The sequence below is a fragment of the Sminthopsis crassicaudata genome, chromosome 2 (genome assembly GCF_048593235.1).
Source record: "Sminthopsis crassicaudata isolate SCR6 chromosome 2, ASM4859323v1, whole genome shotgun sequence".
NCBI lineage: Eukaryota > Metazoa > Chordata > Mammalia > Dasyuromorphia > Dasyuridae > Sminthopsis > Sminthopsis crassicaudata.
Window position 1 is genome coordinate 60,082,162 of NC_133618.1, and position 144,179 is coordinate 60,226,340.

Genomic DNA, 144,179 nt, shown 5'->3' on the forward strand with positions numbered 1-144,179 from the left:
ATTGTTTGCTATATATTCTCCAATATATTTCCTTCTCTGATTTCTGTTTTGTTACAATTTGGATAAATGCTACTTGTTATGTGCATTCACTGTAGAACTCGTATTACACGAATTCCCTGTAGAACTAGAGGGAAAGGAGTTAAACCTTGCATATAGAGCTTGGGGGTCTCCTTTCCCCCAATAATAATGTGTAAGTGTTCTCAAAAGTTAGATGGAACTAGATCATGTCCTGCAGCCTGAAAACATTTAGAGGAGTAGCTAGATGTACTTTTAGCTTAGTATCCCTCTTTCTGAGGAGAGCAGAGTAGCCTCTGGCTCAAACCTCCTGCTTCCTTTCCTGGCAGGGGGCAAAGGCTAGAGAGATCTGATCTGCTTCCCTTTGAGCCACACAATGACAGTCCTCACTACATGAGGGTCTCTGCCCCCCCTCCACATGCCCATGCATATATAGACACACTACAATACACATCTGTACATGTATGTATATAACACAGATACATATATCAGTAGCAAAATGCTGTCGCTTTGGCACTATTTTTTGGCCAGTGGTTCAATGTCTTCCTACACGAGGAGGGGGGGTGTCCCATGTGCTACATAAAATTCAGGATAAAGAGGAATTCTCATGATGCCTGCTGGCCCCAAGGTGACCACTGGCTGCCTTTTTCCCAGGGTCAAAGTGATTTCTGTGCTTGGAGCTGAGGGAAAAAAAAAAAGCAGTCATTTTTCTTGCTGGCTCCTTGCTTCTTGTTCCAGCATCTGGTTCATCTTAGTCATTTGGCTCCCTCTCGCCAGTAATCATCATCAATAATGTTTATCCACTGGGGCCTCATATTTCATATCTCATGTGTGGCGGCCTCCTGGCTGGTGTGACTTCCCGCTCCAGCTGGGAGCCTGGGGCCTCTGCTGCTTGCCTTCTGTCTCCCACTGATCCCTGGGGCTGGTGGGGGCTGGAGGAGGTGACTCCTGTAAAAGTTTCCTCTGAACTGATGAAGTTCTGGCTGCCTGCTCAGCCTAGACTGTGCGGCTATCCGATCTGTTCTCTCGTAAGGGCCTAGCACTCAGGTGTTCCCTGCCTCCACATTTCTGGCACTGTGTGGCAAAACTACAGGTTTCCCTCTTCATCCCAGCCCCGCACCTGGCCAAGTGACTGTTCTTTCCTTGGCTCCTCTCTAGAGAGGAGTTCAACTGCCCCCCTTGGAGATACCACTGAAAAACTCTGCAAGAACTCATTGGGTTAGAAGCAGGTCTGGTTTCTAGTGCCAGGCTTGGTACCCAATTAGCAGTGTGATCATGGGTGATTATCTCTGTAACTCTCTGTAATTAAGCATCATACAAATGAGGGGATTGATCTCTCAGGCTCCCATCCCACATTCTAAGGTTCCTGTCAGCTCTAATGTTCTACTTTGAAAGCTTTCTGGCAGTTCTGATGTTCTATAGTTCTGTGAATGAATGAAAAAAATTTTTTTATTAAGCTCTTACTAGAAAAAAATAGAGTCACTGCTCTCAAGAGGCTAACACTAATTGGGGGAAGACCACTAATAGAAGAGAGTTCAGCTGCAGGGCAGATGGCAAGCTCTAGGAAGCCTTAGGGTGCAATAGGCAGTCTGTCCCTCAACCGTGGCCCCCCACTTTTGGAAAGGTGGGAGATTGACCTTAAGGGCCAGAAGATTCAGTGTTCCCTCTGGTAGAGATGAGGATAAGGGAGGGTCAAAGTTATGCCAGCAGGAGAAAAAGGGAAGGAGTCACTGCAGAAAGTCCAGGGACTCTCTGATGGAATCCAGGACACTCTACAGTGGGGTGGGAAGAGTTGGGGCTTTTTAAATATTTAAAATTAATTCATCATTTTTATAATCTAAGGCAGCCTGTAGCTGCTTTATCCATGTTTCAATATAATTGGTTTCCTTTGTTATACAATTCATTTTATTTTATGTATTTGAAAGGATACTTGTGAGAAGGGGATCTTTCTATATTCTTTACCAGACTTCCAAAGACATGCAAGATACAAAGAAGTTAAGAGTACCTAAAGTCCTTTAATTTATAGATGTGGAAACTGAGACCCAGAAAGTAAGAAAGGAAACTTGCCTAAAGTTTAAAAAAAAAAAGAAAATAAAGAAAAAAAAAACCAAATGGGATTATAGTTAGACACAACTGAATAAAAACAACAATCCCATATAGATTTATGAAATAGAGTCAGAGCCTTCATTTTCCTGTTGAGAAATTGAGGTGACTTGTCCAAAGTCATATAAATGCTGAAGTCAAACATGACTGAAATGATTGAACAGCATCACAGGTAGAAAGAAGTAGCCTGAGAGTCCCAAGTCTTAGAAGCATAGTAAGGTAGGAATTATGCTAGGAGAGGTTTCAGTAAGGCTTGGGATCTGCAAGTAGAGAAGAAGGTTTGCCATTTCCTTCTCCAGTTCATTTTACAGATGAGGAAATGGAGACAAACATGGTTAAATGACTTGCGCAGGATCACACAGTTAGGAATTGTCTGAGGCCAGATGTCTTCCTGACTATAGGCCCAGTACTCCATCCACTAATCCACTGTCACCTCACTAACCTGTATTATTTGTACTACACATCTTTTTTTTTTCTGTTGTTGTTGTTGTTGTTGAATGATCTTTGATGGTTTTAATTAATTTGCTTTTAAAATATTTGAAATGCATTGTAATACCTAAACCTGTAAAAAGAAACAATTGCCTCTTATTTTTTGGTCAAATAATCTATGATCTTAATTAATTTGATTTTAAAGAAAGCAATTTGTTATTTTTCTTAAATTAAAACTACCTGGTAAGCCCATTCAAATTAGGAATTGAACCTATCTGTTTTTCAAAACCAATGAACCAGATTAAAAATGGAACAGCTCAACACTCTCCAAACCAGATATTTTCCTTGGTGTGGGTTCCTGGTACTCATGTCCTGTCTGCTCTGAGAAGCCTGCAAAGGACAGCAAAATATTTCTGCTAAATGTCATGGTGGCAGCTGCTAAATCTAAAAGCAGACCGCAGATTTTGGAATGATTCTAAATCCCAAAAAGAAAAGGATGTGACCTGAAAACACACCTTCAGAGTTGCTGAGAATATTGTCATCAGAATGTCCACTCATCTGGTTTCCTAAAATATTAACTCAGGGAATCTCAGAAAACCCTCCACACTGCCTCTTCCTGCCCTCCAAGCCATACACAAGCTGGTGACTTTACTAGGAGCATGTGCCCTGAACTGTTGACTATTTAATATACCTCCAGCGACTTACAATTGGGATAACCTGGTGAATGATTCCAAGGAGACCTGAAATGTTCTACTGGAATCAATCCCAGCTCAATGGAACCCACTGATCCAACACTCTTACCTACACTCTTACCCCTGACATAGTATGAGGCATGAAGAATAATTTAGCAGAAAGAGCACAGAATTTAGGGAGTTGGAGGATCTCAAGGTTTTAGATTTTCTTAGATTTTGCAGATGAGGAAACTGAGACAAAGAGGGTTAAGTGACTTGCCCAGGGTCCCACAGCCAGTTAAGTACCTGAGGCCACATTTGAACTCAGGTCTTCCAGATACCAGACCCAATGACCTATTCACTGTGCTATCTAACTGTATATATTTAATATTTATATATAATGTCAGACAGATACTAAGAATCAAAGGCAAGATTTGAACTCAGAACTTCTGACTCCAGAGCCAAGTGCTCTTTTTATTGACAACTGGCTCACCAGCACACTACTGTCTAATATCTTAATGAAGGAGGAATGCTTAATCTTTTTTTTGAGAAGAGGTCACAGGCTCCACTGGAAGATTGGTGAAGCTTATGAACCTCTTTTTTAGATCTATAAAATAAAATACATAGGATTACAAAAGAAACTGATTACATAGAAAAATAGTTATCAAAATATTTAAGTCAAGTTCAGAGAACCCAGGTTGTTCCTCTGCCTTGTGATTTAATCTATGAAAGGATAATCCCCGTTCATGAAATGATAGATTTTTGAATCACAGTCAAAATGTTATGGGGACATTTGACCTGGAAATACGAATTCATTTCTGTAAGGGACTACTGGATTGCAAATTCTCTCCAATGGATGACAGCAATAGCTTCTAAGTAATTTGTAGCCTTAGAGAATTAGGTGGGGTGGACCAAGGGCACCAAGGGTTAAGTGTTAACTCTAACTCATGGTCATATAGTGAGTCAGTGTCAAAGGCAGTATTTACACCCAGGTCTTTTCGTAAGGCTGGCCTTCTACCCACCAGTCCCGGCTGCCTTTAGTGGAAGTGTGGTTCCCTTATTAGATGAGAAAACTTACTGGGAGGCCATACATTCAGGCAGTTACTTGGCCAAGTTCTGGTTATAAATGCACTTTTTACAAATAGGCAAAGCAGTTTGATTGAAATGAAGGCTAGTCAAAAACAACTATGGATGAAAGTATTGAACACGAACCTCTAAGTTAAAATGCTAGTGATAACTTAAAATAAGAGAAGCAGAGATGATAGGTATTGTATCCAGTTAAAGATGATTTCCCTTTAGAATACAAGAATGAACAGAGAATGTTTTGAAAGACAGGACACTAAAGAGTTGATTGGGAGTTAAAGACTGGATTTGAATCTTGAATCTTTTTTTTTTTGCTACTTTCCTAACTTTGGACAAATTACTTCCCCTCTCTGGGCATTAGTTTTTTTTTTTTTCCCCCTGTAAGATTCAATTCAATTCTACTTAATTGTATGAGCCTATTATGTGCCAGTCACTATTGGCCACTAGGGAAGCAGACAAAAATGAAAACAGGGCCTGCCTTGAAAGAGACTATTTTCTACTTCAAGAGTGGGATGGGAAGGAACAGTGGGGTTCACAAATAAAATAAATACAAATTATATATACAAAGTTAATACAAGCAAATTTTTTAGAGAGGATGAGTACTTACAGTCTAGAAGATCCATAAAAATCTTAGAGGCAACATTTCTAAAATAGTCAAATTTCTAAGAAAACAAGTCATTCCCCAATTGATAAAAGGTCAAGAATATGAAGACCATTTTCAGATGAAGAAATTAAAATCATTTAGTCACTATTCATTAGAGGAATGCAAATTAAGACAACTCTGAAGTACCACTTCACACCACCAGATTGGCTAAAATGACAGGAAAAGATAATGATAAATGTTGGAGGAGATATGGAAAAACTGGGACACTAATGAATTATTGGTAGAGTTGTAGAATGATCCATTCTGGAGAGCAATCTGAAACTATGCCCAAGACTATAAAACAGTGCACACCATCTTTGATTCAGTAGCTTGCTACTACTGGGTCTGTATCCTAAAGAGAGCATAAATGAGGGATCCACATGTGCAAACAAGTTTGAAGCAGCTTTTTTTGTAGTGGCAGGGAAATGGAAACTGAGTGGATGCCCATTAGTTGGAAATGGCTGAAAAAGTATGATATATGAATATAATGGAATATTATTGTTCTATAAGAAAAGATAAGTATGTTGACTTCAGAAAAGCCTGACCTTACATGAACTGATACTGAGTGAAGTGAGCAGAATGGGAACATTGTATACTGTAATAGCAAGATCATGTGATGATCAACTATGAAAGACTTAGCTCTTCTCAGCAATACAGTGATCCAAGATAATTCCAACAGACTTGGGGTGAAAAATGACATTTACACCCAGAGGAAAATGAATGTAGATTGAAGCATACTATTTTTACTTTTTTGTTTTGTTTTATTTCTTTCTCATGTTTTTTCTCCTTTTGGTCTGATTTTTCTTGTTCAATATGACAAATATAGAAATATGTTTAAAAGGATCATACCTGTATGATCTATATCAGATTGCTTGCTGTCTTAGAGAGGAGGAAGATAAGGGAAAGAGGAAGAAAGAATTTGGAATATAAAATGTGCTTTATTCATTAGCAGCTGTATGGAGGATAGATTGGAGAGGAGAGCAATCTAGAAAAGAGGTGAATTAGGGTGGTGACTCTCTGATTGGAGAACAGAAAAGGTGGGAAGAATGTGAATAGGGAAGTGGAATAAGGCTTGGCAACTGATTAGATGTGGGGACTGATGAATAAGGTAGAGAAGGGTTACTGATGTGAATGTAGGTGACTAGAAGGAGGACAATAAAACAGGATGGAATAAGCCTCAAAGGAGGAAAAGAATTCTGAGTGATGGAGCAAGGACAAAGAAGGACGTATCAATGAGTAGCAGGGAGCATACATACCTATTCTTCCTTCTAGCTCATTATGCGTGGAAAGTATTAAAGTCCAGAGACACACTTTTTTCTGGGGCAGCTGGGTTTTCTGAGATTGTAAAAGATGCAGAAAATCTGAAAAGAATAAAATCTGAAGGAGAATTTTTCAACAATGAACTGTTTGTATTACATTTCTAAAATTCTTTTCAGTTCTAAACCTATAATCAAAGGAGATAAAAAATATAATTTAATTTAGCAATTGTCAGGCCATATTTAGTTAAAAACACTTCATTTGGAAAGTTTTATCTTTTGATTTAATGTATATGATCATTTTAAATATTCTAAAGATCACTCTCTCTTTTTACTGATTCAATAGAAACTCTTTATCCTCCCCTCTTTTGATGTTCTTGCTATTTAAATTTAAAATTCAATCCAGATCCTAATGTCTATGTTTGCAGCAGTCTCCCCTCTCCACTCCAACTCCTGCTCTCATTCTAGGATTTCAACATACATGTTATTTTAAATAACCTAACTTTCCAGTGCCTTAATTTACTTAACTCCTCTTCAGTTACATACAGATGACAGTGACTCCCTTGATCATATCATCCCCTGTAAGTGTCCTTCCATGTTCAAGAACTCCAAAATTCCTTCATCTGATCATATTATCATTTTATTTCTGCCTATGCCTTAAGATTCCTTAACTCTACTTTCCCTAGTCCTACCATAATCTCTAATCTCTCTATTCCTCAGTACCTTTGCAAGCCACCACCTGGCTAACCTTTCTTCCCTTCCCAATCTTGACTTCTTAATGAAATAATTCGGTTTCACACTATCTTCTCCCAAATCCTATGTTTTCTGTCCTATTGCCCATTATAACTTGCTAAACTTCAATCCTGGATTATACCCATCAAACTGCCTCCTTTGCTCCTATCATGTACTGCTAAAAGGAGGAATTCCATGAAATTATGCTGACAAGGGCTACAAATTTATTATCTAATCTAAAGGAGGCCCTTGCTGCAATAAGGCAATCCTTCTACTACTCATTCTCTAAACTATTTGCCATAGCAGACATTCAAACCTCCCATATTTTCCTTTTGTCTCCACTCTCTCAAACTCACCTCATACTTCTATCAGAGTGATCATACTCTTCTGCACCTCATACCCCTTTGGCATCTTTCCTTCATATCTCCTCCTTCACATGAAAAGGTAACCTTTCTCTTTACCAATGCCAAGTCCTTGACAGGCATCTTTCATCCCATTTCTTCCCTTCTTATTGAGCATTTTTGTTTGAACCATTATTCCTATTCTTTCTAATCTTTCATCTCTTCCTATCTGCTAGTTCTTTTTGTGCTACCTATAAGCATGTACAAGGTTCTCCTATCCTTAAAAAAGACAACCTAACAAAAAACCTGACTAGTTCCAACTCTAACCACTATTATTGCTCTTTATCTTTCTCTCCTTTACTAAATTTGATGGCTGACCACCTTTCTCTTCTGGGATTCTTTTCTTCCTGGTTTTCACTTGCTTTCTTCTGATACTTAGTCAGTCTCTTGCTATTTCTTCAGCCATATCACACTTATTGTGTCCCCCTGGCCCTCATCTCCTTCAGTTCTATTCTGATTCCTTTTCTCCCTCCCGCTTAAGATCTCAGCTTCCAGAGGTTCAACTATCATCTCTGTGGATGTTTTCCAAATCAATATATCCAGTCTTGTTTTCTCTCCCACACTACCAACTGTATATTGGACATTTTGAATTGGATATTTCAGACATCTTAAACATTCAGGTTCATTATCTTTCCTACTAAACCTACCATTCTTTTGTACTTCCCTATTATTGTCCAGGATACCAGTATCTTACCACTCACTCATATTTGTAACCTTAGTGTTGCTCTCAATTCTCACATTATAGCTAATCAGTTATCAAATGCTCATTTCATCTTCCCATCCTGTTTGTCTCCACTCCAATCTTCCTTCCACACAACTGCCACTGACTTTTCCTAAAGTGTTAAATTGTGACCATTTCAACTTCCTCAAGAGCTTCAATAGTTCCCTATTATTTCTAGGATCAAATAAAGGTCTTTACATGCTTTTCCTTGGTGCATAAAACTCTTCACAGCCTGTCTCCTTATCTTTGCTATTTAAATTTAAAATTCAATCCAGACACTGATGTCTATGTTTACTTCACCCCAACTCCGATCTTTACTTTGGAATTTCAACATTCATATACCCGACTTCCCAGTTCCTTAATTTACTTAGCTCTTCCTCAGTTATATACAAAAGATAGTGACTCCCTTGATCATGCTATCACTTTTTTTCTTTTATATTACTTTTCTCCATGAACCCTCTGGTTCAGACTGGTCTTTTTGCTGTTCCTCACATGCCACAACCCAGCTCTTCTGTGTTGTCCTCCATAGAATGCTTCTCTTTAGAATTCTTGGCTAAGACCCAGTCCCCTCTTCCCAGGGGAGCCCTTTGGTGTTAGGGTTCTTCCCTTTAAGGTAACATTATTTGGATAACTTGTCTCTTCTTAATAGAACGTAAGCTCTTTGAAGCAAGGGCCTGTCTTACTTTTTCTTTGTATCCTTAGCAAGTGTCTGGCACAGAGATGTCCCAGCAAATATTTGTTGAGTAGGGAGATCTTTTGAGGTTAGACAATTGAGTGCCCTTTCCATTACTACATCAAGCTGTCTTTCTCTAGTGATTCTGAAGATACATCTACTAGGGCACTGTGAATGGCTGATAGTCTTTGAGACCATTATTTGCCTTATAAGGGAATTGGTTTGGAATGAAGGCAACCTGGCTTCTTATGCAGATCTTATTAGTCATTTGTTGGTGACCTCAAGTAGGTTACTTTCTTCCTATTAAAATAAGGATGGGTGGACCAACTCTTTCCAGTTCTAATGTTTTATGCTAATACCTGTTTTAGGGTGCTTTTGAAAGTAAACTTTTAAAAAATGACTTGGTTAAATATTTATGCATAAAGCCAAAATACACTGATATTCTGATACATTAATATGTGGCTGACATGGGGAGATGAAGATACTAAAGTACTTTAAGAAAGAGTAATGAGTGAAATGGTTTGAAAGAGCAACAGACAGCAGTGATAAATTAGGATGACCTTTAAAGTAGTGTTATCAAAGGAGCAGCCAAATACGCTTGCTTATTCCCATCATGCTTTCATTGTTTAGAATATTTTTCTAATTTTTTTGGACTCAGCTCCTGGGTCAATCCCATTCTTATGAATATCCTCTTATGAATATATTTGAAATGAGCAAAGCATTTAGTCTGGAAGATTTCACGTTGGGGACCTCAAAGAATGATTAAAACAATGAGACTGGCTTTATTATTTCTATTTACTATCTGTATGACTTTATATTTAGCCATTCTGAGCTTGAGTTTGCTCATCTTTAAAATGAAGAGGGTTGGATCAGATGACTCCTAAGGTCCAAGCCAGCCTTAAATTTGTGATTCTTTGATTTTCCAGTGTGACTAAAAAACTGACTCTATGGGCAATTCCCAAAGGAAATTCACAGGTGTTAATATAGTACCCCAGAAAAGATGATGTTTTCAAAGATGATACTCATTTGAGCATTTGAAAGACACTTGTTTAGATGCATAAACTTTAGTATTTTAGTATTTTTCATTTAAAAATTCATCTCATTACTTATGTGGATCTAAACTTTTAAAATTGTTACTTATTTTTAAAGTCATATACATCATACTCTGAGAGTAGGTTTATTCTGAACTCAAGCATGGAATATACACAATAAATACTTATCACAGCATTAATGACTATTTTGAGGGTAATATTCCAGGTTTCTTACAGGATACCTCTTCCAAGACTCTATCCATAACAATTTTCCTCCTCTGATCTTAACACTTTTTGGGTCTTTCTTTACCTCACTTATTCCAAAATATTGTATATTACAGATCTTTAGATTTGTGTCTTATTCCTCTCCCTAGAACATAAACATTTCATGGAAGCAGAATCCTCTTCTCATCTATCTTTCCAGCACCTATCACTGTGGTTTATGCAAAGAGGCACTAAATACATGTTGAATCAGCTCTAAATCTGTAATGGTCTAAGAGTGAATGTCTTGTGACATTTGGAGGACATTTTTGTGATCAATCCAAATGACCACTAGATGCCACTGTTGCTTTTAAATAAACAAAATTCACAGCAGATAATTTACAGAGAAAGCTCCTTCAAGATCACCCAGTGTTATCAACTGAATCATTTTACAGATGAAGAAATTGAAGAGTGTTAGGTCTTTGTACTATTACTAAAGTAACAGAATAGAAGAAGTAACACCACAGGTTCAAATATTGTAAACAAAAAGTAACAGACCATTGTTTTCACTACATAGTTTATTATGAAAGCAAATGAAACATAAGACAATACATATGACTAATGATGGCAAAAGCAATCTGGAAGCTTAAGGCAAATCTTTAAAAGAGATGAGTTTAAGACAGATGATGCAACTTTCATTTAAATAGAGATTATGAAAAATATAAAATTGCATCAATAACTTAAAAAGGGGGTACCACTTTAAAAAGTCTGCACTATTGGAAAATAAGGGCTCATGATCTTAATGCCAGCATTAAGATATACAGTAAGCAACATAGTGCTAAATGATGATAGGAGAAATTCAATATTTACAGAAAGATAGTGATGTCAACATGTTATTGAACCTACTTTTATTTAGTGATATGCCAAAACCCTTTGCTCCAAGTGCTACATTAATATCATCAGACTATCCCAATCAAAATACAAGTGCAGAAGTAAGAATCAACAAGGATTTTATACAGTGGAGGTCTTAATATATTATTTTAAGAACTCCTCAAAAGGTTATTTCCTTAAGGGCTATATGAGCAGTGTGTGTGTGTGTGTGTGTGTGTGTGTGTGTGTGTGTGTGTGTAAACATGGGATTCAGACAATGCCAAATACTAACCAAGGTAAGAATAATGCATTAAAAATACTTAATTATAGAAAAGATCAACATGATCTTTGCTCATGTATTAATATTTATGACCTTTTGAACACACTTCTTATCATGCATGACTTCAAATATATATCAAACAATTTTATTTTGAGATACAGGATATTATCTGTCCTATCTATAGCCATACTGAACATTATTTCTTTCTCCACAATCGAATACATTATACACAATTTCAATATAATTACCTCAGTGAGACTTCAGTTCATTTACTGAACTGGATAGGAAAACATTGGGGTTTTTTCCCCCCTTGAAATACCTAACATAATCCATTACTTTATTATAACTAAATACATTTTTGGAAGTTCATAATGGATGACAATATGGCTATGAAAAAAATCCAGGAAATTGGTGTCAAATGACAATACTTTCCCCAGTTTTATTTCAAACACAGAATGACGATAACCATTTTGGTAGGAAGCCTATTTTAAAAAAATATCCTTACACGAATTCTTCTTGAATAATTTCTGTGAATCTTGTTGGAAAAAACCATCAAGATTAACCGTTTCTTTTTTCCCCTTAGAATAGCTCATAGAAGATAACAGACTGCTCAACTGCATAGGATTAACATTTCCTGCACAAGCCTGTCCTTTCATCATCTGGATTTTTTTTTCCCCAGAAACAACAAAAAAGGCACATAATACAGATAAAGTAGATATGTGAAACATGCTTTTTTTTTTTTTTCCCCTTTTAAAATACAATGATCACCTTTGTAGCTGCTTCCTCACCGTCTCCAGTCTGACCGGCTGCTAAGTCTGTGAAGACGCTACAGTATCCCCTTTTTGAATAACTTTTAAAAATCCCTGAATAAAACAGAAGCCAACCTGTGACTTCTTATGAGCGTTAGCAGAATATTTTAAAGAAATAAACCACAACTTAAACTCATTCAATACAGAAAAAAAATCTAAAAATAGATCTGGGACAGAATGTATAATAATATCAAAATTTAAAAACATTTAGGAAAGGAGGAAAAAAAACCAATTGTTAGAACATAAAAGGATACTGTAACTTTAACAACTGGAAACTTATGTTAGAAAGTTGTGGTAGACAGCTCTGTGCTACTAGGTTTTGTTTGTAAATAATGTAAAAACAATGTGAAAACTATCACCTTGCTCATATTTTACACTTAGAAAAGAAAAAAATGGTAAAAAATAAGAATGCATACCTAAAATGAAGCAATAACCAAAATTTCTAAAAGTCCATAAAAAATTAAAAATGTGTAGAAAAACTTCAACTGTAATTTCTTGACCTATTTTTATAATGACATTAACTCCTTAATTAGAATTGATAGGAGAAAATAGTTTTACAACTGGGCAAATTTCAATTTTACTAAAGTAATGACAAAAATTAAGCTTGCATAGTAAAACAATATTTCAAACTATCACTAGCTACATGCCTAAAAGGAAAAATGCAGATATTATAACATGAACATAGTGCAAACCATGGCAGTTCATGATGCCTGTGGACTGCTTAAGGTCAGGAAACAGACCATAGTATATCCAGTTATCACAGTTTCTGGTCTTTTATTCAATTATCTCTGCTAAGTTGAAGCAATATATATGTCAAGATGGGATGGGCACTCTGCGTTGCTGCTAATTAACGTAGTTTGAGATCATCACCACTACCTAAATTGGAACCAGGACTAGGGTCTTGTTGTCTTCTTGCCTGCAATGAGAAAATAAGAATTTGGATCAAGAAAATGTAATTTGAAAACTAGAGTCTATATACTTAAATTATGAAGCACAGAACTAGAGAAAAAGTTCATATCTGAAAAGCATGAACAAACATTTCAATATATAAAAGATTCAGGTATGAAGGTAAACATTGGGTAAAATATTATATTTATGATTTCTGAGTTTTAGTAGACTATTTTACTTGTGTAATATCATCAAAATACAAGAGTAAAATCAACAAATTATTTTATTTATAAAACCCAATTAACATAAAAATGTACCATGAGCACAGGATCAAATAAATTTAGTTTATGAGATGGTTTAATAGTTAGTTACATGGTTAAGAAATGAGGCACCTCATGTCTCCTAAAAAAGTTCTATCTTCTTGAAGTTATCTCAGTTTTGACTTGAGGTAACTTGAGGACAACACAAGATAGAAAGCAGGAGCAACTGCAGTTCAACCAGTGTAGGATTGGGAGACTGGTGGCCTAGCTCTGACCCTGGCCAACTTTATGTCCATTCAGGGGCAGCTCATTTAACCTCAGTTTGTTTTCTCAGCTGTAAAACAGGTGACTAGTCCTATTCTCTATCTGTGTTCTACCTTATGGGATGTTGTAGAGAAAGTATTTTGTAAATCTTAAATCCTTATAATGTAAGTGTAGACAACATACAAGTGAATCAAAACTAACTCTCCCTGCCTACTACACTTCTCACCTGGTATATGTTGTTTTGCATGCCTGGGAAGAGCTACTTCCTTCTTTCTGCTCCTCAGAATCCTTAACTTCCTTCACAATTGAATTTAGGGGCTACCTCTTCACCGGTATCTCCTCTGACTTTACAACTTCTTTCCAAATGCAATGTACTCTCTCTCTCCCCCTAAATTTCCTTGTCCTGTGCATATCCATATTTTGCCAGTATAAAAAAAAGCTAGCTTTTAGGTAGCACTTTCCAAACATCATCTCATTTTATTATCCTCACAACCACCTTGGGAGGGAGATGCTATTTTACAGATGAGGAAAAGGAGGCACAGAGAAGGTAAGTCATACTAGTAATGATTCTCTGAGGAAGATGAGTACTCGGGTGTTAAGCAGGCCCAACACCATCCTCTGTGCCAGGCACTGTCTGGTTGAATATATAAACTTCCTGAGCAACAGGGAATGTTTCATTTTTGTTTCTATTGTCTACATAGTCTCTTTTAGAAAATAAGTACTTAACATATATTTAATTTATAGATTCCAACTGATAGAAATAGATGAGGAAACTCAGGCCCAGAGAGGTAACGGCCTTTAGTAGTAGGGATGACTTCCTTAGGCTTTCATTCCACTTTTTCCATCTTCAAACAGGCAGCCCTGACATTTCCTTAGATATAGAGTGATGCCATGGAAAGAGCCTCGGCCTTGGAGCCTTTGCAAAAGGGCAATTGCAAGCTCAGGAAGGGTGTCTGAAGTCATTGGGGCTCTCCTCCTCTGTCAAAGGCAGTGTTGGATTAAATTTCTAAGATTGCTTCTTCTCTAAATCCCACAATGTCGCAGGTGATGAGTGAAGAAGGTGAGTGAATTGCATCATACAGAGGAAATTAGATAGCAGGCATCTTCTAGCATGACATTATAATAGTGTGACATTGCAATTAAGTGTTTTGTAATATGTCAACAGGCTAGTCATTTGAGAAATCACACAAGGCTTTCAGCACAATTTCAAGCTAAGTAACCCTGGTCTCCTTGCCACTTCTTCCACAAGACAATGCAGCTCTAGGACTGTTCATTTCACTGACAGTCTCCTAATACTGGAAGTGTGTTCCTCTTCACCTTTCCCTACCTTCCTTCACAGGAAGCTTTTCTGCAACCTCCCTGGACACTAGCGCTGTCCTTCTGCTGACTTAACACCAATTTAACCTGGAAGTGATCTTGTTTGGATGCCATCTCTCCTATTAGACTGAGAGCTCCTTTTTTGTAACTCCAGTGCTTAGCACAGTGCCCTGTGCATACCAAGTTCTTAACAATGTTCACTGACTGATTTGGGGCTTTTGGGGTTCCCTATCTCTTGGCAGCTGCTGGTGTTACTTGGTGGCAGAGCTGGGGAAGGGGCATTTGCTCCCTTTAGGGATGTTTCCAAGGGACAGACTGGAGGCAGAACCAGTGGTCTGGGCGGGGGGGGGGACTTATCTCCACTGGATTCTAGGAAGAGATGGTAAGCAAGAGTTTATTCCATTTGTCTGGTGTATGCTTGCTCTCTTTCCAACTCCTTGCTGCTTCAGGAAGGTTGGGGGTCATGCTGCTGGGCCCTATTACCAAAAATGATTTGTGATTTGTGTTTAAGAAGTGACATGAAAGAGTCGTTTGTATCTGACTGCATGATGTGGGTCAACATGTAGTAAGAGTAGGATCACAAACTATAGACAATCCAAATGTTGCACTGATATCAAAAGGAACTATCAAGAGAACTGGAGGAAGGTTTTTAGTATTTCAATTTGATAGTATTTAGATAAAGAGGTGGACAAGAATCTCATGGGATAAGGGAAGTGGTAATATGCATCCATAAAGTGCATCCATTTGAGAAAATCATGGATTCACGGAAGCACTGTGGAGTGGTAGAAACAGCCTTGGCTATGGAGTAAGAAAACCTGGGTTAGAGCTTCAACTCTGCTATCTGCTACCAGCTCTCATCTCAACATCATATTCATGGATACTGCATTAGTTTTGGGTACATGGTTTTTAGACTGCTATGATACACAAAAGTGAACTAAGAAAACCTTAAAGTTTGCTAGATCTCAAAAGTCTATGTCTAGAGCCCATATAAATGCAGAGACCCAGATAACTTTTCACCAGCTAATCCCCTAAACACAACTCCCCATATTAAACCAGAGTGGTACTTCCTATTTGCATATGCCATTCTATGCTCCATCCCTAACAAACTAGGCCCATATAAATACATAATGCAACAAAGACTGAAGAAGAAAAAAACCCCTGAAAACTGAAAGTTTGAAGGAGGAAAAAAAAACCAACTTAATTTTGGTGATAAAAACTTAATTTGTATTTTAACTTTTGATTAATGGCTTGAAAACTCTGTTGTAACCTTAAAACCAGCTTACTTTCTCACCTAAATAATATTAAATATACAATATGAAATGAATTATAACTCACCTCTCTGGACCATAGTTTCCTCTTCTGTAAAATGAGAGATTTGGACTAGGTGTTCTCTATGGTGGGTCCCTTCCAGCTCCAGCATTCTAGGGCTCTGACTCTCTAAGCAAAAGGGATAAGGAAAGGGGACTGGCCTGTGATGTCATGAGTACATGGAACTTCCAGGTGACAAAATTTCTACTAAAACAAGTCAGCATCTTCTCTGAAACTCAACAATCTAAAAATCTGTTTCAGGCACAAAGGGCTTAAGTAAGTTGCCTGGAGTCATACAGACAGGTCCAGGACTTAACCTGGTCTTCCTTATTTTGAGATTGTCTCTCTCTCTCCACTATACCATGGATTTCAGGGACTCCATGTTTTTGTTTTGTTTTGTTTTTTAAAAGATTGCATTTCAGTACAATTGGTTTTCTTTTTATTCCTATGTATTTAAAAATATCATTCTAATAAAGGGTCCATAGATTTCATCAGAATGCCAAATGTATGCCACAAAAAAGGTTAAGAACCTCTGCTTTAAGTAAAAGATCTACTTATATGAAATTCTGAAAGAAAAAGGTTATCTTCTTCTTGTCTGTCCCTCCCCCCCATTATTTGTTATTACTTCCTTCTGAATCTTGGGCAAATTAGCTTCCCTTTGTTTTTTAAAAGGTAGATAATATTTATCTCACAAAATGATACTGATTCCTTAGATATAAAAATATTCATTTTAAGGATATATATTATATGTTAAATATATATGAAAATATATTAATATATATTAAATTTTAGGTTTTTGAAAAAATTCTGGACTTAATATCATCAAATAAAAGGACATTTCCATAGAGTAACAAAAAAGGAAGTCTGTACATAATTCCCTGCATGTTTTTTATGTATTATCTCATTTGATCTCCACAACAGTCTCAAAAGGTAGATGTCATTACTTCCCCAGGTCACAAAGCTACTAAGTTTCTCAGGCAGAATTTGAACTCAGATCTTAACTCTAAGTCCAACATTTTATAAATATATGAAGATGCCTCATGAAACTTCAAATCTCTTTATTACATATAAGCTCACTTTCTTTCTATATAAAAATAATTTTAACATGCAACTTTCAAAACTCTCCTATCTGTGATTCTTTTTGGCCTTCCTTCTGTGCATTAAAAATGCCTCAATGATTCTTTTTTCCTTTTTCTTTGGCATATCTCTTCCTATCTCCCTCTTGCTTCTCTCCCCAACTAAGGGGAAAAAAAGGAAAAATAAAGCACTTGTTAACAAGTAGGTATAGTCAAACAAAACAAATTCTCACATTGGCTATGTCCAACAATATCTGTCCCATCCTGTATCAGTGATAATCCACCACCAACTCTGTCAGAAGATGGATAGCATGCTCAATTACCAGAACTCTGGAGTTGTGGTTGGCCGCTGCACTGGTCTGAGTTCTTATGTCTTTTAGAGTTAATTTTTTTTCATAATACATTTTTAAAAGGAAAGTGCCTACTTACCTCACCTAACAGTGTTAACTGTTCCTTCAATTCAAAGCATTAGATGAAATCACATTATATATGATTAAGTTAATTCTTATTTAGATCATGTGATTTTTGCTTTACATGATCAAATGAACAATGTTATGGGGTCATTCTGTGATTTTACAAAAGAGTTTATTTATAATGTATTAATGACATTATTGTAAAATGAGACAAACATCCTATTCTAATCCCTGGATATGTTGTACAGGTGACCCCGAGTTCCCAAAACCTATGCCAAGACTAAATCAGCCAGTCAGTCAGGAAACATTTCTCAACTACTATTACGTAGAAGGTAATACTGTACTAGATGTTGGGGATACAAAAAAAGGCAAGAGACAGTTCTTGTGATCAAATAGCTTATAGTCTAAAGGGGAAAATGACATGCCAACAATTACATACAAACAGATATCTAAGGATACATAATTAAAAGGAAGGCACTAGTATTAAGGTGGGACAGTAGGGAAAGTCTTCTTTAGAGAGTAGAGTTTTACTGGTGTTTGAAGGAAGTCAAGGGAACCAGGAGGAAGGGCTGACAAGGGAAAACATTCCAGATGTGGGGGCTAGCCAGTGAAAATACCTGGAATTGGGAGATGGAATGTCTTGTTTGATAAATAGCTAGGAGGCTGGTGACATTAGAGCAAAGAATATAAGGAAAGGATTTGTAAAGTGTGAGAAGACTGGGGGTGGAAGGTAGAGAGGTTATGAAGAGCTTTCAATACCAGAGAATTTTTATATAGAGAGAACCGCTGGAGTATGCTGAAGGTGGTGGTGGTGGTGATATGATTAGAAATAGGCTTTTTTTTTTTTTTTTTTCCCCTGAGGCTGGGATTAAGTGACTTGCCCAGGATCACACAGCTAGGAAGTGTTAAGTGTCTGAGACCATATTTGAACTCAGGTCCTCCTGAATTCAAGGCTGGTGCTCTATCCACTGTGCCACCTAGCTGCCCCTTAGAACTAGGCTTTAAGATCACTTGGATAGATTAATGGAAGGTGGAATAGAATGGGAAAAGACTTAAGGATGGAAGAACAACCAAAAGGCAACAGGAATTGTCCATGTGTAAGGTAATGTTGGCCCACACCAGGATGATGGCAGAAAGGGAGGCATACTAGAGATATTACAAAGATAAAATCAACAGGCTTTGAGAACAGAATGGATATGGAGGGGGACTTAGAATGGGAGAGCGAAGGAGAAAGGAGAAAGAAAGAAAGAGGGAGATGCAGATGATACCAACGAGTAAATCTGGGTTACTGAGAGGACTGTGGTATCCGCAACAGTAAAAGGAAAATTAGAAAGAAAGGAAGGTTTGAAGGAGAAAAATAATGAATCAGTTTTGAACATGGTGAATTTAAAATGCCCAGTCTGGGATGTCTAATGGGTAGTTGGAAATATAACAACGGAGGTCAATAGAAAGATTAAGGCTCCATAAGTAAACATGAGAATATTAATTGAATCCATGGGAACTGATGAAATCACTAAAAAGAAATAGTATAGAGGGAGAAAAGAACCCAGGACAGAATCTTAGACAGTTAAAGTTACAGGGTATGATTTAGATGAAGATCTAACAAAGGAAAGTGAGAAAGTGGCCAGAAAGATGGGAGGAGAAATAAGAGGGAGTAATTCAGGGATGTGCTACTGCTAGCTCTAATGAGCTTGAAGAGATAATTAAATTTTTAGTATGAGCATTTATGCCTCAGAAATCAGTGACTGCTATAATCATGGTTTGATTTATTGCTCTGTTGATAAGTACTGAAAATGTAAAGTAAATATAAAAGTGTGTGTGTGTGTATACTCTTGTCCCCATTTCCCCACCCTGGGTTGTTAAACATTATCAGCATACTCTTGTAATGCTGTATAAATACTGTTTGAACTCAGGAGTAAAGTTGAAGGATCAAAAGAATGAGGTTATTCCAAGACTGGAAGCCTGGTGAAAGAAAGCTAATAATAATTGGGATTTACATAGGGCTTTAAGGTTCACAAAGTGCTTTACATCCGTTATCTAATTTGAGACTCATAACAACACCCCTTGAGTAATAGCATAAAAACCTGGAAAGAAGAGAGTATCAAGGAGAAGAGAATGATTGACAGCCACAAAAGCTGGGGAGTGTTTAAGAAGGATGAAGATTGCAAAAAGGACATTTGATTTGCCAAAGCTCATTGGTGACTGGGGAGAGCAGATCTGAATAGTGATGTGAAGCCAGACTGCAGACTTAAGAAGAGAATGAAAAGGGAAGGAGACCTCAATGAGTTCAGTCACAAAATGGAGGACAGATATTTATTGCAGAGTGAGCATATTTTCTTTTCACTTTATTGTTTCTTGTTTTTCTTCTAGGTTATCATTTCTTTCTGTATATCTGCATTCATAATCTATTTTCTCTTTTGTTTCTTTGGTGAGAGTGCCATTGCAGATTCAAGCTTCTCTATTCTATTTGTCTCTTTAATTGCCAGATCATTTTTTCTACCATTTACAGTATTTACTTACAGATGTCTGAACTAATTTATCAGATGCAGAGGACATATTTTTTTTTCTGCTGTTCTTGTTTATATTTATCTGTTTATGTTCAATGTCTTAGAAATTTCTTCTTCCTGTAATTTTTGGTATACTTCTGTCTCTTTTCCTTATCACTCATGTCCTGAGCTCCTCACCTCTGATTATGGTTTTTTTGTGGACTGTATTTCAAAGCATCTTAGCCTTCTCCCACACTGGATAGTTCATGATTCACTATGCTAGGTATCTGTACAAATGACTTTGGGTGTTGGTCCCAACCAGTGCCAGCTAGATACTGTGTTCTTTCCTTCAAGCTTGGTGAGCACAGCTCCCCACAAGCACAATGTCTTGTCCTGGTAAACTATTGATTTTTTGGGGGTTTTCTCAGGCCTGCACTAGCAGTTCAGAACCTGCTTTCCCCAATTTCAGCAATTTAAAGCTTTGCAGCATTTCTGTTTAAGGACTGCAGCCCCTGGCAGGCTTTTACTCCTGAGGGGCTGTGGTTCAGCTGATTGTAAAGCCTTGAGCAAATTTCCATAGCTTGAAGCTAGGATGTCAATGGCACTGAAAAGGAGGAGGGATGGAATCCAGGGGTCAATTTTGATGCAAATTTGTTGTCTCCTAGGATCTGCTAGTACTGCTTCACTGCCAGTAGCATGGGAGGTGGTGGTGGAGAGGGGAAATGAGTACTAAATAAGCTCAGGATCAGTGAGTTTCAATTCCTGGTTGTTGTTTTTTTAAACCTTTTTTTTTTTGGGGGGGGGGGGATTCTGGATGTCTCAAGACCACAGAAACAAAGCTGCTTTATCCTAGGTACATAATTTCTGTTTTGGAAAGGAATGAGACATTATGGAGATTAGGAAAAAATGTCTAGTCTACCATCTTGTTGCTCATGTAATCCAGGAGTTCAGCATTTGAGGTCTGAAGGCAATTAAGGATTTTAAGGGTGAATGAAGAGGGAATATATTCCAGGCATGAAAGATAGCTTGGGCAAAGGCATCGAGATAGCAAACAGAATGTGTGGCTGAATTGTAGGATGTTTGAAGGGGAGCAATGTATTAATAAGGTTAGAAAACTAGGTGGGAGCCAGTATTTGAAAGATTTTAAATGTCAGGAGTTTGTACTTGATTGTAGAGCTGACAAGATGGCATTGGAGTTTAAAGAGTTGGGAGGTATCATGGATAGATACTTCAGGATTATCACTTTTGGAAGCTACGTGATAGATGGATTTACAGAGAGATATGAGGCATGGAGACCAGTTAGGATGACATTATAACAACAGACTGAGTGATAGGGTGGTCAAATGAGTAGAGAGAAGGGGATAGATATGAGGATGGAGGGATAAAATTGACAAGATTTTGTAATTTCAGAGAATTTTTAAATTTGTCTTACAGCACATTCTTGAACACTAGAGGTGCTTACTACTCACTGATTGAGTATAGAATACTATTCTAGGTGTGATAAAGTTTTAAGAAAAAAATGATACACATGGATAGCTATAATACATGACAGATGTATTAGAGAAATACAAAACAGTGATTTTGTGAAGACAAAGGGCAAGATGGTTATCAAATAGAGGGCAAGGTAGGTCTGAAGGAAAAGGCTTCATTGGGTTCATGGAGGCAGGAAAATGTAACTATGTTTGAGAGATCATCTAATTTGTTCAAATGCAAAGGGAAGTATGAAATGGGGCTGGAAGAGTATGATGAGAAGGAGAAAGAGAAGGGAAATGTAGTCCCTACATTATGCCATGTACTGTGTCAAGTGCTTAAGAAAAAAACTCAACCAATTATTTGATCCTCACATTAACCCAGTGAGATAAATATTATAAGTATATCCATTTTAAGTTGGGTATTTGCCTTGAAACTGAGATAAACAGAGATTAACAGACTTCTTAGAGTCAAAGAGCCTGTAAGTGTTTGAGGCTAGATTCAAAATCAGATTTTCCTGATTCCAGATCCAATGATCTATCCATAGCACCACCCAATTGTCTAAGGAGGCAAGAGGAAGCCAATGAAGATTTCTAATCAAAGGAGTGACTGCCCGAAGATTAATCAGTAGTATTTAAGATAGGTTGAAAGGGTAGAGAGTATGTTGGAAAGTAATGTGGTAGAGTAGAAACCAAATGAGATAAGGCAGCTAACTAAGATATTGTAAAGAAAGAAAGAGTGGCATAAAAATGAATGAGGAGCTGAGGATGATGTTGAGGTTGTGGACCTGGAAGACTGGAAAAACATAATAATACCCTTGAAAGTAATAGGAAAGTTCAGAAGAGGGGTGGGTTTGGGTTCTATTTTGGACATACTGAATTTAAGATGCAAAACATGCAATTTGTATGATACAGGACTGGAACTTGAAGGAGGGAGACTAGGCCTGATGGAACCTTGAGAGACTAACCATAGTTAGTCTTACTTCTAAAGGCTTTAACAGGCTCTATAAGAATTCAGACTGACTTTCTATTTTTCAATTACTTCAAAGAATCGAGGAGTTAGAAAGACTTCATAGGCCAGTCCAACTTATATCTGACTAAAAATCTCCTATGAACACCTCCAACATAAGGCTATCTGTCTAAAAATAATGATCCTCATAGCAAACTTGTGGGGAAGGTGCTATTATCTCCATTTTACAGATAAGGAAAATGAAGTTGAGGATCACATAGTTAAGGAAGTATCTGAGGTGGAATCTGAATTCAGATATTCCTGTTTCCTATCCACTGTACCATCTGGCTGCCTTTCTCTGATAGAAGATCTCCACTGAGTAAGCATTATTATCTTATGAGTAAGCTTACTTTACTTTTGAAAAATTCTAATTGGTAGGAAGATTTTTTCTTACATCAAACTGAAAGTTGTCTCTCCAACTTTGAACAACTGTTTCTAGTACTTTATTTACAGGGTCAAAGTCAAATTACTAGAGCAAGTTCCATTCCATCAAATCTCAGGGACACTGATGAAGAAAAACTTAATTCCTGACATTAGAATCTTCAATTCCTATTACTTATTACTTTCTCATCTGCTAGTTTTTCTCCCATGTTTTCTATATTGCTTCTCTTTATGGTATCAAGTCTTCAGGCTTGAGGGAAATTTACTTTTTCTTTCCTTTTTTAAATTTAAAGTCTTCTTGATTAGATTTGCAAGACTCCAGATAATTATGTTTTTAAACTTAATTTATGTTATGACTGGTTCTTAATAGTAATCTCTATTGGATATACAATAGCCTATATTTGACAGCATGGTCCACAGACAAATACCTTTGGAACCATCTTTTCATTTTCCACACCCATTTTTTTCTTCTGAATGTTTAAATCAAAAATAGTGATGAAACCATTTTTTATTCTGTGATTTATATTTTCACTGACTTTAGTCTGAATTACAGTTAATATATAATAAGTTCTATTAGTCCAATTTAATGTTTTAGTAACAACAGTTTACTCCAAAATATAGCAAAATGCTCCAAAAGTGCTTAAGGCACACCTATTGTTTATCAACATCATTCATTCATTCATTCTGGGAAATAACATTAGATCAACTTGATATTTGTTTTCACTATTTAAATGCCATCTAAATAACTGAAAGTTTTGCTTTCCAAAGCAAATTTTGCAAAGAAGTCACACTTGTGTTTCATATGTTATCTCTAACTCTATTTAAATAAATCACTATTTAAATTTCTGACATATTAAGTTTTCTAATTCCAAATCTAAATAAAATTCAACATCTGTTTCTACATTTGCAAACTCTGGCAGAATCCTCAAATCTTAATATTAGCAGACTGTATATTCATGAAACTACCCAAATATTACAATTAACAGGTCAACTAAAGCTATACTGTAGTCACAGATCTAAAAATGCTATGGAATGCATATATATCAGAAAAACAATTTATGTTCTGTACAGAATCAATGCTGAATGTTGTATAAGATAGATCAATTTTGCACAATCAGGAAACACTAATATAAGCATTTCGTTTCAGTCAATGAAGGTTAGAAAGGGGCTGAGCACTGAGGAAATCTTGACTGAAAGGAATCAATACTAATTATATATTTATAACAGCACTGCCAGCCCACCAATAATACTTTGTGAGATGGCAAGGTTTGAGGCTTTTGTCCTAGAAAGAGAATAATGTTAAAAATGGCAAGATTGTGACTGTTCTTTTTTTGACTTGCATAAGAACGCATGTTTCTGTTTCAGATTTGCTAACTACATAGACTGGGCTATGCAGCATGAAAAGGATTATTTTGCGATTCCTTTTTCTGCCATTAAAAATACTTTTAAGCTTCTTTTCATACCAAGGCCATGTGACTAAGAAGAAGACAAGAAGAAGAGGCAATTGCAGTCGAAAGGCAACGCCTAATGGCAACATATGATGAGGAACAAACAGAAAGCAAAAGACTTCATGTGAGTTTGCTAAAGACTTAAAGGTGCCAAATGGACAAATAGTGGCAAAATAAAAAAGCATTCAAAGCAACATGGTTTGCAGGGGAACACTGAGGAATGTTTACAAAAAAAAACTGTAAGATGGTCAAATGAAGATACATCTTAGATGAGTTATAATAGCTTTCTATGTTTAAATATTGAAAGGGATATCAAATGGAAGAGGGAGAAAAGCTTGTCCTGTGTTATTGCAAAAGGCAGAATTAGGTCAAATAAATAGGAATTACAAGGAAGCAGATTTTTGCTCAATGTAAGGAATAATGTCTTAACAAATAATTATCCTACCTTGAAAAGGGATGTGGCTTAGGCTAAATTTCTTGTTTGTTTGTTTGTTTTTTTTAAGGAGTATTCAATCAGAGGCTAAATGAGACAATGTGTCAGGGACATCAGATGGATAGGAAGTTGAATTTATAAGATACTCTTCCAATTTCTAAATTTTATGACATTAAAAGTATGATGTTCATAAATTTATATTTCATCATAATAGTCTTGCCTGTTAGTGGGGTAGGAGAAAGAATTAATCAGAATGTCTTTTATGACTACCTATTCAGTTCACAATGACTATCCTGTTATTCCTAATCCTTCTGATTTAAACATTTTATTAATAATTATTTTACACAGCTTTTAAAAAAAAACATGTGAATAAGCCTGAGATGGAGGGGTAGCATTGATTTTATTAGTTTATATAGACATCTCAATACAGGTTACTCCTTTTGGGCAGCAAGGCAGTACAGAAGAGGAATGGTATATCCCTGGATGATTTTGAAGTTATAAATGATTTCTATTTCTGTCAACCTATAAAAAGGTGAGACTTGGATTTTATTAAGTTAAAATACTGAACATTTTTAAGCAGTTAGTTTTCTAAAGGAGACTAAAATGAAGGAAAATTGTTATTAAAGAAGCATAGAATTTTAGCACCAGAAAGGACCCTGGGAAATGCAAGCTAGACCCTAGATATCTCAGGGAAAGAAACTTTTGATAATAATAAATAATAAAAATAAAGTGCTATTTACAAAGCACTTTAGTGTCTATAATACCCTTTCTTCAAAACAACACTGTGAGGTAGGAAATAGTGATGTTATTATTTTGACAATAAGAAACTAATGTGGAGAGGTCAAGTCTATGGGTCTGTGGTAAACTGTCTGAACCTGGGTCTTCTGACTCTAGGTCTGACATTTTTTTATAGTACCGTAACTGACTCTAGGTTGCACCTCACATTATTTCTAAGCCCAATCAATAACTTCTAATTGCAATGACTGCTAAAGGCTAAAGAAATAATGGAAGTGATTCCAAGAACTATTGTTATAGAAATGAATGATCAAAAATTAGAATATTCATCAAAAAAGTAAAATCAAAGTCAACAGATTAAAACAAAAGGCTAATTTACAACATTAAGTATTTTTAAAGATATAAATAAAATGAGGACATCATTTTATAACATAGCACTTTTTAATATCATCTCTCACATTATATAAGTAAATATGCAAACTTTTATACTGGCCAGGAAGTTCTAATTTAATCCTGTAAACAAGTATTTATTTTTTTAAAAAGAGCCTATTATGTGTCAGGCACTGGGCATACAAAGACAATAGGAAATGTGTCTCTGCCTCCTCTCTGCCTTAGAGAGGAAAACATGATGCAGATAAGTAAATATAAAATACCCAATTCTGTTGGGAGTTGGATGGGAAGAACAATGGAGCCCAAGAGTCAGGAAAGAGTCTTAATAGATGGTGATGACTTGATGGAAGCTCTGAAAGAAGCTAGGGATCTCAAGAGTAGAAGTGAGGAGGAAAGAATATTCCAGATATCAAGGGCAGCCTGGACAAAAACATGGAGGTGGAATGCTATGAATTAGAAATAGCAAATAGGAAAATTTGGTTGGAATTTAGAATATTATACATTATGTGTCCTTCATCTAATGTGTAATAAGTTTGGAAACATGACTGGCATAAAATGCCAGATAGGAGAGTTTTATCCTAGAGCAGGAAGTCTTCACCTAGGGTTTGTGAACTTGTCTAAAAATATATTTTGTTAACTGTATTTCAGAATAATTGGCTTCCTTTGTCATTCTAGATATTAGAAGCAGCAGGTGGCAGGGCTGTTAAAGCCCTAGACTTTGGCCAGAAAGATCTCAATTTAAATCTACCCTCAGACACTTGCTAGTTATATGGTTCTGGGCAAGTTCCTTTATCTTTGTTTTTCCCTCAATTTCTTTACCTGTAAAGTGCAGCGTTGTTGTGAGGATCAAATGAGATGATATTTGTAAAAGCAGAGTCTGACACATAATAGGCACTAAATAATTATTACCTCTTCTTCCTCTACTTTCCCTATAATCATAAATTTTAAACACACTGTTCTGCTAAGAGGCACAGGCCTCACCTTAGAGCCAAAGGGGTTCAAAGGCCCAGAACCCATTAAGAATTATTTTCTAAACCGAGTGAATGCCCATCAGTTGAAGAATGGCTGAGTAAGTCCTTGTATATAAATGTTATGGAATATTATTGTTCTATAAGAAATGATCAGCAGGATGATTTCAGAGAGGCCTAGGGAGACTTACATGAACTGATGCTGAGTGAAGTGAGCAGAACCAGGAGATCACTGTACATGGCAACAGCAAGATTATGTAATGATCAATTCTGATGGATGTGGCTCTTTTCAACAGTGGGATGATTCAGGTCAATTCCAATAGACTTGTGATGGAGAGAGCCATTTGTATCCAGAAAGAGGACTATAGGGACTGAATGTGGATCACAACACAGTATTTTTACCTTTTTTTTATTGCTGTTTGCTTGGTTTTTGCTTCTTTCTCATTTTTTTCCTTTTTGATTTATTTTTCTTGTGCAACATGATTGTGGAAATATGTATAGTAGAACTGTATATGTTTAACATATATTGGATTACTTGCTGTCTAAGGGAGGGAGGGAAGAGAGGGAGAAACATTTTGGAATGCAAGGTTTGGCAAGGATGAATGTTGAAAACTATCTTTGCATATATTTTGGAAATAAGAAGCTATTAAAATTTTTTTTAAAAGAATCCCTTCTTAGAGGCACAAAAGAGCAATCCATAGTCAGCCCTGAGCTTTAGGAATATTAATTTGGCAATAGTATAGGGCATGGATTGGTGAATGGAGAGTTAGCTATAGAGACATCAATTGGGATCCTTACAACAAAAAGAGGTAATGAAGCTCAGAATTGAGATGATAGCTAGTCACCTAGTGTTGATATTGTCATAGAGACTGATTGACAAGATTTGGCAACTGATGGACTATTGGTGGTGAATCAAAGTGAAAAGTCAAGAATAACTCCTCAGTTTTGAGTTTGAGTGACTAGAAGAACATTGTCTTCAAGAGAAAGTTAATGCTGCCTCTGATAACTATGTGACTCTGGGGGTAATAGCTTCTTTCTGCTTCTGTTCCTTATCTATAAAATGTGGATAATGTTATATATGCTATAGCCATTGAGAAAACGTTCTATAAATAAAATATGGGTAATAATTTTTTTTTTATTATGGTGATAAGGCTAGGCTACAGAAAAAGGTAGATAAGAAAAATCTTTACCAGCCTTACAAGCAGCTACTTGGTCAACATGCTTATTAAACTATATACCATTCTCATCAAAACTCTCTTAACTAGCTATCTGGAGAAACAAAACGATAGGTCATTTCCTCCTCCCCCCGCCCCCAGCATTTATATATGAACTTTTGTTTCCTCCCTCAAAATGATAGGATTTAGACCTGGAAGAAATTTTAGAGATCATTCAATCCAATTTCCTAATGTTAGGAAGGGGTAATGAGCCCTAGAGTCTTGTCCAAGATCACTCACAAAGTAATCAATAGAACTGAAATTCAAATGCAGGCTCTTTCTGAATTTATATCCAGTATTCTTTCTATTGTGAATTTCTAATATTAAGAAAAACTGACTTCGATTAGGGAGATGAACTTCATATTCTAATTAATTAAAAAGGAGATTAATGCATACACAACAAAATCTGACCTCTGATGTAGGACAGTAGAGAAAATAGGAGATGCTAACACAGCCTTTGTTTCTCAGAAGGAATACAAGTCAGAAAGGCTTTCTTCCTCCTAGACCATATTCCTCTAGAGCAGTCTCTAGTCATTACATCCCATTAACTCTCTGTCTGACTTCCTCCCTCATTTCCCTAGCCTGACCTCTAGGAGAGGCCCACCACAGATAGGAACTTTCATATGGTCCACATTTTTCATAACATGTCCTCTAGCATAGTTCAGCAATTTAAAAAACAGAACTCTGTTGGGGGTTAAAATAAATAGAGAATAAGAGATTTTTCTTGGAACACATAGAATTTAAGGCTCCAGAAATACACAAAAAACAAACATAAAAACCACACACAGACTCGCGCCTGTTTCTATTACAAAAATAGTCTCCACACATACTGCTGAGCTGTGCTCACAAAGAGGACTCGGCCGAGCAAGCACTTTTTTCTGGTTATTCTGTCTCCAATATAAAGACCACTTCTGCTTTCTAGCATATCCTTAATTACAGGGAGGAAAAAAAAAAGTTTTATAGGTAAAAATGGAATTAATCACCTTTAGGATCCTGTCTCATAGGAGGTGGTTTAGGAAATAAAATCAAATGCTATCTTAAAACCAATCAAATCAGAGCCAGATGCACAGATACAAAATGGATATATAAAGTAAGGTAGCTCTCATAGGGACACCATTTCCTTAATATTAATTCTTCCTTTTGACTTAAATAGGGAGATTGAGCTTAACTAATATTTCTCTAGCATTTTAAGATCTATAAAATATTTTCTTCACAACATTCTCATGAGGTAAGTATGTACCATCTTTATTCTAAGCAGCTACTGGTCAACCATGCTTATTAAACTATATACCATTCTCATCAAAACTCGTTTAACTAGCTATGTGGAGAAATGTTTATGGAGAATGTGATTTGTCCAAGGTCACAAAACTTATAAATGTCAAAGCTAGAATATGAATCCCAAACTACGGATTCTCAGGGTAATATCCTATGTACTAAGCAAGTTTATTTCAAGTGTCCCCTGCCAAATTTTGTGGGAATAGAAGGCATGTATAATAGTATAAATCTGGGGATTAATGAACCTGAAAAAGAACCTTTCCTAGACAATGCTTATTATATATAGCATAACTAAGAGATAAGCTGGTCATGTACTTAAGAGTGGGAGATAACTGACAGTCCAAGTGTTATAATGATATTCCAGAAATATTACAATGTTCAGAAGAAGGTTTCTAATAGCAGGCCCTGGAGAATTTACAGAAGAATATGCACAAGAACAGCACAGGCTAAGAAGATGGTGAATGAGCTGTGATTTGAACCTGTGAGGGTTATAACCCTAACAAGGAGATTACAGATTCATCAAAGAACCCTTCCTTCCCACAGAGAGGAAGTGTTTTTCTAATCTCAAGGCATGTGAGCTATTATGATGATGAGGTGAGAGATAAGGCAGTGGTAGAGGAGGGCTAGACTTGGAATCAAGACCTGAGTTCAAGTCATTTCAATCTTTCAGTGCTAAGAGATAACTATTAAAGTTATAAATGCTTATTATTATTATCTTCATTTATATAAGAACAATGGACTGTCCCACATTTAGATTGTCACAAATTTAGAGTTAGAAGGGAACTTAGAGGTTAACTCCGTCATTTGATAAGTGAAATTAACAGACAGTAAAATATAGGCTAAAAGTACAAGCTACAGATGACAATGTGCTTGGTGGAGGAAGTTTCCAACCTGGGAGTTCCTTACACAGTTGAAATCACAGGTCTGCTGGACACTCCCTCTGAAAAAAAAATTATGGATGATTTTAGTCCATAAATAAGCATCAATAATCATGACTTTGTGAAATGGCTTTCAGGGAAGTCTATTCAAGTTAGGAGTATGTGTACAAGATCAATTAAGCACAAAATTATTTCTACATGACTATTTTTTTTTTTTTTTTGGTTACACTACTATTAACTTGCTGTGACTGCATTAGCTTTGGTATACCTCATCAGCACCCAGAGTGCCCTTTGCCCCTCTGATTGGAGGGCTAGAAGACAAAACAAGGAACTCCTTCCAAAGTATCCAAATAAAGAAGATTCTCAAGCCATTCATCTTCTTCATTACCCATCAGTTTGTAATCTTTGGACTAGACTCCACCATGTTCTGCCCATGTACCTTCTCTAATTCTCCATCCCTATCTTCCTTTTCAGCTTCCTTTTGTGAACTGTCTTCCCCAGTTAGATTATAAGCTTCTTAAGGATAGGGACTTTCTTTTTCACATTTGTATCCTCAGTGCTTAGCACACAGTAGCTACTAAAATCTTTATTAAATGACTTTGGACAAGTCATTTTCCTGATACTTTCAACTCTAAGATGAAAATACATTGAACCATATGATCACTAAAGTCCTTCCTAATGTGGACATTTTATGAATAACTTCTTTATGACAGATATTCCCAACATTGGCTGTTATATACTTGCCTGCAGAAATCCAAAACACTAAATTATTCTGAATACTCACCTCCACTAGAAAAAAAATTAAATACAAACTCCCAATATGTATGTATGTGTGTGTATATGTACATATCTATTTGTTAATTATGTAAAAGTATATGGTTTGGAGTTCATTTTATTTCAACACTTTGAGTAGCTCTCATAGCTGATGAAGATAATTCATTCACAAAGATACATAGCTCTAAAATAAAGAAATGCATTGTTGGCTACCCTTATTTAATTATGATTCTTATGCAACTTTACCCATCAATTATGGAAAGGTTTTTGTAAAAATCTACCTAATAAATTTTCATCTTCCTTAACATAAGTAACTTCTTCTTACAATTAATAGAAAGGTTAGGGTAAGTTGATGGCACAGTGGATAGAGCACTGAGTTTGGAATCAGGGTGACATCTTCCCGAGTTCAAATCCAGCCTTATATACTAACTAGCAATGCGACCCAGGGCAAGCCACTTAATCTGTTTGCCTCCCTTTCCTCATCTGAAAAATAAGCTTGAGAAGAAATGGCAAACCACTCTGGAATTTTTGTCAAGAAAACCCCCAAATGGGGTCGTGAAGAGTTGGACATGACTGAAATCACAGAAAACAAAATCTGAAGGTGTTAAAATTTATATACACACACATATGTATTAACAAATAGTTATAGCCACAGAAATTCTTCATTTGGAAGATTTAAAATATGTTAGAAAATTCTGTTTTCAAGTTTAAGTTGTATAGATATGAGAATCGTTTAGGTAACGTGCTTATATCATTTTAGGCAACAAATCATATTAGTTATGAAAATACTTCCAAGTACCTGCTTTGAAAGTGTTCTTGCCAAAATACAAAATTCCTTTGAAAAGCAGTTAGTTTTTTATTTTTTGTAAAACTGTTACCTTTGTCTGATATCCAAGATATATAAGGAAGTAATACAACATGTTTAGTCATTCCCTAATGGATATTAATAGTTCTCCCCAAAAAAGATTCAAATTCTTAATAAAGGAATGAAAATCAAAACAATATTGAGTTTTACTTCAGACTCAGAAAATAGCAAAAATTAGAAAATAAAATACTAGTGAAGATCAAAACTGTGTAAAGACAGACACTGCATATGCACTGTTGGTAGAACTGTGAAGTAGTCTAATCACTGTGGAAAGCAATTTGGAAGTAACTAAAATGTTCATGAGGCAGTTGGTAGCTTAGTGGATAGAGCACTGAGCCTATGGTCAGGAAACCCAGAATCTAAATCCAGTCTCACAAACTTACTAGCTGTGTGATTCTGAGCAAGTCACTTGACCCCTAATCATCTGACAAAAGGATCCACTGGAGAAGGAAATGACAAACCACTCTAGTATCTTTGCCAAGAAAACCTAATGGACAGTCATGATCCATAGGGTCAAGAAGAGCTGACACTACTAAAGAACAAATATTTAGACTCTGTGAAGCAGTGAGTGATCTCCTCTCTGTTAATTTGGGCAATCTATATTTTTATAAGTATTCATCCAGTTCACTTAGATTATCAGATTTATTGGCACACAGTTGGGCAAACAGCTCCTAATTATTGTTTTAATTTCCTCTTCATTGGTGGAAAGTTCACTCTTTTCATTTTTGATATTGGCAATTTGATTTTCTTCTTTCCTTTTTCTAATCAAATTAACTAAAAGTTTATCTATTTTTTTTTCTTAAAACCACTCTTATTTTCATTTATTAGTTCAACCACTTTCTTCCTCTTTAATTTTTAGAATTTCAAATTTGGTATTTAATTGGGGGTTTTTAGTTTGCTCTTTTCCTAGCTCTTTTAGTTACATGTTCATTCTTTTTCTTTATTTTATTCAAGTTATCATCTAGAGATATAAAATTTTCCCTAAAAACTACTTTGGCTAGATCCCACAAATTTAGGTATATTGTCTCTTCTCTTGGATGAAATTATCGATTGTTTCTATAAATGTGTCGTTTCACTCATTCTTCAGGATTTGGTTATTTAGTTTCCAATTAATTTTTGGTCTATCTTTTTCTGGTTCTTTATTACATGCAATTTTTTATTGCATTATGATCTGAAAAAGATGCATTTACTATTTCCTCCTTTCTGTGTTTGATTTTAAGTTTTTTATGCCCTAATAAATTATCAATTTTTGTGTAGGTTCCATGTGCCATTGAGAAAAAAGTATATTCCTTTCTGTCTCCATTCAATTTTCTCTAAAGGTCTATCATATATAACTTTTCTAAAATTCTATTTACCTCTTTAACTTCTTTCTTGTTTATTTTGTGATTAAATTTATCTAGTTCTGATAAAGGGAGGTTGAAATCCCCCAGTATTATAGTTTTGCTATTTCTTCTTGAAGCTTTCTTAACTTCTCCTCTAGGAATTTGGATGCTATACCACTTGGTGCATATATGTATTGATTATTACCTCATTATCTGTGGCAATCTTTAGCAAAATGTAGTTTCCTTCCTTATCTTCTTTAATTAAATCTATTTTTTCTTTTGTTTCACCTGAGATCAGGATCACTACCCCTGTTTTTTTTTTTTTTTTAAACTAACTTTAGCTGAAGGAAGCATAACAGATTCTGTTCCAGCCTTTTGCCTTTACTCTGTATATATTTCATTCTGATTCAATGATCTCAGCAAGAGACATATACTCAAAGGAGGTCAAAGAAACACCAAAATATTTACAGTAGCGCTTTTTGTGAAAACTCCAAATGGACACAAAGAAAATGATTATATAATTGGTGAATGGCCAGACAAATGGAAATTATAATTGTGAAGTCATGCTTGTAGGATTATAATGGCTTCCTATTACCTCCAGGATGAAATATAAACTATAATATTTGGCATACAAAGCCCTCCATAACTCCCCCCTGCTCCTCCATCTTTTCAATCTTCTTACACTTTGTACATACCCTTTGGACATTGGTTTCTTGCCATGCCTTGAACAAGACAATCCATCCCTTAACTCAGTGCATTAAGTTTTGACTCCCATATCAGATTGTAGAGGGTTAAGAATAAAGTGGAGCCATCAAGTGTAGATGGATTCCACAAAAGGAAGAGATATAAGGTATTAGCTAGTGGAGATGGATGGATCAAGGGAAGATTTTCTGAGGATGAGGAATTCATGTTTATGGACTGATGAGAAGCACACAGCAGACAACGAGAAACTGAGAATGGGGATAATAGAGGAGATGATCCACTGGAAAAGATCAACGGAAGAAAAACACTCATGGATATAGAAGGGTTTGCTTTGGGAAGGAGAAGGGTCATCTTTTAAAGATTGACAGGGCTGAAGGAGAATAAAGTGGCAGAAGGCATCTGTATGAGGTAAGATGAGAAAAGGGCAAGTGGAGTTCTTGGCAAATGATCTCATTTCTTTTTCAGTGAACTATGAGGCAAGGTTGTCAGCTAAGAGGATAGGAGAAGAGTGAGATTTGGGAAATTAGAGAAAAGATGAAAAGGTTTGGAAAAGGTGCAGTGGTGAGTGGGATGGTAAATCAATTAAGGAATGTAAAAGAATTATTTTATTGCTAGGTAATAATTAAAGTTTACCAAGTTTGGCTCTGAAGAGGAGATGAAAAAACCCTTTTCTCCCTTCTTTGTGAGTGACTATGATATGAATGAAACATGGCATATACTGTTAGATTCAATTGAGGGGTTAGTTGTATTCCTTAACTATTTTTTCCTACCCCTTTTCTTCTTTGTTATAGGGAAAGGTTCTTTGGATGGAGGAAGATGTATATGTTGGGAAATGGAAGGGCATCTAAAAACAGATTAACAAATACTTTTTAAAAAATATCACCCTAAAATGACAGATAAATATGCATATTAAAAAAAACCCTGCTAGGTAGTATACTATTGATAGCCAGTCATGTCATAAAAACGTCACTGAATTTGACAGTTTTTATAAAAGAAGACTGTATAACAACTTTCAATTCTACAATTTAATCATTTTGCTATGATACAGCAAACCTTAATGTAGAAAAAATGTTGGCATATGTAATCTTTTGGAGGTAAAGGTTTTCAAGGATTTTTTTTTTTGTTAATTTGTTTTGGTAGCACTTGCCAAATAAATACTCTGTGGTGAAATATTTGCTTTTATTCCAATACATACTTTACTCAAGAACTCTGCAAATGTTTTTCAGTGTATTACATACTTTTTCTCATAGCTTTTTTTGCAATTAAAAAAAAAACTACCTTGTTTCATGAGTTTAGAGATTCAGCTAAATTTGTAGATGCTGAAACCAAGTTGGTAAGCCCAAATAAAAAAAAAAAATTATTTGTGATTTCCTTGACTGGAAGTTCCAATGAGCAATAAATCACTCCATTTATTAAATACCTACTATATGCCAGGTCCTGAATAAGAAATATATAAAGACAAGAATATGTATAAAGATATAAAGACAAGAATGAAACAGATACTTTTGTAAATAGGGACCATTCCATTTTTTTTTTTTTTTGTCCTTGTAACCCCACTGACCATTGGAGTCACTTGATTACATATTACATGAACCATTGGAAGTATTTGATTAATAATTGTTGGGTAGATATCCCTTATTCTTGATTGGGAAATGATAGATGAAATATGTACAATGAGACATATGTTTTTGGACATGGCTGATACTGTATATATCAACTGTTCTTGACAGTAGAATGGTTGTGTGTTATAAATAAAGACCAGTTTTCCATATGAATGTCAAAAAAGCATCCATTTATTGGCTCATTAGCATGTGTGTTTAAATTAAACAGCACTGTATATTTAAATTAATTTATATTGATTATATACAAAATAAACACAAGATATTTTTAGGATGGAAGGCATTATAATAGTGTTGGAGAAATCAGTCAAGATTTCATGTAGAAGGTGATGCTTTATGTAGAATGTGATGCTTCAGCTAAGTGTTAAAGGGAAAAAAGGATGCTAAGAGGCAGAACGAAGAGGAATAAACTTTTGGTGAGGAGGGGACAGCCAGCACATGAGCAAGACTAGGAAGATAGGTTGGGGCAAGATTGTTAAGAAAGGTTTAAATGCAAGACAGCCAATGAAGTTTACTGAGTAGAAAGAATGACATGGTGAGACCTGTCTTTTAAGAAAATCACCTTGTCATCTGTGGCAGATAGATTGGAGAGGGGAGAGACTTGAGGCAGAGAGAATGGATTTTGAAAAGCTTTGGTGAAGAGATTAATATCTACATTGATGTGATCACAGATGGAATGAAATAAATTTTATGTATGCATTTTGCAAAAAAAAGTCTGCTCAAAATTAAAAATGTTTTATAATTTTTATTATACTGAATTTATGGATGAGAAAATTTTGAGGGCATTCAACATTATATATCATTTAATATTTTTTTCTGAGTGTCCTTGTTCTGTAACATTCAGGTATTTTTTAAAGGAATTAAAACACCATTTTTATAATCAGAACACAATCTCTGTTAAGTCCTTAGAGAGAGCCTTCTTTTTAGAATTGCAATGTCCTGACTAACTTTTGGGGAAAATAGATGGGAACTTTTAAAAGTTTTAAACTCTTATAGTAAACTTTGAGTTATCTTTATAAGTATAAGTGATATCATCTGGCACCAGTCTCACTATACCAAGTAGTTTTAAGGACTTTGCTATCATTTTAACATAAGCACACATCAGAACACACATTGGCTCACTTATACTAATTCTTGTACATACTTGTAAGTACCTCACATTTGAAAATTTGGGTAATTTTCCCATCAAACTTTATAGAGAAAATCAAATTAAAATATCTGATTGGTTACAGATTACAAGGCATAGAAAATCTCCTTGCTGCTTGGGTAACAAGGTAGATCTTATATTAGCTTAAAAATTCTTTCACAGTAGAATAAAGTTATTTAAAGTGTTGATTGGTGTAAAAACCAATTAAAACAAACATATAAACATATATAATCTCTTTAAAAACAGCTACTGGAACAATTTTATTTTTAGTTGTTCAAACTATCTTTCCTTAAACACAATCAATTGCCCCTCATTTCTGGCACTTCCTCCATTTCCCCATTTTCTGGCCCCGTACCTCAGTGCAGTCTATTTAAAATATTCAACTAGGAATCATTCTTTGGCAGTACTTTACCTATTTGTTATGGTGGGGAAAGTATCTACATAGAGATCCGAAGGATAAGCATGAAGCTTTACTGAGGAAAGAAATGTTTAAAGACAGACCCAACTACATGTGATTATTTTCATATGCTGCCCAACAGTGGATGAATGTTTCCAAAGACCAAAGCTGGCGCCTGTTTCTGGGACAGAAGCTGGGTGGTGGAATATTGCAAGGATTTTTTCCCCCATTGAACTACACAATCTGTTCTCCATTAAAGTCATTTCAATTACTAGTGTCTTAAATTCTTTCTAATTTTAAACAGATATTTTAAGTCATGAATTACCTTTTAACACTGAAGAAGCCTATTTCAAAACCTAAAAGTCCAACATCACTAATTATTTTATATTAAAAAAGGTACCAGTACCCATTAAACTTTAAAATTATAAGTTCTCCATCTTTTAAGATGAAGCATTCAGGTTTAAGTAGTCACCAAACTGACCCTGATACAATTGACATAGTTTAAATTCCCATAACCCGACACATAGGGATGGAATACAGTTTTCAAAAGATTCTAAGTTATATGAATTAAATTTATTTTAAGTGCCAAATTACAGTTCCTAAATACTGAACCTTATGATAATATTATCGAAATTCAAAAACTTAGCCATATAAATTAGGAAAATGTAATAGCTAAGATTTTTATTGAATGGAATTAAATTTTTCATATTTTAAATCATCATGTCTACCAGGGTTTGAGAAAATATTCTTTATACAAGTTAGTTAGGTTAAAGTGACTATATACAAATCCAGAAAAGTGAAATAAAACTGGAACCAAAATGAAAATCTCAGACTTGTTAGAAGAGAGCAATTTAAGCCTCCATTATTTCAATTAGGGTTAAAGGCAGGAAAGGCTTTATTCTTCTCTTCACAACTAACATCATCACAGAGGAGTTAATTCTTTTGGAAGACTAAGGGGCACTGGGAGCCAAGTATGGGTGGAAATGCAGGAGTACACAGAAATAGAACTCTGGGACTTTTTATTCCACTGCTCTGCAAATCATTTTCCCGCATGCCAATGATTTAACAGTAATTTAACCAAGGTTCCCAGAGTAAATCATGTTTATTCCTTCTACTGCAGAAAGTATCCCTCATTTGCCAAGTCAAGCCATTGTTTTCCAATAGGGGTAAGTTCACGATATTTCTTAAGAAGGAAAGAAAATTTACTGCAGAAATTCAGCAGAAAAGCAATATAGATATGGTCTATTTGATACTTACAGTAAAGGAATTAAATATTTTCCATATTTTACAAAAAGAGAAACTTAAGTTTATGAATTCTAAATGGTCTGTCTTGGATGAGTAAAAGCACAGCCAGGCAGGACTAATAGCTGACACAGATACTTTAAGGTTTTTGACATAAATGATCTCATTTGATCCTTGTAATAATCCAGAAACACAGGCTATTATTATCATTCTTATTCTGCATGTGGGGTAAAGTGACTTACACAATGTACCTTACAGTTAGTTTCTTTGGCAGAATCTCCATCTTCCTGACTCTAAGCAGGCCCTCTGCCCACTTGCCTAATGAGTTTCCCCAAACTCATTAATTTGATCAGCTCAGTTTTTTTTCTCAGTATTTAAATAATTCTTATCAGGGGCATCCCAGACTCATGAGTAGGACTGTTGCTTTTAATATTACTACTTTGTCTTTCCCTCTAACCAGGCAACAGGGACCACCCACTTAGACCTTATTAAATCTTTTTAGTCTTCTCTTTTACAGGCAAAATAATCCTAGTTTCTCTCACAGGGCTCCTAGGAAGTTATTATTTATAGTATATCTCTTTGGGTAGTGATTACAAATCACTTTTTGAAGCAGAGTGTGATACAGTAGGAAAGCAAAGAGCCTATAGTCAGGAGACAAGAAGTTGCGAACCCTGAGTAAAACTATCTTGGCAGACATGCTGGTTTTATACCAGGTTGAAAGTAATTGACAGATCTCAAATCCTTTGGTGACTTGGTGGGGGAGAGCGGTGACTACTGCTAACATGTGAAAAAATTTGTCCCAATAGCCATGAAGGAGATTGAATCAGGTGTTGTAGAGTGCTTAGAGCCTGGTCAGATATTAAAAACACTAACGTCATCCATTGCATCCTGGTGCACACCTCCAATCTTCTTGATTTTTGTCTTGCCATGAGACTTTGAGGAGTTTAGAAGAGAAAGTGAGGCTGAGTATTTAATGCAACTCCCTCCCTTAAATTCATATCATGAACAAGTAAAAATATAATTTTGTTTGCCAAAGAGAAGATCCAATTCAGTTCCAATTAATCAATGATGGACAGAATCAGCTACACCCAGAGAAAGAACACTGGGAAATGAATGTGGATTACTTGCATTTTTGTTTTTCTTTCCAGGTTATTTTTATCTTCTGAATTTATTGAATTGTATGGTTTTGCACACATATATTGTATCTCAGATATACTTTAACATGTTTAACATGTATGAGACTGCCTGCTATCTAAGGGAGGGGATGGAGGGAGGGAAGGGAAAAGTTGGAACAGAAATGAGTGCAAGGGATAATGTTGAAAAATTACCCATGCATATGTTGTCAATAAAAAGCTATTAAAAAATCATTTTGTGATGTCATTAGTCCTCTTTGAAAATGAAGAATGAACAAAAACCCAACCCAGAGTAGGTGTCTAAAAAAGGTTTATTAAAATGAGTTTATCTAATGAATTTGAGCTATTGTGGAAATGAACTTGATAAAAATTAGCAACTGATTAGATAAAGGATAACTCACTGGAAGAATGGTGATGCTCTCGGTAGAATTAAGACATAAAGAAATGCAGTTTCTTTTTTTTTTTTTTTCTGAGGCTGGGGTTAAGTGACTTGCCCAGGGTCACACAGCTAATAAGTCTTAAGTGTCTGACATCAGATTTGAACTTGGGTCCTCCTGAATTCAAGGCTGGTGCTCTATCCACTGCGCCACCTAGATGCCCCAGAAATGCAGTTTCTTTTTGGTTATCTTGTCACTGTGTATAGATAGCATTCTTCTGACTGATTATTTTACTCTCTCAGGTCATAAATTTTTCCTAGGTTTCTATGACTTCATTAGCTATAATTTCTTGGTACATAATAACATTTAAATGTTCAAAGATCACAGTTTGTTCAGCCATTTCTAAATGGATTAAGAAGGGGCTTAGGGACAGAAGTAACTTAAGTTTTCTCTCTTTCCAAGAGGACCTTAATCACAAATATTATTGTTAAGTCTGAAGGACCAAAGGTTCCGGGGGAAGTTGGGCTTTTCCCTTGTGGCAAAAGTTGGATGACATAAAATTTGTCCTAGATACCATATATTTTTAGTTTTGAGTTTTGGTTGAGCTTTTACTTTTTGGTAGGGACCTATATACATATGGTATAAATTTAAATTCTCAGAGAAGAGATCTTTGGTGGGTGCTTGAGCAAAGGGAAGATTTTTTTTTTTTAAAGAGATACTTTCTCCAAGATCAAACCTAATATTTTTAAACCTGGAGCTTTGGTTCTAAGTCAGGGATTATACACTGCTGAATTCTTGGATAGTGAAGAATATAAAGCCTTAATTTGGATTTTAAAAATCAATTTTATAAGTGCTAATGAGTAGATAAATTAGCAGTTCACTTGAAAAGGAACTGGAATTTTATTGGACTCTAAGTTCAATTAGACACAGTATGATATAGCAGTCAAGAAAGTTAACATAATCTTATGTAGTATACATCAAGAATAACACATCTAGGGATAAAAGTTATGGTTCTTTTGTATTTTGCTACATTAGACCATGTTTAGTGTCTTATGCTGATCTGGACACTGATTAACCAGAGTATCTAGAAAAGGGTTACCAGGATGGAAAGAATCTTGAGTTCATGCCTTTTAAGAATCTGCTGAAAGAACTGGAGATGTGCAGCCTAAAGAAGATTTAGAGGGTAATCTGATAGGTATCGTAAATATCTAAAGGGCTAAGTGTTAGAGGAATTAGTTTAAGATCATACACAGATTTAGAGCCCTGAGAGACTTTAAGATGTCATCTAATCCAATTCCCTCATTTTATACTTGGAGCTGAAGCCAAGAAAGGAGAAACGACATGGACATGGTCACCCAGGGGATTGGTAGAAGAGTCAAGAATTGAACCCATTTTTGAAATCCAAATATGGAGCTTAATGACTTTCTCCCCATAATCCCAAAAGACAAACAAGAACAGTTGAATGAAAGTTACACAGATAATCAATTTAGGCTTGACATAAGGGAAAACTTTCTAGAATTAGGCTATCCAAATGTTTTTTAAAATCCAAACTATTTGAGGTAATGATTTCTTCTTCCTGGAACTTTTTTTAAACAAAAGTTCTAGGACTATTTGTCAAGTATATTTTTGAAGGAACTCCTCTTCAAGTGTGGTTAGGACTAGAAAACTTATGGATTGCTTTAAAAGGCCTTTAAAGTTCCTTTCCTCTCAGAAATGCTGATAACCTTTCTTTTCTTGATTTCCACGATCCATTTCTCCTGGTCTTCTAGTTGAATACTCCTTTGTTGATTGATTCTTCATGTATTCCTAAATTCAAATGTGGGTGCTCCTTTGTGCTCTCTCCTAGGACTGCTTTAAAAAAAAAAACACAACTATATACTTTCTCCTTTGAAGAAGACATAAGCTTCTTTGAGTTCAATTATCATCTCTATGCAGATGATTCACAAGTACAAATATCCAGCAATATTCTTCCCCCTTGTGTGTGTGGGTGCGCAAAGTGTATGCTTTTTTTTTTTAAAGCAATTAGATAAGTGACTTACCCATGGTCATAGCTAGCAAGTGTCAAGTGCCTAAGGCCAAATTTGAACTTAGATTCTTCTAACTTCAGCACTGGTGCTCCATCCATTGCATCATCTACCTGCTCAATGTCCAATGCTCAATGTCTAACGCCCAACTGCATCCTAATAATCCCTACTTATATACCCCATTGCTACTGTAAACTCAAAATATCCAAAATGAAACTCATAATTTACTTCCCACTAAAAAAGTCTTTGCAACACTTTGCAATACAATTTAATTAGTCTTCTCTCTGTTCTTAACACAAGACACTCCATTTCTCCCCCCCATTTATGTATTTATTTTTAAAAATTTTCAGTAGCATTTTGTTTTTCCAAACATATGTAAAATTTTCAAATTTTATTTCTGTAAGATTTTATATTCCAAAATGTTCTCTCTCCCTCTTTTACCTCCCCTCTCTCCAAGACAAGTAATCAGATAGAACTTAAAAGGTCACTCCATTTCTTGATTCAGTGTATTTGCAATGATTACCCCTCAAGACTAAAATTCACCTTTTCCTTATCTCTGCTTCAGAGTACCTTTCAATCTTTTAACATGTAAATGAAGTACCGTATTTTACATGAAGTCTTTCCAGATCTTCCCACCTGCTAGCCCTCCCTCTGAGGCTACTCTGGATATATATGTCTTTATTCATGTAATATTTGTGCTACCTATAGTGTTATATGTTCTTGGTACACCCTATTTGAATGTAACCTCTGTGTAGAAGAAGGAGTTATTTCATTCTTTGTGACTCTAGCCAATCACTTGGCATAGTGCCTGGTACATAGGAGGCACTGATTGATTCTATGGAGGACACTAACATCCTCCTAGATTCCTAAGTGCAGAAATTTGGATTCATTCTTGATTCTTTCCTTTCCTTTTCTTCTCTCATTAAAGAAGTTGCTAAGACTTGTTGAATCCACCTCCACTACCCTCTCTTTTCCATTCATGTATGGCCACACCCCTGTCCAAGTCTTCCTTATCATTTACTTAAGACTATTGGTAACAATCTCTCCTTATTGATCTCATTGCTTTGAGAATCACTTACCTATAACTGTGTGGCACTTATATCTCTTTTACAAATTTCCCCTTTCCTATGTCTCCAGATTTTACACACACATACACATACTGCTCCTCTTGCCAAACTGAAATTTAGACATTCTGGTTTTCTTAATGTTCTAGACATATTCTACTTCATCTTTGTTTTGTGTGTGTGTGTGTGTGTGTGTGTGTGTGTGTGTTTGTTTTCTTTTATGGAATCTTCTTCCTCATCTTTATCTCTGCATTTTTCTCCAGCTTCCTTTAAGACTTAGCCAAATGCCACCTTTTACAATGTATATAAAGCTGCCCTAATCTTCCTGACTGTTAGTATCTCCTCTCTCACAACTCATATATATTTTTTAATATGTCATGTGTATACCTATGCATGGTGGATTCCCTATTAGAATAGAAGCACTTGGAGAGTAGGGATTGTTTTAACTTTTATTAGCCTAATTCTTGGCACATGATAAGCAGTTAATAAATGCAATAATGATGGACTCATTTCCTGTCTTGTCATTCCTCTCCAATAAATCTACCACATGGTATGGGTCAGATCATGCCATTCCCCTGCTTAAGCATTTTTAGTGGCTCATACTGCCTCAAAGCAGTGAAAGTTCCTTTCACTTAAAGCTTTTTGCAGTTTGGCTCTAACCTATCAACTATTCATAACTTTGCCTTTCCCAAACTGCTTAGAGCAGTTGTGGCCTTTGTACAAAGGCTTCTCTCTGGTGTCACCATCTAGCTCTCTTCCATAATCTGGCCTTCCCTTCTTCCAGTAGAACAGAAGCTTTCTTAGAACAGAGATGGTTTGGTTTTATCTTTGTGTTTCCAGAACCTAGCACAGTACCTGGAATTTAGCATTCAATTCAGAATTCAAAGGAAAGTTTACTGTTATAAAAATATATATTTTTTAAAATGGGGCCAAAATTTCTAAGACTGGAAAATTTTCAGGAAAACATTATGAAGCATTTCTTTTTCCATATCATCCACCCACATCTTAGGTACAAAGAGAAGTAGAAATAAGAATTTACTGGGAATTTATATATAATATTACATGTCTTTTTGATTTATTTGCTTGTCAGTCATAAAAATGGTATATGTTTGGGCTAATTTCAAATGCTAGTCATCTAATACATTTTAAATACACATCTATCTTATTTATGTAACTTTTTTTTTGTCAAGGCAAGGCAATTGGGGTTGACTTGCCCAGGATCACAAAGCTAGTAAATATCAGATGTCCGAGGAAATGTATTTTTGTTAAACTTATAAAAATGAAATTTAAATGTAACAGAAGAAATCAATTTTCATGTAAATTGAGAATTTTTTTTGTAAAATAAATTTTCATTCTTTGTATAGCTTGTAAAAGTAAATTTTCATGTGTAGAATTTTCATAAAAATAGTTACAAATGAATCTGACAAAATACAAAGAGGTAACAAAACTATTCTCTCAGAAGCTAAGCACTAAACATTCCTGGTACAAATTAACAAACAGAATAATATAAATGGTTCTGAATGAGTCCTGAAAGATGATCTTGTTCAATTCCCTCAATCACAAAAGATGAAATAGAAGCCAAAAGACAGAAGATGACTCGCCCATGGTCTGTGAGGCAGTAAGCAGTAGAGGTCCCTTGAGTCCAAAGCTTTTTCTCTTTTTACACCATAGGGCTTTCTCCCCTCAAAGTATCTTCAAAAAAACAAAATTAATAGCACCAAGTAACATTGTTGCCCAAAAGTTCCATTCTGGCTTAAAGACATTTTAAGCAGAGGTAACTTTTTCAAATAACTAAAGTAGATAGTAAAGCCACCAATCTTAGAGAAGACACAATATGTGGCAGACAAAGATTTTTACTGACAAAGACAAATAGCAATGAGATAAAGTACTAGTTTTCATATAATACCTTAAATTTGTATAGTTTTGTTCAGTATATCATGCATTCAGGTTCAGAATTTAATTAAATTCAAAATAGGAGTAAAAATAACCTCCCCCCCAACATAAATCACCAATAATTCTTTGATGCATCATCCAACAAACATTTCAAACCCACCCTGGGAGTTTGGGGTAAAGTACTAACCAGTTACTGCCAGCAGCTGTGAAACTCTCACCTCCATTTCCTCCCTATGAGACCGGTCTCTATCTTCAAATTCACGTGTCCTCCTCCGAGCCTCTTCAAAGGCTTGCTGGGCCAACGCATCCTCCTGCTGTCAGAAAAAGGAATGAAATGAGGAGTCTTCCTACCAATGAATGGTAAACATTAAAAATTTTAAGGACAGTCACCACTCCTTTCAATACACAAAATGAAAAACTGCTCTTCTAAAATGCCAGTGCTTATATAAATTAAGTTTTTACTATTTTTATGTTTCTACATAATTGGCAGCATGTCAGGAGTGTACTCAGGAGATCTAGGTACAAATACTGTTTCAGATAATTACTATTTGTACAATCATGTAACCTTTTGTCTTCATAAAATGTAAATAATAATCTTGTTACTTCATGGGGCTACCATTTATTCAGTCCAACTCTCTTGTTGATCAGATCTTGTTGATCTTGTCTCACATTTCCAACTGACTACATCTCAAGCTAGATGTCTGGTAGACATGTTAAACTCAATATGTCTAACACTGAACTCATTATCTTTTCTCTTTTCCCCATTTCCAAATACTTCTGCTATTACTGTTAGGGGAACCACCATCCTCCCAGATGTCATCATCAGCCCCTTACTCTTTCTTCTCCCAACATCGATCTGTTGTTGCCAAGGCCTATTAATTTTACCTTCACTACATTTCTTGCATATGATTGCTTCTCTCCCCTGATACCATCATCATTCCATTGCAGGCTCTCCTAACTGCACAACTGAACTATTGTTAACAGCCTACTAATTGGGCTCCCTTCCTTAAATGTTTCCTTACTTCAGTCCAACCACTATTCAGCAATCAAAATGATCTTCCTAAAAGGAGAATCTGATCATGTAACACATGTAACATGATCTGATCATGTTACCACCTCCATTTAATAAAAAACTCCAGTGGCTCCCTAATATTTCTAAAATCCTTTAAAGCACTCTGTAATTTGGACCTTTCTTATTTTTGCAATCTTTTTACAGCCCCCCCCCCATATAATCTAACAACCAGTAATACTGTTCATTTTGCTGTTTTGTTTTTGTTTTTGTTTTGTTTTTTTTTTTTAATTAAAGCTTTTTATTTACAAAACATATGCACAGGTAATTTTTCAACACTGACCCTTGAAAAACCTTCTGTTCCAAATTTTCCCCTCCTTTTCCCTCCCCTCTCCCTTAGATGGCAGGTAGTTCAATATATGTTAAATCCAATATATGTATACATATTTATACAGTTATCTTGCTGCACAAGAAAAATCAGATTAAGAAGGAAAAAAAAACCTGAGAAAGAAAACAAAATATCTTGCTGGTTCTTAAACAAGATATCTTCTAAGTCTATGTATTTTCTTTTTTTTCCTTAAAATTTTTTTTCCCCCTAATGATATATGACAATCTTTAACATTCAATTTAACAAAATTTTGAGTTCCAAATTTTTTCCCTTCATCTTCCTCCCCTTTCCTGAAATGGTAAGCAATTTGACATAGATTATATATAGACAATTTTAAACACATTTCCATATTAGTCATGTTGTGAAAGAAGAAACAGGACAAAAGGAAAGAAAAAAACAAAATTAAGTGAAAATAGTGTGCTTCCATCTGCATTCAGACTCCATCCTGTTCTTTCTCTAGATGTGGAAATCATTTTTCAACATGAATCCTTTGGAATTGTCTGGAATCATTGTATTATGGAGAAAAACTAGCTATTAGTGTGTACAGTGTACTCCCAGTTATGCTAATTTCACTTTACATCAGTTCAAGTCTTTCTTGGTTTTTCTGAACTCTGCTCATCCTTTCTTACAACACAACAGTACCCCATTACATATATGCCATAGCTTGCTCGTTCATTCATTGCCCAGGTCAACCCCTCAATTTCCAATTTTTTGCCACCACAGAATGAGCTGCTGAAAATAATTTTGTACATATAGGTCATTTCCCTTTTTTAATGATCTCTTTGGGATATAAGTTTATGCATTTTCTTTGATATTATCATAGTTTCCTGTAGTCTTTCTTCCCTGCTCCTCCTAGAAAAGCATTTCACACAATAAATAGTATTTTTTTTAGGCAAAGAAAATGAAAAAAAATATATCAGTCAAACCAATGCATTGACTAAGGCCGAGAGCAAATGCAATGTCACAACACTTGGGGAGGGATAGAAATATCTCCTCATCTATTCTATTGAGTTATGCTTGTTTTTGAATAATTTTTCTTTATGATTCACTTCTGTTTTTTTGTTTTTGATTGTGCCTTCCATTTTCATTCCCATAGTCTTTGGATGTATTGTCTTCTTGGCTTTACTGACTTCACTCTGTATCAGTTCACACAAATCTTCTTCCAATTTGTCATTTCTTACAAATGCAAAGTCACAGAATACTGTATTCATGTCATAATTTGTTCAGTTACTTCCTAACTGGTGGGCATCTATTGTTTCCAATTATTTTGCCATCACAAAAAGTGCACTTATAAATCTTTTGCTGTCTAGAACACTTTTTCTTATCATGGTCCCCCTTTTGTGCTTTAGTAATGGAAACAAACAGCATATGGACATTTTAGTCACTTTAGGTGCATAATTCCAAATGTTCTTCCTGATTCACCAACAAAATATTAGTGTGCCTATCTTCTCTAACACCACTATTTCCATCTTTTGTTATCTTTGCCAATTTGCAAAGTATGAAATTATGTTAATTTTCACTTCTAAAGATTTAGAGTATTCTTTCATGTGGTATTTAATAGTTTGCAATTCTTTATTTGAGAATTCTTTGTTCATATTCTTTGACCATTTATCTATTGCGAAATGGCTTTTGGTTTCATATATCTGTTACTTGTTTATATATATCTTGGGTACCAAATCAAATTTTTTTTTGTAGTTAACCATTTCTCTTCTAGGTCTATTAATTCTTTTTGTTCAGCAGCTTTTTAGTTTCATATAACTGAAGTTATCTATCTAATCTTTTATAACTGCTTCTATTCCTAGTTTGATTAAGAATGTATTTCCTAGCCATAGTTGTGAGAGCTGCTTCTTTTCTGATTTTTAAAATGTATGATCTTTAATAATAAGGTCATATATTTATATAGAATCTATAGTAAAATATCTATAAGCCGAATTTCTCAAGTCTCTGCATTTTTACAGATTGTCTCTCATATCTGGAATTATTTCACTTGTCACCTGTGCTACATGTGGCTGTTTTGAAGTCTTAGCTAAAATTCCACCTATGCAAGAGGCTGATCCTTATATATTTTAATGTTAATGCCTCCCCCCCCTCTAAGATTTTTCTTCAGTATATCTTGTATCTGTCTTGTTTGAACAGTTTTTGTCTCCTCCATGCATTTATCCCCCTGACTAGCATAAAGCAGGTGATAATTGCTTTTTGGCTTGTAATGAGGAATGGAGCCTTAGGAATTTTAAATAATTATATACCCAGATTTTCTTATAACTTCAAATTTTAAGGACTCACCTTTGAAATCAAAGAATTATATGAGAAAACAAAAGAATATGCTGGCCACATAATAGAAATGGCAGATTAATGTCAGACAAGGCTGTGTGCTCCATTAGTATCTTTGCAACATCAACAATAAGTGATAATGGACTCAGCATATGACAAATTTTTGGGAGGGCACAGACATAAATCATACAATATGGGCAGGCATGGATGGTTTTAATCTACATGGTTTGAGGGCCCACTGATTCACATCTAGTACAGCTCAATATAGAGTAAAACTTGGAAGTACTCTGAGCTGTGCTTAGGCTCTAAAGATCAATGAAATACTTTTCCTCTTTGATTTAGTTATTATGTGCATGAGGGTATAAGAACTTCTTTAGGGAAGGCATTCTTTCCATCTAAATTTTGCTATCTCCTGATCCTTACCATGGCTGGGACAAAACAGTTATACCATAAATGTTTATATTGCATAATTAGTGGCTTTGGGTTATTATCTTAATTTATCTGATCATTCTTGTTTGATTCTTAAGTGTCATCCCCCTAAGGAATGACATAAATGGTGTTTTTCCTATAGCTACATAAAGTGTTATATCTTCATGACTAACAAATCACAAAGAACAGTTATTGTGTATTCTTTTTGAAAGTATGAAGATGTGTTTAATTATTCTTGTGAAAATAGTAGCTAGAAAGATAAAACTTTAAGGAATTCAGCATTAACTTTTAAAAATTAATTTTATATTTTGATAGGAAATTTCTCACATGGAGAATAGTATTGAGGCAGATGCAGAAGACATAAAAATATTAAATTAAGCCCATTTTAATTTTTATGTTCCTTTTAAGATTACAAAGCAAATATGCAGAGTCAGACTAAACCTAAGGTCTGAAAACCTTCAATGTTTATTTAATTTTTAAAAAATATTTTATCTGTTTTAATCAACATCTGCCTTCTCCCATTCCCACTTGAATCCTTCATCTCCAAAATAGAAAAGGGGAAAAGATTACAAATATGTATAGTCAATTAAAACAAATTTCCATTGTTCATGTTCCCATCTTGCCTCTCTACTCCCCAAATGGTTTCATTCTATATTATGAATCTTGTTTATCAGAAGGTATTAAGTTTTACCTTTAATTAGTCTTCTGAAAATCTGTTAGTCATTAAGAGTTTGGTATAACAGTATTCCATCAAATTTACATATCATAATATATCAGATTTCTATCCCTTGCTACCTTAAAAAGTTATAAATATTTTTGTACGTCTTTTGAGTTTATTCTGCCCAGAACTCTCCCTTAATCTACTATTTCTCTAATTCCTCCTTCCCTCTTCTCCTTTTCCCCTCTTCTATCCCTGTTTAGTGAAAGGTATTTCTGTATTAAAGTGTGTGTGAACACGTGTCTGTATATGTGTGTTCTTCCTTATTTTGATCAATTCAGATGAAAGTAAAAGCCTTCCATGATTATACCACTGACCATGGCAGAAGTCAAACATCACCACACATTTGTACAATGTTTTAGGATTTTACAAAGCAATATTATAACTACTCACATTTACATACTACTCCTAAGTTTATAAAGTGCTATCCTTATAATGATTTTATGAAGAGAGAAGGGCAAATATTTTGTCTATTTTACAGATAAGGAAATTAAACTGAGGTTCAGAGTGTAGAGAATCACAGATCGTGGGGGAACTCTGGGTGAGATATAAGACCCTTCAGCCCAGAGGAAACCTGCTGACAATGTCTGATTTGGCTCCCCATCTCCCCTTGGAGTGTCTCATGTTTCCTGAGAAGTCAAGGAGGGCATGACTACCTAGGTTCTACTTGAAGCAAGGGATACTTACAGTAAAGAGGCACTTACATATCAATAGCGGGGTGCTTATAGTTAGTACTTGTGCAGTGTGATGTGATGATAAATGGTTCTATAGTTGTCACTTGCTCAGTGTGCTATGGTGATATAATTTGTATTATGGTATTTAGAGGACCTGAAATTAATGGAGTCCATCTTTGACTACCCTCATGGGTCTTCTGCTTCATCACTCCTCCACTAAGATCAAGGACTTGGGCTGGCCCCAAGATACTCCAGAGAGCTGGTCCAGATGGTATATTTGGGCACCCCAGTGTGGGGGCTCTAAAAACCATAGTATATTTTGGCACTCCAATTTGGGGGCTCTAGGAAGCACACTACATCAAAGAGATATTAATAAACTTGTACACAGTCACAGTCAGCATCTATATCAGTACAACAATTCAAATCTGGGCATCTATAAGTAAAGTGTTCTTTCCCATTATACTATTATGCTGAGACCGAAGTCATAAGAGCAAAATTTAAAATAAACAAAATGACAATAATGACCAACTTATTGCTGAGTCTGAAATGACCCTACCTGGGCTCGTTCTTCATCAAATTCCAAGCAACCCATGCCATCTAGTCTCTGTAGATCAATCCAGCCTTTCCAGATGACACAAACGCCATTTAGAATCATTGGAGCCTTTAAATATACCTGAAACACAGTTTAACAGAAATCACCAATGAAAACAGATAAAATCTACCACATATTTAAAGATCAAAGGAGTTTAACAGAAAACCTCCACTTTTCTTAGGGATGGAGTGGGGGGAAGATAACAAACAAATCTATAAAAGCTGTGAAATGGTATATAACCTCAGTTTCTTGACCAATTTTTAACCTGGATTAATTCTATCAACATCTTCTCTTGGTTACAACTTCAACAGTTATTCAATATTAAATAACACATAAGAGTAAGATTATAGTTAAATGGTATTTATTGCCAAACATTAAACAACTTGTGGCTATTCTACATCTATGTTACAGATACATCAGTCAAAATCCTTTGAATTAGATTTATATCAAACTATTTGTAAAGTGTTTCTTTATCACTATTATTAGTACTTTATTCCTCTGCAAATTATCTTATATTTAACTTGTTCTATACTCTGTTCTATATTCATATTCTATATCTGTTAATGGAAAATAGTTTGCTTGAGGGGCCGAGACTGTTTTTCATTTCTATCAATTCTCTTTTATATCTAACATGGTGTCTCTCAATTTAATCAGTTTTTAGATTTTTCCAAGACAATTTTAAAGCCTTTTGTATTTAATGCTAAAAATTAGGACAGAAATAAAGAAAAATTTAATCAAGAATTTAGTAGTTTAGATAAAATCACAGCGAACAAAATTTAGTATAATCTCTTATAAAAGGGTAAAATATAAACAGATAAGATCAATTCTTCAGAACCCTAAGAATTGAGCTTTTTTCCTTTACTTCAATTTTTGGGAGGGAAGACAAAAAAATACAGTGATATTCAATATTTAGTAGACAGTCAAAATAAAAACAGCTCTCAGAAAATGTTGCAGGATTGGTACAGATATTTTAGCACAACTAGACACACCTAGTACTACTTAAGTCTTTTATACCTCATTGTATTACTGAAGCAAACTGTAGGCTCTGCTTATATTCTAGCAGAGTCCAAATAAGTTAGAACTACTAAATACCAATACTGTGGACAAACTGTATGTCTAACTGACCATGCCTAGTCAGTCATGGAAATATCTGTTTCATTACCAGATTGGCCACCAGAGGATGAATGTTTTCTGTTTTTTAGCTGTAGCACATTATTAGATATGTAAAAATGAGAAACAACACTTACCTCTCTTTGTGCTGGTTCCTTTCCACTTAAACATTGCCAGTGGCAGAAAAGGTGCTTAAAATATCTATCTACTATTACTGTAAAATGGGAACTAAAATTTAGAATGATTATTCTGAAATCAATAAACAGGCTCCCTAGATTATATGTAAAAAGGCATAAGTCTGATCAGTTTTAAGGAAATCATCAACAAAGACTGAAATGAAAAACATTTACTAGTGATCTTAGAAAATTTTCAGTTTTCTATACATTTGAATGACATTAAGATTTAATTGTTTTTTTCTTGAGAAGATACAGTAACCTTTCTCTCTTAACAGATAAGTATTGAATCCCTTCAAAAAGCCAGGTTTTGGACAGATGTCAAGCTGGTAACTTGAAGCCTTCTCAACTTAGTTCAGACTGTCAGAGATTGCGCTCCACTAAGAGAATCTTTAAGAATCTATGAGTTGGGGCAGTAGCACAGTGAATAGAAAGCACAGACCATGGAGTCAGGAGGAATTCAATTCAAACCTGAACCCAGACACTTAACTAGCTATATAACCCTGGACAAGTCACTTAACCCCCAACTGCCTCCAAACAAATAAACAAAAATCTTATAGTTGTCTTTAAGTCCAAATTTCATCATCATAATGATGAAATTTGGACTCAAAGTGTCTCAGATTTATTTTTTTTTGTTATAGTGAGGACATTCTATTCATTTATAGTATGATGAATCAACATCTATATTATTCTCCTGAGCCAGTTTATTTCAATTACATATTTAAAATATTGTCAAGGCTTTTCTATATTCTTCATTTCTTTGTTTCTTATGGCACAATAATGCTCCATAGCACTCATGTATTGTGGTTTATTTGGTCATTTCCTAGTTGAAAGACATCTACTTTGTTTCCTGTTCTTTACTGTTATAAAAAGTGAGACTATAACTATTTTGGTGTTTATGAGCTCTTCCTTTTTTATTATTTACTCCCTTGGAGTACATTACTTGCAATAGGATTTGAGTCAAATTGTTAGGATAATTCCAAATTGCTTTTCACAATGATTAGTCCGATTCCCAGCCCTATCAGCAGTGCAGTGTGCCAGTCTTTCTACAACCCCTCCAATCTCATTCCTAATTTGCTAGATGTGAAGTACTGTTTTAATTTGATTTTTATTATTATTGGTAATAATTTGGAGCTATCTTTCCTATTGATTGTTAATCATTTGCAAGTCTTCTTTAGTGAACTACTTATTGCTATCATTTGACCACTTATTGACTAGAGAATGTGTCTTTATCCTGTATGTTTTTACTAATCCCTATAAACATCTTGGATATCAGGCCTTTTCTGAGATATTGACTACAAAGATGTTTTTCCAAATTATAACATCTTTGATATTCCAACAATATTTTAGTTGCTTTAATTTGTTCACACAAAAATGGTTTTTTAATGTCATGTAACTGAAGTTTTCTAAATCGCTTTTTGTGATCTCTAATTCCTTTACCCTTTTTGGGTAAGAATCCTTCTTTTGTTTAGCTGAAAAAAGGACATGATCTGATTCTCTTCTATTTTTGCTACAATATGATCTTTAATATTCACGCTGCACATTCCCATGAAGTTTTTTGAGGTATATAGTGTAAGAAGTTGGACTAAACCTAATTTCTGCCAGACAAGAAAAAAATTCATTTAGTGCTTACTATTTATGTGCCCCATACTAAGTACTAGAGGATACCATTAAGCAAGATAAACACTGTCCTCAAATAGTTTCCATTCTCATAAAAGAAGACAACACATAAAGATATATATCTATATCTATATATCTATCTATATATATCTATATATCTGGAAAGTTGGGGACATACTTTAGAAACAGATGAAAATGACTGTACATGCACAAATGATATCAGATTGCTTACTGTCTCAGGGAGGCAAGAAGGGAAAAAGGAAGAAAAGGTAGAATATGAAAGTCAAAAAAAATTTTTAAATGCTTAAAAATTTGTTTTTATCATATAATTGGGGTTAAAATATAGTAACACTAAAAAAAGAGAAATACATGAGAAATAGATTTTTAAAAATTTCAACTACCTAAATTTAAAAAGGTTTTATGTGAACAAAACCAATGCTGTTAAGATTACAGAGGAAAAAAATTTGCATTAAATAGTTCATAGACATGGTGTGGAAATGTAGGGGGCTTTGGAAGGGAGTTGGAAGAAGGAGGCAAGTTACAGTGTCAAAAAATGCACAAATCAACATCCTGTAGATACAGCTACGAATGCAACCAATCAGTTAATCAATAAACATTTATTAAGCATCTGCTATGTTCTAAGACAGGAAAAAAGCAGTCCTTATATCTTAAAGGAACTTAAAATCTATTCTTCTGGAAGCTTTCTGAAATTATACATATAAAAAGTCACTATATAATTTATAACATTTAACTAAGAGATCCCACTGCAAAGTATCTGTGCCATTGAGATTAAAGACAGAAGAAAGACCCCACCTATATAAAAATATTGAATGGTGCATTTTTTTTTTTTTTTGGCAGCAACAAAGAAACACAAGCCTGAAATCAAAGTAGGTAATGATTGAGGAATAGTTAAATAAGCTGTAGTATATAAATGTAACAGAATATGATCCCATTGCTATAATATGTTAATAAAACTGGAAACTACAAATATGAGGAATTCAGAGAAATTAAGATTTATGTGAACTGATACCAAAGACATCAAAATTATTAAAACAACATATAAAATAACCATAATTATATCAATGAAAACATTAAATGAAGTTTAATGCAGAGCAACTATAATGGCTCAAATTAGGCATGCAGAAGAACTAAGAAAATACTTCCCTTTTATAAAGTGGTGAGGAACTATTACTGGTGAATAATGTTGCAAACACTGGAAGACAGGGCACTGATTAGTTTTGCTTAGCTATTTTTCTTTGTTACAAGGGAGAGTTACTTTGTGTGTTGAGGTAGTACCAGTGGTAAAATCTGAAAATTACTGTGCTAAAACAAGAGGTATTAATAAAACTTATTTTAAGAAAAAAAGGGGGGGCTACAAATAAATAAACAATGAAGAGTAACTGGTAGAGATATTAACTCACCAAACATTACTATTGAGTTGTTCTCTAAACACTTAACATTACTTGCTTTGTTACCACTTTATTACATGTGCATTATTAAAAGTTTTTTCTTTGATCAGGTTTTTGCAGTTCCTCTTTATAATGACTTACTAACTTCAGAAAATATAAAAATACCTGGTTAAATACACATAAACTTAGATAACTTTCTTCATTTACCTATACCAAATTATAATCTTTGTTTTGTACAAATTCTAGTGCTCTCTCAAGGAAAACCTGGATTTCATTCATTACTTTATGTAACTGTGTAACTGAGAACAACATTTCAGGCATAAACTAACAACCATGACACAAAGACAAAGATCTAGGGATGCCATCTCCTCCCTTCTTGTACAGGTTGGGAAAAGAGAATTTCAAAAGTTGTGCCTGGCCCAGAATCACCAGGTTAGTCAGAAGAAAAGCTGGAATTTGATCCCAGCTCCTTTATCTCCAAATCCAATTACCTTTCCAGCCTCAACACTACCAGCTTCATTGATTTCAGATGGCTTTTGACATAGGAGTTTTCATACAGTTTACTATTAAGGTTAAATTAATATTAAATTTTAGTGGTAAAAGGTGATAATTATAAATAGAAAAATTACACACAAAATTCTAGGAAATAAATTGTGTTAAACTGGTGCTAATCATTTGTATATTTATATATCATTTATATATGATATATTTATCATATTCCTTTTTCCTTATGATACAAAATTACTTTTCCTGTCAAAAGACTCCATAACCCTTATCAATACAATGTCCTTATTTCATTGGAAAAAAATAAGACTTTATTTCTTCTCCCATTTAACTAAGGGAAATCATTTGCAGTTAAAGCTAAAACCGTTTAACCACATATTTCCTTCTGTTCAGATAAGTGGTAGTTCCCTCCTCTACCATTCTAAGCAAAAAAAAAAAAAAAAAAAAAACAAAAAAAAAAACAGAAAAAACCTTAAAATATGTGTGTGTTTATGATGTTCAATTTTGTCCAACATTTTGATGACCCCTTCATACATCCACATACATGCAACCTTAGTATCTGCTGACCAGGCTTCTATCTTAACTTCATCTTCTATCCCACAAAAAACGTCATCCTCAATACCTCATACAAATATAACCAAGAATTGTCTATCTATTCTCATTCAGACGACCTCGGACCGTTCTCTTTTCATAAGGGAAACCAAAGCTCAATAGCAGCAGGATGCCTACACACTGGTGGCTGCAACGGTGGATCTAATTCTCTAGTAGTACTCAGGACTACTTCATACTGATGGTTACTAATGTTCTGACACCCCACCAACACTTTTGAGCTTGACGTCCCACCTTGCTTTCAGCTTGGGCCCCACTGGTATGTCTACCCAGAACTCAGAGTTAGTTCTATAGTACAAAGAGGTACTGATGGTGGGCTTAAGTGAAGAAACTTGATTAGAATTCATGTTTCTTTACTACCCAGTGAACTCCTTAAGTTCAACCATATGATTTTTTAAAAAATTACTTTTATATCTGTTAGTATCCAAGAATGACAAAAATGGTTTTCAGGTGGTCCCAGTATGGTGACTGGAGGAATAGACATGAACACAAAAAGGGGATCATGATTCCACTACTCTGGGAAGTTTCTTTCATTAATCCATGAAATCACAATCTAGATGATGATTTAGCCATAGTCAAAGGGAGACGCTAGAGGAACAAGAAGGCTAAGTGACTGTGTCCAGAGTAAAACAGTCACTATACAGGGAGGGGGCCAGCATAATTGGCTCCAGCTCTTCTGATTCTAAGCCTATCTCTCTCCACAATGGTAATGAATGAATGCAGTCCTGTGGAGTTCTTCAGAGAAAATTCTTGGTACCTTTATGTATTCTTGAAAACAACTCCTCTTAAGTAATTGAGTTAGAGACCTATTGTCTCTTGATGGTTTGGCATTTTTTCTTGTAATTTCTTAATTTTATTTAAAGCTAACAAAGATTTATTTTTCACTGAAATACAAATATATTTCATTTGAGAGTTTGGAAAGAAGCAGTTTATTAGATTATGTATTCATTCCATTGTTTTTCAAGAACAATTAAGTATTTTAATTACAATTCTGTCCATAAGGTAAGGGTTTCAACTTGTAAAGATTTTTCAACTAGCTCAGCACCACATAAAAACAAAAACAACTATCTAATTTTTTAATTGATTATTTTATTGCCAAGGAATATGTTTTTTAAAGCACAGTAGGAAATCAAAGAAACATGGATAGTCATTTAACAAAATGTGTGTTTTCTTGACTCTGCCTTCAGGAAATAACTGCCACCATCACTGATATGTCTTTCAGAGAATGCTTTGCACCTGGCAGTCCTTCAAGGCTTCAAGTGAAATAAACTGAATATACCCTTTCAAATTTGTGAAGCACTTCTCATTCATGATCTCATTTGATCCTCAAAGACTACTGGGAGACAAAATATAATAAAGATGATAATTCACAGTTTAGGAAGGAAGAAACAACTGAGGTTAAGAGAAGTTCCTTCTAGTGATACAGCTGTTAAGTTTCATAAATCAGGTTTTGAACCCTGGACTTTCTTCTGACTAATAGCTAAGAGAAGGAAGGGACCACAGAAATCATCTATTTTGACTGCACCATTTAATAGGTAAGGACACTGAGGTCCAAAGGGGGGAAAGTCAAAGTTACAAAGGTAAGGAAGTGGTCAAGCTCAGATCTTCTTTCTACTGCCCAGACTACATCCTGTTGCTTCACATTCAACCCACTACTCCAGGCTTCCACTCAAAACACAGTACAAGTTGTGTTATCTGTAGCTCTACCATTATCAGTGAGCATTGCTAAAGTAAATTTTACTCTAGATTATACAAACGCTGCCTTGTCAATTTCATGTTTGTAGAACACATCATTTTTGTAGCCAAGAGTGTATTTTAAAAATGAAAAATATATTTTTCAAATAAAGTTCATTTTTTATGCAGATTCTTCCCTAATATATACCCACATGCATATCTATAGCCAAAAGCCTCCGGCTAAAACCCAATAAAGTTCATTAACATTATGACCACATAAGAAAGTAAAACAAATGAGTGGAAAAAGAATCCAAAAGAGAACCTTAGAGGAAGCAACTTAAAAATTACCTTTTATAAACTGAAATTAATCCAGATGCAAAGTTACTTAAGTTCAGCTGGTTGAATATTAATTGGTTCAATATTAGAATTTTAATAAATCATTTAACAACTACTTATGGAACCCTACCACATGTGTAATATTGTATAAGATACAATGAAAAGTTTAAGAAATAGTCATTGCCCCTTAAAATCTGACTATGAATAGGGAAGCAGCAGCATAGAATGTCCGAGCTGGAAGTGGCTGGAGGAACTGTTGAGTTAAAATCCTACAATTAACTGATGAGAAAACTGAAACTCAAACAAGGGTCAAAAATCTTGTTCAATGTCATAGAACTAGTTAATGACAAAGTCAGAAATAGAAACTAAAAACCCAAAGTTCAATGTTCTTTCCATTACACTATCTGTGACAGTTTTTCTTTATGTTTACAAATGTTAGCACTTCTATGACTTGGTTACAGGAAGTTAATTTACTATTTATTCAGCAATATCTATATGCAAGGTATAGTGAATGGGAAGGCAAGGATAAATACTTCTTGATCTCAAAAATCTATTAAAGGAAATAGAACCACATAAAACTCAAATACAAGGCACAATATGACAAGTTTCAGGCAGTGAGAAGGAGCAGTGGATAGAGAGCTGAGCCTGGAGCCAAAAGACTTGAGTTCAGATTTGACTTCAGATACTTACTAGCTAGTGACCTGGACAAATCATTTAACCTTGTTTGCCACAAACCCTATTTCCCAATGAAAAATAGCAACAACATGACAATTTTTATAAATATGGAATTAAAGTGTTATATTTTACTTAGGAGGATAGTGAGTCTATAATTTTGAAGGTAGTAAATGTGCAGTGATTATGAGACATGTAAGGATGGTAGAAAAATAGGATAGTTATACAACTATGACTTGGTCAGGGCTAAAGATAGGGATTTGGAAGTCATTAGTAGAAAGTCCTGTTGAGAATAGATAAGTTTTCTGTGGTTGAGTATAGAGAGAAAAGAACAGAGAGGTGAAACAAAGTATTGGAAGTGAGAGAGAAGAAGAAAGGGTTAGTAAAGAAGACAAAGAATACTGAGAAAAATACAAGGAAAACCAAGAAGCAGAATAATCAGCTATTGCAAATGCCAAAATGAGGTCAAGTAATATTCACTTAACTGTTGGTCACATCCAAGTCTTTGTGACTCAGTTTGGGTTTTCTCGGCAGAAATACTGGAGAAGTTTGCCCTTTACTCCTCCAGCTCATTTTGCAGATGAAGAAACTTACAAAACAGGGTTAAATGACTTACCCAGAGTTACACAGCTGATAAGTGTCTCAGACCACATTTGAATCAGGTTTTCCTGATTCTAGGACTGATGCTCTACCCACAGTGCCACTAAGCTGCCCAAGTAATATAAGGACACAGAAAGAGCAATTTATCAAGTAAGATCATGACTGATATTTAAGAAAATAGTTTCTGAAGAATGGAAGGTAGAAACTAGATTATGATGAGCTTAAAAGACGTAGAATTTTTTTTTTTTTTTTTTTAAACAAAGAGAGAGGTCACAGATTCTAAGAATTTGGCAGAAAAAGGTAAGAATAGATAGTAGATAAAAGCCAAGTAGGTCCAAAAATGCTTTTCAAGAAGGGATTTTATTGTTGTTCTTTAGTCTTTTGTAATCATGTTCGACTCTTATATTTGAATTCAGGAACATGAGTTGTCCTGACTCTAGGCTTGGCATTCTATCCCCCTGTGGCATCTAGGTGCCCCAAAAGGGCAATTTCTGTTTTATTTTATGACAGATATTCCCAGATGAAGAAAGTCCTTAGATCAATGCAGGCTGATTTTTTTGGGGGGGGGAGGGGAACTTATAGTCTTAAGAAAATTACCCAAAGCAGAAGCTTCAAAATCTCCCAGCAAAACCCTAAATCAGATTAAAATGTAACTGGGAAATGTTTAACAGAACAAATAACAATACAACATAACATAGATAATGTTAATTTGTGGGTTCTAAGTCAATATGTGGTCAGAAGAATGTTTCTATTTGGGTTTTACACCACTGGACTAGAGTACTGAAAGGTAAAGTGACTTCACAGTATGTGTCAAAAATAATGTAAAAAGTAAAAAAGGAATGAAATATTCGATAGTAAATCAAAAGCAAAAAGGTAAATTAGAATGTCATGCTTTACTAGTAAGAGACTATTAAGACATAATTCTGCTTCTTTAATAACTTGTACCAGAGTATTCTATTCCTCTAATCTCAACCTCAGATGGTAAATTTGTAATCCTTTCTCAGTTACTTAATAGCTATGTGACACTGGAAATATTATTTACTTTCTCTGGATTTCAGTTTTCTCCTCTGCAAAACAAAGGTTGAATAGATGATCTTTAATGGGTTCTTCTATCACTAAAGTTCTATGACTAATATAATTCTCAAATTTCATACATGTTATGATCAAAAGTCTTCTATGCTACCTCATTTATGATTCTTTTATCATTTGTATTGCAAAGGATGATATTTCAGATAGAAATGAATATCTCAAAAATAGGAAAAGCCAATGACACAAGGATCATGGAAAGGCAAGGACACTAATATACTATTGGCAGAAATGTAAATGGAATCAGCCATTCTGGGAAGCGATTTGGAATTATGCTAGGAAAGTGGCTAGGTATCAGAACCAGAGACTCTATTGTTAGGAATAAACCCCAAGGCTAAGAAAAAAAGAAATATACACACAAAAATATTCTAGCAGCATTTTTTTTTTCTGGTAGCAAAAAAGTAGAAGCAAAGTTGATTGCAACGAATTGTAATTGTGAACAAATTGTGGCATGTGAATGAAAAGGAATATTACTGTGCAGAAGGAAATGAAGAACAGAAGGATTCAGATAAGCTTGCGAAGACTCACTAATTGCTCATTAGTAATTTTGAACTAGGCACCTCAAACTTGCTGTGTCCAAAAAGTACTTATTTGTCCACCACAAACTGTGCTCTCTTCTGAATTTCTTTCTACAACAATCAGCTACAACTCTTTACTCTCTTGCACTCACATAGCCAATCAATTGAGAAGAAGCCTGATGAGGAGAGAGTGATTTGGAGTCAAAGTACCTGTGGCAACTGCTTCCACACACTCCATATATTACTCTGAGGACATGAAGAAGTTTAAAATATGCAAGGAAAATATTCTATCTATAATCTCTTTATATACCTCTTTGATTGGGAATAGCTGATTGGCTAATCAAATAAACTAAAACAAAAACAAAAAAGCCTTTGGAGGCTTTAAGTAGCTGGAGGAATTTCTACTAAACTTAGTGCTGGATTCCAAGTTCAAGATTCCAGAGTTGGCCATAAAGTATCAAGAAGTGTTACCCCTTTGCCACACATATATCTTACATTTAAGTCATACAACTATGTACTATGAGTCTATTTTCCCACTGAACCTTTGGTATTTGTGGGAGAGTGCCCCAGGCTTTTACAAAGTAATGTTAAAAGCTATTGGCTGATTGTTGCTTTGAAACATACCAGTAGGGTCTCATGAGTTATATTGCTACAAAACAAAACTCTTAGAATTACTCCTAGTGCCTAGAAAGAGCAGTTCTTTACCATCATCATGGTAAAGACCTAACTTGTCAATATTAGCAAAATGGGAATAGGAAATGTTAAATGGGTTTGAATATTAGCTCTAATACTCATTTATAAAACATGTTTATGGATTTATGGCATAATTTTGGGTCATTTATTTAATCTCTTTGGACCACAGTGATTCCCTCATTTATAAAATGGGAGAGAGGATTTTACTAAAGGATGACATTAAAAAATTAATCTGAGTTTTTAATATGCTTATTTTGTACAACATCTTTGTTCTCAGCAAGATTTGCTGGGGACACAATGGTATTGCTTTGGCCCTTCTGGAATGAAGGCATTATGAGTACTAGATAGATTGATCTATATTTGTGTGTGTATTTATTTATATATTTACACATACACATATCCTTGTGCAAAGTAATACTAGCAAGCTCATTTAAAAGAATAAAAGCAGTCTACATTAAAAATTTTTACAATAACAGCAACTGAGCTTATACTTCCATTAATAAGAAGAGCTTACCAACAGAGCTTTCATTATTTAAGAAAAATGATCATAATTAGTATAGACATATAGGATGTTAAAGTTTGAAAAGTATTTTATATGAAGTCATATATACATGCACATATATGTGTGTAAGTACATGTATGCGGAAATTAAAAATTAGATGGAACCTTGGCTGTTTAGTCTTAAGGCCTTATGTCAGAGAGAAGGAAGAGAAGCTCAGATGTACAATGATTTGTCCAAAGTTATATAGATAAGCAGAAGGATCCTGGGCTTCTGACCCCAAAGCAAGCCCTGTTTTTCTTTCTTTCTTTTTTTTTTAATTTAGAATTTTTTTCCCCACAGTATATATGCATGAGCAATTTTTTAAAATAACATTATCCCTTGTATTCATTTTTTTCCAAATTATCCCCCCCTCCCTACACTCCCTCCCCCTGATGACAGGCAATCCCATACATTTTACATGTGTTACAATATAACCTAGATACAATATATGTGTGTAAATACCATTTTCTTGTTGCACATTAAGTATTAGATTCCGAAGGTATAAGTAACCTGGGTAGATAGACAGTAGTGCTAACAATTTACATTCACTTCCCAGTGTTCCTTTTCTGGGTGTAGTTATTTCTGTCCATCATTGATCAACTGGAAGTGAGTTGGATATTCTTTATGTTGAGGATATCCACTTCCATCAGAATACATCTTCATACAGCATTGAAGTGTACAGCGATCTTCTGGTTCTGTTCATTTCACTCAGCATCAGTTGATTTAAGTCTCTCCAAGCCTCTCTGTATTCCTCCTGCTCGTCATTTCTTACAGAGCAATAATATTCCATAACCTTCATATACCATAATTTACCCAACCATTCTCCAAATGATGGACATCCATTCATCTTCCAGTTTCTAGCTACAACAAAAAGAGCTGCCACAAACATTTTAAGCCCTGTTTTTCCTATACCAGATTGCCTCTCCTAAATGGAAGAGTTTATTAAATGATGACCTTTAAGAAGCTTCAAACACTAAAATTGTGATCTTAGAGTCTCACTGATTCCATTTTAAAATTATCTCTTTAGTCCATCTCTTTCTTCACAGCTGGCCAGCATGTAATCTAAGATGATCATGCCCTTTTTAAAATATCGAGAAAGCATTTTAAGAGAATTCTAAATTGAAAATTTGAAAAAAAAATTTTTTCCTGAATTGATGGAGCAAAATATGAATATGCACCTTACAAGAGTATATTTTTACCATATTGTGAAATTTTCCTTGTTCATGATTCCTGTTACTTCAGAAATATCTTGTAGTAGAGAAATGTTCAAGAGAAGGAGGGAATTTTGTCAGTTTGTACATTTCATTCTCCAAGAAGAATGCTCAGATTAAAATGATGAATTTAATTAAAAAAAATCTTTTGTGTCCACAGCTCAGAATTTGTTATTGTTCAATTGTCTCTGATTCTTCCTGACCCCATTTGAGCTTGTCTGGGCAGATAAAGGAAGAGTGCTATTTCTTGCTCCAGCTCACTTTATAGATGAGGAAACTGAGGCAAACAGAGTTAAGTGAGTTGCCAACTAACTCAATTACAGATAGCAACAGAGGCTAGAATTTGAATTTAGGTTTTCCTGACCCTAGGTCTGGCACACTACCTATATTTTCAACCCTGTTCCTACTTTGTTGATGTTTTATGATAGTCCTTTATACTTTTACTTGTAAAATTGACATTGGAATCTAAGTGTATCCTAATTACATTTCTTGCCCTAATGTTTTAGTCTAAGATTTTTGTATCCTGTTACTCATCATGTTAGCCATACCTTCTAGCTTTGTATTATCTGTAGATAATGTGATAAAGTTCCCATCTATATCTTTATCATTAATAAACATTTTAAATGGTGCAGATCTATGGAAGATTCCACTAGAAGCTTGTCATTAAGTTGATTTGCTTTTTCAATTGTCTGACTCTGTGACTATATTTGGAGTTTTCGAACCACTGGAGTGATTTGTCATTTCCTTCTCCAGCTCATTTTAAAGATGGGGAAACTGAGGCAAACAAGGTGAAATGACTAGTACAGCTAGGAATTCAGATCTCAATGGGGGAGATGAGTCTTTTAGACTTCAAACCCAATATTTTTATCTGTTGTGCCACCTTGCTCCAAGTTGACATACTAATGATTACTTTTGAAGAACTCCATTTCTTAAAAAAAAAAAAAAAAAAAAAAAAAAAAAAAGGCATGTAGTACCTGTACCTTCCTTCATGATATTTCAAATAAAACACCAGCCTTTTTTTTCCCTTTTAAATCACTGGGATGTAGTTTATCAAAATTTGGTAATATGACCTTAAGTGCTGTGTTTCAACTCTTTATGGATCATTTTTTCTTCTACCCTTTCAAGCACAAAGAAGGCTTGCTCTGCTTAGCAGAGAAAATACAAATAAATAAGAGAATTGAGTAGCTCTGTTTTATGTAAGTTATGGTAAGCCTTTTCTTCCTAAATGTTTACTTTAATGCTTTTGAATAATTAAAAACTTGTCTTTTTCAGCCTCCCATCAAAGAAAGAATGAATCAAGGAAAATATTTTACAAATTATGGATAAATTGTTTTGACATTGAGATACTTTTTAATATGTATCCTTGACAAAATACATACTCTAGGAAAAAGTGGTTTATAGGCTGCTACAGAAAGAAAGAATATGTCTTTCCTTGTCTGCTAATTTTGTTTCTAACTTTTTTTTTTTTTTTTGGGCAAATTCCTCATCTTTTATTTTGGTAATTTGATTTTCTTCTTTTTTCCTTATCAAATTAGTTAATGGTTTACCTAATTGTTCTTTTAAAGAAAAAAAATCTAGTTTCATTTATCAGCTCAATAAGCTTTTGTTTCTCTTTGATTTGTAATAATTTCTATTTCTGTGCTTTTGCGGGGGAGGTTAATTTCATTCTAATTTTAAAAAAGTTATACATTCAATCTTTTCCTCCCATCATATATATGTATTTCTGAGATAAAACTTTTCCTCTAAGGATTTCACTTAATCCCCAAAATTATTTTTTTCTTATCATTTTTTTAAACATGTAATTTTTATGTTATTAATTCTTTGATTCTTTTATTTAAAAGAAAACTATTTGGCTTCCACTTATGCCTAAGTCCTCTGTTAATATTTTCCTTACTGACTACAATTTTTACTAATTTATGATCTCTAAAAGATGTATTTAATTGTTCAAATTAAGAAAGCTATTTAAACTAAAAAAAACTTTAACATACTGGGAGAAGACTTGTTACCCTGTCATAGAGGGAAACCAGAACATCCTTGGTGAGAAAGCTATATGTGCTGAGTCACAGTAATTTTTCTTTTCCTATGACTACTGATAAGAGTGAGAGAGAAGTGCAGAGAGAAGTAGTAAACCTGGAGCATAATACTCTGCTGGTTTTTTGGTGGGGATTTCCTTGGGTAAATTATTTTCTTTTATTGCTATGCCTTTTATTTTGTGTGGTACTTTTCTTGTTTTTGAGGTGATAGGAATATCGAACTAGTCTTAGATGTAACTTTCTACTCAATTTTCTCACCTAAAATTGATACTGCTGCTTTTGGTATGATGCCAGTAAATCGTTTGGTAATATCTTAAAAAGTCTTGTCCCTGATGTTGTGTTGAAATGGTACCATCCTACCTCCCAAATGTTGTTCTGTTTTTCAGAGTAGAAAAATATGTCTTTTATAGACACACGAGAAAGTATAGCCATGTGGTTGGAATCCTGAAGCTTAGCCTTTGATAGTGTCTGTGTGACACTAGGCAAATTACTTAATTTCTCAGACAAATATCTAAGATTAAATTGAAGAGAGGATGCTAAATTACATTTGCAGAAGTGGAGTTTCCTCTCCTCAAAGTTCCTCATTATAATGAAAAATCACAAGTCTGGTACTTATTCCTCCCCTTTTAGTTGATGCCTGAATTTCTGAATTAGGAACCATAGTAATGAATTTTTACTTGTTTTTATGCATTACAATTTTCATTCCATTATGATCTGTATGGATATATGATTACTCAGGCATTCTTCTTACAAGGGACTTTGGTGGCCATGAAGAAAGGCTTTCTGATAGTATGCTTTGCGCTGAAGGAAGACCCTGAAGGAAGCCAGGAAAATTAGAAGGCAAAAGGAGGGAAGAGCATTCCAAGCAAAGAGAACAAGAATAAAGAAATGGAGATGGAGCATCTTTTGTATGGAAGAGCAATGAGCAGCTGGGTCTTAGCCTGGGTAAAGGAAGAAAAAGTGGGAAGAAGAAATCAGGTTGGGAAAAGCTTTCTTTGACAGATAAGAGGATTTTATGCTTAATCTTAGAGGTATTAGGGAACCCCCAGAGTTTAACTGGATGGAGGGGAATGAGTTGAGACATGGTCAGACCTAAACTTTAAGAAAATAATTTTGGCATTTGGAAGATTGGAGAGGAAAAGAGACTTGAGGCAAAGAGAACAATCAGGATGCTAATACAATAATGTAGAGAAAGGTGATAGGACTTGTAAGGACAGTGGCTGTAAGTAGAGAGAAGAGGATGTATATATGACATGATACTGTGACAAGATTTTTTTTTTAAACAGATGGGATATATGGAATAAGAGGAGTTAAAGATGATACCTAGGTTTTGAGCTGCATTACTGGGAGAAAGGTAGTACACTTGACACCTAACAAGAAAATCAGGAAGAGGGAAGAATTTGTGAGGGCAAGATAATTAGTTCAGTTTGGGGCATGTTGAGTTTGACATCTATGGCACATTCATTTCAAGATGTCTAATATGTAGTTAGAGACAGGAGACTGGAGGTTAGAAAAGGGGTTAGGCTTGGATAAATAGATCTGAGAATCATCTACATAGAGATGATGATTAAATTCATGGGAACTGCTGGTCACAAGAGATAGTATATACAATGATAAGAGAAATATCAATGAAGGTATGAGATGTAACAATTCTCTGAAGAAATTATACCACATTAGTTTTGGAATAATATATTTTGTGAAAATGAATAAACCTAGGAGATCTGCAATGTTGTAACTTGAAGGAAGGATAATTAATGAATACATTAATGTAGCAAGAGAATTAGTGAGTAATAAGAATGAATTGTAATAAGAATTCAAATTCTGTAATTTAAAGCTTGATAAGAACTGTGTTTTAGAATTAGGGAAAGGTTTTCATCATATGTTAAAAGATTTGTATGTCACTAAATTTAGGATTTATGATTTTGTCAGGATAAGTGAGAGTTCCTAAGCCTTAGTACATGGCCAACTCAGTGATGAACCTCTCTTTGGACTTAGTCAATGACAGTCAACTAGATTCATGCTCAAATTCTTTCCAGAGTTTGTTTGAATCTGCTAGAGCTTGAACTCTTCTGGCACAAAATTTGAAAACTCAGGGTTATTTCTACTGCCATGATTAAACAAAGTGGGACTTAATGATGACAGCTAATTTCTGTTACCAACTAAAAAAAATTTTTTTTTGTTAAGTAAGAATACACACACAATATTAGAACATAAGATACTGATACTAGTGGAAAGATAACAAACATATCATAGATGACCAAGGTTTAATTCAACCACTATTGTAGAGCAGATCATTAGTGATCTGAAGCAGAAGTTAGCCCCCACACCATCAACCAGCTCTCTTATGAACTCAAGAGACTTTTTTTTTAAATTAAAGCTGTTTATTTTCAAAACATATGCATAATTTTCAACATTCACCTTTGCAAAGCCTTGTGTTCCAAATTTTTTTCCTTCCCTTGAGCCTCTCCCCCTCCATTTCCTCTCCTATGTGCTCAAAGACTTTGTGAAGCTGATCTGGGATCATTCGAGTTAACCTTGCTCCAGACAGATTGACTGTAGTCTTAGTTGTGAGCTTTTTGGACACAGTATACAGATAGTTTTAAGAGCTTGGTGGAAGCTGTAAGGTTTCAACCTCAGGGAATTGCTTTTACTCTCCTTCTAGGGTGCTTATTTGCTTTTATCTTTTTGTAAAATGCTTTTTACTAGTTTACAATGCTTTTATCCCTAATGATCACAGAATATTTTTATTAAACATATTAACCCTAGGTTCCGAGTCGTCCACTGCACCAATGTGGAACCAGGAGCACAATATACAGCCATATGATCATAGAGAAATTTTTTGAGGCTCAGTTTCCTTATTCATAAGATGGACATAAAACCTTCATTTTAGATAGAGGTCATTTTTATTTTTAGATAATTATGACAAAAATATTCTGTAAACTGTGAAACACAATATAAATATGAGCAACTGTTCCTGTAAATACTGGCCTTTTGCCTATCCAGTAGTACACATTCTGTCTATCTAATATAGTGAAAACACAGGATTTAAAATCAGTCAGGGAACCTGATTTGGGAGCTTTATTCTATCTGTATCCTTAGGTAAACCATTTAAAACTCACTGGACCTCTGTTTATTCATTGGGTTGAATCACAAACTTTAATGGTCAATCTTGGTTCCTATATAATTAACAAGTTCAGATTCAAGAAGAATGTCAAATGGCTTTGCTAAAATCTATTGTTGTTACAAAGAAAGATTCAATGCAAAGAGGGAGAAGTGACTGCTGTAAAAACAAAAGACAATAAAACTATTTTTTAAAAATTCAAAGAGTTGAATTAGATGGTCTCAAAGGTAAACCTTTGGTCCCACTTGGTCCTAAATTTTGCCAGCCTATATTAACAAAAAAGGTGTGATGAATTTAAGAAAACAATGTCATGGCCTCTGAATCTCTTTTTAAGTACTGAAAAAACTGACTCTTGAGGGTATATAACATTCTACGACTGTCCATGTTATGGTTTATCTATTACACAATGTCTGGTGTTTGGTAACAAATTATTGTTAAAGAAGCTATTTTAAGCATAAAGAATGGTAAATGTGATTCATAAGCAGGTGGGAGTAACCATGACTGCAGTGATCATCCAAAAGACAAGCAGCTGACTGTGCATTATGAGAAGAAACCAAAGCATGTGATGAAATCTGGATGAGTCACAACTGAGTGTCTTATAAAGAATCTCATAGTTTTACATGGTGGGAAAATGACTGCAAGTAAAAGAGGGAACACGATGACTTTAGTGGAATAGGTTATTTCCTTAGGCTTATGACTCTCACTGTGGCTCCTGATTGCTGATTCAAGAGTTAGTGGGTGGTGAAAACTGTCTGGGCAACTTATTTGCTTTGGAGATAAATTACTTTTAAGAACAAAAAAATTGGGGGGAGGGAGTGGATAGTGTGCATACTATATCCACAAACTCCTCTGTTAGAACAAAATAATTGTTATATTTTATTTAAGTGCTGTAAAGATGATTTTTTAAAAAAGCTACTTATGTTAAATCACTAAGTCAATAAACATTAGACACCTACTATGAAGTAGAGGGACAAAAAGGCAGTCCCTGATCAAGAATTTCAGTCTAATGGGAGATATATGAAAACAACTACAAACAAAATATAGACAATGAATTAGAAATAATCAACAGAGAGAGAATTTAAGGAGATTGGGAAAAGCTTCTTGTAGAGGATGGGACTTTGGCTGGCCACTAAAGATAACTAGGAAAGTCAAGCAGAGATGAAGTAAAGCATTTGAGGACTAGGAGACAGCTAGTAAAACTGGCTGACCTCAGTTTGGTTAGATGGAGCAACTAACTTCACTCAAGCAATACCAAGAAAGCCAACATCACTAGATCCGCAAGTATGTGGGGAAGTGTATAGTATAAGGAAACTGGAAAAGTAGGGAGATAAAAAAGGTAAAGAGACTAGGATATAAAGGGCTTTGAAGGCATATATTTGATCCTGGAAGTGACAGAAAGCCACTGGAATCGAGCAATTGATTTAAATTTTTGATACGTCAGTATTTCTCATAAGAGTTCCTATCTCTGATCTAGAAGGAATTTCAGAAGCAATTTAGTCAAACTCCATTTTACAGATGAGTAAAATGAAGTCCCTAAGAGGTCAAGTGACTTAGAACTAGGTTATCATAAGTGAGGATGGGTTGGGGGTGGGGATTTTTCAGTTAGCTAACTGAACTGAAAAATCCTCACCCCCAACCCATCCTCACTTTACAGCTGACAGGAATGAGACCTAAAAATTTAACTGAGGTCACACCATCAATCAACAACTCTGTATCACAGCTAGTAAGCAGCAAAGCCAGGATTCAAACACAGGTTACCTGACTCCAAATCTAGCACTCTGTTTCTAGACTTGGTTATGTAAGGAAAGTGAGGAGGCAAACACATTCTAAGGCTGTTGACAGAAATTCATTGGGGATGGTTTATGAGAAAGATAATTAGTTCTGGTTTTGGAATCTGAAATGGATATGGGACATTCAGTTTAAAGTTGCAAACAGACAATTGGTCAAAGAGGAAATAAAGCAAATAAGCAGCCCAAAGAACTAGAATGTGAGTTTGACCTATTCCAGCACTATTTTTATAACACTATACTGGCTTTGTCTTTTTAAAGTTTATTTTAAATTATGCCTTCTGTAGTTTTCATTTCTGAATATATCCTATTGCCTCCCCTATCCATTGCTTAGAGAACCTTCCATTAGAAATAGGATTTGATCCTAGATCTTTCCGAGTCTTAAAAATATATCTTATGGCCTCCTGTTTACCAAGACTTCCTATACAATAGAGTATGCTTTGATGTGACACCATAATATTTATTGTTACGTGTAAAGGGCAGGAACTTTGGAGAAATATACTTAAGGCTTAGTACGATTGATTTAGTCTTACAACAAGGTGTTAACTCAGTGGAATTGATAAGACAGGGTTATCTAGTTTTACTTGTACTTAGTACTTAATATAGTTTTACAAGATATATACTCTATTACAAGTACATCATCATAGGTATCAAAGAGCCAACAAGGACTGGGAGAGACATTCCATCTCCCACCATAGTGGTGGCTGGCCTGTCCTTGTCCTGTCTGAAGGCTTCCTGAAAGCTATCCAGCCCAGGTAAAGGAAACAAACTGTGAAGGAGATGATAAAGAATTTGGACTTTATCCCTGATTATTCTCGTGGCGATTACTCTGCTAAAACGAAGGCTGATCCCAAGACCTCCAGAAAGCTAACCAGAACATTACAATTAGGAATGTAGTCTTTAGATTTTATCATTACCTTTTTCTTTTACACTATCTCCTGACTAGATCCCTCCATCTCCTCTCTAGCAAGACATTGTTTTCCTTCTTTTGAAAGAGTTTATATGCAATCAGTAGTTCAGCAAAAATCAAACATACTGAATCCTGATAATATCTGGAATATTTTATGCCCATAGACCTCTATTTCCTCAATGAAGAGAGAGAAGTGCATTTTCCCCAACTCTTGGAGCCAAATCTGGCCACTAAAATTTAAAAAAATACAAATTTGCTTAATCTTTCCATTTGTAATTATGGTAGTAATAACATTTGTTATACTTGTTTACTCCGTCCTATACTGGTTAATATAAATCTTCCCATATTTTCCTGAATGCTTCAGTCATAATTTTTATGGTAAAGTAATTCCTATTACATTCAAATATTGTGATTTCTTTAACCATCAAGGAGAATCTACTTAATTTCTAATTATTTGCTGCCACAAAACCACTGCTATGAATATTTTGGTATATATGAAACTTTATTTTTGACTATGATCACCTAAGAATATATGCCTAACAGTGTGATCCATGGGTAAAAGGGAATGACCATTTCACCTCAAAAAACAACAAAAAAGGACCTAGTTGCAACTTATTTTGCAGACTGGTCTGACCAAATCACAATTCTATTGCTGTATAATGCTGGTTATTTCCATTTCTTATCTTTGCCAATTTGTTTGATATGAAGTGAAACATTATTTACATTTCTCATACTATTAACAGTTTGGAGCAACTTTATATGTTTGTTAAAAACATTCAATTATTCAGAAAAGTCAAAGGGCATGAATAAGTGCAGTGATTGTACATAATGTGATTATATTAACAACATGTAAGGGAATTGATTTTAAATTTCTTTTTTAAATGGTGGGACCAGCTCCATCAATAGTACAGGGTGAGAGTCATCCATTGCATCCTAGGTTACCACCTGTTGTCTTGCCACTGGATTTTGACTCAGGAAGAGAATGAAGTTGAGAACTTTGCACAGCTCTACTTCATTTAATTCAAATTACTCTGGTGACATCATTAATCTTTTTAAAGAACAAAAGAGAAATAACTAACTTTCCAGTGGCTAAAATAAGTCATTTTTAGGCCATCTTTGCCAATCAGATATGTAAGAGGTAGAACTTCAGAGACATTTTAATTCATATTTCTATTTTTAGCTTTTTGGAAAAATTTAAAAATATAAATGTTGTTAAGCTAGGATTTCTACCATAGTGGACTATATATATTCATATCTTGTGATCTTTTATCTCTTGGGGAATGGCTCATGTTCTTTAATAGTCAAATCAGTGAGTATAAGATCTTAGATATCTGATCTCTATCAAAGAGAGTTACTTTGGAAAATTTTTGTCTACAGTTAATTGTTTTAATTTTAATTCCACTGACTTTGTTTTACAGAAGCTTTCAATTTTAAATAACCAAAACTGTCCATTTGTTTTCTTCTATGATGCTCTTTATATTTATTTTTGGTCTTCTCCTATCCATAAATATAGAAAGAGTGAGTCATTCTCTATTTAAAAAAAACAAAACAGTTTTGACTTTTCACATTGAGATTGTGCATCTATTTTTAGTTCATTGTATAGTTGATATAAGATGTGGGTCTAAACTTAATTTCTGTTAACTGCTTTCCAGTTTTCCCAGCAGCTGTCAAATGGAAGTTCTATATTTGCTTAACTTACATGTCTTCAAAAAAGGTCTCCTAGCTGTGCAAATGAGATTAGATAATCTCAAAGAGCAGGACCAACTATCTTCAATTTCTTTCTTAATTTTTAAATGTTTAATTTTAAAAAAATGTTCTTTTAATCAACCAAGATCCACCTCATCTTTCCACTTCAAATTGAAAACACAAGAAAAACAAAACTCATTAGAAATAGTCAATCAAATGTCCACATTAGCCATTTCTTTAAAAAATAAATAAATTCTTATTCTGCATTCTGAGCTCTTCATCTAAAACAAGGGTGGGGAACATTCAGCTTGTAAACTGTATAAGGCCCACAAAATCATTTGGTCTGGCACTACCAAGGCAACCACAGGTGACAACAACTCCCACTGGTTGGGTTCTTTACGCTGATAATTTTGTAGGGCTTATGAATGATGTTATAAATATCCAAATGATCTTTGGCACAAAAAAGTTTCCCCACCTCTGACCTAAAAGGAGATGGGTAACAGGATTCCTTTGACATCCTACTTGTTCATTACACTGATAAGAATTCAGCACAATAGTGTTTTTTTTTTTAATAATCATTTCTATATCATAACCTGTTCAGTTATTTCCCAATTTAGCAGGCACTAAAGATCCCCATCCTGTGCCATCATAGAAAGACCTATAATTTTGTAGAGGTATATATTTTCATATATCCTGTACATTTTGTTCATTGTACATTTTGTTTACAGCTTGTCCCTGCCTTCCTCTAACATTTCTCTAAATTTCTTCCCCATTTCTTGCATTCCACTCATTTTCCTGTTGAATGAAATTGTACCTAAATTATGTATATATTTTCTTTGATCAGTTTAAATGACAGTAAGATTTAAATATTAGCTATTCTCTCCACTCCCTCCTCCAGGTTTGTACAGATATTTACTTGTACAGCCCAATTATGTTAGGTAATTTTCTTTCTTTTCCCTTTCCTCCAAGTGTATCTTTTCCCCCTCTTTTTCTATCATTTTTTTAAGGATCATCATAAAAGAACAGAATTATTCCCATTCCTTGTCTCCTATGAAGCTGAATGATGATAGGGTTCAGTGGGGATATGTACTATCTCCCCATATTTGAATGAAAGCAATTTACCCTTGTTTGGTCCACTTATTCATAGCTCTGGTCTTTTCAACAGGAATGTTCAGAAGGTCCAATAATACTCATTAAAGGTCCATTTTCCCCTTCATAGTTTTGCTGGGCAAGTTATTCTTGTCTATAAGCCCAAAATAATTTCCTTCTGGAATATCATATTCCAAGTTTTCTTCCCCTTTAAAGTAGTGGCTGCTAAATCATATGTCATCCTAACTCTGGTTCTTTGGTATTTAAATTATTTTCCAGGTCAGCTATTTCCCCCCCTATATTTTCCATTTCTTTTCCCGCCTTTTGGACTTAATTTTAATATTTCTTATTGTCTCATGAAGTCACTGGCTTCTATTTGATCCATTTTAATTTTCAGGGAGTTTGTTGCATGAGCAAGATCTTAAATCTTTTGTGCCAAGCCATTAATTTCCCTTCCAAATTTTTTTCTAAAACCTTAATTTCTTTTCCAATTACTTTCTCAAGAGCTCTCATTCCATTTAGAAAGACATTTTTTAACCCTTGTATTATCTCTTTCAGGAATTCTAGTTGAGTTCCAACTCTCTCTCTGTGTGTGTGTGTGTGTGTGTGTGTGTGTGTGTATCTTTCTTTGAGGCTTTGTACCTGTTCTGAAATCATTATCATCTGCTTTGGTGTCTTAGGCAACCCTGCCAAAACATCAATATGGTGGAATTGTTATTATTTTGCCTATTCCTCCAGTCTACTTCTTGACTTTGGACTTGATATTAGGGCTGGGCTCTGTCACTCCAAGTCTGAACTGGATTTTTTTTTGCAGCTTTCTTGGGTATAACACAATGATACAAAAGAACGTTACATTATTTCAGGATCTCAGGGACACTTGAAAGCTTTCAATGCTTCCAAAAGGATCTGATCCAGTGTAAAGTCTGTTTGCTGCTTCCCTGCTCTGAAGTTCCTGACCTGGTCGTTTGAGTCTATGCAAGCACAGAATTCTATAGGGCTCTTTATCAGTCAGTTAAAAAGCTGTTGGTTCAAAGTGGTAGAATTGACACTTAACACTTCCTAGCTACTAGACCCTGGGCAAATCACTTAACCCTAACTGCCTGGGGGGGGGGAAGTGGGGGTGAGAAGGCAGAATTATAGACTGGTCTGGGCTTTCTACCTTGTTTATTCCTCTGCCGGCTGGGCTATATGATAAAAGTGAGAACCCGAAAACCAGGTGTGAGCTTGGGGTCTGAGCTACACCACAGTTGATGTAGCCTTCTAAACTTCCTCCTTTCTCAGTGTAATTCCCACTGAACTGATGGGCACAGGTCCTCTTTTCATTCTGTTCTCTATCTGCAACCTAGGATTGGGTAGTGGGTGATAAAACTTCCAGTTAGTATCTGTTTTTGTTCTAATGCTCTACTATAAGTCTAACTTGTCCTTTTGTACTGATGAATAGCTTTTCCTGGGGCACTGGATTGCTCCAAACTTGATGCCAATGTTTGCCAAGATTCTCAGTAATTTTTTTCTCCATTATGATTTGGTCTGCTGCATTTTATAGATTTGTCTGGGAGGAACTGTGGAAAGAGGCTTAACTGTATTGCTTCCCTCTATTCTCTCATGATAGTCTCCATCTTTAATTTCTAAAAAAAAATCTCCACTATATTCATAGTGATGGACAACATGGTGTAGTGGAAAGATGTTGTATTAGGATTAAGGAAGACCCAAGTCAAATCCCGTTTGATAATAAATAGGTAAATAAATAAATTTGGTAATAAATACCCATGGACAAACCACAATTTTTCTGAGCCTTGGTCTTCTCCTCTATACAATGGGGATGATATTACCCAGTACTTATTTTACAGGATTGCTGTGAATCAAGTAATAGTTGAATTAGAGTGCTTTGCATCTTAAACACTTAGTTATTAGTGAGGACTTAATGTTGCCAATTATGATCCTGATTTAGGCAAGTTTGTCAAAAGGAACACAAACAAGAGAAACATAACAATATTACAATTTAATGTCATGCATTTGATTCTATTATTTGTTTTTAATCCAGAGCTATTAATTTCACAGGTGTGGATAATTCCTAGTAAGGAATCTTCTCTACCAATGCACAGCATTGTCAGCTTAATCACGGAGAAGAGCAGTAGTCTTTACAAAGTCCCACAGCCTGTGGGTGTCAGAGATGGGATTTACTCTCAGGTTTTTTACTCAATAGCTGGCTCTTCAGTCACCATTCCATGCTGTCTCTTTCTATACAAATAGATCAAAAATTATACTGAATGCTTTTTCAAATTTTAGGACACCAGGAATTTAGATATTAATATACATTACAGGAAACTATACATATTTCCCCAGAAATTATAAAATAGTCTCAAATTTATTTACATTGCTAATTATAGCTTGTGGAGCAAGGGGAAGGTAGAGTGATAGCTAGAAACATTAGTTAACTGGAATCACTAGGTGATAGGGAATACTACATTGGAAAGATTTGCCAAAGGGAATCCAAAAGACAAATTAATAATTACTACTTCTCTTAAAAAAAAAAAAAAAAAACCTCACTAATTATTTATACCTGAGAACTCAGCAAGTCATTATATGGAAGCCAATTTTTCTTATCATTGGTTATGAACTTGTAACCAATATACATAATACCTCCTTTTAAATAAAAGCATTTAAGTTTTCAAGGTAAAAAATTCCAACGCTACCATTTCTTCTGCACCTTCTTAAAGAAGTAGGAAGAAATAAAACAAAAAAACACTGAACTTGGAATTAAAGAACCCAAGTTAAATTTTTGGATAGGCTTATTACTTTATTGGTCTGTGTGACTTTGGGCAAAACACTTAAACTTTCTGGGCTTCAGTTTTTTCATTTGTAAATGAGATAGGCAGACCAGATTTCTAAGGTCCTTTTCCATTCTATGAATTAAGATTGTTAGTTAAAAAACTGAATATGCTCAAACTGGTCTCAATACACTGAAATAAATTACTTCAGATCTATCTTGATATTACAACTGATGTGAGTAAATTATTTTATAAAGAAGCAAAAACAATACTTTACATAATTTAAAAACGTTTATTGAAATTCCTGGTTTCCAACAGGCTACTTTTTTTTTGGGGGGGGGTAAGGATGACTTAAATAGAATTATCTGTTCTGAATATGAATCCAAATATTTATGTATTTACATGTAAAACAGAATTAAACATTACTTTTTTTTCCCCCCCACAAAGGAAGATTACAGATGAACACTGTCCCAATCACTAATGTCTATAAAGATTTCATGGAACATGCTAGAAAATAGGAAAATATCAAAAAAAAAAATATCAGGAAAGAAAAAGTAAATAATCTATTATGTTTTAGCATCTGAGACATTTCGTCCAAAGGCAGTTAAGAGAATCTTTTTGTCACAAAATATGCTTGTGGTTAAAATGCCTATTGTATTCTATATGCAAAGGAAGCTTTTTGATTTAATTTCCATTTGTCAGGTATGATAAATGTTTCCTAAGTTAATCTGTCAAGTTAACTGGTTTTCCAGATGGATATATTCCTGATATGTCCATTAAGCATTTCCATGTTCAAATCATTTAGTCATCTTATCCTAATAGTTAATTTCATGGAAAAAAAAAAGTTTCATAGAGTAATCTCCTGGTTGCTACCATATAATCAAAAAAAAATTTATAGCTGGAAGACATTTTGAAGCTCATCAAGCCTTACCCCATTACATACAGACGAGAAGACCAAGGATCAGAGAGATGACATAGGTCATATAGTAGATTAGTGGCAAAATTGTACTACAATTAGAATCCAGGTGCCCACTAATCCTTCCATAGCACTGGTGGAATCAATTCCTGAGCCTCATACATGCCAAGCATTTGCTCTAACACTGAGCTATATTTCTTTCTACTTCCATTTTTTAATAAATAAATTAAAAACGCCTTAAGGAGTTTATGTTCTACTAATATATTGGCAGAAAACTTATTTACTTTTATTAAAACTGAGGAAAATGGAAAAAACTCAGCAATCCAAGACACAGATATGACATGTAACAAGGTTCAAAGTCTCCCGAAGATAAAATAAAAATGAATATAATAATTTTAATCTAAATTCTTTACTTACATCATTACCAGTATTATAAACTTGTCAAACGATAGGTTTCTTTTTCTTAAAAACAAAACTGATAAGGAAATTGAGTTGCAAAGAAAATAACTCCAAAATTACATCATAACAATAGGCAATAGGAAACAAGCTTGGGATTCTCTGTTTTAGTCCAATAATAATATTTCTCTATTTAAACCTGGATCCTGATATAAATCTAGTTGTAGATCAGGAAATTCATACTAGGAGAAAAGAAGCAATAAAGATTATACCTTTTAATATGGGAGGAGAAATGAGCATGAAGAATACGAATATCACCAAAAAGTATATACATACATGTATTGCAAAGCTACAGTCTGAGAAACTCAGTTTAGGAGAAATATGCTGAGATGGTAACATTAATAATGCTTTTTATAATGCCTACAAAATGAAGTGTGTTTCTGTAAGTGGAAAAGGTAGAAAGAAGGAAGAATTAGGGCACATCAAATTTAAAAGATAAAAATAACTTTCTTAGTTGTTAAAAAGATTTCAATATCTTCAATGTCACTGGAATGATGTTTTAAGAATCAAATTTTAAAAATATTTTGGATTATAAGATGATCTGGCTAGACAATTTATCAATTCAGAATTTCCCAATTTGGAATTTGTAACATGCAATTTAAAAAAGAGCCGGGGCTAAACTTCACCTTTGTACTAAGAGAAAAAAGATGTTCAACTAAGCAAATTAAAAGATATAAAAAATTATCAAAGGAGCAGTTATCTACTTTATGAACAACCTATTTTAAAGCATTTTACATACACTATTTGTGCTATTGTAATGTAATTTGAACAAAATTTATTTTCCAAAGGAATCTAGACATACTAGTTATAAATCATTGCTCTCACTACTGTTTTTACATATGAATAATAAAATTCATTTCTTTAAATATTCAGACATTTGACTTCATTGTCAAACTAGCCTTTCCAAAATTAGGTTTAGTTACTAATGCATTAATAATAGTGTATACTTTTATAGCTCTAACAGTTTACCTAACCCTGATATAGACATTTCAAGTATTTTATCATCATTTTACTATTATTCAATAGCTGGCTCTTCAGTCACCATTCTATGCTGTCTCTTTCTATACATACATACATATATATATATATATATATACATATATATATATATACACACATATATATATATATATATATATATATATAGAGAGAGAGAGAGAGAGAGAGAGAGAGAGAGAGAGAGAGAGAGAGAGAGAGAGAGAGAGAGAGAGAGAGAGGAGAGAGAGAGAAGAGAGAAGAGAGAAGAGAGAGAGGAGAGAGAGAAGAGAAGAGAGAAGAGAAGAGAAGAGAAGAGAGAGAGAGAGAGAGAGAGAGAGAGAGAGAGAGAGAGAGAGAGAGAGAGAGAGAGAGAGAGAGAGAGAGAGAGAGAGAGAGAGAGAGAGAGAGAGAGAGAGAGAGAGAGAGAGAGGTTAACAAGAGAGAAGCTGAATGTCGACCTTGCAAGGAAAGTAAGTGATGGAGCCAGGTACCTAATACTCAGCACAAACTTTGAGGAAAAAATGGCAAAATTTTAAATACATTTACAAACTAACATAAAAAAGATGCTATACCTTTTCCTTTTAGGATAATTAGAGAAAGATGGAATGGTCAAGGGAAAAGATCCCAGTGCGTGATCAGAACAAATCCATCTCGGACACCTGTTGAACTTCCTGGACACTCCCCTCCCGTTCTTTTTTCTACAGAATACTGTTAGCACCCATCTCATATCAGGAATTATGAACAAAGTACTCTGTATAATCTTTACAGCATTATATATAATAATGTATTGGTATTAATCAGTTCTTAATGCAACACGACTAACACTGATTAAAATGACTTGGGAAGAATCTTACTTTTGAACTTCTAAAATACACATTTTTATCTGGCATACCTAGGCTAACAAGAAAGAACTAGTTGAGTTTGACTAGGGATTTCTTGGGGCTGACATCCAAGTGGCCTGGTTATATCCTGCCAAATTGTGGGTGGCATATAAACAGAAACAATATTTATTCTGGGACAAAGATCCTGCAGGCAAATTACTGCAAATGTTCCAGAAGAAACAGAGCCAATTGTTGGAAAAGACTATTAAAAACAGGATTCTGTTCCCATTCATTATAAGTTTTATAAATTTGAGCTTTGATATTTTATACTGAAGCCCCCTGAGTGATGATACAAAAAAATACAAAAGCATAGAAAGGAAACAAAAAAAAATGTTCAGTGATCAAATTGAGAATGATACAATGCCTCAGTTGATGAATATTTGCTCGTGATATTGTTTAATCATATAATTAAAAGGAAAAAGACATGCATACAAAAGGCAAAGTTTTAATCTCTCACTGGTGATCTAAATCATCAGATTTGGAATTGTGCTTATTAAAATACAATATTGTAATTACATGAAGCTTATTTTATTGCTCTTTAAAATTTCCCACTTCACATTTCCTAGTCTTTTGAAGAAAAAAATGTAACACATTAACTAAAAGCATACACTGTGCATAAGCTGAAAATTACACTAACAGTTAACTCAAAATCCTTCCAAAAAAACAGAATCCTCAAATCCCACTGAGGATGGGAATAAACACAAGATGCACAGAGTCACTAAGCTGGTTACACAAGACTAATGGCTTCCAGTTAACTATAATAACCATTTACATTCTTTTGCAATAACCAAACACTTAGCAATAGGTCCTATGAGGAAAGGTCAAAGGAACTATGTAGTCCAAGGAAGAAAAGGCTTAATTTAAAGCATGATTTGAATTTTGTCTTTTGAATTTGTGAAGGGTCTTCTATAAGGATAGTAGATTATTCTACATAGTTGATGGTGCACTATTGTTGCAATGTTATCATTTCTGGCTGATTCTAAAGTAGAGAATATGTTCTCAATTCAAATGATGAGATAATATTTGTAAAGCACTTAGCAAAGCACTTAGAACATAGTAGGTGCTTAACAAATCACTGATAACATGTATTCCACAAGTGCTTGTTTCTTCCCTTCCTTTAAATATTCTGTTATGTCAACAATGAAATAGGGTCTTCTGATTTAGAATTAGCAGGTCCACTATTTTGTAGTCCTGATGCACTTAAATTCACTTGAACTTCATTGGCCACTGAAATGTTCAGTCTTTATTAATCTGTTCAGAATGGCATTAGGTCGTGGGTGACAGCCTTACTCAGATGGTTACAGAGGCAAAGAATACAAGGGCCTCATTCTGACAGCAGCAGTTGTCTCCAAAACTAAACTTTCTTGCCCCATTCAAAATTTCGCACTATTCTAGAAATAACACTTGCCTGAAAACCAGGCACAGCATTTTTCCCTAATAAAAAAATTCAAGGCTAAGGACATAGAGATGATGAAACATACCTTACCTTATCCAATTTTTAAAAAATTATTCAATTAATATTTATAAAAAAAATAAAGTAATTAGCTACAGAACATGTAATTTCACAGTATCAGAGCTAGAAATTATATCAGATTACAGAATGTTGGAATTGCACGGGGCTTAGAAGTCATCTAATTCTACCCTCTAACTTTAAAGAGCATAGTAAATTGGGCATTGGATTCACAAGACTTGGGTTCAAATTTGGCCTCAGACATTAACTAGCAGTGAGATCCTTGGCAAATCATTTCACTTCTGTTTGCCTCCGTTTCCTCAGCAGTAAAATGGGAATAAAAGCACCTACCTTCCAGAGTGGTTGGATCAAGTGAGATAATATTTGTAAAATGCTTAGCACAGTGCCTGGCACATAATAAGCACAGTTAGTTGTTATTGTTATCATTGTTTGGCTTGAATAAAGGTAAGGGTAAGAAACCCCTTTTTCTCACCAACATATTCCTATGGAGCTCCAGAAAATGAACAGGTATGGAGAGAAAGATTTAAAGGGCAGATTGGGTTAGAGAATGGCAACCAGAAGACTCAAAATGAGAAAGTATAGCTATGAGTTCTAAACGGGAAGATTCAAAAAAAAGGGGCCTGCTACTGATCAAAAAGCTTTTGTCATTATCACTATCATCACTTATTAAAAATGAAGCAAATGAAGCTTAGAAAAGGAAAGTGACTTCCTTAAAGTCATATAAGGAACTTAGTTCTCATCATCACAAGATTATTGGTACTATCCTGAAGTCTCATTGTTGAGAGGAGCCATATATATTCATTAGAATTGATCATTGTAAAATCTTGTCCATTGCTGTGAATACAAATTTCTTGAGAACAGATCTGGACTTTGAATACAGGTCCATTAAGTCCAAATTTAGTGTTCTTTCCACCATAGCCATGATATGGAAAACATGAGGAGTATTTGAAACTGTTTTTTCACATTTATATTTATCATAAATCTTTCTGTATGGTTCAAGTCCCATTTTAAGTAACTCACCTCCTATGACTCCATTTAAATGGCTTATAAATGCATCATTTAAAAGATTTTTTTTTAAGCAGGTAATATATATATTTATTTAAGTAATCTGGAAAAACAAAGCACCCCACTCATGTAATGACTTCTTTATCCTTTGTTGGATCTTCATCAAGGTCATGAGCATCAATTGTGGATGTCCACAAAACTCTATCCTGAACCCTTTTCTTTTATCCCTCTATATATGATTTAACTTGGGAATCTCAGCAGCTCCCATGGATTCAATTATTCTGTCTATGCAGATGATTCTTATTTTTTGTTTGTTTAGGTCTAACCTCTCTCCTGACTTAGTTTTTCCTTTCCAACTGCCTATATGATAATAAACCCAAAGTCCTATAGCAATCTTAAACTAAAAGTTTTTTTTTACCATATTAAACCCTAACTACCTTAGACATATTTGTTTCCTTTGATGAGAATTATAATCAGTCAACATAATGATGGCAAGTCAGAAACTTTACTTATTAATACAAATCCACAAAAAGTGTTTTCTAGACTTCTTTGCTTATCCTAATACAATGTAGAAAGAGCAATGAATGAGGAACCAGAAGAAAAATCTAATCCTGGTTTTGGAGCAAACCAATTATGTGAGTTTGATACAGTGACAACTTCTGTTAATTTACTTCTTCCATCTATAAAACAAAATAGCTAAACCGTAATCCCTTTCTCTCTCCTTTTTTTTTTTTTTTTTTTTTTTGGCTGAGGCAGTTGGGTTAAGTGACTTGCCCAAGATCACACAGCTAGCAAGTGTTAAGTGTCTGAGGCCTGATTTGAACTCCTGACTTCAGGGCTGGTGCTCTATCCATTGCACTATCTAGCTGCCCTGCCACAATCTTTTTTACTCTAAAATTCTCTGGCTAATGTTTTTGTTTTAATGAATTATATTTTATTAATTACAACAGCATCTATATACACTTGGAAAAAAATATTTTTTTGGTACCTGACCTGTGATTTCATTAGTCTAGGAAGCTTCCCTCACAGAATTTCTTTTACCAATCCTTTTAAATAACCTATTTAGAGTAATATGAATTACCTTCTTCAATACTGAATATGGCTTACATCTGTTTCCAATGTTCTGATTTTTTCCTATTTCGTGTTTTAACATTCTAATTGTGTTTGAGATGATTCCATAAAAGAGTAAACAATATAGTAGGGAAAGGAAGGTAGAAGTGTTGGCTGATCTGTACCAAAGCATATTTTAAATGCAATCTGTTTCAGAAGTATAGTAGAACTACATTGAACACATAATTTAACAGCATTTCTAACTGTCCTTTTAATTTTGTACAAGAAGCATAGCATAATCCTACTGGGAAACTCACCCTGTCATATCTGGAAGCATAATTAAATAATTTCAACATTTCTAGAATAATGTACAAGTTCCACAATTACTTATTTACTCTAGGGATAGCAAAAACAAACAGAAAAACTTTGGGCCATTTTCTGACATCTGAACTAACTACAATATGTCCTACTTAGAGATCCCAATTCTCTATTTAAATATAGATACTATTATGAGGTTAAAAAAAAACCCTACATAAATTATATATGCAAAAACTATAAAGATCAGGACACTGATACACACAATAATTCTTACTGTTTATTATTCTATATCTATTCGGTAAAAAAAAAAATGCTTTGGTAAACTATTTAAATTATACCAAGTCATATTTATTTAATATCTGACCTCAAAGTCAAACTGTCTTTTTTCCTTAAGGAATGGGAAAGACAAACTACATATTAACATTTCAAGGACTTATGGTCAGTGTGAGCATATCCTAAGACTGCCACACCCCCAGGCCTTGGTAGATAGACAAAGAAGGATGAAGACCAAGACTGGAAGGGACTTGAGGAGTAGTCATCTAGTAATCTAACCGTGGCATTTTAGAGCTGAAGTGATTTGCTTGGGGGAGGTGGGACAGATTGGGGTGGGGGCAGAACAAACTTGGAAGATGGCTAGAACAAGCTGGTAAATTTCCTTTCTATAGTTAGTTGGGTTGGGCTAGAAACAGACATATGGTCCCATCACCATACATTACATATGAAAACTGTATCTTAGATATTTTCATATGACAAATGTGCTCTTTCACCTATTGATTGTTTATATCTTATATTAGTCAAACTGGCTTTCTCTAGATTTGTAGTTTCTGAAAAAATGTTAATTTAATTTTAAATGTTTAATTTTAATGTTAAAAAAATATAAAATAAATAGAAGAAACTCAAACTATTGTATTCCCATTTCAGGGAAAAAAAGGAACTAGCTAAGATGAGAGACAAAGAGCAGATCTTCTTTAGGCTACTCTTTTGTATCAGTCTAAGAGCAATATTGTCTAACTTTGGACATATCTCTTCTTATCTCTGCAATTTATATGTAATAAAATGAGGTAACTGAAAGTACTATAGTCACGTACAATTTCAATAGTCTGTGTAAAGGATTAAAAAATATATATAGTCTTTTAGCTTCTCCTAAGACAAATAGAACAAAAAATTTCCAGAAAAGATATTTTATAACAAAGATGAACAACAACATCATCCTTAGAAGAGAAATTTTTTTTTTGGATTTTTCACAGGTAATCAAAAATATATTATAAAAACCAGATTCATCTCTTTTTTGGATAACACTTTTTGTTCCTATAATTGAAAACAGCTTGATGGCTTAAATCCAGGAAAATTCTGCTTCTGGGTTGATAATCGATATTCCCAAGTGTTACAGAAAACTACAAAAATTTGGCCTCATTAGTTAACGCCTTTCTTAAAAGTAGTAAACAAAATAGAAAAATGGAAATCATTGGAAAGGCAGGTTTGTTAAAAACTGTCCAATATTTAAATTTTCTATAAATTTAAATTAGGACCAAAAATTTGAGGAAATGTTGATGTCTACACTTCATGACATTAGAAATCACTTAAATAACTTTCGACCAAGTCTTTAAACCAAGGTCAGTTTCTAAACCATCACATATATTTATGATAAAGGATAACCAAAAAAGGCTCCAAAAACTCCTATAAATTGTCTAAATTCTTCTTTCCTGTAATATGAAATAAGAAAAAACGGCAATCATTTTGCTTTAATTTCTCCAACAGACAACACTAACACATAAACAAGAAAGCAAATGTATTGTATCATTCAGTTTTTCTAAACTAGTCAAATATTTTCTCACTGAAATCCAAAAACCAAGTTTAGTTTGGTCTGCCAACCACAAAAAGCTCATAGGCTACATTTAACTAAAATTTCATAAAAATAAAAAAAGACCATTACTATATAATAACTTACATTTATAGAAGCAGAGAAATTATTTTCCTACTTCGGTTTAATGCTTAAATACTCTCAAAGGAACACTGAAAAGTTTTTGCTTCTTGAAAGTAAAATGACAGCTTTCTCACAGATCAAAAATTTATAAAGAAAAACTAATCTAGGTCGCTGAATTAAAAAAAAAAAAAAAAAAGTACAGGACCAAACTAAATATAAGAAAAGCTGAGCAATTCTGCATATAAAATCAGCCCAATGACTATTTGGGTAATAATTTTAATTTGGTTTCTAGAACTTTAATATGCCTAATCTATACTATGCTAAACTCCAAATTACATACTCTTTGGTATACAATTTGGAATTCATTAATCAACCACCACAGTAAAATGAGTGAAACATTTTAACAAAGATCAACTAAACTTAAGGTGTGCATCTTAAAAATTCATTTGAGATAATTTCAATTTTGGTAGGGGTTTGCTGTTCAAAATATTTCCAATTATATTTTCATATCCTATGCTCACACTCAATTATTACCACTAAAATAACAATAAAGTCCCAACTGAGTTACTTGTCTTTTCCTGAAAATTTTTATTAAGCTTAAGCAGGACGGAGGTAGGGGTAAAAAAGAGAAGGGGAAGAGAAAAAATCCAAGAAGTTTAAAACTTTACAAAGTTATGTTTTATACAATGTTTTCCCTCAGCGTTCTCTATATTAACCCACAGGAAACAAAACAAGTATTAAGTTGCTCCCTTCACTTGATAGTTAAAATTTTTCTGGGTTTTTACATTTTTCTAAAGTGATATAAAAATAGCTTAAGCTTCTTACTCTCTTTTATACATATTCACATCTGTCATAATAAAGCTATTTTTGTTCAAATCAAAGTGAATCAAAGTTTAAATAATTGGCATTCAAAACTTGTACATGAGCAAACATTTCTTCAAAGCCTACAGAACTCAGTTTCTCAAGTCAAATTTTGAAGCAATAAAATTTCATTAAAGCAGTTAATCGATATAGAAAAACTTTTTTCCAACATTTTTAAAGGATAAAGTTTTGAATGTCATATATGAGAAGGCATAGTATGAGAAGGCATAGTACAGAATTCTTTGCGAACTATAAGTTTTTATAACAAATGGTTACATTAGAAAACACTGCAAAGTTACAACATTTTCATTGCAACAAAATGACATGCAATGTGCCTCCCCATTCCATGATGTAATACATTTGTGTTCTACTTATAAAAAGGTACAATCTATAGTCACGCAACTAGTTATTTTAAAATGCAAAGAAATTTCTCTTACCTTGCCTGCTTCTCTTTCCAAGTCGACATATTCCCGGCTAGGTGTTTGTCGCTGCTCTCCCTGCCAGCTGGCCGGAAAAAACTGGAGAGACAGATTGGTTCCTGTGGCCACAAAAGCCTTTTAGAAAAATCAATACAAACAGGATCAGGAGCAAGACATTACATAAATTATGCAAGCAGTCATTTATTTTTACATCAGTTTATGTCTTAAGCCAGGCAGCAAAAAGAATACTTAAAGTCAAAAACACACACTCATCATTTTTCTTAAGTATTAAGTTACAAACATCTGATTCCATTTTGACGACATTTGCCATTGGCTGCTTAGATATAAAATAAGACATGGAATCAATACTTTCTTTCAGGTCATTTTTTGCTGACGTTAGAATCTCATGTTGCAAAATTTGAGCTAGAGGCTATCAACCCTACACTTAAAAACGGTTATTTTTAAAATACAAAATTATGACACACACACACACACACACACACACACACACACACACACACACACACAAAATCATCCAACATCTAAAGAATTAGATTTTTATAGAATGCCATGATTTAAAAAGAAAACACTTCCCAGAACTTTTTGTTTGGCTTTAAAGCATTTGTAAATAAGACATTTTTCTATTTTTTCTGGCTTCCATGAGCTTGTGCTAACAGTAGGATAACATATTTAGAACCAGAAGAGAGTTTGGAGATGAAATGGTTGAACTCTCTCATTTTATAAATGAGGAACTGAGGCCCAGAGAGATGAACTGATTTGCTCAGGTGACACAGGCAGCCTAGCAAACCCACATCTTCAACTGAGTGGCTCTCTGACTGGAAATCCATTTACTCTTTCCATTTACTAATTATTTCAAGATAATCCTCTGGTGCTAAAAATGCATGAGATTGAGATGCAAATAAAATTTTCACTTTTTAAATATTTGAAAGCAATAGCCAAATTCTAAAATTGACAAAATCTGTCAATCTCCCAAAGCATTTTTTAATGATGAGAGTAAAAAAATGGGGGAGAAAGCAACATGAAACTTAACTATAAGAATATTCACCCAACACATGATATAGTTGGAAGACTGCTTATAAATGAATGGCCAACATGATCATATGTTCTGAGACTATTAACATTATGAATTTTAGCTTTATATGAGTGAGTTTTCTAAACTGCAAAGTGGAAACACTATCCTTACTTCTTTGGGTTAATCTGGAAACTAATAAAAAACCCCAAATCTGAAGAACACATTTTTGACAAACATTACCATTATCCAAATGAAAATATTACATGGTGAATATATCAATAAGTGGGATTAAGTTGGTATCTGTCTGTATCTCTCTAAGTAAGGAACTAAGAAAAGATCTTAAAAATTTTGGTTTCAGGTCAGTATTAGTCTTGCATTGGATATTAAAAACTCCTAGGAGGGAGGTATTCATATTTGGAAGGGACCTTAAAGCACTGAGCCCAAGAACCTTAATTCACAGAGGAAACAGGCCCAGCAAGATCAGGTAATTTGTCCAAGGCCATATGGAAAGGTGGAAGGTCAGGATTCCAGTTCCTACCCTCCAAACTCCAATATTTTTGTTTGGGAGTTGCCCCTCATTTTAGTAGTTGTAAGGTTTTTAAAATATTTTATCAAGTCAACAAATATTTATTAAGCATTTAATATGTGTCAGGTACTGTCCGAAGAATTGGGAAAGACAGTTCTTATCCCAAGGAGCTTATACTCAAATGGTGAAAATAGCACAAAATAGCCCAAGAACCGTGGGTTGGTAATATAAGTATTACCCCCATATTACAGACAAGGCAGTATAGTTTAATGGATGGAGAGCTGGCCCTGAAACCAAGAACATCTAGGTTCAAGTCTTGTTGCCGACACATAATGGCTGTATGACCTTGGCCAAGTCCTACAACCTCTTATTACTGCAGGCCAGTGGTGTTAAACTAATATAGAAAAAGAGGCCAATATACTGACTTAGAAAACCACATTAATATTAACTATGAATTATTGGATTTTGTTAATTGTTTCCCAATTACATGTTAATCTGGTTCTGGTTACACTTAGTGGTGTCTCCAAGACCACATACTGCAGAGGAAGCCTACTGGCATGAGGAAAGGGAGTCCTCTATATTAAAAAAATCCTCAGCACTAAAGTTGAGATTTATATTCAGGTCTCCACTCCAACTCCAGTAGTTTTCTAAGTTGTCACATTGGTTAAGGCCAAAATGTATCATATTTCTAATGAGCTGGAACAAGTTTTCTTTTTAAAAATTTTTCTAATAATTAAAATATGTATAATTTGGTTAAAAAAGAAAAGTCAAATGGTATGATATAATGAAAAGGTCAAAGGACCTGGGCCTGGCTACTTAACATTTGTGTAATTTTGGGCGAGTCATGTCCCTTCTTTGGGTCTCAATGTCCTCGTGTGAAATAAGTTTGGTTTAGATTAGTCCCTATTAGATTGAGATTCTGATCTAAATGTCCAGGAAAACAAGAGGAATGCCAGGTTTACAAAGCCCTTACAAATCACCTGCCTGAGGTGTTGGGGGGGGGGGGGGCAGAGAGAAAATTCCCACAGGTAGGAAGTAGGAAAGGCAATGTGCTTTTCATTAGTACTGACCCCAAAGCAAGACACTCTTCTCGAACCTTCAGTTTCCTTATTTGTGGAATGGAAAGAATCTCCAAGATCCTTTGAGCTAGAAATCCTATAAAATCCCTAGATGACTAAGTCCTTTAAAGAGTACACCAGATTTCTTAACTCTCACATTGTTTAGACAATAACTAAAAATTATTTTTATGCATAAAATTATCAAGGCTATCACACATTTTAAAGAAATCTGGCTGGTTTATTGAAGATCAAGGCTCATTTTAAAAATGGTTATGCCTTTTGCTTTGATATTTGCATAATGAAACAATTCTCTTTCATGATGGCATTATAATTCACTTAAAGAATTTCCAATAGATTTTATGGCTGCCATATAGCAACACAATTTTAAGACTTAAAAAAAAAAATCCACTACACATTACAAATTCCCTCAAAAGATATCTTTGCCAGATCTCAATACTATGAAGGCCTGTTACCTAAGATTATAAACTAAATGCTGTTTTCTAACAGAATCCCTTGGTGGCATGTTACTGCAAAGTCATATTTTCTTCTCATCTTAGAAAGATCCTTTATCTGAACAGGTAATACGTATTTTAAATACATGTCTCAATATTGTCATGACTTTTCATGACTACACCATTCTTTAATCTTTCCCCAGTATTTTAGAATAAAATGCCGAAAAACTGAATGGAAAGATGTCAATTGAAACAAAATGGACACTAACTATTAAGCCAGATAAAAGAAGAAAATACTTTCAGCATTCTAAAAAATGCAAATAGGAAGATTTTCATTGTAAAGAGTTTTAAAAACCTTATATAAATGCCAGTTTTTAATTATTATTTTATTCAAAGCAAAGGCAGTATTAAGCATCCATGAATGTTAGTTTTCCAACTCTCTTTGTAATAGAAGTGGAACTTTTGGCAAATGAAATTTGATGAATGTCTTCCTCTGCTAAGGCAATGGATCCTAGCTGACAGCCTCTGCCAGGTAAAGATCAATATAGTCCATAGATTACCACCTTACCTCTTGTTTAATTGCTAATTTCAAGAATAAATTTTCTGCCTATTATCTCTTCTCCTAACCCTTCTACATTCAAAGTAGATGATTAAAATAGACCAGTTTAGATTTTAAAATTTACAATGTATTTAAATGTCCAAAAAGAAAAATAAATAAAATAGTTAAAGACTCCCCCCAGTATTAATCCAACTTTGCTATAAATTTTAAATGTCCAAATAAAATCACATCTTATGAGCACTTTTGCAATTCAACTTTTAAAATAAGTCTCAGTTCTGACTCTAAAATGTTGCTTGCTTTGGGCTACACAACCCAATGAGAGAGATAAATCAACTTTAATTCAAAGAGAAGGTTCTAGACTGAGGTAACAAATCTAGCCCACCCCATCATCACTGAAAAGAACCTAATATAAATGGAAAACATTATGCCTCATAGATTCCAACTTTCTCTTCTGAGGGGACCGAAGAAGTAGAAGAGTCTCAAAATGTTGCCAGGCCTTATATCTTTTAATAAATTCATCAGCAAGTATTAAAAAATTCTGTCATTTATTCCTACCATCCTGCTTAGAGCTGCCATTCACTAAGATAACAAATAAGGTATAGAATTTAGAGTAGTTTGGGGCAATTTACTACATTAACTAATAAGTCTGCTCCTAAAGATCACTCTTCTTATATTGGGGGATCCTACCCTCCCCCCAAAATAGTCAAAAGGTTAGAGAGCAAATGCTGGATTTTTTTTCACTGTTGTTTTATTAAGGCTTAAAAAAATATACACTGTTGTCACTTCTCAATGTTCTTTTCTCTCCAAAGAATCCTCCCTTGTAATAAACTTTTCATAAATCAAAAATCATAAAAGCCAATATGTACCACAGAACCGAGGATACCATTATTAAAATTAATATATGAAGCCTTTAAAATCAGCTCATACATGTTTTGGATGAGTAGCTCAACTTTCAGTTCAAAATGAACTTTAACAACCTTCTTGATACGTTTTTAAAATGTAAATTACCACAAAACCCTTAACAATAACAAAAATGTTGAGAATTATTTTTTTTAATTAAAAAAAAAAAAAAAGTAAACTAGCCCCCAAGGGAAAAAAAAACCCCAGCATCATTCAACAAAATCAAGTATTTAACAATTTTCTCCTTATAAGCATCAAATTAATAAATTACAATCTACTTTCCACTTTCTCTGATCTTCAGCAATTTTTAAATGCATATATGCAAACAAAGAAATCATCCCAGATCTCTAAAGAGAAATTCATAAAAAATAGAGCATCATATAACACAGCTTAATAAGATTAGGATCTACTTTAGGTTAACTTATACCCTTAAAACATAAGCACGAGCAGTAAAAGCTTCATGTAACAGGACTGGTCTTATATAGTAAATGTTCATCTTAACTCCTACAGCTGGGTTACAAACATTGTTCCATATAGTCACTAGATGCCATTCTTGTCAACATATTAAGTATATATAGATTAGAAAATTTTAGAGCTGGAAGCAAATACGAAATGTTCTGGTTCACCTTATCCCCCACACAGTTGGGGAAACTGAGTCCCTGGGAAGCAGCTTGATTAAAATCACTCCAAAATTAGAACACAAGTTTCTTGATTGATTCTGGGGCTTTCCCACTATACCACAGTTCAGTCTAGGCTTTTATTTTTGAAAGTGTTTTCCATCGACTAGCTTCTTTTATTCACACAACAATCCCACGAGATAGGGAGGGTTGGACACTCCACATTTTATGGATGGGAGGTGATAAATAGATTTCCTTTACGTAGTATTCTGAAAGACTATGTTCCAGTGAGGTAAAATAAGGCTCTTTTCATGAGACTAAGTCAGTGACAAAACTAAATTGATAGTTCTATCCATTAATTTAACTTCTCCACCTTACCAATACTGAAAAATTTCTCCTTTTCTACCCCACCTTAAATGGCAAAATTTCATAAATTTTTCATTAAATTAGTTAATTATATTTGTAATTTCTTCAGCATTCTCTTCTTATATAACCTAACTTGTACAAGGTTATCTTTCTACATGATGAAGTGGACGCAATTAAATCCTTCCCCCCATTAAATAAACCTTCAGCTATATCAGTATGTTTTTATTACTTTCTAAGTTTACAAACAGCTTGGTACCACAGAAAGAGAATGTGCCTAAGAGTCAGATCTCTCCTATTGCTCCTTGTGAGACCTTGGATAAATCATCATACCTCTCTGTACCTCAATTTCTGAATTTGTAAAATGACATGATCTCCTAAGTTTCCATAAATTCTTTAGGAGTTTATGATTCTATGACTCAGCACTAAATAACCCATTAGGGCCTAGGTCTTGGGCTTCCCCCTCCCCTCTATCTACTTAGCCCTATATTGCTCACTAGCACCCTCAACAGGACAACCGGAGTAGAAACAAATGAGAGGCCTAAGGCTTGATATTATTAATTAGTACATCCAACTCCCCCTCTTTCACTTAACTCTATTTTCATGAAGCCCTTAAAAAAAGGAAGACCTGAAATTTTGGGGGCTTTTGTGGAGTGGGCAATGGAAGAGATCAAGGCGTCCAATGGGGAATTTAAAAAGACTTGCAGATTTAAATAATCCACTCTTGCCAATTATTAACACCAAAGTAGAGGTGGTAGCAAAGTACAGTAGAAAAATCACTGGTCTTGAAGGAAACCTGAGTTGAAACCCATGTGAAGTCACTTCCTATTTCTAAGGCTCAGTTTTCTCATCTGTAAAGTGGAGAGAAATATCCTAATATCTATCTCACAATGTGCCTGTGATCCACATGCTTTAAGTTCTATACATTGGAAATCATTAAATAATCTGTCCCCAATCTCAGTAGTCTTTGTCTTCCTGAGGGCACAGACGTTCTTCTTTAAGGGGTAGGAAAGATTTCTTCATTAAATAAGATTCGAGATTAGCTTTCCGGTTCTAAGTGAGAACTTCTCTTCTCGATTCACTATTACCTTTCCCATAGGAGCTCCCAAACCACAAAAGGTTCTAGACTGGGAAACAAATCTAGCTTCTAAGAATGGAACTGTTACCTAGCTTAGCAGCTAAGGGGCTGACTCTTTGAATACATAATGGGATAGTCTTCTAGAAGCTTTCCAAGTGTTTTCCAACACACGAATTATATAAAAGGGTCTCTCGTTCTCTGAAATCCGCAGAGCCTCACCAGAATATTCCCTGCTCTACCAAACGAAAAGATCAATTCTTTGTTTAGCTTGGCTCCTGTTCTTCCTAACACCCTTTACTCACTTTAAAAAGGGATTCACTGCAAACTTGTTTATTAGGCAGCGCCTAGGAAACACGGCCGCAAACACGGAGGCAACAGGGAAACCGTCTCCTTGTTAAAACACAACTAGTCAGTATCTGGTTTCATATTTTCAAAATCTGACTAGGAAGTACGACGGGTTTCACAGCTTCGCACAGTTCCGGGTTGCCGAAGCGTTGGACTACGTTTTCCACTAACAGTCTGGAGGGAAGTGAAGTTCAACAGGTATATGTGTATGTATGTATATTAAAGGGGGAAAAAAAAGAAGTAATAAAGGAGGAGGAGGAGGGACCTCCCGGGCTGGAAATTTAAAAGCGAACGTTGTGCACGCACTTCGTGGGGGTCTGCAGAAGGAAGGCGGGAAGCGGGCGGGGGTGAAGGTCGGGGAGGAAGGGGGGGGAGGAAGAAAAGGGGTCCCAGACACTTACGATTTCCGAGCGCCCGTCTCTGCAGGCATTCTGGAACCTCGCCTGCCTCTCCTCGTGCGGCCGGTCCCTGAAGCCGGTGTATTTAATCTGCGGACGACAGAGCGGCCAGAAATCACGGGTCAAATCCGAGGAGCAAGCCCGGGTGCAGATAAGAGGGCGCGGTGAGCCAGGGCCGGGGCGCCGCTGGGGGAGCTCAGGGCAGACCCCCAGCGGCGCCCCGGCTGGGGGGACGCGGAGGGAGCCCGGCTCCGCCGCCGCCCAGGAAGTTGGAGAGACGCGAGTTTGACAAGAGCCCCAAACTTTCCCCCCTCCGGGCCTGTCCCCCCGTGCCCCGCGGGAGCCGCCGGCCCGCTCACCTCGCACTCGCGGCTCAACTTCCTGAAGAACTCCTCGTTCTCGAACTTGCTCTTCTGGTCCGGGACGACTCGCGGCATCTTCTCGCCCCGGGGCGGGCCCGTCGGGGGCGGCAGCGGAGCGGCGGAGGGGACGAGCCTGGCGCCCGCGCGCCGACGGGCTGCCTGCCGGAGGTCCGAGCCCCGAGTCGGGCTCCCGCTGTGCCTCCGGCCGCTGCGGGCACTCCGAGGTCGGCCCCTGTCCCTGCCCCGGGGCTTCTCTTTGTTTCTCGCGCGCCCCGCCGGCTCCCGCGCGTGGAGATGGGGATGGGGATGGCTCCGTGGGGCGCCTCAGCAGCCGCCGCCGTGGCCGTTGCCCGCTCCTCGCACAGACTGAGCTAGCGCACCGCCCCCTCGGCCGCCGCCGCGGTGACTTCCTCCCTCCCTCCCCCCCACCCAGCCCCTCCGCGCCCGCGAGCTGGCCCCGCCCTCGTCCCATGGCCCCGCCCCCGTCCGCTCCCTTCGTCGGCCTCCTCCACAGGCCCCGCCCCTTCTGGCTTTCTCTCAGATCCCGCCCACTCCCCGCTCCTCCCTTTTATCCCCTTCAGGCTCCGCCCATCTTTCGTTTCTTCCCTTTCAGGCCCTGCCCACCGCCCCCTTCCTTCCCTCCAGGTCTCGCTCGAGCCCCGCCCACTTCCCCGGAGTAGGGGCACTCCTCTCTCTTTTTCCCCTCCCGGCGCGTGCTCGCGCTCTCCGACCTCCCTCCTCAGTCCGTCCATCTAGCCCATCTCTTCGAGCCGTGATGCGCTGGCTTCCTCAGCCCGGCCCTCGGTCTCGCCCCGCCCTACCCCACCCTGCCCACCTGCTCCCAAACTCTTGGCAAACAAGTCACACCATTCATAAGGCAGCAGCCGCCACGCATGCGCCCCTCCGGCCGGTCCCGGACACCGCCGCGTGTGCCTGGTCCCGGGGCTGCCCTTACCAGCCCAGCTAAACGCAGCTCCCCGCGACCCGAGGAGACCCAGAGCCGGCGCCACTGGACAGCTGCAAGAGGGGGCGGAGGCCTGTATCCGAGTGGGGGTCGGAGCGGATGCCCCTTGGACCCTAGCTCATTGAGAAGCGGAGAGTGACCGGGACTTGGGGGGGGTCCTGCCAGAAGGCCTGGCTTGTCCCTGGAGGGGTCTTCGTCAGTAGCCCGAGCTTCACTGAAGGCATGATTCCGTTTACAACCCGCTGGACTAGTCACTGCACAGCGTCTACTCGGACTCCTCCATCCCATTTGGAGGTCAGTCGTCCTTAATGCCCCTCAGCTGGAGGCACAGTGCGGAGAGTCAGGAGGACCCGAGTTTAAATCTGGCCTCAGACACTTCCTCGCTGGGTGACCCCGGGCAAGTCACTTAGCCGCGTTTGCCTCAGTTTCCTCATCTGTAAAGTGAGCTCGAGAAGGAAACAGCAGCCACTCCCGTAAGGAAGATACTCCCAGGAACGGCAGCCATCACTCCTCCGCTCTGCTGTGGGCCCTGGGAAAATGCACTCCCCTCACTGGGTTGTAGTTTCCCCATCTGGCAAATGAAAGGTTCCGCTCCATGTCCCTTCACCGCCTTAAGTTATGGGCCCAAGTCTTCCATGGCACATTCAATTCAGCCCTTTCACTGTTCAGCCCCGGCAGGGGTGACGTGGACAGATGACTCTGGATCCATGACTCGGATGCAGTGTGCATTGTACAACCCATGCAAGCTATCAAGTCTTCCCGGCCGGCTCAGTACTTCTAACATTTCTAGAAAATCAGGGAAGCTTCTGGCCCTCCAAATACAGAAGTAACATTTTCTAAAAGGCTTCAGTGATGCTGACCATTCAACAAATATTTACTAAACTCCTGATGTATGCTAGGTGCTGGCGGAAATAAAATTTACATAAAATAGTGATGCAATGTGTAGAAAGCCAGGAGTTTGTCAGTCCTCACACATATAATGGCTGTGTGGCCCTCTAAGGTCTCCCCGCCCCCCCCCCAAATAATCAGAGGTCACACAGCTAGTACATGTCAAGTGTCCGAGGCTTCATTTCAACTAGGCCTTTCTGACCAAGTGTTTTAGATCTACTATACCATCTAGTTGCCCCTGAATTGCGTTTTGAAGGATAGACAAGAAATCAGCGGAAAGAGTTTATTCTAAGAATCTGGAACTACATGGGTAAGGTGTGGGAGGCCTGAGATTGTATTCTGTAGTCAGAGATTAGTTTGGCTGAGGTACAAAGGGTGGCAGGATAACTTGTGAGATAAGACTGGAAAGGAGGAGTGGCTAGAGAATTGCAATTCCTGCCTATGATATTCTCAGTGCTCATCCCCTCAGTGCTCCAGGCAACTCAATCATAGAGAGTTAGCTGGACCTCTGCCCAACAGATCAGCTTTCTCTCAGGTCTGATCCCCAAACCCAAAGAGCAGTTTTCCTTGGTTAGTTTGCACCTGGTTGATCGAGCCTACCTTCCACACCCAAATGTACCGATGCCAGGCGTTAAACTCTGGAGAGAAAACTGCAAGAGATAAGGAGAACAAGCAGATGTAGGGAGGTAAGTAAGGAGGACACACATCACTATGTGTGACAAAGAACGAACATCTTTAGAATCACAGAATCATGGAATATTGGAATATTAAATGTCAGGAACATAACCTTAGCAGATAGAATTTTAGAGCTGGAGGGAACCTTAAACAGAACCCCACAACATAACTATGATGTTAGAGCATCCCAGTCTATTCAGTTGACAGTGGAGGAAGAGAACAAATGACTTATTCAATGTCACAAAACAATATTTAAAGTTGGAATGTTGGTGACATCATTACTGTATTGAGTTTACTTTGGGGATCAGAGAGGGCAAATCGCATTCTATTCAATTCACAAGGATTTCCTTCAGGTTAATTATAAGTCCTGCTTTGTATTAGATGCTTAGGGGCCATATAAGATATACAAGATGAAGCCTCAATGCTGTTCAGCACCCGCCCTCCAGGGAACTCACAGTTTCATTGGGAAGACAGAAGGTAGATATTGAATAATTACTCATATTTTACAGTTGTACAGTGGTTGTTTTCCTTCATTTTCCATGAGGACTGATGACCTCACAGGATGATGTCAACTTTCTAATGGATTGGATTTAAGAACGGCACAGATACTCTCTCGTCAGCCTTCCTCTCCTAGAGTCATTGAAATTGAGTGGCAAGATGAAAGTCTGAATGGTAATGGCCAGGGATGAAGAGCATCTTTGATGTCTCTCCAAGCTCTAAGATACTCCACAGTACCTGCTTCAGCCACCTTCATGGCCGTTTTCATCTGACTGTTCCGCTGGAGTAAGCCTTCACGCATTTTATGTAGGACCCTTCCCTACCTCAGTTTATTTATTTAATGTTTTGGGTCCACATGACAGATGGTTTTACCTGGGTGAGGCGGCTGTTTGTACTAAAACTTCTTGAAGCCACAGGTGAGGGTTGGGTGCCAGGAGGACCCCAAGGGTGAATGAGAAGCCTTGAAAAAACCTCAGAAAGCCCTCCCCTGACACATGCTACTCCTTGAACATCTCATCCATCCCACGTTATAAAATACTTTCCTACAACAATTCTGTGAGGAAGGGAAAGCAAGTTTTATTCCCATTTTACACATGCATTAAACTGAGGCAGAGAGGGAAAGTTATTCATTCAACCTCACAAAAGCAATAAGTGCACATAGTGCACATTCATTAACATTAGCCCATTCCTGTGAGCTGGGATTCAAACTGAGGTCTCTTGACATCAGATCCCACATTCAGCTAAACTGCCTGAGAAATAGTACAATGATAATGAAGTGATGTTTCTCCGACTTCAGTTTTTCCTTGAAGACCCCAAGGTAGACAGTAAGAGAACTGGGGTGGAGGGTGGAGAGGCAGAAGAATGAGAGAGGAAGTAGGAATTGGAGTAAGAAACTAAAGAGGAAGTGAGAATACGTGTGTAGTGGGGGGGAAAGTGTATTTGGGGAAACAGAACCTGAGTTATGGGGAGGGAACATGGTCGTGGGAGAAGGGAGAAGCAGCAAAAGGATGTGGGTGTCAAATATGGAAGGAGAGGAGAGGAGGAAGGAGGTAGAGGCAAAACTACTGCCCAAGTAGCCTTTCAAGATTCCTCACTTTCCCTTGCCACCTCACCCCCCAACAGGACCTCAGACCAGGAACATTTCCTAAGTGTTTTTAGGATCCTCTAAGGCCTATCTTTTTTTTTTTTTTTTTTAAACTAGGAAATTGGGATTAAGTGATTTGCCCAAGCCCACCCAGTTGGTATAATATACCTGTGGCTGGATTGGAACTCAGATCCTCCTGACTCCAGGGCTAGTGCTCTATCTTCTTTATCTAGCTACCCTAAGGCCAAGCTTCTTAAACTGTTTCTTCTCATGATGCTTTTTCATCTAAGAAATTTTTTTTATGAGACTCTGAGTATGTAAGTATATAAAGTACATACACAAATCAAACATTTATTGACAATAAATCATAATTTTATAATCCCCACATTCAGTTACATGACCCTATATGCAGTCACAACCCACAGTTTAAGAAGATTTACTCTAAAGTTCTGTTAAATTGGAGGGAGGGGCTATGCAAAGGTCAATGTTAAAAAATCATCCATGCATAAGTTTTGAAAATAAAAAGTTTTAAAAAGAAAAAAAATACTTTACTTCTATGAACGCTCTAAATTTATAGGAAATATCCACTTATAGAATCATAAACCTTTTAGTTGGAAGAAACCTTTAAGATTATCTTCTCTACAGATGAGGAAATTAGGCCCAATAAGGGGAAGTGACTTTATTACTACAATAATAGTTGACATTTATATAGTACCTTAAAGTTTACAGAGTGCTTTACAAATATCTTATTTTATCCACATAACCACGCTGGGAGATAGGTGCTATCATATTTCAATTTTACAGAGGAGGAAATTGAGGAAGACAGAGGTTATTAAGTGCTTTGTCCAGCTGGCAAGTGTCTGAGAATTATTAACTCAGGTCTTCCTAAATCCAGGCCCAGTTCTATTTGCTGTATCACCTAGCTACCTCATTGAATAGGCAGAAAATAGACATGGAATTAGAATCCAGATCACAGACCTCTTTTTTTTTTCATGTAACATCCCCTCCTATCTCTACCTTTATCCCAGTTTCTAATGAAGATGATCTATTTATGCATGCAAACTGCATCCCATACCCTCTCATCTTCTCCAGTACATTGTCTTCCTATCTTCAGGGTCCTTTCCTGCTTCCTACAGATATGCTCATTGTCTTAAAAAACAACAACAACAACAACAAAAAACAACACCCACTTGATTCTACCTTTCCCCTTTATCTTTCCTCTCATTCTCAGCTAAAGGCCTTGAAAAAACGGTATCTATCATGTCCTCACTTCCTTTTCTCTCACTGTCTTCTAAATCCTTAGCAACAAGGAGTTAGTCATACACACAGTTCACAATTGTGGGGAAAATTAAATTGAAGTTCAGTGCTCTGTCTCTGTCTCTGTCTCTGTCTGTTTGTCTCTCTCCAATTAAAGTTAAGTGACTTGTCTAGGGTCACATAACTAGTAAGTCTGAGGTTGAATTTGAACTCAAGTCCTCAGGAATGATGTTCTACCTCACCATCTGGCTATCTATGAGGATGTGCTTTCTTTATCAGCATCTTTAAGAATGTGTTTATCAAAAAGCTGTTCCACCAAGTCAGGGAATCCCCATTTTTACCAAGGCTGGTAATTCTTGGGTGGATTTTATCTATTCATTCAGGAAATGGATAAACTCACATAAAGGAAATCACATAAATGAGGGCAACTTTTGTCAGTTGCTAGCTTTGTGCAATTCCAATGACTGATTGACATGTTTTCCCAAGAGTAGTACATTTTCTATTGCAATCAGATCAGCAAAAGAGTTTGTGGAGGAGTTGTTGGCATCTGAAATGAGTCGAATTAAGGTAAGGATGAGATGAAAATGTATGTCAGCAAGGCAGATGGTTTATGTTAAACTTTGGAGATAGAGACAGACAATTTAGAGTTAGAGTTTGATTAAGAGTTTGGTGGAGGGAGAGAGAGAAGACAGATAGAAGGAGAGAGATAGAAACAGACAGAGAGAGATGGAGAGGGAGACAAAGGAAAGTCATGTTTGGAAAATTAGTAGTTGCTCATTTTGGCTATAATGTAGAAGACATCAAGGGGAGTGATGTGGAAGAAGGCTTATAGTAGGTTGGAACCCAGTTGTTGAGGACCATGAAGGCAAAGAAAAGCTAGAGACATAAATGGAAGAAAGTAGGAAATACCTCTCTCTGCAAGGAATCCACAGCCTCTAAAAGCAGATAGGACAGTTAGAAAAGTACTATAAAACCAGTCCAGTGCATGTTAAGTACTATAAAAGATATAAATAAAATATTCTAAAATGTTCAGAGGAGTCTTTCCATATGGCCAATGGGGCAATCAATTCTTTAGGGAGGAGGTGTTTTCTACCTCTCCATATTCTTTCAGCATATGATACTGGACCTCTCCTGTTGTAACACTACTAATAGCCCACATTTCTATAGTGCTCTCCAGTTTACAAAATATCTTCTTAGAACAGCCATGAGGTTAGGTGGGCACAGGGGACAAGCTTTATGTTTGCTGTGGGGAGTCAATTCCTCCAAAGTCCTTATTGTGAGTTAGCAGCTTGATAGGTACCAGTTTTAAATAGAGTGATAAAAATCTTGTGAGAGGAACGAGACCTGAGAGAAAGGCTGAATAGGAAGATCAGGTGAAGAAAAAATGATCAGAAGGTAAAGAGTAAATCACCCTGCTTCTTGGCCATTTCCAGACTGTAATTCCAGATTTGGCTGTTTAAGCTCTAACCCTCATTCCTGCCTTTTCTTCCTGAGAAACTTAGACTCTGCTCCCTAGAATCCCTCAGTCTCTTCAATCTGTAAGATAAACTAGGGAAAGAAATTGCAAGCCTCCAGTATCTTTTCCAATAAAACCTCAAATGGGATCGTGAAGAGTTGGACAAAACTGAACAATAAATAAGAGAAATGTAGATGGAACTAGAAAGAGCTGGGTTCAAGTTCTGACTTTGGCACATATTAGCTATGTGAACCTGAGCAAATGATGTAATTCTTAATGTCTAGGCATTAAGACTATAAATTGCAGAAAAGCTGTTGACCTGCATAAGTAAAGGGTATTTCCTCAGCTAAGAATTCTTTCTATCAGTGGTTCTCAAAGTATGATCAGGGACGCAATGTGAAATCCCTGACAGCCTTTTAGAGGATCAAAATTATTTTCATGATAAAGATGAGGTGTTTTGTTTTTCTAATAGAGAAAATACTGATGGAGGTAACTTGTATAAACTAAATAATTTAAAAATGTATAAAATCATCCTGAGAACAAAACCTTTGAGAACCTGTCCTTTATATGAACGGGGCAGAATGGGCTTTACAAGTTAAAGACTACATTTGACTCTCAGGCCATGGTTGGCCAACCTCTGATCTATACTAATACATTCATAGATCCATCCAACAATCCACCACAAGTGCCATGTTGGACGCTTCCTACAGAGAGGAATCCTATGACTTCATTGTACCTTCCTAGCTCTGGAAGATTGACATGAATCGAGCCACTGAGAGGCTTATTGACCTGAAGCAGTGTTGATTCTTAAGGAAGAGGAGAAGGAAATTTGTAACATACAGGGAGCTAGGCCATTTTCAGATGAATATAGAGCAGAAAGTTTGGTATTCCCATCAGAGAGGGTGCTATCAGACAATATCAGTTAGATTGTGCTGGACCAATTCTCCTTGATTTATCTTTGGTTGATTTGGTGGCAGCATAAACTATAAGATGGAGTTCTATCAGAAATAAAAAGTCAAGAAATGGGGTTGCAAATCTCAGATTTCATTTGCTAGTTTATTGAGTAAGTGGCCCAAGTTCGAACTGTGCAATGTCATACTGTAGAGCTAATGTCAGACACAAGAGAGCAGCTGGTGCTATCCATGAAGTCACTACATGATGATTTGGGTTATTTCGTCTAAAGAGAACATTGGTATTGGTACAAAATAGATTCTGCTGGCCCAATATGAAGGCAGAGCTAAATAGGAAGTTTGAATCCCACAGTTGATACTTTCAAAAGAACAGACTATTAATGTATACTGCTTATCTGGGGAATATAAGATCCAACAAGCTTTTGAAATTTGCGTGTATAGCCTTTATTTTCTGGAAAGAGAGAGGAAGAATATATCTGATATTCTAGTGGTGACAGACCATTTTATTTAGTTTGTGCAGGTATAACAAACTATAAACCAAGAACTCACTTATAGATACTATGATATTTCTCTACGTATGGTTTCTGTGCCAGAATTCATTATAACCAAGATTGAGATTCTGAGATCAAGCTACTCAAGGAGGTGTTAGCTTTGGTAGGAATCCAGAATTATATCTCATTATTTTCAAGAAAACTTTTTTTTATAATTAAAGAATTTTTATTTTTTAGCAACATTTTATCTTTAATAAAATTTCTTAATTTTTAATTGTATTCTACTGAAGATCCTGGATTCCTTTAGAACTCAGTGAATGACATACATATTATGCCATGAAAAACAGCACCACCATGTTTGATTCTCTACTTATTGGTGTTGGGGTGAGAGGCAAATTTATTTGCTGATTTTTGCATTGGGGTCTTGAAAATTGTGGAAATTTATAACCAGTGCTGCCCAGCTATATCCTTAACTCAGAAAAGCTTGGAAAAGAATGAATAGGGACATGACTCTGGAGTTTGCTGGCAAGAACTTCAGCCAGGAGATAGAGTACTGATAAGAAATTTCAGCATCTGAGGAAAACAGAAGATAATAGAACAGTGGAAAGCTACCCCATACCAAGTAGCTGAAAGACTGGGCAGTCTGCCTGTATAAAAAAATAGCCCTGGAGAACAGCCAGGACCCTTCAAGGACAATATATCACAACCACCCGTTGTCCATAGGAGAGTTAGTCAGACTCCCTGGTGATCAGGAGGATAAGAATGATGGAGGATGGGCCAAGTGGACTCTAGAGGATCTTCCTACTGTTTGCAAGTGAATTCTTGGAGCTAGATGGTAACTCCTATGGTGAAGATTCAGATTATAATTCAAATGAGGAAACCGCTAGTTGGTATCCTCATAGAGTTCAAGTAAGTCAAGTGGAATGGTTCTGGCCCAAGGGAATATCTGGCCGATTACCTGAGAGGAATGAATTCCAGAATTACATATTTGATACTTCAGCTGTGGAGACCACAAGGGAATGGCAATCACGTGTAGAAATTGTCTCTAGGATCTGGGGGCAATGATAGGCAGTTTTCATTCAGTAAAAGAGTCAGAAGCCAGATTCCAGGTTGAAAAGTGAGTTGGAGATGAAAAAACAAATGAAAGAGTGTAGTTAACTTTTTATAGAAGTTTCACTATGAAAAGAAGGAGAGATAGGACTTTAGCTTAATGGAATGGCAGAGTCAAATAAAGTTGTTTCTTAATGTCAGGGAAGATCTGGGAATGTTTATAGGCAGAAGCATTTAAAAATTTCCCCCCTCTCTGTAACAGCTGCTGCTATGACTACTCCACCATTGTGGAATTAGAACTGCAGAGGGTGGCTCAAGATACTGTGTCATTGGTTGAGAGCCAGATCTCCCTCAGTGCCAGAAGATGAAAGGAGTGAGTAAGGAAAAATTTTAAGATAAAAGCAAGTTTGTTAACTATGGAATAGGTATTCCACAGAGCATAGGGGTATGGGGAGGGGCTTGGAGTACTATTGAAGGGAGTGGGAGGAAAGGAGAAGGTAGGGGAATAAAGTGTATACAATGATATTCGGGGATTTGAAGTCATTGGAATGGTGAGAGCATGACAATGAAAGTATGTTAGTCTGAGGAATGAGTTCTGGGAGATTATCAATGGCTAGAGAGAGGAACATTGGAGGGAAGTGATTTGACTGGTTAGGGCCCTCCCTTGACATCTAGTTTGATAGGAGCTAAACCATTTGACCCTTCAATTCTTTGTATAAAGTGATCTATGTTTCATCTGGCGATTTCCCATCCTGTGAGTGAGCCCATTTCCTCCTCCTTGCTTTCCACGTCTTCCTGTGAGAACTGTAGTCAAGTCAACACTTCCATTTCCTCCCCAAAATGCATGTCATTAATTGTCCCCATCTCTGTGCTTCCCAGGCTATAACTTCCTTCCTGGCCATCACACCACCATATTTCTTGTCTCCAACATTAGAATGCAAGGTGATTGAGGATAGAGACTGTCTTGCTTTTCATATTTATATTCTTACAGCTTAATATAGTGTTTAGTACATAGCAAGCACTTAATAAATGCTTTCTATCTATTCGATTGATATGCACTTTTCACACATTCATTCATTTTCATAGAAAAATACCAGAGAAGAGAGAGAAGGAGTGGATGATGGAAGAATCAGGCTCTGGTGGGAAACCACTCGAGTTGAAATGTTAATTTTGGCCAAAAAGGTGCATCTCTTCCTTAGAGAATGGAATAAAGTGAGAAAGGGGAAGAATAATAAGGTTTAGAGTTGGGAGAAACCATAATAATCATGTAATCTAATCCTCATGTCTTATATAAGATGATACGGGGACACAGAGAGTTAAAGGGATTTGTCCAAATCCCACAGTCAGTAAAGGCCAGGGGTGGGATCTCCTCCTGCAGTCCAGTGCTCTTTCCACTATCCCCCACCACCTCTTATTCCCCTTTCACCCTCCGTTCTCATAAACAGGCCAACCAGTTCTGTTTGTTCAAACTGGCCTCTGTAACTGAGGGCTGGTGGTTCTGGCGGCCCTGACGTCTGGGGGAAGCCACAGGAGGAGAAGAGATGGAGGGTGAGTCCCTGCTTCTTCCCTGGAGTTGTAAAGAAAGGGAGTCTTCATCATGGTGGCCTAGAGAAACCCACCTTCCTGCTCTGCCCGCTGACCTGTCTGCTGAGGGAAGATGAGAAGCATTTTCTTCAAGATTCTCACGTAGGTGTGGTCACCACACCAGGGGCCTTCTCTTGCTAAATTTCTAAGTCAATATTTTCCCTTTGGTCACTGAGGAAATGTTGCAAATGTTGAAACAAAAATGAAAATTCATACCAGAAATAAGGCTCGTTTGGGAATGGTTAGAAACTGGTGCTCATCTAGCCCTGAAGCCCTGTATTGCCATAAGCCCCTGCCCTTGGTTTTATTTTTTGAAACTAAACCCATGTCACAACGGGTCTGCCCTGAGAAGGAGGCTCTTAAACCTTTGTGTTGCAGGGAAATCTCAATCTGCAACCTTCCCTTCCCCCAACTCCAGCCAAAGGAAATAGAGCAACTTGTTTCTCTTAAAATACATTTCTTCAATGTTAGGATCAATAAGGCAGTTTACTTAAAAGGATCCAGATGATTTCATCCTTGTAATTACAAGTTTGACTTTTTCAAACTCAAAGAGGCTTCTTTGTCATGCTCTGAGATTGCACTTTGTCTATGTCTGAGCCAAAGGGAAGGAGGAGACACTGTGGCTATGGTGGGGTGGACCGGGCTCTGGCCTGAGAGGCAGCAGACCTGGGTTCTAGTCCTGGCTTAGCTACTTTTGTGCAAAGAGTCTGTGACTCTAGTCTGCCCCCTTGTAGAATGGGAGAAGGGGGGGCAGTAGACAAGGTAGTCTAGGGGATAGAGGGCCAGATTAGGAGCCAAAAAGAAAAGTTCAGAGAATCCCTTAAGACCTGTAGTGAAACTGAGCAAGTCACTACTTAATCCCCATGGGGAAAATACACATTCATCCCAGGATTTTCAAGAGAACCAAAAGAGATAATAATTGTAAAGTGCCTGGCACACGGTAGGTGCTATATAAATACTAGCTAATGTGTTGTTATTATTAGTATCATCATTCTTCCACTGCTCAGAGGCTTCAGTGAGATAGCCTCTGTAAAATGCTTTGCAAACCTTAAAACCAAGCCCCAGATAAATGGTAGCTCCATCCTTGGAATTCCCAGGAGCGATCCTGGTCCTTGTCCTAGTGTTCCTTTCTGCTCTGATGTTTAGAGCCTGTGAATTGTGTCATCCTTTCTCCCTGCTCCCCACAGCATCAGCTGGTGCCCTTGTTGTGGTTTTTATTGATAAAATCGCGCCTCGAGGCAGGGAGGGAAGGGCCTGTCTGTGCCGGCCTTCCCCTAGTGTGGGAACGGATTCTTTTGAGAAGAAAAGTGTCCCAGGCCATATCTGTGGCCTCCACACCGCATGCTCTGGACCAGGAGAGGACTTCCCTGGAACATTTCACCCGTTACTTCTGCTTAATCCTTCCACCCGTCCCTCGGGGTCAGTGCTCCTTCCAGCAGGCCTTATTCTTTCTTCTTCTGAGATACTCTAGCCCCTGTATGTTCAGACTTTCAGAAGTGTCTGACTCTCTGTGACCCTGTGGGCCACAGCAGCCAGCACTGCCCATGGAGTTTTCTTGGCAAAGATATTGGAGTGATTTGCCATTTCCTTCTCCAGTGATCAAGACAATCAGAGGTTAAGTGACTTGCCTGCTCACGCAACTATTGTTTGAAGTCATATTTGAATTCAGGTCTTCTTCCTAACCACTGAGGCACCTGGCTGCCTTTACTCTTGTCCATGTCCTCCCATAAATCTTCCATAAGGGGTCTACACTATGCACTCCACACAGTGCCCAGAACATAGTAAGTGCTTAATAAGTGCTTGTTTCCATCATCCCTCCTTCTTTTCCCTCCTTCTGTCTTCTCTGGATATTACTAATACCAGTGGGGCAGGTTGTTTATCTGTTAACCCTCTCTTACCACATGGCTTCCCTTGCTTAAATATCAGCTAAAAAAATAATTGGAAGAATTATTAAGCTTTTAAGGAAATAGCTTTTGTTATTTCTTAATTAGTTATTTCTTCCTCTGTAAAATGAGACAGTTGGTTGGGGGGGGGGTATGTTAGAGAGCCCTGGAGTTGGAATCACAGGAACTGGATTTGGATCCTGAAAGGTTGAGCCTTGGTAGGTTAACTCCCTGGTCTGATGTCCTGGCTTTCATAGCCACGGTGGTAAAAAACAGAGATTACAGCCATGTTGTATCATAGCTTAAAGACGTTAAACAAGAAGTCCAACACTGTCTCCATGAATGTGAGAATGCTATGCAAAGCTTCTTAAAATGTGGGCCCTGACTCCACATGGGGTCACATAACTGAATGTGAGGGCTGTAAATTGTGATTTATTATCAGTAAATGTTTGGTTTGTATGCCTATTTTATATAACTATGTACCCAGGATCATGTAAAAATTTGGGGGGCAAAAAGGGATCATGAGTGGAAAAAGTTTAGGCAGATCTGTCTGCTAGGGAAGGTATTAGAAAAGGTCTTTCTGGAAGGAAACTGTCTTTGCCTCAGGAATTTTCCTCCTGGCAACTTTTACTCATTCCTAGTTTTACCTTCTGCAATCAGACAGCATTAAGTCTAATCCTTATAATTAAGATCTTTAATGGAACTGAAATTTGCCTACAGAAGTTAGATCCACTAGCCATCAGCAGCTTTTATACCTGGCCTCTGATAAAAAGACTAGAATCATAAAGATAATAAGAATGTCAGAGCTGGAAGGGAGCCTTGAACAAGGAACATGAAGACCAGTGATCTTTGGAACACAGAATGTCATTTCTAGTGTAATCCCTGTCCTAAAGCTTATTGGAATGGGACTCTCTCCTCACTGGTGGAAATGCACTAGAATCTTAGAACACTGAAATTATACAATAGAATCTTAGAATTTTTAAATTTTACACTAAAATCTGAGAACACTAAAATTATACAATGGAATCTTAGAACACAGGAATCTCAGAAATATAACGAGATCTTAGAACACAGAATATTAGAGTTCCGAGGGACCTTAGGGAATTACCTAGTTTAATTTCCTCATTTTACAGAGCGTGTACCAGAAGCTGTTTCCCCAAAAGGTCAGAATCCTTTCCAGATCAAACAATTTAAAAATATTTAAGCAGAAAGTGTAAGAAGATTTAAAGACAGAGATATAAAGTGGTTTCACCACAACACCTCATTAGTCTGGGTCAGGTTCAGGTCAGGTCTAAGGTAATCCTAGATCATGTCTAGGTCAGGTCTAGATGAGGATGAGAGAAAGCTTGCTTTTTTTTTTTTTTTTTTTTTTTTTTTTTTAATAGAGCTGGTGTGGGAACATGCTGCTTCTTGCCTGAAAACACTGTTGTGCCAGATGAAGGGTTCTATCAATCTCTCTGCCTTTGTCTTTGAGGGAGAGGTAGGGCAGGTGAGATGGCCTTGGGCCGATAGTGTTCCCTTCTTGTTTATCAAGCAATCCCAGAGAGTGTTGGGCCCAGAAAAGACAGAAAACTGATGGAAACACTAATCCTAGGCCTGGCTGGGCCCAAAGTCAGGCCTGGAGATCTTAAAGAACACTTGCAAAGGAAATCAGAGGAAGAAATGGGGCTGGAATGTCACTAGCAGGGAGGGGAGAGAAAAACAGGTCAATGAAACTGAGTTTGGGTTGGGAACAGAAAGGAAATGAGAGGAAAGCGTTGAATTATTCATCCTCCCTTATCGATCCATTGATTTCTATGTGCAGGTCTTGTATATTCCCCTTGTAATGCTGAAAGTGAAGAGGTCTAAATGTTTTTGAGGATTCAAGGAGACAGGAATGAGTTGAGAGAGTGAGAGATACAGCAAGAGACAGTGGGACAGAAAGAGAGAGAGACAGAGATAGAAAGAGAGACAGAGAGACAAACTGAGAGAGACAAAAAGAGAGATTCAGAGAGAGAGACAGAAACAGAGACAGACAGAGACAGACAGAGAAAGGCAGTTTGGTTCCATGAAAAGACTTAAGAAAGCTGGACCTGGAAGCAGTTCCAGTCCTAGTTCCAAATGAATGGCATGAGTTTGAATAAATACCATGTACTCTCTGTGGTTCAGTCTTCTCCCCTGCAAAATGAAAAGATCTGGTCTTGATTTCCAATGGTAAATTCCCTGATTAGTTGCCAAGACCCCCTTTGTGTGGTCTTTCTTCCCTCTGCATTATGTCCTGAATACTTTAGTTATAGCCAGTGCTTTCTCCCATTGCCTCCTTTCTCGATCAAACATGTTTTTAGAAAGAGCTCTGCTTTCTCATTATTTTTTCTTCTACGGTGTCCAGTTCATGGCACCTACTTTAGGACTTAGAAGCTCTCACAAAATCATTAGACCAACCAGTGACTGTTTTGTTATAGGATGGCATCAGGTCCAGTTGAGACACCAGGGCCTGAGGTATGGGAGAGGAGAAGCTAGAAAAGAGGGGTTCAGGGAAAAGGATGCCATTTTTGGTGGGTTTTGTGTTGATTTTGTTTGTTTGTTTTTTTGGCTAGGGGTAGAGTGAAGGAAGTTAAGGGAGAGGGGAAGAGGTTACCAGGTCTCAGTTGTTATTATCTTCAGGAAGCAGGGGACAAAAAGATGGCTCCATCCTTGGGCTTGGTACATCTGAGTCATGCTGAGCTCTCCCTAAGCTCTGGGCAGAATAAGAGCAGGTTGTAAGCAGGGCAGTAGCTGTCACCTCCAAAATCTGGGAATACCCTGAATTCAGGCAGGGAAAGGTACAACTCTTAAGTGAAGTGACTGAAATAGGTCCCTCAGGATCCTAGAGGAGGCCTAATGAGGATAGAGCCCCACTTAGATATGCCTAATTGATTCTCATTTCCAATGTCAGCAGAAGGGGAATACCAAGGAGTGACCTGCCAGGTCTCTGCTATACTAAACATGAAAGGTTCTAGGCACAGAATATTCCTTAGGATCCTTAGGCAGGAAATGATGGAGTCTAGAACAGAGGGAGCCCTTCTCAAAGGAGGGAGGCTCAAGAAACTAGACACTTTACCTGTGGAGCAGGTAGAGGGAGGCTCAAGAAACTAGACACTTTACCTGTGGAGCAGGTAGAGGAGGACTCCTTGGGGTGGAGAAGGCTTCCTGGGCTCTTGAAACAACATCACACTGGCAGCTGCTTCCATTCCATTCCTGGGCAGAACACAGAATATTAGAGCTGGAAGGCCCCTGAGAACACAGAATGTTATAATGTAGGACATTGAGTGTTAGACCTGGAAGTGCCCCTAAAGCATAGAATGAATGACAGAACTAGAAGAAACTTTAAAACAAAGCCAGTTAAAGGTAGAAAGGGACTTGGAAGATAGACGTTCAGAAATGGTAGAAACCTTTGCCATGCAATTCAACTCTTTTTTTTTTTTTTTTTTTTTTCCAAGAGGGAGAAAAAAAGTCCTGGAGTTGGAACAGTGACATGTTCCAGGTGTCACAGCTAATTAGTCCTTGGAATTGGGATTAGGAAAAAAGAGCCTGAAGGGAAATAGATAAATGAGATACCTGGGAAAAACCCTTTTCCAACATCTTTGCAAATGATAGAGTGGTTCATTACAAAAGCTTGGGGTCCCTGGTCTATAAAACAAATCTTTTGCTCTAGCATTTAGATTTTACCCACCTTTTCTTCCCCTCTTTCCTTTCTGGTAGCATGTACTTCAACCAAACTGGATTACTCATCATTCCCTATCCTGTCTTTTCCTTCACTTCTATTTATTCAAATCCTGCCTCCTCACCCCATTCATTAATGACCATCTCAGGTGCCACTTCTTCCCTGCCAGTTTCCTGCCACCCCCACATGCCAGGCAGAGTCTTTCCTACATCTTGGCTCTTCCCTCTTCTAGGAGCTAATATATATATTATAGTTACTTCTGTTCTTGTTTTACCCCTGTCTAATAGATTGTGGGTATCACGAAAGGGAAGATTCCTTTTATTAATCTTTATGCCCCCAGTCCCTGGTTTATATGCCCTTGATATACCAATTGCACTAAAATATGGTACCCAGACTTCAACCCAGTATGCCAGGTGTAGAATGGCCAGTGAAAAGCATTGTTTTCTGGCTCAGACATTAGTCTACTATGGCAGCTGCCCCTGGCCTCGGGGGAGGGGGTCTGTAGCCTTGTCACTGATTCCCAGAGCTATTTAGACTCTCTGGCTCCTTCTGATTTATTTGCTGTAGAAAAGGTTGGGTTCCAATTGAGATCTGCAGATGGATGGCTCCTACGAGGTGGGGTTGGGTAGGGTCAGGGGCTGTCTGCTTGGGATTATATATGATAGCCATCCCACCAGTGTAGTTTCCAAATAGCATCATTAATATATAGAATCATAGGAACGTTTGTTCTATCAGGGGCCTTAGAACAGAGTGCATCAGAGCTGGAAAGTTTCTTAGTAAATACGGAATATTAGAACTGAAAGGGACTCACTTAGATCCCAATTCTATCCTTTTAAAAGTGGGGAAACATCCCCAAAGAAAGCAATGACTTTTCTAAAGTCACACAGTAAGTGGTTGAGCCAGGACCAAACTCTGGTTGTCTTTCTATACTTAGACATTACATTTTACTTTAAGGTGATGAAGCCCTGTTGGAATGTTGTCTGACGTCACCCATTTTAACATTGTTCCTAAGTAATGAACAGCCACCTGTAACGTCTTCTTGCCTAAGTGTTTCCTGGGAGGAGCTTGTCTGTGTGGTTAAAAATAAATGTACCATTAGAAATAAACACTCCACTCTATACCTTTTTAGTGTTTATTTATTTCATCCTTTTCTCAAGGGTTTTTTTTAATGGGCATTATTGCATTTGAAGGTTACAATAATTCTGAGAAATGGTCAAGATAAAGAATTATTTTCCCAGTTTTCCAAGTATGGGACAATAAGTCTCTTTCTCTGTTAAAAAAATTAAAAAAAAAAAAAAAAAAGGAGAGCCTTAGACTAGATGATCTCAAAGGTTCCTTGAAGCTGGGCTTCCTATAATCCTATGACTCTATGATCCTCCCCTTCTGCTGCCACCAGTTTCTCTCTGCCAGGCAGCAGTGAGATGCTCAGGAGCTCCCCTCATTAGATGGAGCCATGAATCAGCCAGCGACTGGAGCTGTCAGCCTCCTGACCCACCCCAACCCATTCCCCCAGGAGGCATTCATCCCTTCCCCCCTCCAGGCTTTTTGATGAATTTTTCTGCCACATTTGCTAATTTCCTGAAACACTTTTCTTCTACCTCAGGGCTACTTGACTCTGCAGTGAATTGTAATGGCCTTCCTGCTTCACTCCATCCATTTCCACCCTCCCAACCTCCTTGAAGGTGGTGATGTAACCTCAGATACAGACCTTGCCCAGGGTCCAGTTGATATGGCCTTGTTCCAGCCTCAGGGGTAAGGACGGGATGTAAAAGGGTTATGTTATTGGATCCAGTGTTTGGGGACTGGAAGTAGGGTGTGTGTGTGTGTGTGTGTTTCCCTGCTCCATCAGTATCCTGATGTTCTCATTTACAAATCAGGTTTACCAGACTCCCCCTTTCTGGGCTGTAAGGGGCTGTTTGCCTTTGTATTTAACCCCTTCCTTTCCCACGGGATCTGGAAGACCGGCTGTCTTCTAAAATGTTTCTTTCTCTTCCTCCCCAAGTCTCTCACCATTCAGGGAGTTGGTCTCTATTCCTTTGATTAGCTTCTCTTATGGGAATACCCTTCCAGAGTTAGAAAATCCCTCTCCCAGATGTTCTGAAGGACTTTGTCTCTCTCCTTTGCCCATATTGGTTTCTATCTTGTATCACATTTTGCACGTCATACATAGAATTTAGAGCTAGCTTCAGAAGTTCGTCAGTTCTGATCATCTCATTTTCTCAGGTCAGGAGGTAGCAAGGGTCCTACAAGCAGTAACTCCCAGCTGAGGTTTGGTCCTCCGACTTCAATGTTCTTTCTACTACCCCAATTGTTGTTTGTCCTTTGTTGTTTGTTGTTGTTGACTTGCTCAAGAATGGAATTGAAGCGAGATGGAGTTCCAGAGTCTTCAGCTTCACTCTTTCCTCCAATCATTGAAATTCAGTGTCAGGATAAAAGTCAAAATGTCCAGCGATGGCCTGGGATGTGGTGAATAACCTTGTAGTCTCGGATGCCCCATCAAGCTCTGAGCTTTCCATAGCACGTGGTTCAGTTGCCTCTACGGCTGTTGGAGCAAATTGTTCTTCTCCATCCATTCTGCTGGGGAAAGTCATCATGTGTCGGAGATAGATACTCCTGGAACTCATAGACAGGCTTGATGCCCATTGATTACCCTCCACCTGGTTCAGCTCATCTGCTGAGATGGTTTTTAACGGATTGCGGCTGCTACTTGGAGCCACAGGTGAGAGCTGAATGGCAGGTAGATGCCAAAGGTGGATGAGCATCTCTGAGAAGGGCTTGGCAAGTCCTCACAACAGAGGTGTTAGTCTCCCTTAAATACCCCACACATCTCATTACCCCATTTAAAGATAAGGAAACTGAAGCCCAGAGAGATCATGATGTGATAAATCCCATGTGTTGTGATACTAAGACCTGGAGTCTTTCTTCTATATTCCTAGTTGTCTTATATTAGAGAGAGGAGGAATCCAAGAAGATAGGAGCATGGGAAGAGTCTTTTGAATGGGAGGGAGAAGAGAGTTTCTCTTTCATGGAAGGAGAATCCTAAAACAGGGATTTTAGAGAAGGTCCATCTGAATGGAGCATCTTTGGAGCTTCCCACATTAGAGCAAGAAGGGATCTTACTTATTTATTTTAAAACTTTTATTTTCAAAATATATGCATAGATAACTTTAAAAATTTGCAAAACCTTGTATTCCAAAAATTTTTTTTCTCCTTCCCTTTCCTACCACCTCTCCCAAATCCAATATATGTTAAACACTCGAAATTCTTCTGTACATATTTCCATAATTACCATGCTGCACAAGAAAAATCAGATCAAAAAGGGGGAAAATGGTAAGGAAAAAAGCAAGCAAACAACAGCAAAAAGATGAAAATATTATTTTGTGTTACACACTCATTTCCCACAGTCCTTACAAGACCATTGGAACTGGCCTGAATCATCTCATTGTTAAAAAGAGCTACATCCATCAGGTTTGATCATGACATAATTTTGTTGCTGTGTATAATGTTCTCTTGGTTCTATTAATTTCACTTAGCATCAGTTCATGTAAGTCTCTCCAGGCCTCTCTGAAATCATAAGTCATTTCTTATAGAACAATAATATTCCATAACATTCATATGCCATAATTTATTCAGCCACTCCCCAACTGATGGACATCCACTCAGTTTCTAGATCTTTGTCACTAGAAAAAGGGCTGCTACACACAATTTTGCACACATGGATCCTTTTCCTTCTTTTATGATCTCTTTAGTTAGTATACAGACCCAGTAGAGACACTGTTGGATCAAAGAGTAAGCAGCCAAAAAAGGATCTTGAAAGACTTTCTCATCTTATTCTCATCGTGGGGAATGCGAATCTCAGAAGTAGAAGGGGACTTATTCAAAGTGACATAGCAAATAGCAAAGCTAAAAGTGGACCTCCCATCTCCTGACTTCCACTCTAGGGTAGTCTCCGATTTTTCTCCCTATTAAATTATAAGTGACTTGAGGCCAGTGATTAGGTCAGACTAATATTCCATTTGTCATCTTTTTATCTTCAGGGCCTGGCACATCACTACATACTTAACAAATGTTGAATTAAATTGAATTGAATCAAATCTTAGTGTTGGAAGAATCTCAGAGAACAGCTAAACTAAGAAAGAGTGCTTAGATAGGATGATGAATTACAGAAGAATCGAGACCACACAGCATTTCAGGGATAATTTCCACTGTATTAGGAGAATTTTGATGGGGATGCATTTGTCATCCAAAACTGTAATTTGAAATTTGCCACTCAAGAAATTGCTGTGCAGATCGTGAAGGATTTCCCTCTACAGTTCCTTTGCCACAATCATCCAGCATCTGTCTCCCTTCCCTCTGTATTCCTATATAGATCCTAGGACTTTAATGTTTGGAAAAAGAACAAGAAGAAACAGTAGCAGCAGCAGCTAACAGCAGCAATAACACTTCATTATCTCTAATCTTTACAATGTCTCTGGGATTTCGGTGCTATTATTATTCTCATTTTACAGATGAAGTAACGAGCCTAGGAGAAATCAAGTGATCTGCCCAAGCTACACGGTTAGAAAGTCTGAGGCAGAATTTGAATTCAGATCTTTATTCCAGGGCTGATATCTGTCCACTGCACCATCTAGTGGCCCCACCTAGGATATCATACTGCATTTCCTCAACCTGGTTTACTAAATTTTGGATGTATTTATTACATGTTTCCCTAATAGAAATTAAGCTCTTTGCTCTCTCTCTTTCTCTCTCTCTGTTTCTTCCTTCCTTCCTTCCTTCCTTCCTTCCTTCCTTCCTTCCTTCCTTCCTTCCTTCCTTCCTTCCTTCCTTCCTTCCTTCCTTCCTTCCTTCCTTCCTTCCTTCCTTCCTTCCTTCCTTCCTTTCTTCCTTCCTTCCTTCCTTTCTCTCTTTCTTTCTCTCTCTTTCTTTCTTTCTTTCTCTCTCTCTCTCTCTTTCTCTCTTTCTTTCTCTCTTTCTTTCTTTCTTTCTTTCTTTCTTTCTTTCTTTCTTTCTTTCTTCTCTCTCTCTCTCTTTCTTTCTTTCTTTCTTTTTTTCTTTCTTTCTTTCTTTCTTTCTTTCTTTCTTTCTTTCTTTCTTTCTTTCTTTCTTTCTTTCTTTCTTTCTTTCTTTCTTTCTTTCTTTCTTTCTTTCTTTCTTTCTTTCTTTCTTTCTTTCTTTCTTTCTTTCTTTCTTTCTTTCTTTCTTTCTTTCTTTCTTTCTTTCTTTCTTTCTTTCTTTCTTTCTTTCTTTCTTTCTTTTTCTTTCTCTCTCCCTCCCTCCCTCTATTTCTTCCTCCCTCCCTCTCTCTCTCTTTTCTTTCTTTTTCTCTTTCTTTGTTTCTCATAAATGCTTTATACTTAGTAGGTGCCTATTAAGTGTTTGTTGAATAACAAATATCTTCCTTAGTTCTTTTCCAATCAAATAGTGTCTGTTTTGACCCTTAGGAAGATGGGCCTCTGCTAGGTGTTTGTGGGGTCAGAGAATGTCAGAGCTGGCTGGCTATTTTAAAGGTCTGGTTTAACAGCCTGGTTTGGCAGTTGAGAGCTGAGGTGGAGAGAGGAGGAAGTGACTTCAATTCCACAAACATTTATCATGTAGTTGTTATGAAGAAAACACTGTGCTCTGATTGGAATATAAGTAAAACTGTTTTTGCTTTAAATTTACTTGCCTCCTCTAGGAGAGGGGTTGGAGGAAAGAATAAAATAGGCACTCAGAATAAGGACAGCATGATAAAACTGAGACACCTACCAATGGTGTGTATCAGGAAAGTCTCAGACACTAAAACTGGGTTGAACCTTGAAGGAAGACAAGGATCCAGAGAAGAGGTGGAATTCATTGCAGGAATGGGGGTGGGCTGCTGCTTATTTGTTCACAGAGGTGAGAAATGGCTTAATTTCTGGGGGTATAGCTAAGTACTTTGCTTTGGCTGGAATGCAGAGTTCCTAAAGAGGCATATTATGAAATGAGACTGAAAAAGTAGATGGGACTCAGTCTTAAAATTTGTATTATATCTTAGAGAGCTGCTAAAAATTTTTGAGCAGAGAAATAACATCAAAAAACCCCTCAAACTTAAAAATATGATTTTAGTAGCTATGGTGCAAGATTAGTTAGAGAGGAGAGACTGGAAGCAAGAAAATTCTTAAAGTTATCACATAGAAATCAAGGGAGTGTTCAGAAGAAGCACATCCAGGAGGAAGTTATTGATGATTCAGGATTGATTAAAAATGAATTTGTTTTTTTTGGGAGTCATCGGCATAGGAATGATATTTGAATACATGGCAGTAGATTAAGGGAAACTGAAGAAAAGACCCAAGAATACAGGAAAAATTTTAGGAGATATTCATACTAATGAATCATTGTTGCTCACTTGTGTGGCACTCTTTGTGTCCCCATGTGGAGTGCTTTGTTTTTTCCTTCTCCAGCTTATTTTATAGATGAGGAAACTGGAAGTGCCTTGCTCAGAGTCATACAGCTAACAAGTGTCTAAGGCCTGGGAAGCAAAAGGTGGACAATAATCCAACAATAGAGTCTGAGAAGGAGCCATCAGAGAGATAAGAAGTGAACCAGGAGTGTGATATAAGCTAAAGGAAGAAAGGGTGGTCAAGACAAGGAGGGTGTTTATTAGTATCAAACACTGAAGAGAGGTGCAGGAGGATGAGGATGGACAAAAGGTCTCCTATTTGGCAGGTAAGAGATGGTTTGAAAGAGCAGTTTCACTGCCTTGGTAGGGTTGGAAGTCAAATGCAAGGGAGTAAGTACGGGTGGTGAGGAAGTAGAAGCTGGGAGTGTGAACATTGCCCAGAATTTAGCTGTGAAAGTGAGGAGAGATGGAGAACAATGGTTTCATAATATGGCAAAATCAAGTCAGAGTGTTTTAAGGACGGGGGAGACTGGACTGTTTGTAGGAACAAGCCAGAAAATGAGACTGAAAATGAGAGCAAGTGAATGATCTGTGGGGTAAACTTCTGGAAGATACATGGAGTGGGCTCAAGGGCCAGGAATAGGGGTAGACATTGGCAAGGAGAACCACTTCTTCCTCTGACTTGTAAATAAAGGAGGGAAGATGGGTGAATCTGCAAAGAGGGGTTTTAAAGTGTGGAGTAACTTCAATTCAGTTCAATAAATATTTATTTTTTTCCTGGCTGTGAATCTTTTTCATAGATTTTTATTGATTTTTTTCCTTTTTACATTACTTATATTTCCCTTCTTCTCCCTCCTTCTACCCCAAGAGAATCATGCCTTTAATAAAGACTTTTTTTGAGGGGAGAAAAAAAAACTAGAAAGAAAAGAATTTTTTTTAATTAACAAAAACCTGTCATGACACTAGAAAAAGTCTAATGTTAAATGTCTATGCAATGTTTCTAATCCAGAAATCCTGACTTCTAAAAAAAGAGTAGGGGAAGGTGTCTTTTCATATCTCTTATTTGAAATTGAACTTTTCCTGGGGGGGGGACATTGATGGTTTATAGGTTTTTATTTGTTTGGGTGGGGAGTTGTTTTTTTTATTTTTTTTTTTCTCTTATAAATCATTGCTTTTGTGAATATTTGTGTTTCTAGTCACTATCTTTCTTAGTGGTCAAATATAAAAATGAAGCCTTTGGATCAAAGTGCAACTTTTCTAGCTTTTATTGTATAATACCATTCTGTCTTTCAAAAGAGCCTGATCAATTCACAACTAAAGATGCTTTTTGCATAACAACGATTCCCAAGATTTTAAATCTTGAACCAAACTTTGGCACTCTCACCCTTTCTCCTTTCTAACCCATTTTCCTCTGGCTTCTTCTTGTGCTTTGCTTTCTTCATACTCAAATTCCCCTAACTGCCACAACTTGTTTGATCCAATAATCCTTGTGGTTTATCTTTAATTAAACCAGCTCTGAGATGCTTCTTTCTCCCCCATGAATTCCCAGCATCTTGAACCCACCTGGCACCAAGGCTCCGTCTTGTCTCTCCCACCTTCACCTTGATTTGTCTCAGGGTGTCTAGGCAAGCCTAGAGATCACCCTTTTTTATTCTTGGCTCAAAACCCCTTCCTGACTTAGGGACTGGGTGTCTTAAGTCTGGGGCCTTCCTTGCTCCCAGACCTCTTTTCCCTGATCCTGCCTCTCTTTACCTTTTTCAGTTTCTCTCTCTCTCCCCATCTCTTTTTACTCAGTCTTCTTTCTTTTTTCTCTGTCTTTGTTCACTTTTTCCCAAGTGTTTCCCTTCCACCCATTTCAGAGAGCTTTTCCATCCTTTTCTTGTTGAAAAGAATAGATTGAAAATACTAGTGGGTTAAATAAGATAAATACAACATGTTCCAAAAGTTTGGGGGAAGTTTTAAGCTACTAAAGAATAGTACTTTGTTAAGTACTTACAGAACTTTGTAAATCTTTTTATTTATTTATTTATAATTTTTTTTGACAGTATATATGCATGAGTAATTTTTTTTTAAATAACATTATCCCTTGTATTCATTTTTCCTAATTATCCCCCCTCCCTCTATCCCTCCCCCCGATGACAGGCAATCCCATACATTTTACATGTGTTACAATATAACCTAGATACAATATATGTGTGTAAATCCCATTTTCTTGTTGCACGTTAAGTATTAGATTCCGAAGGTATAAGTAACCTGGGTAGATAGACAGTAGTGCTAACAATTTACATTCACTTCCCAGTGTTCCTTCTTTGGGTGTAGTTGTTTCTGTCCATCATTGATCAACTGGAAGTGAGTTGGCTTTTCTTTATGTTGAAGATTTCCACTTCCATCAGAATACATCTTCATACAGCATTGAAGTGTACAGCAATCTTCTGGTTCTGCTCATTTCACTCAGCATCAATTGATTTAAGTCTCTCCAAGCCTCTCTGTATTCCTCCTGCTGGTCATTTCTTACAGAGCAATAATATTCCATAACCTTCATATACATAACCCAACCATTCTCCAATTGATGGGCATCCATTCATCTTCCAGTTTCTAGCTACAACAAAAAGAGCTGCCACAAACATTTTGGCACATACAGGTCCCTTTCCCCTCCTCAGTATTTCTTTGGGATATAAGCCCAATAGCAGCAATGCTGGATCAAAGGGTATGCACATTTTGATAACTTTTTGGGCATAGTTCCAAATTGCTCTCCAGAATGGCTGGATCCATTCACAACTCCACCAACAATGTATCAGTGTCCCAGTTTTCCCACAACCCCTCCAACATTCATCATTATTTGTTCCTGTCATCTTGGCCAATCTGACAGGTGTGTAGTGGTATCTCAGAGTTGTCTTAATTTGCATTTCTCTGATCAGTAGCACTTTGTAAATCTTAAAATACAATATAGATATCAACTATTATTATTAAAGTGGGAATGTACCTTTTCTCCTTCCCCATGAAGAGAGGAGTTACTGAGCAAAATCATAACACATTTATTTAGTGCTTTAAGCTTTGTGAATCTCTGGTCCAGTGACTACACTATGAGGCCAGGATGCAAGGATTACTTTCCCTGAAACATGTTTATTTAGATAAAGTGTCTGATTTTCAGTTAACTAGTCCCTTCTCAACTGACTAATCTTCAAGCTGATCTCTGCTGGGTGTTCCAGGCTCTTCACAATTTGGTGTTACCTTTCCTCACCCTATCTCATTAGAGAGACACAGAAGTTTTAAAATTTTTTCCTGGACAAAATATATTAACAAATATGTTCAGATTTGTTAATGTATTTTGTCCAGGGAAAAGTAATTATCTTTAAAAATATCTATAAAATTTTTTAATATATAAAGATACATATCTATACATAAAAGTCAGAAATGCTGGCTAAGTAGATAAAGAATGATGGCCTTGTCTTCCAAGCTTAATTTTGATCTTGGCTCAAATATATTTGCATATTAAGTCCAAAAGGATCTTGGGAAAATGAGGCAATTGCTTAGAAAAGTCTGTGATCCTGGCATAGATACAAGGATTGAAAACAAAGGATTTAGTCTTAGCCTGTGAATATTCTTCTTGACTTTTGTTAACTGGGTGTGGCTGTTGTGATTTAAGAGATGTCGGGTTTACCTAAGTCAGAAAGAGCTTCTGGCCCTTAAAGACCAGCAGCTTGGAAAAAAGATGTCCTGCAATTAGCCCTGAAGAGAAGAAAGCCAGAGGGAAACATTTCCAAAGTAGACCATATGCCTAGAAGTTACCATGAGATTCTCTGACACCAGCTGAGTAAAATCTAGTAATCTGCGCCAGTGCTCATGAGGTAGAGATGAGATCTGGTGAGAGCAAAAAGATGGCACAAATAAATGGTCCTTCAGAGTTGGAGGCTGAAATACCTATTTATAGGTATTCCACATGTGTTCCCCATATGTGAATCCCTTATAAGTGCTCACGTGGGTACCCACCCTCTCCATGAACAGCCCGTGTATTGGTGGGAGAGTGTGCCTCAGGGAATGTTTCATTCTAGCTTTTCTCACTCTGCTATCTCATTAACTAATTGTGTTCTCTGGCTGAATAGAAGTCATAAGTAGGGACCAAGGAGATACGGTTTTGAATGGATTCAGATCCTGGCACTTTCTAAAACTTGGTGGTTATACCGGGGGTCCCATGTATGAGAGGTACTCCATACACTTTGACCTAAACTCTCTTTTCCTTCAGTTTTCGTGTTTTTGTTATTTTCAGTGCCTGGAATGCCCCATTGTTCACTTCTTCATCTCTTGAATTCCTACTCATCCTTTAAACCCAACTTCAATATGACCTCCTCTGGAAAACCTTCCTAGCTTTGTTTCTGTTGATCACTTTCACCCTGGTTGCTGCTCTTTGTTAGTACTTCTGTGGAAGTTATAATGGAATTATAACATTTTATTTTGTTTTTTGAAACAGTTCACCCCTTCTCAGTCAGTCTGGAAGCCCCTCCCCTGCTTCAAAGTGGAGAGGGCTTACCATTTTGGGGCCAGATAGTACAGAAACCAGATTGACTTAACCGACTGCAGCTCAGAACTCTAGAGCTCCAGTAATGTACTAGTGTTAGCCTCCACAGGGGATTCCAGCCATACAACACTTGACTGGTGTACATGCGTAGCTCTCTAATTTATCATCTGTATAATTTATAGTACATATAATCTGGGTCCTTTCAACATGGGTGCCTGAAAGCTGCAACTAGATTCAATACACACACACACACACACACACACACGCACACACACACACACACACACACACACACACACGCACAGTTAGAACAGAACAGCAAACTAAATATTAGTCAGAATTTCCCAGATACAGAAAACTACTGTCCCCAGACTCATGCTGTGCTCCACAGTGCTGCTAATACTGGGCTGCCTTCTTGGGCGATGACCACATTTAATATGTTGAGAGCAGCAGGATGCTGATACAGCAAGGAAAACTGAGTAGGACCAGTCAGACAGGAGGAAAAATCCCAAAGAGGAATGACATTCCACCAGTGAAGGAAAGCCACTAAATTATAGTTGCTGGTAGGATTTTTCCTACAGAAAATTTATTAGTTTTATGTGTGTGTGTGTGTGTGTGTGTGTGTGTGTGTGATTTAATTTATAGCTACAGGATTACCGTCTAACCATACCTCTGCTATCTTTGTGAAGCTGATTTTTTTAACCTAGTTGTAAAACTTTACATTTAAAAGGATTGCATTTCATTTAATTAGCCTTAGCTTGATGCTCTAGACTCTGGGTGGGCAATGTCTGTGGGCTGTGTAAGGCCGGCAAAATCATTTGGTCTGGCCCTAATAAAGCAATCTCAGGAAATGATGAACCGAAAGCTAGGTACCACAACCCCTCCTGCTTGAGTTTTTAGGTTGACAATTTTTTGTGGCCCGAGAATGACCTTATAAATATCCAAAGGACCCTTGGCAGAAAAAAGGTTGTCCAGTAGATTACTTGTTTCTCCTAGTTTTGGGTTATTTGAAAATGGTGATGGCATCTATATTGTTATCTGAATTATTTGTTAGAAATTTAAACAGCGCTCCATCGGGCCACTCCATTGATTCTTCTTTTCAAGTATTTTACACATTGTTATGTGGATGAAGGATTGGATTTATTTTGTTTCCACTCAAAGGGCAGAAATTAGGGGCAAAAGGTGGAAATTGTGGAAATCAAATTTAGTTTTAATGATGGGTTAGATTAGATAGGGGCTCTCAAACTACGACCCGCGGGCCAGCCCCGCTGAGGACCTTTATGCTGCCTGCCGGGTTATGGCAAATGGGCTGAGGGACGGAGACAGAGTGTGAGCTTTTGTTTTTACTATAGTCTGGCCTTTCAACAGTCTGAGGGACAGTGAACTCGCCCCCTATTTAAAAAGTTTGAGGACCACTGGGTTAGAAGTTAAGAAACATGGTTTTACAATCTGAGGCTGGCTAGATAGAGTGGGCTATACCATCTAGAGATGGCTCATCTTTAAGGTGGAAGTGCCAATAAATAGATTAATGGCCTTTAGTCTCCTAGTTGGGAGAGTCTAAGGGGATGCAAGGTAATGAATGGAGGCTTTGATAGGAGGTGGGAGTTAAGCTATGCTTTGAAGGAACCTAGAGGTTTTATGAGGTGGTGGAGGTAAGAAAGAAGTCTAGTTGTGGGACATAACCCGGCACTGAAGGTGAAAGCTGGAATACCCTGTGTGGTCAGTAGTTAGAGGGACAAAGTGATTGTCGAGCATGCTCCTAGTGGGGGGCTGGCCAGTGAGAACCCAGGCTCCAGGGCATTTTTAGGTTTTCCCCTCCTGCACTGCAGATGCTACTGTCCTGTGGGCAGCTGGTGATGAGGGCGTGGGAACAGTGGAAAGAGAGCTGCGCTTGCAACCCCCAGGACTGCAACTGGGGTGGCCATGGATGTGTCCTTGAGCCTCTTCAACTTCAGCATCGATAACATGGAGGGTAGAACTTATTCCACAGGCTGCTGTAAGGTTACCACAAGAGAGTGTGTGCAAACATTGAAGCACTGTGCAGATGTCTGCTTTTACTGCTACTGCTGCTGCTGTCACTACTACTACTACTAATTACTACAACTGTTTTACTACTTCTACTACTACCTACTGCTGTTACTACTATTACTATTTTACTACTGTTACTACTACCTAGTACTACTACTATTTTGCTACTACTACTATTATTTTACTACTATTACTATTTTACTATTGTTACTATTACTTAGTACTACTACTACTACTATTATTTTACTACTACTACAACTGTTACTACTACCTAGTACTACTACTACCACTAATACTGGTTTACTACTACTACTATCTACTACTATTACTATTTTACTACTATTACTACTCCTAGTACTACTACTACTACTACTACCACTACTACTGTTTTACCTACTGCTGTTACTACTATTACTATTTTACTACTGTTACTACTACCTAGTACTACTACTATTTTACTACTACTACTACTACCTATTACTGTTACTACTATTACTATTTTACTACTGTTACTACTACTTAGTACTACTAGTACTACTGCTGCTAGTACTGTTACTACTCCTACTAATACCACTACTACTACTGTTACTACTACCTAGTACTAGTACTATTTTACTACTATTACTACTAGTACTATTTTACTACTACTACCACTACTGTTACTATTACTATTTTACTACTACTGTTACTAATACCTAGTACTATTATTACTATTTTACTGCTACTACTACTACTACTATTTTACTATTACTACTACCTACTACCATTACTACTATTACTATTTTACTACTACTACTGTTACTACTACCTAGTATTACTACTACTACTACTGTTACTACTATTACTATTTTACTACTACTACTACTATTGTTACTACTACCTAGTACTACTATTACTATTTTACTACTACTACTACTACTACTAGTACTGCTACTACTGTTACTACAAGCTAGTACTACAATTACTATTTTACTACTACTACTATTACTCCTATTGTTACTACTACCTAGCACTATTACTACTGTTTTACTGCTACTACTTCTACTATTATTTTACTACTACTACCTACTACCATTACAATTTTACTACTGCTACTGTTACTACTACCTAGTATTACTACTACTACTACTACTATTACTACTACTGTTACTGCTATTACTATTTTACTACTACTACTATTGTTACTACTACCTAGTACTACTATTACTATTTTACTACTACTACTACTACTACTATTAGTACACTACTACTGTTGCTACTAGCTAGTACTACAATTACTATTTTACTACTACTACTACTACTATTACTACTATTGTTACTACTATCTAGCACTATTACTACTATTTTACTGCTACTACTTCTACTATTATTTTACTACTACTACTATCACTACCTACTACTACTACTGTTACTACTACCTAGTACTATTACTACTATTATTCCTAGTACTACTACTACTCCTTCCACCACTACTACTATTGCTGCCGCCGCTGATGCTGCTACTGCTACTTACTACAATTACTACAATGTGAGACTAAAGTTTAGAAGAGTGATTTGGACTAGATGTATAGACTCAGGAGCTAGTTGAATAGAGATGATAATAAGACCCATAGAAGCTGATGAAATAACTGAGAGAGCATAGAGAGAAGAGTGTCCAGAACAGTCTTGGGAGATATCTACATTTAATGTGTTGAGAGTAGCTTATTAACATAGCAAAGAAAACCAAGTAGGAACGATCACAGTTAGGAGGAAAAATCCAAGAAAAGAATGGCATGTCTATCAGGAGAGGAGAGAGTATCCAGGAGATGAAGGTAGTTGAGTGAAAGGTTCCAAGAGGTCAAGTAGAATTAATTCCTCTTTGAAAATTGCCCTTTCCAGGGTATTTTCTCATTGATATAATTTTGGAGGTCAGAAGACCCTGAGACATCATTTAGTCTACTATAATTGACTAGGAATTGTTTTTATTATGTCCCTAGAAAGTCACCATTCAGTGTCTGATTGAAGACTTTTAGTGAGGAGGAAATCCCTCTTCCCAATGTAGCTCCTTCCATTTTGTGATAATTATCATTATCAGGAAGTTTTTCCTTTTACTGAGCTCAAATATTCCTTTCTCCCTTCTACCCAAAGGTCCTAGTTTAGCCTTCTATGGCTTAGGAAAATAGCTATTCCCTTTGTTTCAGATTGAAAGCTGTTCTGATAATTCCCTTTACTTAGGTCTCTGATGATGAGCTGTCCAAAACTTTACTACAAGGGCTTGAGAAGAAAAAGACTCTGAAGTGAGAGAGAACCCACAAAATGAGAGGATGTGGGAAATTTCTAGTTGTCTCTATGATCTCAAGAAGTCTAATATAATGAAAACGTCATTTGGATCAAACAAGAAACATAAAGCTTGGCTACCATTAATGTAATGAATGACAGAACAGTTATGTTAAGGGGGATAATTAAAGCTCTGGCATCTCTACAAAACTGGAAAGCTGAGGGGCCTGAAAAGACCCTTAATAATTGGCTCAAATGTTTCACAGGGGCACATGAATTATTTCCAAGGTACTTTGCCAGCTTTAATGCCTCTTTTTCTAACAGGAGGTGTTACCAAAAGATGAAAACACCAGTGGTCTCTCCAAATATTGACCAATTACATATTTATTATGCACTTTATACCAAGAATTCACAGCTTGTATCACTTAAAAAACCTTTCTACAACACAAGAAAACAATATGTTAAACAAAAAGCGTATGCCAAAAAGTCCAGGACTATAAAGGGCAACTTATTATCAGTTTGGTAATGATTAAACAAGCTGTTCCAAGTTGCCATGATGTTTACATTGCCTCTGTCAATTATTTAAAAGCCTTTGATTAAGTTCCACACAAGTGGCTTATTCATGAACTGCAAATGTGTAAAATATACTGGATCAGTGAGAATGCTAGAGTTTTTGATGTCCATATGGAAAATTGTTCTTTAAATAAAACAGGCCACCAACAAGATAATGGCAAGAATAATTGATACAAAACATGGCATTTTCCAGGGAGGCAGTTTAAGCCCATTGTGGTTCTGCATTAGTTTAAATCCAATATTTTCTCTCCTAAAGAGAATTATGTACGTCTTTAAAATTAAAGAAGTTGAACCAAAACATCTTATTAACCACTTGATTTACACGGATGACATCAAGCCATATGTCTCAAGTCAAATCAAATTAACAAACATTTATGTGCCAGGAACTGTGCTAAATGCTGGAGATTTAAATACAAGTAAAAAAGGAAGAAAATCCTTGTTTTCTGGGGCCTCCTTCTCAATGAGAGGAAAACAAAATTTCTATGCCAAGACAAGGTGACAAAGTTCAGAGACTGAAACATGGCTAATATGGCTATTTCACAAAATGGTGATTCCAAAGGAAGCTCATTAATGGGAGAAAGGGGTTGTGAAGGAAGAAGATGAAAGTTATCAAAGCCTTGTGGCCAAGTTTGGTGAGTAAAGCATGGCCCCATCAAAAACATCAACAGTTCATCTTCATCTTTAGTGATATAAAATTATTATTTGAACTCTATGAGATTTTTAATGTGCACCAGGGGAAAATGGACTTTGAAAACTTTGAATTTGAACCCAGAGGTTACAATGAACCTGTGAATGGTAAAAACATCTACAAATTATTTGGCAACATACATCCAGCCCAAAGGAAAAAGATATGAGGAAATATATTAAGTAACTTATTGACATCTTGAATCCCAAGTGGAAGAACTGAAACTAATTAGCACTTGTGCAATACCAATATTAATGTGTATTTTTGGATAATATAAGACAGATCTGAAAAAAAAAAAAACAAAAAACACCACATAAAAATAGCAAAACACTGGGCTCATGTCAGCCTAAAACAGCTATAGAAATATGAATACTTTCTTTCCAAAAAAGAGAAAGAATAGTGAAGCATTCGAAGAATATATGATAAATAGGTCAGAATTCTACAGAAGTACTGCAACCAGCAGATATCACTTATCAAGCAATAATAAAGGCTGATATAAAAACAGGTATATAACATTGGATTTGTTGAATGTAACTAAAAGTGATTTATCTTGAGATGATTCTATAAAATGGGTAAGATACAAGAATAGAATCAAAAAGCCCTCTATGGGTAATGTCTGCATGAGCTCATATAGACAAAGAAACATTTAACAAATGACCAAGTCATGCAGATTTATTTCTGGAAATGGAGGAATCAATGGTGGTTATTCAGGACCAAGCCATTATGACTTGAATTTACAGAAAAGTTATCTTAAAAGAGATTAGATTAGGTGACTAAAGAAGATTATACGAAGAAATGGTAAAACCTTTGCAAAATTTAACTGTGGATTGCAAAAACTACCAAGGAGGAAGTGAACTTGTGTCCAGAACTGTTAGACTGTCCAGATTGATAAAGTCCCATACTACAAATATAGACCTTAAAATATCCTTAAGAATTCCATCAATAAACTACATTGGAATAGAATTATTATTGTGATAATAGAATATCAATGACAATAGATAATGAAAACATTATTGGGATAATATAATTATCACTGATAATATTGTTTTCCCTAAGTGTTGGGATGTAATGGTGATTCACAAAAATTTTAATATTTTGATATCTATTACTTATAATCTCCAGGTGATATCAAACAAAAAAAACTTTCAAAAATAAGGAGACCTGGAAGAAAAGATTAAAATCAGGTGAAAGTGGGATGGGTCCATATCATCTGCATCATCTACAAGTTATTGTACCAAAAAATATTCATTGAGTCACAGCTGAGTTTACCATGAGTTTAATCACTGATGAGTTTACTCTCCTAATACTTTTATGCAACTACAAAAAACAGCTATTTTATTATCAGATAGTGTAATACTTTATAAAACACGAAGGAATAATAATATAATTGCTTCTTACTGGACAATTTATATCCGAGCTCTATTGGACAAGATGAGTAAAATGACTTTTGATGGTGGTGAGATGATAATGATGATGATGATGTTATGGAGACTATGAAATGTGTAATAATCTAAGAATAGGGCTGAAGGGACCTTACTGGATCAGCATAAACTCAACCAACAGTACGGGGCCAAAGTAACAATGAACAAAATGAACAAATGACTAAAATATGTAAATATTATTATATAAACATAAGGGCTTATGATAATGATAGAGAATTAGATCATTATCATTACAGAAAAGTTGTCCTGAGGAGCTTGGATTTTTCTTCCTTCCTTCACTCCTTCCTAACTTACTTCTTTTCCTCCCTTCTCTCCTTTCCTCTTCCCTCTATCTCTCTTTTCCTCTCTCCCTCCTACTCTCCCACTCATCCCTCCCTTCCTTCCTTTCTTCTTCCCTGCCTTCCTCTCTTCTTCCCTTTCTTCCTCCCTCCTCTCCTTCCTCCCTCCCTCCCTCCCTCCCTCCCTCCCTCCCTCCCTCCCTCCCTCCTTCTGTCCTTCACAAAATAGCAGCCAACAAATACTCATACTAACAAAAATACTAACCTCAAAATATCTTGAGAAATGACCAAGTAAATTATACTGGTGTATTGGGAGTGTCAAAATAGACAAGAAGTATTGATTATAATACCTAAACATAACATTTAGTCATAAAATTTAAGAACATAATTTCAAGTAGATTTCACTATTCCAAATATCCATATCCTCCAAACTTTTGTGGAATGAGAAGTCCTCAAAATATAGAGACCTTGTGGAAGATGTCAATATCAGGATGGAACAAGATTATACATATCTCTGTACATGTGTATATTAAGTAAGAAATAATAATAAGAAATACAAAACAATTTCTACCTGAACTATGTTGAACAAGATGATAAAAATGAATTTTGATGATAATGATGTTAAAGAGCCAATGAAATGAATGATAATGAAACAGAGGGGATGACTTTAGATGGATATAGATATAGATTACTGGTATATATAACAGTAATTGACTTAGAAATGTTTTCAGAAACAGAAATACAGAAAACAAAGGAGATAATTTTATATATACATAAATATATAAGATAAATGCATATATAATATGTATTTTACATAGATGTTTTCAATGAGTTTACAGATGGGATGACAACAATTTGATGTAATTACAAGACAGTCATTTTATCCACTTGTACAACAGTTTGCATAACGTTAAATAAGAACAGTAAGATAATGATATATCCCAGGGACATTTCTATCTGGATACCACCAAATACAAGATGAGAATAAAAAAAATAATAATAGTTGACATTTACTTAGCATTTTGATTTGTTATCCATTATTTTATTAACACAACAGTGGCCCTAAAATTTTATGATATGATTACTACTGTCTCCACCAATGTAGATTGCAACTCATGTATTCCTTCCAATCTTGTGAAAGCCTTGTCCACATATTACTACAGGTCTTTTCCATATTCATGCTTTAGGGATGTATTCCCATAAATCCTTCAGAGAGCTACCCAGTGCTCTAACGGGTTCATCTCCTTTTCTAGTCATCCAGCCTTAGATGATTTTTCTTGGTGTAAACAAGATCATTTCATAGAGCATCCTCAAAACTGAGCTTCCTGGCTGTGGACTTACTTATAGGAGTTTGCTGTTTGCTTCTGGACATATGGTATCCAACTTGGCTGCCCTCCCTTGGAATCCTCTGTCATGACTCTGAACAAGGTTCCTTCCCTTCCCATTTTCTAATTCTTTTTGTGAGATTACAATCTCATGGAGGATAGAAACTAGCTTTTGTTGTTGTTTTTAAATTCCCCAGTACTTAGCACAACACATGGCATATAGTAGGTATTTACTAACTGTTTATTGGCTGACTTAGTGACTCATGGTAGGACACAGCAAACTCTGAATGATCACTCGATCACATCACATAAAAGAAAGAGCTTCTGGCTGGTTTTAAATCTCCCATGGGGCAAATATGTATTCTGTTTTTAAACTCCATGCAAGAGGAGGTAGGGGTAAAAAGTTTCCTCATGGAACATGGAATTAATTAAATCTAAGCTTCAGTTTGGGTTTCCTCTTCTGGATTTTTACAAAATATCTGGACACATTCAGACTTAGAGAAGCTTTGTAACTTGGAGGGATATGGAGATCCTCGATTCCATCAAGTTGTTATTCAAGGATGGCAAAAGTCTAAATCTCTGGAAAGTGAGTACTTTTGGAGAGAATGGCTATCAAGAAAAGAATAAGCTCAAGTCTGGTTGTTCTACCAGCCCTTGTCTGGTCAGAGCAGAGCCAAGATCAAATATAACATGCCTGGTTAGCAGTCCTGCAAATCATTTTATATTCTGATGAGATTTAAGTATCAGCTTCCCAGGAATTTTTTTTTTAGCAGTAGTTATAAATTAAATGACTGAATATAGTTTTAAACCATTCTTTTACTATAAACTGTGATTTTTTTTTGTTTAGCAATTTTTATGTGTTTAGTAAATAAGCTACCTATCCTTTAAGTGATTTGTTATCATACCTTAAATATGTTTCTACTCTTCCTTTTGTGAGAGAAATCCTGAAATTGAGCCTAAACCTGTGCTATAAGTAAATTTTCCCCCAGTTGAATGGGCAGCATATAAAATTAGCTCAGGCACTTCAGATGAACAATGAATTGGGCCTAGAATTTCTGTATTTAATTTGCTTCTATTAATTCATTGATTTTCTTAAAATTTACCCCTGTGATTGAGGTTGTACAGTTGTTGTATTTTTATCCCCATTTTACAGATAAGAAAACTGAGACTCACATGGTTAACAGTCAAATCTTGAATTCAGAAACTCAGGTCTCTTTCCATTTCAAAACCAGTGTTGCTTCCTTCATGTCACATGACCTTTAATAAAAAACTCCCAAGGGTTAGGAGCCCTTGAAACCATTTGCCAATCTCTGAGCCCTTAAAGAATGGCTCTGGAGAATGATTTAGTTTTAGCCCTGTGAGGTAAAAAACAGAGATACTCTTGTCTTCATTTTACAAATGGGGAAACTGAGGTTCAGAGGGTGACTGCTTACAGTTAGTGAGGGGTCAAATCCAAGTCTCCTGACAAGTAAGATTTGGTACAATAGGAGAAGGGAAAGAATGCTGAACTCGGAGGCAGATTTGTCTTGAAATTCAGAAACTCAAGTCAGTGAGTCAATCAACCAGTCAACAAGTATTTATCAGCACCTCTTCACACGCCAGGTGCTGTGTCAGGCAACTGAATAAAGGCAACCGAAAATGTAAGAGAGAAGTACAAAGAATAATAATGATAATTGCATTCATATAGTTCTATGGAGTTTATAGAGCATTTTACAAGTCGTCTCATTTTATTCTCATGACAATCCTAAGAGATAGGTGCTGTTTTTGTCTCCTTTTTACAGATAAGGCTTGGAAATTAAGTGACTTGTCGGAGGTCAGGTAGTGAGTGTCTGATGCTAGATGTGAGCTTAAGGCTTCCTGACTCTAGATCTAGTACTCTATTTTGACACCCAAAGAATGAAATAGTCCTGACTCACAAGGGACTTAATTAGGGAGAAAACAAGGACATATAAAATAAATAAGCAAACAAATAAGTAAATACAGACAACATAAATATAAAGTTAATACATGCAAATATGCAAGGCAATTAATTACAATTTTAACAGGGATTTATTAAATGCTTATTGTAGGTATGCTAAGCACTGGGCTAAATATTGGAAATGCAAAGCCCAGAACAGTCCCTGCCTCAGAGAACTTACATTTCAGTGGAGTAGAGAAGAGGTCCCGTGGTAGGTGGAGAACCGGGCCGGGGAACAGGAAGACTGAATTCTACCCCACATCTGATCCAGTCTATCCTAGTGGTGTGAACCTGGACAAGCCACTTAACCTCTGTGTTCTCTAATCTCCCCAACTGTAAAAAAGATTAATCTAATTCAGTAGCCCCTGTTTCACCAGCGTTGTCGGGAAGATCAAATGAGAAATTTGTAAAGTGCCTAGCACATAGTAGGTGCTTAACAAATGCTTGTGTGCTTTTTTAAAAATTGAAGCATTTAATATACACACTCACAGGAAATGGAGAGTATTCTCAGAAGTACTAGCCACTGAGGGGACTGAAGACTTCCTGCTGAAGGTGGGATTTTGTGATGGTTAATTAATAATAACTGAGGAATCAGTCTGAGCAATATAATTTTTTTTTGTTTTAGCATGGCAGGCATAATATATGGGTCAGTGGACCCCTCAGTCAGTCCAAAGACCCTGAATACAGAGGGAGACAGTTTTTGGTGTATTAAAAACAATCAAATAAAACCAACTAATTATAAGAAAACAAGCATCCAGGATACCAACCAGAATATGAAATTAGATAATCTGATTCCTAATTGGAGAAAATATTTGGGGTTTTCCAGATGGGAAGAGGGAAAGAGTGAGTTTCAGTGGATTTGGGAGGGGGGATAGCAGGTTTGGCTGTCTTTCTATTCCCAGAATTGAGAGGTGCTGATTAATTGCATTTACCTGTATTTATGAACCATGCATGGCTTAAGCTATGTGGTTTCCCAAGAGAGAAAATACATATGGCAATATAAGATGGAGTCAGTGTTCATGAGAGAGAAACTGATTCCTTCTTTTGACTCAAATTTGTAATTGGCTTCTTCTCTCTGTGTCTCTGTCTCTCTCTGTCTCTTTCTGTCTGTCTCTATCTCCATGTCTCTATCTCTCTGCGTCTCTGTCTCTGCCTCTCTATGTCTCTGTCTCTCTCTGTGTCTCTGTCTCTGTCTTTGTCCGTCTCTCTCAAAAGTTTGATCTGAATCTTGAAGGAAGCCAAGGAAACAGTCTGGATGTACGGAGGGATGACATTCTAGGCATCAGACATAGCCGGTAGAGAAGGGAGGTGGAATGTCAGAGTCAATGGCCGACAGCTATTGGAAGCTGGATTTGAACTAAGGCCTTGGATTCTAAGACAAGAGTCCTTTTCACCATATTAACTTGTTCCCCGGCAATTAAGTTTTGCTCACCTTCTCTTGAGTGAGTCCTCCTGCCCCCAGGCCCTACATTAGCCCTGACAACCATCCCTTCTTCATTACACAGATAAGGGTCATGATGGAAGGAGCAGGCTGATGTTTTCCAGACATTAGAAGCTTTAGAAAGATAGTGATTTTCTCTGGGTGAACAAGCAGAAGAGGGAATTTTCCAGTTAGGGAGCCCTTTGCAGCATCTCGGAATTGGTAGGGTCTCCAAGAGCCTAGGAAGGCCATTTTAACCCAAATGTCCCTCTACCATTGGTTGCTTTTCTGGATTCTCTGGGGAAGATTGCCCTTAAAAAATCTATTTATTTTGGGCAAAAAGCAGGGATAGAAGTGACATCATACCATTAAATCTTACTCTGAATTGAACTTTTAGAGTCCGCTGGTTATAGTTTGTGATTCTAGATCTAAGACTTCACATTTCCACCTATTACCTTGGCAACTTATTTTAAACCTCTGTTTTCACATCATAAAATGGGACAGGGATGATGACAAGTTAAATGATCTCTACTTTCTTCTTGTTTTGACATTCTGTAATCCTCTCCATTGACAGATGAGAAAACTAAGGTCCTGAGGTAGGGGAAATTTGCTTGTCCAAAATCCACAGCCAGTTAAGGGCTGATTCTTTTAGCAGGTGGGTTTGCTGAGTTGCTGGCAAACTAGGATTAATCATTTAAAGTTGAATGAGAATAGTGACAGCATTCCCAGAGTGGCCATCTTCCATTAAACAAAGTCCGATCTGGGAACCTGTGGTCCAACAGCCATGGGCAAGGAGGCCAGCTCTGATGAATATCCACCTCTTGCTTCTTATTTTTATTTTTAAAATTTTTTTTGCAAACTCCCTCTCCCTACCCTTCTCCCCAAGTGTCTCATTAAGAGCCTTGAGATTTATCAAATTGACGCAAGTGGAATGAGCAGCCCTGAGTAGCCCTGAGCAGCCAACAGTGTGGTTTGTTTCTCCTCCCTGGGTTACTAATGGAATGACAGCTCATATTCTACATTTGGTCTAATTGGACCTTCCCGGAGCCTCCTCTCCTCTCTCCCAGGCATGGATAATTACAGCAGCAGAGAGGGGAGGGCATGAGGCACTTTCCCCAGTGCCTGCCTCTGGGAATCAAAGCATTCTTTGACTTTGGAGGGCAGAACTCAGCCCTGTTGGGCACAAATGGACAGGTGGGCATGAAGAGGTGATGGGCTTGGAGTTCTACAATTTGGATTAACTTTTCAACCCCGACACTAACTCATTCTGGGCCCTTTGTGGGAGTAATCATCTCTTTGGATTCTTCATCTATAAAATGGGGACAATACAACTTGAATTGTGGGCCTCTTAGGGCCATCTTAGGGCCAATTAGGATCAAGTGAGAGAATATGGGTAAAATTCTTTTAAATCTCCAAATAAATGCCAGCTGTTATTATTCCAGAAGGTATGTGTCAGACTTTGAATCCACCCTAATTCCATCCCTTGCCAGCTGTATGATCTTGGACAAATCACTTTTCTGAGAGTTACTTTCCTTCTGTATTAAATTGGAGGATAAATTTTGTACACTCCACCTCATGAGGCTGTGATGAGGGAGCAGAATAAGATGGAAAGAATCCTAGATATGGAAGAGAGGAAGGAAAGAGACATTTATTAAGCACTTACTATGTACCAGGCATTGTGGTCAGGACTTTAGAATATGATCTCATTTAATCCTCATAAAAACCTTGGGAGGTAGGTGCTATTATTATAATACCCGTTTTTACAATTGAAGAAACGGAGGCAGACAGGCTTAAGTTATTTTCCCAGGGTCACTAGCTAGTAAGTGTCTGAGACTGGATTTGAATCCAGATTTTCCTAACTCCACAGCTGGCACTTGCACTAAAGCTATGGAGAAATGAGTTATTATTACAAGTTAGTTCAGGATTACAGCTGGGGCTGGGAATGAAGGGGAGAGGTATAGACTAGATGAGGGTCAGTGGATGTGTGCTTCTTTTGCTCAAGGACTAGACTTATGGTAACCTAGAATATGAGAAATGGAAGGGAGTTGGAATATAGAGTGCTAGAACATAAACGTTAAGAATGTGGCTTGTTAGAGACAGAAAGGATCTCAAGACATGGAATGATAGCATATGGAATGTCAGAACTAGAAGCATCGAACATAGAATGTTAAAGAAGCTTGGAACACAGAATGTTAAGATAAAGAAGCCTAGAACACAAAATGTTAAAGAAGCCTAGAACACAGAATGTTAAAGAAGCCTAGAAAACAGAATGTTAAAATAAAGAAGCCTAGAAAACAGAATGTTAGGATAAAGAAGCTCAGAGCACAGAATGTTAGAATAAAGAAAAACAATTGAAGCTGGAAGGACATCTCTCCTTTTTCTATCATTTTACAAATGGGGAAACCGAGGCCCAGAAAAGAGAATTGACTTAGATACTAAACTTTAGGAAAGACCTAGGTGTTTCTTGCTTTGTTCAGCACACTGGAGTGTGAGATAATGAGAAGCATAAAGACCCGAGTGTGGGCCTCTGGAGGAGGCTGTCTGAAAAACAAGAGAACAGAATGGCCAATGAGAGGATGAAAAGGAACAGGAAACATCACAGAAGCCCCAAAGTCAGCCAGGAGGTGCCTGAGAGGATTGGGTGGACCAGCTAATTAGCACTGACACCATCAACATGGAATTAATGAAGACTCAGATTGGAGAGGTCCTGAACCCATTCTTAAAGGCCTGTCTTGGGCGAGCAACGCCAGGAAGAATTTTTCCAATGGTGAGATAAAGCGCTCAGGGCTTCTCCTCTGAGGAGGAGGAGGGGTTCAGACGAAGCTGTCACCCCCCTAGGTCGCCAGTCTTCTTAAGGAGGTACTGTCCTGGCCATGGAGGCAGGGCCCTGGGCCTGCCTATCTCAGGCAGGAGGGTGGGTGGGCCTGGAGCCCAATGGACTGAGCCATTTCAGGTAAATGGATTCCCCGAAGCTTTTCTGGGTTTCAGGAAAGACAACAACTAGAGTCCATTAAGCTTCTTACATCAGACCCCTGTTCTCTCTAAGGGCTGGCCCAGGGCGGGAGCTTCGGTAAAAAGCCGGCTTATTAGTATCCTACGCTGGCCCTGCAGGGATGAAAACCACACACTAGGAGAGAGGGAATGGTATGATGTGGGGCAGGGCGTGAGGAAACGGGGGCTTAAGAGTGGGACTGGGCCAGGTTGATGCTGGGGCTTCGCTTACCCGGGTTCCTTCCCAGAAGGAAATGCTTTTTGCTCAGAAAGTTGAGAGGATCCATGGCAGAGAGGTCCCTGGGGTCTCCATGGGGTGTGTGGGATCCAGGAAGGTCTCATGGCTAAGGACCATCCCTAGAGATTTTAGAGCTATGAGCAGATCTCATTTGACTTACATGGAAACTGAGGCTCAGCGATGGGGTTGACTTGGCCCAAATCACCCTTTATGAGGGCTAGCTTTTACAAAGTGCTCTCCTTATCACAATCCTGTGAGCTGTTAGTGTAAGTGTTACTTTCCCCATTTTACAGAGAAGAAAAACTAAGACTGAGTATTTCCAAGACAGGCCCCCCAAGTCATAGAAACATCACCAGGCCAGGCTGACATTCAAATCTAGGTCTCCTGACTCCAGTTCCCTCCCTCTTCCTCCATCTCCTCTATTTTAGGACTATGAGATCATCATTGGCAAGCATCAGCGAGGGGCAGCCTGTGCCTATAACTGGGGTACAGAATTCTAGGCTGAGCAGGTTTCTTGCCAGGGTATGTGCCCATGACCCTTTGGCACCGGTCTGACATCAGCTGCTCAGCTTCCTTCCACCATTGCCCCAACTCCTAACTCATTTTTCTGGCTGTCTCCCATGTTTGGAACTCCCTCCCTCCTTCTCTCTGCCTGCTGGTGTCTCCCCTTCCACAAGAAGGCTTTCCCAGTCTTAATCTTAGTGCCATCCCCGTTAATTACCCCCAATTTGTCCTTATTGATATGCAGTTTTTTCCAGGTTGTTTCCCCCAGTAGACTATGAACTCCATGGGAGTGGGATGTTTGTTTGTGAATGGCACAAAAATAAGGCAGCTGGGTGGGGTGGTGGTTAAAGCACTTTGACCAGGTCTGAAGTCTAGCTTCAGATCTGGGCAAGTCACTTCACCCTGGCTGCCTCAGTTTCCTCATCTGTAAAATGAGACGGAAAAGGAAATGGCAAACCACTCTAGTACCTTTGTTGAGAAAACTCCTAAGGGGATCATGGAGAGTCAAACACTACTGAAGGTAGTACTTCATAAATGCTTACAGACTTGACTTCTCAAAGCTCCCATTGCTGATTGGCCACACTTTTAGGACGGTCATGCTCTGAAGCAGTAGAATTTAGAGCTAGATTTTATCGATCATAGGACCATCCATTTAGAACTGGGAGGCGGCATGTAGGTGACACAAGGCATGGAGCTCTGGACTGGGATCCAGGACAGACCTAGATCCAAGTCCTGCCTCAGACCCTTGCTAGGTAGGTGACACTGGGCAAGCCACTGATTGACACTCAGTCTCAGTTTCCTGACCAGTAAAACGGGGAAACTAATAGAATCTCATAGCATTGTCTCAAAGATCAAATGAAAGCATATATATATGCGTGTATGTATGTAGACATACATGTATACTTATACATATGTGTAAGTAATTTTTTCTTTTTGCTGAGGCAACTGGGGTTAAGTGACTTACCCAGGGTCACACAGCTAGTGAGTGTTAAGTGTCTGGGACCAGATTTGAACTCAGGTCCTCCTGACTTCAGGGCTGGTACTCTATCTACTGCGCCACCTAGTTGCCCCGTATATATATATATATATATATATATATATATATATATATATATATATATATATATATATATATATATATATATATATATATATATATATATATATATATATATATATATATATATACATATATATATATATATATGTATATATAATAATAGCATTGTCTGAAAGGATCAAAGGAAATAATGTATATTATATATAATAGCTTTATTTCAAAGATCAAGCGAAATTATATACATATAAGCTTGTATTTCATAAATATACATAAGTGTGTATGTTTGTTCTTCATTCTCTAGGAGGACCATGACATAGGGAGGTGACACTATGACATGCATGTATTTAAGCAAGAGAGAGTCACTAACAAAGTCAGGACCCTCACCTTCCCCTCCAGAATAGTCCAGTGGTGAGATATAGAGCAGGATGCCTGGTGATGGCCCTGAATGTAGTGAGAGAGAAACCTAGGCCTTTTGAAACTAAGATCTTTAACAGATCTCAGTTTGACTGAGGCAAGAAAATATGGAATAACAAAAGATAAACATAATGCTTTTAAATGAATTCATATTTTATTAATCATAACATTATCTAAATACATTTGAATAATAGTAATACCTATGTATCCATTAGAACTAGAGATAAAAAACTATAGTGCTTTAAGTATGTCTTTTTGGACTCCTTTTCAGAACTTTTGTATTACATGGGGGGGGACTGTCTGACCCTTTCTGTCCCCCTGCCCCAACTTTTGGTCTTCTGGAGTCTGAAGGCCACTGGTTAGGAATGACTGTTTAATGCACTCTGAACTTATACTCTAAAATCCTCCAATTTTAACTTTCTGTGATCTTTATAAATCATATTTTATAGTACTTTAGGGCTTTCATTATTAAAAAAATAGCTAACACATGACAATTTAAGGTTTGCAAATGCCTTAGATCTATTTTGATGCTTAATTCTCACAACAATCCTTATTAGATGTCACAATAATTCTTCAACATAGGTAGTACAAGAATGATAATCCCTGTCATACATAAGAGTACTGAGAATCAGAGAAGTAAGACTTGCCAGGGTCACACAACCAGGAAATAACTGTGGCAGGACCAACTGAACTCTTGTTTCTGCAACATTTTTCTCTCTGCAGTTTCCAGGATCTCTTCCAATAGAGTTTTGCTTCTAAGAATGCTGTAAAGGCAACTGCTATTGCAATCAAGCTAAACTGACCTTTTCTTTGTTCCTTACACAATAATCTACTATTCCCACCTCCATACCTTTGCCCACCAGCTGTCCCTGTGCCCCCTTCCACCTTATAATCTCGCTATTCCTTCAAGACTTAGATGAAGCACCCACTTTTTATATGAAGCTTTTCTTGATGCTCCCTTCATTCCCCAGAACTAACAACCTTCCTCTTAAGTTGCCTTAAAATTTTATTTAATCTTTCTGTTTATGGAATATGCACACACACACACACACATACACACACAGTTGCTGTCATCCCTATTAGAACATAAACTCTATTTATAAAGTTTTATATAGAGAATTATATTTATTATTTTATTATATTTATATGGAGAATTTATAGAATTTTATATAGAGAATTAGCGAGGCTAATTCTCTTTGTTGTGTTAGTATCCCAAACATATATTAACTATTCTGACACACAGAGAAGATGCTTAATAAATGCATGTTGATTGGTTGATAGTAAAATATTGTAAAATGAATTTATATTGCGTGCTATAAAATAGATGCAAGGTGTCCCAAAAGTCTAAGCTAAAGCTGCACTTAGACTTTTGGGACATCCTGTACATATATCTATATACACATTTCTGGATAGCTCTATTAACAAGTAGGGCCTTCTTATGATCTAAGTTTTGTGCATTTTCTGCTCTTATCTCCCTGCCTTCCAGAGACTTCTATGTACAAGGTCCAAAGGGGCCTCATTGACATTCGAGGTGTTTAGAGAAGATTTCATAAAAGAAGTAGCATGAACTGAGGCTTGAAAAATGGGTAAGATTTGGAGAGACAGGAGATATAGGGAAGGCCATTGTAGGAAAGGAATAATAGGCACAAGTATGGTACATACAGGGTCAGTAGGGACCCACTGGGTGTGAAAGGTTTGAGGATCTTTAAGGTTGGATTGTTGTTGTTTAGTCATTTTTCAATTCTCTCCATTTTGAGTTTTCTTGGCAAAAGTGGTTTGTCATTTCCTTGTCTAGCTCCCTTTACAGATGTGGAAACTGAGGCAAACAGGATTTAGTGATTTGCCTAGGATCACACAGCTAGTTAGTGTCTGAGGCTCCATTTGAACTCAGGTCTTGACCGGAGGCCAGTGCTCTATCTAGTATGCCATCTAGTGTCTATAAGGGGTTGGTTAAATAGGGGACTAAAATCTAACCTATAAGAAGCCTTTTTTAATTCCCTGCAGTGCTAGTAACTTCCCTGTGCTCATTATCTCCAATTTATTCTATACATAGGATTGTTTCTCCCAATTAGATTGTGAATTCTTTGAGAAAAGTACTGTCTTTCTTTAAATCCTCAGTCCTTAATTATGTTTTTTGGCACATAGTAGGTGCTTAGTAAATGAATAACCCCAAATACTGCATTAAGAAATTCAGATCTGACCTTTTTAGACAAGAGAAGTCTGGCGTGTTTCTAGGTGAAGAAAGGAATATAAAATAATTAAGGACCATGGGGGGGGGGGGAAAGAACATGAAAGATCATGTTACATCTTACAAAGAAGGAAACTGAGACTCAGTAGCATGAAGGGATTTGTTCAAGACCCCTCAGCTACTAAGTGTCTGAGAAGCTGGGATTGGAGCCTGGGTCTTCTGATTATAAATCTGAGTAGTATTTGACTTGTAGGTTTATAACTCATTATAGATTTAGAGCTGGAGGAGACTCAAGAGGTCATGATTTTATAGATAAGTAAACTGAGACTCAGAGATATTCAGTGAGCTGCCCATTACTTACTTATTTACTTACTTACAGTAAGTAGTGGCAGATAATCCAGATCTTTTTCCTTTAAATCCAATGTCCTTTCCTATGGATGACACTTTCCATATTTGTATGTGGTTCTTTGAAGAGGGGGCTGGAGAAAGGGATGCTGTGATACCCTCTCTGTGGATCATGCTGGGAGGTGGTGTGTGCTATACTAAGTCACAGAAGGTGGGTCTGGGGTTTCCTGGGCATTTCAGAATTGATGGAGGTACAGTTTGAATGGTGGAGGAGGGAATAAGGTAGATGTTGGCCTCCTAGGTATAAGGACCCAGGTTGCAGTAAAGGGGACAGGAAACTAAGTCTATTGCAGGGGAGCTGCTGCTTCCAGGGGGAATGGTGATGACAGCCAGCATTTGGGAACTACCCTCTGTCAGAGGGGACTGTAGAGATGAACTAGCCCACCCCCTCATTTTGTAGAGGAAGAAACTCAAAAGTCCAGAGAAGATAGAAACCAGTGACCTTTCTCCTCAAGAACCCCGAGTTTTCAGTGCAGTCACCTCAGGGGGACTTCAATTTCCCCAAAAGTTTCTGTTGATAATTTATCTGTTCTCCAAAGTCTGCTTGGAATACCCTCATCCCCCAACCTTAGGGATTAGGATTTAAGGAGTTCCTTTGTCTCTTTAGCAGTTTAGGCTTAAACCAGCACCAGCAACTACACCAGATTCAAGGCTCTCCTCCATGCTGAGATTGCTTGTGGTATTGGTTATGGATCTTACTCCAAAATGCCACCTTTTTCTCCTTCAGTTTTACTCCCACACTCTGTTTTAAATCCAGCAGCAGGTACTTCTCTTCATTCTCATATCGTGGCCATTCCACCAGGCCATGGCTATTGGGGTCCCTGGAAGAGGAGAGAATGCCATTAAACATTAGAGAAGGCCCTTTTCGCCGGCCCCCTACCCTCAATGTCCAGCTTGTGCGCTCACCCTGTGCGGGCAAAATTGGCCCAGTATTTCATCATGTTTCTGCTGAGTTTTTTCTCTTCTTCGGAAGCATGCTCTGAGGAAAGAGAAATTGTTAAGGGCAGTGGGGCTTTGGCTAGAGGCTGGAGGAAGAAGCATATCCAGCCAGTGCTCTGAAGCTGACAATCTAACCAGATTTACAGGACACCAATGTGAGCAGGAACAGAAGGCCTAGGAAGTATAATTTGAAAGACAGTTTCTCCTCCCATGAAATCTGCCCACACCCTCCTCCCTGCTACAGGTATAAAATCATGCCTCTGGTTTAAAGAACTAGTCTTCAGAAAAGGTCCATATAAAAATGAAATTGTGTTACATGGGAGAGGAACTCTTTTAGAATCACAAAATTATAGAATGGGAAGGGAGAGGTGGCTCATAAATTTAGAGTTGAAAGAAACCTAAGAGATCTCATTTTACAGATGGGAAACCTGAAGCATAGAGAAATGAAGGGTCTTGTCAGGGTCACATAGCTAGTATTTGAGGCAGGATTTGCATCTAGATCTTGTTGACTGCATGTTCTCGCTATCCACCTTATTATGTTGCTTCTACTACTATCCTACATTGTCTGGAACACATGAACCTAGGACTTCATGCTTGACAGATGATTTTCTAGCGTCTTGAACAAGCCCAGAGATGGGGAATTTACTATCTTTCAATAATGAGAGTTAGATTTGAGGTTTGAAAAGTGTTTACAAATATCATCTTATCTAATCATCAACTGGGGAATGGCTGAATAAGTTATGAATAAGTTATGGTACATAAATGTTATGGAATAGTATTGTTCTCTAAGAAACAATCAGCAGGATGATTTCAGAGAGGCCTGGAGAGACTTACATGAACCGATGCTAAGTGAAGTGAATAGAACCAACACTGAACACAGCAACAAGAAGATTATGTGATGATCAACTGGGGTGGACTTGGCCCTTTTCAACAATGAGGTGATTCAGATGAATTCTCCAATAGACTTGGAGTGATGGAGAGAGTCATTTGCATTCAGTGAGAGGATTATGGGGACTGAGTATAAATCACAACATAGTAGCTTCCCCTTTTTTGTTGTTGTTTGCTTTTTTTTTCTTTCTCATTTTTTTCTCCTTTTGACCTGATTTTTCTTGTGCATCATGATAAATGTGGAAATATGTTCAGAAGAATTGCATATGTTTAACGTATATTGGATTACTTGCTATCTAGAGAAGGAGGATAGGAGGAAGGGAGGGATAAAAATTTGGAACACAAGGTTTGCAAGTTGAAAACTATCTTTACAAGGATTTAAAAAATAAAAAATTATTTTT

The 144,179-nt window shown here is 36.7% G+C and overlaps 2 protein-coding genes and 1 long non-coding RNA gene across 16 annotated transcripts in view; 1 reads left to right on the forward strand and 2 right to left on the reverse strand.

Annotated features, from left to right (window-relative positions):
- Window positions 1–11,232: 11,232 nt before the first annotated feature.
- On the reverse strand, window positions 11,233–95,020 carry CBFB (core-binding factor subunit beta). 14 transcript variants are annotated; one of them, XM_074286524.1, is made up of 7 exons: window positions 94,888–95,020; window positions 94,532–94,618; window positions 87,218–87,334; window positions 50,735–50,851; window positions 44,908–45,000; window positions 15,983–16,084; window positions 11,233–12,834 (listed from the first exon to the last, which is right to left on the reverse strand). In XM_074286524.1, exons 1-6 carry the CDS (start codon window positions 94,963–94,965, stop codon window positions 16,028–16,030), a joined length of 549 nt encoding a protein of 182 aa, XP_074142625.1. In that variant the 5' UTR covers window positions 94,966–95,020; the 3' UTR covers window positions 11,233–12,834; window positions 15,983–16,027. The 14 variants fall into 14 exon arrangements, with proteins under 14 accessions (XP_074142625.1, XP_074142614.1, XP_074142620.1 ...); XM_074286513.1 differs by having other exon boundaries at window positions 44,877–45,000; XM_074286519.1 differs by lacking the exon at window positions 15,983–16,084 and adding an exon at window positions 30,144–30,192 and having other exon boundaries at window positions 44,877–45,000.
- On the forward strand, window positions 94,138–96,785 carry LOC141554533 (uncharacterized). Its single transcript, XR_012485886.1, has 2 exons — window positions 94,138–94,328; window positions 94,557–96,785. It is a non-coding gene; the product is annotated as an uncharacterized LOC141554533 (long non-coding RNA).
- A 45,108-nt stretch (window positions 96,786–141,893) lies between these two features.
- CES4A (carboxylesterase 4A) overlaps window positions 141,894–144,179 on the reverse strand; it is a 24,813-nt gene continuing 22,527 nt past the window's right edge. The window contains exons 13-14 of the mRNA XM_074286506.1: window positions 142,858–142,930; window positions 141,894–142,772 (exon numbers count right to left, since the gene is read on the reverse strand). Of these exons, the coding sequence (XP_074142607.1) occupies window positions 142,598–142,772; window positions 142,858–142,930 (248 nt within the window). The 3' untranslated portion in view covers window positions 141,894–142,597. The remainder of the gene's footprint in view (window positions 142,773–142,857; window positions 142,931–144,179) is intronic.

Bases quoted from the DNA above. Each gene is read 5' to 3' on its own strand.
- CBFB (XM_074286512.1), bottom strand. From the start codon at position 94,965: ATGCCGCGAGTCGTCCCGGACCAGAAGAGCAAGTTCGAGAACGAGGAG. The intron at 87,335-94,531 runs GTAAGTGTCTGG...TTTTTCTAAAAG, and splicing joins GAGACGGGCGCTCGGAAATC to GCTTTTGTGGCCACAGGAAC. The intron at 45,004-50,734 runs GTAGGGTCATTT...TTTTTCTGACAG, and splicing joins TTGATGAAGAACGAGCCCAG to CAGGAGGATGCGTTGGCCCA.